Genomic DNA, 120899 nt, shown 5'->3' with positions numbered 1-120899 from the left:
TTGATACCACGGGTCTCTCATCTTCTCCCCAGACACAGGAATGTTAACTGTAAACTGTTATCTACTGGGGGAGGATGTTCTTTGAAATACGTATCTCCTTTACACTAGGAGCATCTGAACTGCTTTTGCAGATGGTTCTTAAGTCACTAAAAAAGAACTCTGTTGGAATTTATTTGACCTGTTCCAAGTGTTGCTGTATCTTTCTTGGAAGGGCACAGGATAGGAGTAGGAAGTCAAGGAAGGGTTAAAATCTACCTGCCTGTCCACAGATCTCTTTCTAAGAGCTTCTGCTTCACTGCTGTCTGTCTTGTATAGGTGTAGTAATGAGACTCTGTTTACAAATATTGAGAGCTTGTATGAACAACCTCACAGTGAGAGGAGTTAAAACACCACCAGAAATAAGTTGCCAACCTGTTGGGGAATGTAGTAAACGCAAACTATTAAGTGAAACCAAAGGCACCTAGCATCATGCCCAAATGGCTGCAGACCAAGGAGAATGAGTTCCAATGTCTCTAGGGCCTTCCATGAAACTCTCCCTTGGTTCAATTGGAATTAAGCTGAAATGCTGCTTCTCTGTTGGATGCTTGCTTTCATCAGCAAGGGTGCATGTGTGTGGGTTGTGTTTGTGTTGTGTTCTCTCCTCCACTCTAAATTCCCTTGGTGCTGCTGTTTGTTGGGAAACCGTTTTGAGTTCTTGATGCAAGGCAGCACGTGTCAGCTTAGCTCCTGTCCTGCACTAAAAAGCATTGGCAGATTTTCTGCTGCTTGGTCTGCGGGGGAGGTGAGTGACTACTGGTGAAGCAGTCCTGCCAAAGTCTGACCAGATTACAGACCACAGCATTGGTTGTGCAGTCTAATATACATAACCCTAGACTTCACTACCGATGACCTGTGAATATCCCGCTCGCTAAAGATAACGTTTGCTGCAGGATTTCCATATCTGGGTTTTAGCTCCTTGGCAGGAGACTGATGAAACCCCTTCACTTTTAATCGGGCTTTTTTGAGCCTCGAGAGCAGCAGTAGCAAGGTAGAATGTGAGTCATGTCCTCTATTGGCTGTTGCAAGCTGTGTGTTACTCAGTATAAATACTCCTACTTTCTGTGATCCATTGGGTTTCTTCTTGGCCACAATGGCCCTTTAAAGGAGATCTCCTTTTGGAAACTAGCCAGCTGCATTGCTCCAAGTGTATCAAAACTCCTGTATCCTTCTCAGATTTATTCTTATTTTCTAGTCAGTCCTAGACAGCTGCCTATATTTTCCATGAGGTGCTTCCCTTTAGTGCCTTGGCACCTTATTTTGGCATGGGAAGATATTTCACTGCCATTTCTAGATAGGTGATCAAACTCCTAATGTTGGTGAGATCTAGCCGTGCCGAATGTCACCAGTTTTAAATATGAATGGATCTTTGGCCCTGTGCCCATAGTGATCTGCTGTCCTCCCTGAAAAAATGGACACATGGATTTTTACTGGTTATAAAACTCTGCTCTGAATGACCTGGAGAGGAAAGACCAGATTGTGAGCTCTTTGAGGCAGGGTCTGTCTCTTACTCTGTTTGTTTGCATTGCGTCAGTGTTGTGGGACCCTGGTCCAAATAATGAATACACTTTTCTCAGTAGAAAATTGCTGTGTTACTTGAGGAACCCAGAGTAGAGCTACCCTAGCAATAGCTGTTTGAAATGTGACTATTACTGGCATATTGGCAAATTGTAATAAGGTTATTGTAGTATTTTATCTAACTAATATGAGCTAATTTCAAGGCAATTGGGTACAAGACATTAATTCATTTGGGGCTTCTGATATCCCAAGGACAAACTAAAACAGTCAAGTCACACTAAGATATAATTAGTCCCACAATAAAACTTTCTTCTCCTGTGGCCCCTGTTCAACCCTCATATTTCTGAAACAAAAGGTCAGAAACTTTTCCAGTTTTTAAAAGAAAAATGAAAAGCAAGTCTCAAATCCATTTATCAATGTGAAACAGTAACATCTCAGACATTTTGGCTGAGTGACATTGACTTAATCCATGGGAGTATTGGCACTAGGGAATCTAGTTGTTATATACCACCATGGGTGGCAATTCAAACTAAACCTCCAAATGATGCCTGCCTTAAGAAACCCAGCCTTCATCCTTAAACAAGCTGGCAGGCATCGTATGTTTTTTTTAAGGCTTAGTAGAATTCAAAAAAGGGTTAGCTATTTATTTAGAAAATGAGAACATCCACAGTTACATTAGGATTATAAAAAAGTGATGCAATGCCTCAGGGCATAAGACAATCACTGACTGTTGTGGGCAAAGAAGACATACCCCCAATCAATTAGTTTTCCATAATTGTCCACTATGTGCTTCTTGCAGCTTCCTCTGAAGCATTTGGTACTGGCCTCTGTCAGAGAAAAGATGCTGGACTAGTGGGGCTATGTCTTAGACACAAGGTAAATCTATGCTACGCTTTTGTTTTAAATTTCCTGGAAGCTTTTATTTAAAACTTGGCACTTTGAGAGCCTTCATTTAGTACTGGGTAAAACTGAGAATATTTTCCCAAATGAATCCTAAGAGATGGTCTCTGTCTCTTGATTCCTCATAGAAGTTGGCTGTGCTATCCTTGCAGTGGTTTTGCAACCTGGTTTTAAAAAACTAATTTTGCAAACATGTTAAGGTTAAGAGGTGTTTAAAGATTCATTTGACATTTAAATTTATGCATTGCATGAGAAGTGCAAGATTTCCCTAATTGCAGAGTAACTAAGTAAACTGACATGTCTTGGAGTGCTAAGTTAATCACAAGTTACCAACTTCAGTGGTTATCTTTTTGTGTGTGTGTGTGAGAGAGATCAATCCATGGGAGCTATTAAAGTAGGGGTTCTCAAACTGGGGGTTGGGACCCCTCAGGGGGTCATGAGGTTATTACATGGGGGGGGTCATGAGCTGTCAACCTCCACCCCATACCCCACTTTGCCTCTAGCATTTATAATGGTGTTAAATATATTTTAAAGGTTTTTTAATTTGTTAGGGGGATTGCACTCAGAGGCTTGCTATGTGAAAGGGGTCCCCAGGACCAAAGTTTGAGAACCACTATATCAAAGCAACACTGTATGGCAATCTTCATTTTTGAGATTGCACAGGAATAAAGTGCAAAGTAGCCATGAAAGCAGAGGTTGTGTAACATAAAACCTTTGGTAGTGGAAGGAGCTTTTCATACTCTCAGAATCATTTCTGCCGGGATCTACGCATGGGTCTAGCAATGTTGTTTTTCTCTTGCCTACTGCCCAGAAGCCCTGCATTCTGGCTTTGATTTCTGAATTAATATTGCATCCAAGCCGATGGTGCCCTGGCTAGGGGGTGTAGGACACCCTTTATCACATGTCCCATGCTCTTGCATCCTTTGATAAGTAGTTTTGATGTAACATGCCCACGTGGGGGGAGGGGAGGGTGGAAGCCATCGGCGATATGTACAGTAGCACTGCAGATGGTCACTCTAGCTGGGCACAGAAGTTATGGGTTGAACACACTTGCTACACTTGTTGCAATACACTTTAAAAAATGGGGTGAAGATAGCATTTCAGCAGAGTCGGCCAGAACTGGCCCTGCACGGGGGACCCTTCAGCCAACAAGGGCTATATAAAGAGTAGCTAAGTGCAAAGGGCTTTCTTTTCCCCAGTATCTGCCACACAGGATTACAGTACTTTCCTCATCCTGCATTGCAAATGAGCTGGTAAATAGACTGGCCTACAGCCTGCCTTAACTACGTGCTAAACCACGACATGGAGTAAGCACCGACCCCATGCCAGGCCTTCCCCAACTGGCTCTCAGATGGTTGGGATTCTTCGGCAGTGGGAGAATTGCCATGCTAGCTTGGTCAGGATGCCTTGGTGGCTAGAACTGGGATCAGTACTCCTGTGGCTCTCTGCCTGGCTCTGCTACTGCCTTATGGATCCTCCCCTTAGGCTGGGGAAGGCCCTTTAGTAGTGGGGAGCTCCACCCGCCCACCTCCAGGATCCCAACAGACTACTGCCTTTGGGTTTAGGACAGGTTTCTCCAGGTTTAAAATACACAAAGTGCTTTGAGAATCCTGCATGGAAGAGCCTAGGCCCATACGAAGCATTGTGCTTGCTTTCTTTGTTTTGCAGTGGTGCACAGAGCCCCACCGTGGTAGGCACTTCTTACAGCTGGTACCTGTGGAAAACGTAATGGACTTTGTAGGAGTGGAGCTTGCCAGCTCCCTGCCCCTCTGCTTCCTCCCTCCTGTTCTATGGAGACCTTCTGGGAGTGACAGGCCTCTGATGTGAGAGGTAGCTGTTCTCTCCCCACCATCTCTCACTTGGAGCTGAGATTGTCATACCCTTCTCCCTGTCTCCCTCCTCAATTGGTTTATAAGCTAGTCCTGTTTGGAGTGGAGGGGGCACGTGGCAAACAGACCCTTACACAGAAGGCAGATTTCCACTAGTAATGGTGAATGGAGGTAATTCCTACCCATCTGGCCTCCAAACGCCCCTTGGGAATGTCATGGTAAACTCTCCCTCCTCAGTGTAGAGGTAGCTGTGACAAACACACTAGGCACCTGTGAGGATGTGACAAGCTATGGAAGTGTGCGTGGAAGGGTAACTCGTATCTTTAGGAGTCACTGGAGTTCTCTCCCTCTCGTTTGATTTTGTGCTGAACCTGAGGGCGGCAGTTGGCTGAGACTGTCCTAGCAGTTCTCAGAGGGAAAGCAGCGGAGGTAATGCTCTAGAACTGGGGTTCACAAAATGTTACAGGGGGTTCTCGAGGGAAAAAATTCCCTAATGGCGGACAGAGTTGTCCCTAGGAACCCCAGGCAGCACGGAGCCGGCAGCCCACAGCCCCTACACTTCCGAGAGCTAAGCAGATCAAAGCAAGCCTATCTATCACACTGAGGAGATTTAAACTTCAAGACTCATAAGAAATGGAAAGGGAGGTGGATATTTTTTGCTGTTTTAAAAATTAAATAGGCAGCTACTGTTTTTTAAATTATTATGAAGAACAAGTTTAAGCTTTGTTGTAACGTGTGTTGTTTGCCTGGACTGCACAAGACCTGAATGCTTGTGTAGGAGGAATTCTGAGATGGCTTCTTAAATCCCTTCATGCTATTCCACATCTGATACTCCTTGATGAAACATAGGAGCCTTGTCTTATAACAGCCTTATTCAAAGTGATACAAGCTACAAAAGTGAGATCTTGGAAGAGTGTTGCAGTTTTCATAATATAATAAAAATACTGTAATAATAAAGTGTAATAAGTATGTCATAAAAACAAATTTTTTATTTCCAAGATCACTGCTTTTATAATTTATACTCCTGTAAAGGAGAAAATCCCAGGAAATATTCATTTTTAGGAGGGGGGTCGTGAGACTTGACATTTTAGTGAAAGGGGTTCACAGGTTGTTAAAGTTTGGGAACCACTGCTCTAGAATAAGCTGTACGGGGAGGAGAGATTGACTGACCCAGTGTAGGGTTGGTGAGCTCTGGCCCTGTGAACTGACCGCAGGGATGGTGATGTATGAACCTATATAATAAACAGATGGGTTGAATAATAGGAACGGTGTGTTCCTGGCAGGCTAAGGAGGGGCTATTCTCCAGCAATGGCCATATCCTTGTAGTGATGCCCCCGCTGCCTGAATAATTGGGTCTTGGCACCTGGGCTCTTCACACTTTACTGGGTTCATATCATCTGCTTCAGTCTAAAGTCACATCCAAAATATTCAGGTGTCTAGCTCTATATGTGGTGATGAGCCCAGCCCTAGCAGAGGTAGGTACTTCGGATTGCTTGTCCAGAGCAAGGATGTGCAGTGATTTTCCAAGGGCAGGCTACTGCAGAAAAAGCAACTAATTTCATTGGCTCTCTTGAACTAAAGAGGAAACTGGTCAGTGGTCCAGGGGATGAACTACAGGAGTAAAGGATGCAAAACTACTGTAGGCAAGGCTAAGACACCCTGCCTGGCTTAGGGACTTAGAACAGCATTTCCCAACCTGGGTAGTGCCAGAGTAGCCTCGAAGATTTGACACAGACAGCAGATCATAGCAGCATCCCTGCTTCCACAGATCCTCAAACCATGCTGCTCTGTCTGAAATGATCAGTAGTTTCTTGATGCTTCCTTTCTTCTCCGCTTTGAGACTGACCCCTGATACGGCTGGCCTGGCCCTAGGAGCAGCTTCAGCATGCAGATGACAGGATCAGGAAGGAGCTTACCGGCCCACACTCTGTATGTGTGCCTTTGTAACTCCTAGCTGGAGTATTTTAGGTCAGGCAGAAACATGAGACACTCATTCACTAATCCGTCCATTTTCATTCTGAATCGTAGTAGAACTGCGGCCGTTCAGATGGCGCTTTAACCCTCTCTTGCACTGACTTGCTGTATGGGCTTGGACCAGCCACCCTGTATGGGTGCACTAGCCATTAGAGGCACTGTTTACTCACCTCCCAGCCTATGGTGAGGATTAGTTGTTGAAGTCTCTGCACAGAGCTTTGTATAATTGGAGCCTCACTGCTCCTGTACCACGGAGGCCTTCAGCCGCCTCTCACTACAGCTGGATTCTAACAGATGCCACCGCTGCTGTCTGGGTTTTGTTCTGGCCGTTCGCCTAAGTGGGTTTTCTGCTACTGCTGTGTGGTTTAGAAAAGGTATTTTCCTCTTAGGTTAGACAGTTTGTTTATAAGACCTCTGTGCAAACACTCCCCTTTCAAACTAGCCTCTCTGAGCTCTGGGTGAATTTGAAGAGGTGGGGGTTAATAGGCTGATGGTTCCCAAGGCAAATTGACAGCACATTTTGTGCACTGCCACTTTACCTCTTTGTGCAGTGTAATCCCTCCTACAGCGACACCCATCTAAAGAGAGCTGCTGCGGTGGGCTGATGGAGTACAGTGAGTGAGTAGAGATCACAGCAATGGAGGCTGCTGTTGCTGCAGATATCACAGCAATATACGAATGCAGAGGATTCCCTACCCGTGCTAGAAGGGCAGAGAGGAGGGTGTGTTCGTGCTTACAGAACAGGACTGACCATTTGGGAAATGTGGGGTCTACTCCTGGCTCGGCTGTACAGTTTTGTGAGCCATTGAGTCATTTCTGTGCCTTGCATTCCCCCTCTCTAAAAAGGGATACGGATTCTAAATTAGTTGGTGTTTGTAAAGCGCTTGGAGATCCTCTGATGAAAGGCAGAAGTACAAAGTAATACAATATTTCCACGCTGAGCTTGTCCCCATTGTAGGTTGCCCTGCTTTCACCTGTACTAGCTAGTTCACCTGCCTGGCGTCTGGACTCTTTCTCTCTAGCATCTGGGGTCTCGGGTCAGTAGAGTGGTGGTGGTGCTGTAATAGGTTGAGGACGTGGATTTGGACCAGTGACGGGCTAGAGCTGGTTTCTTTCCTATTTAATTTGCAGGCCCGCTCTAGCATGTGTCCCTATCACCCTCCAGCTCCTTCACTTCTCTGGGCTGGGAATTAGCCTAAACTTCTAAGCACCACCAGGCAAAAGTCTCCTTGCAGCTCCTGCGCTTTCCTGCTGCGGCTACACACAGCTACGAACGCCAAGCCCACTGCTTGCCAAACCTGTGCAGGGCTGGGCACTCCCGCATCCGTCAGAGAGTGATTTCACACAGGCACCTCAGCCTAGGTTAGGAGGAGCGACCCAGCCATGTGCCATTGAGTGGCTTGCTGGAGATAGTGTAGTGGCCCAATATCCCATCCTCCCTAGGTCTTCTGGCCCAAGTTGGCCGGCTTTTCCAAACCCCTTTCTCGGGAGCAGGTGCCAAGACCTCTGAGGCCTGGTGCTCTGTCTCTCTCCTTTTAACAAATGTTCCCTTTTCCCCCACTGTGAGGAACATTTCAGCCCTTTTGCCCTAGCTCTAAGGCTTCTCTACCCGGCCCCCTCATTCCCTCTCTGCCAACGCTGGAGTTTGCAGAATCCTTAACTACTCTGACAAGACCACCAGCAGTAAGTGGGACCCAATTCTGTTGTCATCTGTTTTCTTCTTAAGCGACGGCGTGGTCTAAGTCTTTCATAAGACTGGTTTTCTAGGGGAATGCTGCTGTTGTCCACGGTGTCATGGGAACAGCTTTGCAGTCAGATTTCCTTCTGCTAACTGGGGGGAGTGGGCCTTGGCACATGAAGCCATCCTCCTTGCACATGGTAGCTTTCCCTCTTCTGTCCGTGTAGCTTATCAGGTGCCTATCACCATCGTTCTGTTTGGGGTTGTTTTCAGACACTATCACCAGCCAGGGCCTATCATGGAGTATGCTTCTGCCAAGGAGGTTGCTAGAAACCTCTGAGTGCTTCTCCCTTTCCCCCTCTTGGCTTAGTTTTAGCTGTCGCTGTCCTAAGAAGGCTGAAAAGAGCCAGTCTTGCATTTCCTGCTGAAAGGGGCGATGTCTGGTCGTTGGCGTGAGGGGAGTGCTAGCGGCGTGGGCTGCTTGCTGCCAAAGCTGCCTGCCTGCTCCAGGCTTGGGAGTTTGACCCTTGGGGCTGTCCAAGCATTGGACTCCCTGACCGAGAGCCCCCCTTAGTCCAAGGCCACTTGAATAGCAGCAAGGTCAGCTCACTCCTTCAGCTCCGTGAAGAGCTCACCTTTGCTGGAGTGGGGAAGATGCTTCGAGAGTCAAAGCTGTACTAGTTAAACGTAGGGCTGTTTCTAAGCTGATTTACTTAAATGGCTGTAACTCCCTGTGCGCACATTCCTGGTTGGGTTTAAAAGGAGCTTGTTTGGGTTTAATTTAGATACTGACCTGCCTTAACTAAAACTGCCCGCAGTGCCCGCCCAAGGGCGTAGAACAGTTTGCCACCCCTTGCGCTGAAGGCGTTCAGTTTTGGTGGGCTGGGCTCTGGTGTCCCTGCCAGTTAACTGTGCTGCAGCTCTCTACCCCCTTCCTGGGGATGCAGGGTGCTGCCCTGGGGCGAATTTTGTTAAAGCTTCACTGAGGGATGGGGTCTGGCTCTTGTTCATAATGTGCTCTGAGGACCCTCTGGAACTATAAACTCCAGTCTCCGAACAGCTGCTCCCTAGGGATGTTCCTTGGCTCTTCCCCTCCTTGCTCTAAGCACCTTTAAGTCCCTGTACCCCCGCCCCCAGCATGCTCAGGGATGGGTTCCCCACCCAGGCTGCCCCGGGGGTAAGTTTAACATCCAGTGCTGGCGGAGATTTGTACCCTCACTGCACCCTGGCGTCCCCTCTGCAGCGCACCAGGGCCGGCCCCTGCTGCTGCCAGGATCCCTGTTACCAGTCCTTGACTCCTGCCCTGGCCCGCGGCCGGACCCTGGCTCTGCTGCTCCCCTCTCGCTGAGGGCAGAGCCCGCTGCCGGCCTGGCCTGGCCGCTTGGGCCGGGGCAGCGCCGCGCGGGGGAAGGAGGCAGCCTGGCCCCAGCGTGGCAGGGCGTTTATTGCGCAGCGGCCGGGCCGGGCGCTCAGTGGAAGTTGGCCCGCAGCTCCCGGCCGTGCAGCGCCTGGCACGGCCGCCAGTTGTCCTGCAGCGGGCAGGGCGGCTCGCCGGCCGCGCTGCTCAGGAGCCCGCGCAGGGCGCCCAGCTGCTCGGCGCCGACCTCCACGGGCTCCCGCAGCACCAGCCAGGTGACGCTCTCCAGCAGCGGCGGGGTGGTCAGCGAGCCCGGGTACGTCCAGAAGTCGCCGCCGGCGGGCAGCAGCTCCCGCGGCTGGAAGGCGGGGGCGGGCGCCTCGGTGCCCCGGGTGCGCACGGAGCCCAGCGCCCCCAGCAGCGGCTCCAGGGCCGGGCAGGGCTGCCCCAGACGCAGCAGCACGGCCACCACGGCCAGCCCGTCGGGGCGGCTCATCGCCCGGCTCAGCCGCCCGTCGCGGGCCCGCCAGTGCACCAGGTGCAGCTCGGCCGGGAAGCGGCGCCCCTCCAGCGTGTGCTCCGAGCCCTGCCCCGGCCCCGAGCCCCAGTGCAGGTGGAGCTGGGCCAGGCGGTAGGGGCCGTCCAGGGGCCCCCCGGCCAGCGCCGCGCCCTCGCCGAACTGCACCTGCAGCGTGTGCCCGTTGTTGGCGATGCTCCGCGCCGCGGCCGGCTCGTAGCTGAACTGGAGCGGCCGCAGGGCGGCGTCGTAGCGGGTGTCCTGGGCCCGGATGTCCACGGGGGACTGCCGCCGCCCCCGGGCCAGGGGGAAGTGCTCATGCCAGCGCTCCGGGCCGTCCTCGGGGCCGTAGCCCCAGGCGTGGGACGCGGCTCCGCCGGCGCCGGGCCTCCCGCAGCAGCCCCAGCAGCTCATGGTGGCCCGGCCGCTGCCCTCTGCGCCGGGCCGCGACTGTCCGGTCAGCGCCTGTCACAGCCGCGGGGGACGGGGCGAGGCGCCGCGGGGGCGCCCCCGGGGCCGGCTGCTGCCGCCGGTCCCCGCGCGGCGGCGCTGTGGGTCCGCCTGGCCGGGACCCCGCCGGGCGGGGTGGGCGCTCGGCTGCCCCCAAGGCAGCGGCTCTGTACCCCTGGGGCGCGCCCCAAGTCGAACGGCTCGCTTACAAAGGCCGGCCTCGCAACGCCCTGTGGCCGCCGCCGGCTGACTCTGGCCTTGGGAACATAACGATCGTACTGACACCTCCCCGTACAGCGCTGGCTCTGGGGAGTGTCCCTTTGGCCGGACTCGGCACTAGCTAGATGAGTTGATGTACCCCCTGGAAGAGCTCTGCGTACCCCCGGGGTATGTGTACCCCCGGTGGAGAACCACTGCCCTAAAGGATCCCTGCATCTGCCGTGCTCCACCCCATCCCCCAAGTTCAGAGGCTGCTGGTCTGGGCACAGGTGTGAGAGGGCAGGGCTGGAGCGCCGGCAGAGAGACCGATCACTTCCTCCTGACTCATGTTCCTTTCCCTGTGGATTTCTGTCTCTCCCTATGTGCCGTTAGCCCCCAGCCTCCCTGGAGAATCTCCCAGGCAGGTGCACTGGGATCCCCTGACCTGCTGGAGGATCCCCCAGGGCAGGAGCTGGGACGAGGGTTCTCTTTGCTGGAAGGATGTTTCTTTTCTCCTTCTTGCGGCCAGGAGCAGCCCAGGACCCACCCGCCTGGGCCTCTCACACTCGGAAGCCCCGTGCCCACTTGACCTGCTCTGGCACGACACATAAATAGGTAAATAGAAAGGAGTATAAACGACCAAATTAAATGTAAAAATGTCATAAGAAAAGCCAAAAGGAGTTTGAAGAACAACTAGCCAAAAACTCAAAAGGTAATAACAAAATGTTTTTTAAGTACATTAGAAGCGGGAAGCCTGCTAAACAACCAGTGGGGGCCCTGTACGATCGAGATACAAAAGGAGCACTTAAAGACGATAAAGTCCTCGCGGAGAAACTAAATGAATTCTTTGCTTCAGTCTTCACGGCTGAGGATGTGAGGGAGATTCCCAAACTTTGAGCCGTCTTTTGTAGGTGACAAATCTGAGGAATTGTCACAGATTGAAGTGTCCCTAGAGGAGGTTTTGGAATTAACTGAGAAACTTAACAGGAACAAGTCACCAGGCCCAGATGGCATCACCCAAGAGTTCTGAAAGAACTCCAATGTGAAATTGTAGAACTATTAACTATGGTTTGTAACCTGTCCTTTAAATCAGCTACTGTACCCAGTGACTGGCAGATAGCTAATGTAATGCCAACATTTAAGAAGGGATCTAGAGGTGATCCTAGCAATTACAGACCAGTGAGTCCAACGTCAGTACTGGGCAAATTAGTTGAAACAATAGTAAAGAATAAAATTGTCAGACACATAGAAGAGCATGAATTGTTGGGCAAAAGTCAACATGGTTTCTGTAAAGGGAGATCGTGTCTTACTGATCTATTAGAGTTCTTTGAGGGGGTCAACAAACATGTGGACCAGGGGGATCCAGTGGATATAGTGTTCTTAGATTTCCAGAAAGCCTTTGACAAGGTCCCTCACCAAAGACTCTTACGTAAATTAAGTTGTCATGGGATAAGAGGGAAGATCCTTTCATGGATTGAGAACTGGTTAAAAGACAGGGAACAAAGGGTAGGAATAAAGGGTAAATTTTCAGAATGGAGAGAGGTAAATAGTGGTGTTCCCCAAGGGTCAGTCCGAGGAACAATCCTATTCAACCTATTCATAAATGATCTGGAGAAAGAGGTGAACAGTGAGGTGGCAAAGTTTGCAGATGATACTAAACTGTTCAAGATAGTTAAGACCAAAGCAGACTGAAGAGCTTCAAAAAGATCTCCCAAAACTAGGTGATTGGACAACAGAAAGGCAAATGAAATTTAATGTAGGTAAATGTAAAATAACGCACATTGGAAAAAATAACCCCAACTATACATACAATATGATGGGGGCTAATTTAGCTACACCTGATCAGGAGAAAGATCTTGGAGTCATCGTGGATAGTTCTCTGAAGACGTCCACGCAGTGTGCAGCGGCCGTCAAAAAAGCAAACAGAATGTTGGGAACCATCAAGAAAGGGATAGAGAATAAGACAGAAAATATCCTATTGCCCTTATATAAATCCATGGTACGCCCACACCTTGAATAGTGCATGCAGATGTGGTCCCCTCATCTCAGAAAAGATATACTGGCATTAGAAAAGGTTCAGAAAAGGGCAACTAAAATGATGAGGGGTTTGGAACAGGTCCCATATGAGGAGAGATTAAAGAGGCCAGGACTTTTCAGCTTGGTAAAGAGGAGACTAAGGGGGGATGTGATAGAGGTCTATCAAATCATGAGTGGTGTGGAGAAAGGGAATAAGGAAAAGTTATTTACTTGTTCCCATAAGATAAGAACTAGGGGCCACCAAATGAAATGAATGGCCAGCAGGTTTAAAACAAATAAAAGGAAGTTCTTCTTCACTCAGCGCACAGTCAACCTGTGGAACTCCTTGCCTGAGGGGGTTGTGAAGGCTAGGACTATAACAGGGTTTAAAAGAGAACTGGGTAAATTCATGGAGGCTAAGTCCATTAATGGCTATCAGCCAGGATGGGTAAGGAATGGTGTCCCTAGCTTCTGTTTGTCAGAGGGTGGAGCTGGATGGCAGGAGAGAGATCACTAGATCATTACCTGTTCGGTTCCCTCCCTGTGGGGCACCTGGCATTAGCCACTGTCGGTAGACAGGATACTGGGCTGGATGGACCTTTGATCTGACCCAGTATGGTCATTCTTATGTTCTAGAGGTTTTCCCTCTCTCCCTGTTGAACAAGGCAGGGAAGCAAAGACTCCGAGAGCCCCCCCACCCCAGGGGGCCAGGGCTTTCCAGCCCCACCAGGTATCTGTCCCAGCTCCACCTGCAGCCTGTATCCGCTGCGTCCGTCCACCTGCACATGCTCCAGCCCCAGGAGCCTGCAGGATTTTCATGCAGCGCCAGTGTGAACGGACAGACGCGTTAGGGCTGCTCTCAGCACTGCTCCAGCCCTGGGAGGATTAGCCTGACAAGGCCAAACACAGGACTGGAAGGGCCGTTTGCTCGCTGAGTGGGAGGGGCTGGCTGATTCCACCGGAGCCCTGCGGTCACCCTGATGGAGACAGATGCAGTACTGGGATGGGGGCTTGCCCCAGATTAGGGCAGCTCCCTGCAGTTCCTGTTCCCGTGGGTGGGCATTGCAGCGAGGTGCCCCTTCCCATTGCTGGAGCTGCCTGCTGAGGCCCTGGCTCTGTCACAAGTGGCCAGTGGACCTTGGTTTCCTCCCACCGCCCCGCCGGCGTCAGGAAGAGGGAGGGCCCGTCTGAGCACAGGACAGCTTAGCGAGGGTCCGGGGTCACTTCAGAGAACGGTCAAGTGGGAGGATGGGATAGTTTGGGGTTCAGGGGGGTGGTTGGGGAACGTTTGGGGCAGGGGACAGTTTGGGGTTCGGCTGTGGAGCGTGGGAGAAGGCCTGGGGTTCACCTCACAGGGTGGCTGCTATTCCTCCATCCCAAGTTTGGGCTTGAAGCGCCCAAGCGAATCTGGCCCCTGGTTTCTGCCTCTGGATTCTGATGCCGTGTGTTGTGTTTTCCTCTAGCTTTCCTGGAGGGGTCGGGAAGACTGTGGGACTTTCCCTGGGAACAAGAGCAGGGTGCAGCCCGTTTGTGGTAAAGAGGGAAGCAGTGGTCCCAAGCGAGATCACCGCGCTCAGCACAGCCCAGCTGACCAGCCCGTGGTGCCACAGTCCCATGCCCGGGAGCACCCCACTTGGCTGCTGGTGCTGCCAGTCCTCAAACAGCCAAATTCTCTGACATAGGCCAGGACGACTTCTTTCGCCGAGCCGAGCCGGTGTGCGCCTGAAAGCGAAGGGCTGATGGTGCTGGGGAGGGCGAGGCACACGGGCGGGGCTTCTGCTCGTGTGCCTCACCTGTGACGTGGAGCTGAGCTCTGCAGCCGCTGCTGGGTTCTGGGCCACTGATGTCAAGTGTCACGCTCCTTCCATGCCACGCTGAAGCCTTTATGTCTCATGGGAACCCCCAGGGCACATCCGGGTACTTTCAGCTCAAACCCCACGGGCAGGTTTCCCTCCTTGCTCAGGGCCCTGGCACGTTTTGTGACACAATCTCTGACTGTCTGTCTCCTCCTTGTAGCTGGGTTGGCAGGGGAGGTGGGCAAGTGCTCCCCCCCGCGCCCCCAGTGACCAGCTGTGAGTCCGGATCACGGCGGCTTTCTGTCCCCTCTTGCCCCTGTGCATTCAGGACCTGCTGCCTTTCTCATTCCCTTCCCTCCACGCAGTGAATCATCTCCCCAGTGCTGCCCAGCCATGAGCGAGCAGGAAGCAAGGTCAAGATGGAAGCCACGCAGCCCTGTGCTCGCCAGCCATTTCATAGCCGCCTTCCCAGGGGCTTTGCGTGCGCAGCACATCCTGAGAGCTGCCCCCAGGCAGCCCCAGGGCTTTCCAGGGCAGCAACAGAACCATTTCCTGCCTCTCTTCTGGTCTCTCTCCTCCCCCACCTCAGTCATTTCCTCCCTCTGTTTATTTTCACTGCTGCGCTCCTTGTCTCCCCCCTTGTGTGCACTCCCAGTCCCTGCTTTGGGGCCCTTTTATTCAGCTGTCTCCCCTCCTTCCTCAGCAGGCCCCATCTTCTCAAAACAGGATCCCTGGGCCTCCTGAGTCAGACCCCTCCCAAGTCACATATCACCCAGCTCTTCCCACCCAGCCAGTCTGCTGCAGCCTCCGGCCCCGGAGCACGAGCACTCTCAGCTCTGAGCTGAGATCGGCTTTGCAGGGACCACAGCCTGCTCCTACCAGGCCGCTAGAAGGGCCCAGGTCCTGCTTGCGGGTGGAGTCCTGGCTCCTTACCATGATCACGCCTGAGGCTCCCAGGCTGCACCAGATGCAGAGGTGAAAGTAAGCTGGTACGGTCTGGTATGGCATACCGGCAAGAGCCAGTACGCCGTGCCGGATCGGTTTCCCCAGGCTGGCAATTTAAAGGGCCCGGTGCTCCCTACAGCAGCCGCAGCCCTGGACCCTTTAAATCACCTCCAAAGCCCCACTGCCGGAGCCCCAGGGTAGCGGTGGCAGAGCTACGACGGTGATTTAAAAGGCCCGGAGCTCCACGGTGGCCAGAGCTCCAGGCCCTTTAAATCGCCCCTGAGCCCCGGGGCTCCCAGCCACCTCTGCAGCTGGGAGCTCCGGGGGTGATTTAAAGGCCCCAGGGCTTCCAGCCCCAGCCACAGCCCCGGGCCTTTAAATCTTGATTTAAAGGGCCTGGGTATTTAAAGACCCCGCCTCTTCCAGTTGAGGCCACCCCCCTTCTCACGACTCCGGAGTACGTCCTTTAGGTTACTGTCACCCCTGACCAGAGGTCAGCTAGCGCTGCCTTGCTACCAAAGGGACACAACTGCTGGGAGAGCCACCGTGGCCGTGGAGCTGCTCCTGCTGGGGCGTGGCTGAGGGTGAGGCCAGCACAGCAACCTTTACTGGTGCCCCGTAGGAAGCACGGCGGGTCTCGTAACTCTGTGCCACCAAGGCACCTGCTGTCCCTCCTTCCCCCATGCCGCAGCCCCCCCTTCCCCCATGCCGCAGCCCCCTTTCTGGAGCCATGCAGGCCATCCTAACGCAATTAGGGCTCATTAAATCCAAGATTTACATTTGACCCTAATTACCCCACCTGCCTCCATATGGCTGTGCCCCGTCTCCTGTCACTGGTGATCGTGTTGCCTCCATCAGAGCTGTACCCTCAGTCTGTCTGGGGGGTGCGGGGAGGGGACAGATGCTGCTGGGAGTGCCCTGCCCCGGGGCTCACTGCTCAATGCCTGGCCAGGGAGAGCTGTGAGGGCCTCTTGCCTGCTCACGCCTGTTAGCACGGAAATCCTGCCAGCCCGCTCTGGCGTGCCAGACCCCAGCAAGTCGCGTGGGCATAGCTCGTGCCCCAGGCGGATGGCTCGGGAACTAGGAGCAGGACTCAGGAAGCTGGAGCAGTTTGTCTAGGGTAGGGCTCCGAGTGTGTCTGCTGGGGCCTGGCCATCAGAACAAACCTATCACTTCAGTGGTGTCACAGCCAGACTCCTGGTGCACAAGCAGCAAACCTCCCCTCGGCTGGGTCAGGAGGAGCCCCCCAGAGATGCTCTGGGCCAGGGTTGCCTCCCGCTGGCCAGGCTGGGAGGAACCCCATGTGCAAACAGGGCACAGTCCTGCCCAGTCCTGCCTTTGCTGGTGGCTGCATTCTGCCACCCCCTGTGCCCCTCCATCGGGAGCCTGGGGCCTGGACAGGGCAGCCCCGAAATGAGCCTGACAGCAGAGACGTTTGTCCCCTCAGAGTGGTACTGCAACTCTAGGCTGGAGCTGGCATCCCAGGCAGGCCTGGCCCCCTGCTGCCCCGCCCATGGCAGGGATCTGGGGCGGGGGTATTGGTGCCCTTAAAGTCTGAGCCCCATGCCCGTCTGCCAGCTCCCAACTCAGCTGTCTGCAGGAGCCATTTATTATTCAGTGCGCAGAGGCTCTTTAGTGACGGCTCGAATTCCCCTTCCGGGAAGGCGAGTGATGAACCCCTCTCAGTCCATTGCTCAGAGTGATGAACGTCTCCCCCAGGTGCTGTAAGTGGGGCGTGAGGCGGAGCTGGGTACCCCCGAGGGCACAGGCTGTGGAAATCCAACAGGCTTATTGGTCGGAACCCAGCTGGTCCTCACTCCGGCTCGGTGTAGAGCGGAAGAGAGGGCAGAGGCGCAGCTCTCACCGCCCGGGGTGGGGCCCCGGTCCCCATTACCCCAGCCAGCACACAAGGCTTTCAGACTGCCTTCCCACCCGGGCTGCCACGCTGGCAGGAGCCTGCACGGGGGTAGCAGTGCCAACCCCTGCCAGCTCGTCACACTTTCATCCCAGGGCACAGCCGGGACCTCCCCTCCTTGGGCACGTCCAGCCCTGGGCCCCGATCGCTGCTGCTTGCAGCCTGCCTGGGGTGCACGTACCCCTGCATCCTGCGCATTTCTCTGCTGACACTCCAGGCTGGACTGTGACTTTCACAGATCCGGGCACTGCCACCACGGACCCACATGCCCAGAGACATGCTGACCCCCACAGACCCATGCCTGCTGTGCACCGAGTGACACACGGCAATGTGCTGGGGGATGAGCTCGCTCTGCTGCCAGTGGCCGTGGCCCAAGCAGTCCAGGCCCCACGCTGAGTGTATCGCAGCAGAGACCCAGTGATCCAGCAGAGGAGAGGCCATGGCACACCCAGCAGAGGGGAAGTGGAGCCAGCAAGGGGGAGGAGGGGCACAAACACCTGGCTGCCATCCGGAACCATCTGGCCTTGCTGGCCCTGTAACACACACTTCCAGCCCAGCCCTCTCCCCCTCTGCTGCTGCTAGCCTCCCCTCCCATGGCCTCAGCCCTCCTGTGCCCCCACAAAGGGAGCACAAGGGTGATCACACATGGGCCGCGAGAAGCAGCCCTCTCGCCAGCTGCTGTCCCAGATGGGAGTGCTATGCGCTAGGGATAATCACCTTAAACTGGGGCAGCACGAATGCAATTGTGGGATTAGCAGGCTGGAAAGGTGACCCCCCCCACCTGAGCCCTGCCCACCCTGCCCGGTGCTGCCTCCATTTGCCACCCGCCCCGCCCCCATTGCAGGCCATTGCTGTGACTCCGGGGGGGTGAGCAGAGAAGTCCTTCCAGCCAGCAGCAGTGGGCATGGCTGGGGGTAGTATTTGGGGTGACCAGCAGTGTTCCCACGGCTGCTCCCTAATCAGTGCTCTGAGTGCAGGGAGGAGGTGCCCTGGCCTCGCCTCGCTGCCAGCTAAAGCCATGCCCAGGGCGTTTTTACTGAAGACGGGTCACAGAGCAGATGCCTCTCTCCCCAGGAACCCTGCCCTGCTGCTGGGACAGGGGCTGGGGAGGGTCAGAGCTGAAAGAGCCACATGGAGACGTAGGGTATTTCCTCTGCCAGCCACATGAGCCTTTGTCCCTCCCAGTCTGTCCTGTCCCCTCATCCTGTGAAACCGCTGTGCGTGGCCGGGGGTGGGTGGGGGGGTGGGTGTGTGCTGAGGGGGGCTGGGGGGGGGTGACACCCTTGTTTGGGTGTCAGAGTGGGTGACTGTGCTTTCGATTAAACCTGCTTCTCCTTTAAGGAAAACTGATACAAGCCTGATGTGAGCGTATCCACACAGCGGGCTGCAGCAGCTAAAGCCCCCCCCCCTTAAACCAAACCGTTGCAACTCGGGGTTTCTGGATTCAGGCTCTGCTTGGGGTACAGAGAGGGCACAGCTGTTAACACCTGTGGGTGCAGGTGGGTGATGGGGAGCTGGGCCCTGCAGCCTCTCCCTCCCTACATGCAGCTGTGGGGTGGGGGACTGAGCGGGGACCAGGACGCCTGGCTTTTATTCCCAGTTGTGCTGGGTGATCTTGGGTGAGTCCCCGCCCCACGTGTGCGGCCGAGCTAGGGCCACTGACTGTGGTTGGTGCGTGCTTGGGGCCCTTAGGGCTACGGTGCTGATAGCTGGGGGTGACTCTCTGACTGCCAGGGACTATGACCCGCAATGGCCTCTTCTGCTGGGTCCTGCTCCCAGCCAGGGCTCTGGCTCCAGCCGCTCATTCCACGCAGCAGCAACCCGCACGGCACCACCCCGCACGCGTGGCCGGCCCAGGCCCGGCCCCTTTCCAGCGTCACTAATTACCGTCATTGTGGCCTAGTGGCTCTGGTGCTGCTCTGTGTCTTCCTTCCCCGCCTCACCTCTGTCTGCTTTGAATTATTGCCCTGTCATATGCAAATGGCCCTTTAATTGCATCCAGGCTAATTAGGAGCTGGCAGCCCAGCCCTGCGCAGTCACCCTGCTAGGGCTTTAGCTGCACGCAGCACCTCCCCGGGCTCTCCTGGGAGCCAGCAGCTCAGGGTAAACAGCGACCAGGTGCTCCTCAGCAGCTCCCCACAGCAGCTGGCAGTCCCCTTTGCTGGCAGCTCTTTGCTTCCTTCCGGGGGGATTTCCATCACTGACAGTGGCTCTTTCAGCGGCGGGGGCCAATGCTCAGTTCCCCTCCAGAAGGTAGCTGGGCTGCTACCCTGCCAGGCCCTGCTGCCTGGCACCATGGGCAGGTGGAGAGTCCGCAGCTCCTTCCCCAGGCCTAGTGTGGGGGATTCAAGGGGTGCAGCGAGCAGTGACCCCCCCCCGGCTCTGCTCCTGGGGAGCCCATTACCTCCGCTGCCCAGCCAGTTGCCTGAGCCTGTGGAGATTCGCACCCCAGACAGGGCCAGCCCCAGAGGGCGTTTTATAGCAACCCTCCTCCACCCCCATGAGCAGCAGAAAACCCCTGGACTGCCAAACGGCACCCCCAGGCCAAGCAGCCTGCTTCTGTACTGAGCCACGCAGAGCAGTGGGAATTGGGGCGCTGTGGGGCCCAGCAGGATGAGTGGCTCCTTCGTGGGCTGCTGCCCTCCCCCATCCCTGTGGCTGGTCCGAGCCCTCCTCCTCTCAGTGCCCTGAGCTTGAAAGGCTCAGCAGGGTCACAGGAGAGACCTGACTGCTGCAGCCAGGAGCACTGGGGGCTCTGGCTCCAGCTCCTGGGCTGGCGGGCAGGGAAGAGCAGAGACAGCTAGGTGGTCACTCCCCACTCCCTGGCAGCTCAGCTGGAGAGCTTGGCTAGAGCCAGAGAGGGCATGTGCCCAGGGCATGGACCACAAGGTCCTGCAGTGGATTCTCCACCTTGCAGTGCCCCCGTGCCATGGCCTCCTCATCCTTCTGCACCCCGCACTGCCCCTGGGTTCCTCTCTCCATTGCAGGTGGCAGCACTGGGGAACTCCCATCCTGGTCCCCACACACCCACAGACACCAGGGGGGCTCCCCTGAGGGGCAGAGCAGATGCCGTCACCGCTACTGAAGGGTCACATCCCGCCCCAGGCTGCTCAGGGGGCTGGGCACTGGGTTACACAGATGCTGCCACCCCTGGCCTTGGAGCCCAGCCAGGATCATGCCCCAAGCCAAGGCCAGGCAGGAGGCAGGGGATTGCCACTGGCTGCCAGTGCCCCTGTCTCTGCCACGCAGTAGCAATGGGGACAGAATTCTGCTGGGCTCTCAGCCCAGGCTGGGCAGCACTGGTGTCTCCAGAGCCCCGGCTGCTCTGCTCCAGCCTCACCTGCCCATGGAGCCTCTGGGGGCCCTGCTGGTGGAGGAGACCCCCTGGGGCTGGTGTTGAGCTGCTGGGGGCAGCCTATGGCTGGATGGGGGCAGCCCCTCCCCATCTCTGAACAGACTGCTTCGGCCCAATGGAGGGGTGGGGGGGTTGTATGGAGCAAGCTGCCTCCTGGCACTCAGTGATTATTGCATTACCCACCTCCAGTTGAGCCCCATCTGCTCGGAGCATGTGGGTCAGGGTTAGCGCTCCGGCACTGCCCGTCTGACCCGGGGGCTCCCCGCCCCTTTGCCACAGCCCCTGCTGCACCCCCTTTATGCACTCAGCCTGGCTCCTGACTGGGCTGGGCTGTGTGTGGCGATGGGGCAGCTGGCTCGGCCCTGTGGGAGACGTCTCCCTGCCACCCCTCTCCCCTGCCCCGAACGTCTCTTTCCCCTGAGGTGGGAGCTGCTCTGGCAAGGCGGTGGGTTCTCCCTCACGGGGTGACAGAGAGCAGGGGTCTTTCGAACTGGGTCGCTCCAGCTCAGACAGGGCGCTGGGGACAGTGCAGGGCTTGCAGGGGCAGCTCGCTGCCTGAGTTGTGTTGGAGGCTGGACTGGAGCCGACCGGCCTCTCCTGGCCACAGTCTCTGGGCTGCATGTATGAGGGGAGGGGGCTTTACACCCCACTGTCTCAGTAGGGTGGGAGCAGAAAGGCCTTTGCTTCTGATTTTAGCTGTGCCCATCACAGCAATGCAGCCACCTCTGATTTAGAACACGGCAGCTGTTTAACAGGCTGCTGCAGCAGTCGCGCCCAGCTGCCTAGGGCGGGTAGGCGAGGGCCCCGGCCCCCAGGGTAGAGCAACAGTGACTGTTTCTGCAGCATGGACATGGCAGTTCGGTGGGCCTCTGTGCCGGGAGCCCCTCCCAGGGCCTGACCATTTCAAAGCTGCGGGGGTGGGAGCAGAGCCCTCTCTGGTCTGAGGAGTTGTGCTGCCCCCCCCCACACCCCCCGGTGTCTGCCTGGCTGCTTAGCCCCGTGGCCTGCACGGCTGATAAGAGCCACACTGCCAGCCTTGGCTCCTGGCACACAGCTCAGGTCTCCAGGCAAGTAAAGCGGCAGGACCTGGGCCGGGCAGGCGCAGGGGGCGCGGTGACTGGGTCCCTGGTCAGCTGCATTGTGACCGTGGGATGGGGCCTGTCAATCACTGCCGCGGGCAGGCCAGGGAGCACCGTCAGGTCCGTAACGGCCACGTGCACCCAGCAGCTGCTGCAGTCGTGCTCGGCACAGAACCATCCCAGCTGCCGAGACACGGGACAGAGGGGGCTTATCTCTAGGGCCAGGATGCTTGGGGCGGGGGGGGGGGGCTTGGTGGGGGAGGGGCTCCAGCTGAGTGAGCACCTGGCCTCCCAGGATCATTGAGCGTGAGCTTAGTGCCCTTGTGCACGCTGGCCAGCGGCCCTGGCTGTTATTTGCGGGGGGGGGTTAAGACCCCTAAGGTCTTGAGCGAGCAAACCAGCTTCCCCGTCACAGCTCTGCCCATGCCCCTTGAGCCCACCCCACAGCCCCCATCCTACCCTAGCCTCCCCCAGATCTTCTGAGGCCCCGCAGGCCCACCCCGCTGCTTTCTCCTGGCCTCAGCTGTTTGCCCCCTAAGCAGCCCGCTTTGGCACCCACTGGAGCTGGGAGCGCACCGCCTGCCTGCCTGGTGAACAAACACTCACCATGGGCTTGACCCAGCCTGCTAAAATCACAGGGTGGAGTTTGTGGCTCAGGCCTGCAAGCGCCCCCCGAGCTGCACCGTGCACACTGCTGGGTCTAGTGCGGGCCCAGCTGCAGTGCAGACAGCCCCTCTGTGCCCAGCCCAGCCTCCAGTCCCCAATAACGACTCCACTGACGAGCTATCGGGTGCAGCTGTGGCGAGAGGCCTTGGTTCCAGGGTGCAGCACAAGCTGGAGGAGCTGTTCCCAGGACCCCGCTCAGGAGAGACTGGAAACCTGCAGCCCAAGGTCAGGCATGCACCCCCCCACCTTAAAACAAGGGGTGTTGAGGGAGCCTTTGTGTGCAAATGGGGGGAGCAGGGTGTAGAAGCCTGGGGGGCATGCAGGGGTGGGCGGGGGATAGGTCAATCAGGCTTATGGCATGAGTGCAGTGGCTGCTTGATGCATGGCTGAGCAGAGCCTGCTCACCTCCCCTTCAGAGGTGGCTCTCACCGCTGCAGACCCCCCAGGTGGGGGTGATGGGGCAGCACTGGGCCCTCTAGGCCAGCAGGGCTCTGCTCAGCAGCTGGCCTGGAGAAGCCCCGAGCCAGGGCTCTGTGTGGTGGCTCCCACTAGCAGGGCTGGAGGAGCGTGAGAACCCCGAGCCCGGGCCCAGGGAGAGGCCGTGGAGAATTCCCACTGCCTAAAGCCTGAGACGGGCAGTGCCCAACCCAGCCCTGGCACCATCGGGAGCCCTGCTGGACACGCTGTGCCAAGGGGCCTTGCCATGCTGCGGGGCCCTGCCTGGCCTCCCTTGCCCTTCAGCCCTTCGACTGCTTTGGGGGAGGTGTCTGCATGCCGGGACAGCACCTTTCTCCGCTGTGGTCAGGGGGGAGCAGCTGGGCCCCTAGGTTGTAGGGAGAGACGCTGCTCCTGGCTGTTCTCTGCTGCAGGTGGGGTGAATCCGGGCACCAGTTCCGGCTCTGCCTATTGTTCCCCCTTGGCCAGGCTGGCGCTGGGTCTGGCTGGGACTTGGTGCAGTGGCCTCACTGGGTACAGCCCCATTGTGGGGGGGTGGGGGCTAGGTGAGGTGAGTGGAGGCCTTGCTCTGTCCAGGGCTTCCAGCTGCAGCAGCCCCCACTGGCTGGGCCCCCGGAGCGTTTGGGATCTAGTGATAATCCAGCCTGTGGCATCAGCCAGCGGGAAAGACACAAATTACAGCTTGCCCCTTCCCCGGCCTAGTTATACGTCTGGGTGCCAAGAAAAAACAGGCCAGCGGGAGGGGGAGCACGGCCCAGACACAGCCTGGCCTGAACGTGGCCTAGCGCAGCTGCATGTTGTCGGCCACTGCCCTTTCTTTCGCTCCACGCCCAGCCCCCTGGCTGCTATGGTGCCCAAGGACAGGCCGCTCCGGGGCCTGGTAGGTCTATGGCCCCTTGAGCAGATGGGCCAGTGCATTAGGCCGCCGGCAGGGACAGGCAGGCAGCAGAGCGGAGAAGCTGTTCCTGGCATTGCAGAGCAGCCACCACAGGCCCAAGGGGCTGGACCAAGCAGCAGCGGGCTGCAGGGCAGATAGGGGCAGAGCACAGCGGTGTGAGGCCAGGCAGGGTTTCCTGGCGGTGCTCCGAAGACGCCAGGTCAGTTGAGCTCCTGTGCATTTGGGAACAGGCTGAACTTCCTACTGCAGCTGCAGGCAAATTCAGAGCCAGAGGGAGGGGCTGGAATCTGTAATCACTAACTGCAAAGTCCAGTGGCCCTCAGGGAGGGACCAGGCCAGATCTTGGCTGGGCAGCACCTTCCCTGCTGCTCCCTGGTCTCTGCTGAGGTCGGTGCACTCCAGCAGGCACATGGGGGCAGTGCCAGCATATGGAGGTCAGGGGGACTAGTACTTTCCTCTGCCTTGTGGGGCTAAGGTCTTGACAGGGAGCCCTCTGTCCCCCTTGCCAGGGGATGATCAGCAATGCCATAGTTAGTGTTACCTGCTTCAGGCTGTCCTCAATAGGGACCAGAGTCAACACCCGCTGCGCTGACTGGGGGGTGGGCAAGTGCTCGGCGGGGTGGTTGCAGGCAGGTGGCGGATGTACTGCTTGGGGTGCTGTGCTGGCCGGTTTTCTTTGCACCCCACATAGGAAGAAATGTATATTTGTGCCAACAAAAGCTCAAAACGCTGCAGCCCCAGCCACCCTGCTAACCCGAAGCCCTGGCAGACCTGGGCCCTGAGCTTCTCTGTGCTCAGCCCTGCACTTTTAGTCTGCCCCCCCTCCCACCGACCCATTGCGGGCACCCATCAGCTAGAAAAATGTTACTGCCACCCCCCGTTAGGCATCCCCAGGAGGGTGGGGCTGGGGGCAGGGGGGCAGTTTTTCTGTATCACGTAATGTTTAAATGTTCTTGGGCATCCAATCTGAGAAAACATCCTCCCAGCACCCAAAGGGCCGTAGAAACAGAGTCTAATTGTGCCCACAGTTGGCAGAAAGCTTCTAAATACCACTGGTAATGCCAGGGCGTACGTGGAGTAGTCCTGCTCTGGAGAGGGCAGGAAACGTTTCACCTCAGGTGACGGTTTGTGCATGTCCCTGTATTTTCTTGCCTTCGGTTAAAGCAAAATTCTGTAGTCACAGAACAGCAGGAGCGTGTTTGTACCTTGTCACACATCAGATATTTGTCACTAGTTGAGGAATCGACTGATCTGAGAAGTTCTTCTAGCTGCTATTTGTATGAAGTTATGCAGATGAGAGCCCTGCCCCCAGTTATAAAGCCTATTTTGATGTTCTCTGCTCAGGCCGGGAGACGAGTCTAAAGCCCACACGTGACAACTGGAATGATCTGTCTGTCTCCGAAGACAATGGTAAGATATGTCACCCTCTAACGTACCAGTAAGGGAGCTTGGAGAATGTCTTGTCTGAACATAGTGTGTGAAGGACAAAGTACTCACCTGGCCCTGCACTGCAACTGACAAATGGCTGAACTCCTCATTTTCACCATATCGTTATCACATACATCAATTGGAATAGAACTATTGTACAGCAGAGGTGGGCAAACTATGGCCCCCGGGCCACATCCAGCCCTTGGGACCCTCCTGCCTGGCCCCTGAGCTTCCCGCACCCTCAGCTCACTGCACTGCCTGCCCAATGCTCTGGGCAGGGTGGGGGGGTGGCAAGCTCCCGGGCCAGCACAGCTGCAGACCCTGGCCTGGCCTGGCCTCTGTGCTGCGCGGTGTGTGGCTGGCTCCAGCCGGGCGGTGCGGCTGTCGTGCTGCCAGCCACTGGTGCTCCAGGCAGTAAGAGGGGCAGAGAGTAGGGGGGGTTGGCTAGAGGGCAGGGGAGTTTGGGGTGGTGGTCAGCAGGCAGGTGTGTGGATAGGGGTCAGAGGGCGGGAAACAGAGGGGTTCAAATGGGGGCAGGGGTCCCGGGGGGCAGTCAGGAAGGAGATGGGGCAGTCAGGGGACAGGGAGGGACGGATGGGGCAGGGGTTCTGGGGGGGCTGTCAGGGGACGGGGGGGTTGGATGGGGCAGGAGTCCCAGGGGTGCCCGTCAGGGGGTGAGAAGCAGGGGGGGGTCAGATAGGGGGCAGGGGCCACGCCTGGCTGTTTAGGGAGGCACAGCCTCCCCTAACCAGCCCTCCATACAATTTTGGAAACCCGAGGTGGCCCTCAGGCCAAAAAGTTTGCCTGCCCCTGGTGTACAGTCTATAGAGCAGAATAGACAAGTCATGGTCCGTATGAAATTTTAATTTGTACTGACTTTGCTAGTGCTTTTTATGTAGCCTGTCGTACAGGTAGGCAAACATCTCGCTGAGTGGATGTACCCCTACGTAGCCCTGGCTGGGAACCACCGCACTAGACGTCAGATCATCTTGCTGTGACCACCTCCGTGTTCTGGCGCTTTGCCCTCAAACTGCTCACATGGGAGGTGGTGGGAGCAGGTTTATAGCCAGCAGGCAGATAGGTTACTACCTCCCACAGCTGAGAGCTCAGCTTGGTCTTGGGAGGGGCAGAAATCACTTTTCTTTTGCACAAAGCTGGGGGGAACGAGCAGTATTCACCTAGATCGTATCTCCCTGACCAACTGCCAGCTCCCAAGCCCAGCGTTGTTAGACTTTCTTTGGGTCACCCAAAGGGCCATGAGCCACACACAGGCTGCAGTCGCCTTGCTGCTGCTTAGAGGCAAACTCTCACCCCGCTCTGCAGTTCAGAGACAGGCACATGGGCATGGCAATGTGTACGCTAGGAGAAGGAGGAACCCGAAGCAGCAACGCCAGCCCCACATGGGAGGGAGGGCTCAAGAGAGCAGCTCGGGCCTGGTCAGCCCCAGGTGGGTGGGCAGCAGGGAGGGGAGAGGGGGCCGGTCCCATGCAATGGCCCCTGTGCCTGCTGAGGAGGGTTGTAAACACCAGCGCTGGGCTGGGCGGGAGCCTGCTGGGGGGCTCCCCTCTTTAAGCTGCTCCACTTTAATTACTGCCCTGAGTCTCGTCTCTTGCAGCCATTCCAGTTTAATGACTATTCACTGGGCCAAGCAAAAGTGCCCTGGGAGCAGCTCTCTCTGGTGCAGGGGTCGGGCTCTCCCCTGTATGTTGGAGACCCTGGTTCAATTCCTGGGTCTTTCCTCTTGAAGCCCTGCCACTTTAATTCAATATTAACTAGGCCACAGCACAAGGGCTGAGCAGGAAGCCCCCTGTAGTGCAGTGGGGAGGGTATTTGGCTGGGATGCTGGAGACTCTGGTTCACCTCTCACTTCTGCTGAGGACAGAGGCATTTGAGCAGATCTCTGCCACCTCAACTTCACCTTTTACTTACAATTTAACTGAGCCACATGAAGCTCCTGCACCACTCCAGGGGTTCTAGGCATAAGAGCGGCTTACCCTGGGTTAGCACTGAAGGACATCTAGGCTTCTGTAAAGAGCAAGCTCAGTCTTAAGTTCCAAAAGGTAACACAAACGCCTTCCTGTATCTGTGATCACTTGCTTTAACCATATAAATAACGCTCTGATTGCCTTTTCCTATTTAAGAAACCCTCAAGTCATTTAGGAGAGGGCTGGCTGTGTACCTGAACAGTTCTCTCCTTGGGTACCATACATGTCCAGGAGCACTGTACGTGAAGTCTGTCTTCACCACATCTTCAGATGCTTCCGTGCACATTCAAGCTTTCTCCAAGATGTGTCTCTTCACATCTTCCTGAACCATTGTTCATGGAATCGCCAAGTGCCACCCCTTGCCAAAAAGCCACTACCTTGTTCGCAAGTCAACTTTCCCTCTTATAACATGGCTGACTGAAGCACCACAGATGATGGCTTCCACGAGCCGTCTTCCAACCTACTTCCCTGCATAACACTGCCCACATCATCCTGCAATTCATTGCACAATGCATGGCTCTCATCTCCAGGGGGGCACTGGCAAATTTGGTTTGACTCGTCCATTTAATCAGCGGTGTTTGCAGTAGTACATTGTTTGGTCATACACACCAGTCCAGTCCTGGCCCAAAGCATGGACTCTATCTTGTGTTAACATCCATTGCCAATGCAGGAATCAATGGACAGTAGCCAGTCTAAAATAGCAGCTAAATAACTTACTAAATCAATCAATTCTACAAATGGTGACTACATGATACAAACTAGCTCATACTCCCGTGTAACTACAGGCCTTGGCATTAACCGAGGGCACAACAGTACAGGGAACATGCGTGAAGCTAAATATTTTCCAAACGTCCCGGAACAGGCTATTTGGAGCTCACCGTTATATCATCTGCGTGGGTCAAACAGACCGTTCTGCAAGGTGGCCGTTTGGGGGATGGAATGGCTTTTCGGATCCGATGCCCAATTGCATTTCAACATTACGTGATATAGAAAAACTGCCCGCCTCTCCCCGCCCCCAGGGGGTGCCCAGCATGCCATAGCAATGACGTGTCTAGCTGGTGGGTTCCCCGAACTCATTGCTAAGACTCTGCTTTAAGTCGCACTGCCTCCCCCTCTACATTGCCCCAGCAGAGAGAGGGGTGATCTCATTTGCATATGGCAATTAACTGCAGTTCCTTTGCATGCCAAGCCCCACCTGTGGCCCAACCCCTGCGGCGCGAGGAAGGAAAGGCGGCAGGATCAAACCTGATAAATACAAGAAGAGTTTATTGAAAAAGTGTGAAGGCAGCAGGGCCGGGCAGCTCCGCAGCCAGGACAATAAATAACAGACGCCCTCCCCTCGGAGTGACGCCGATATGGAAGACTCCCCGGTGATAAGACACATGCACCCCAGCCAGACGCTGGGGCGGGTGCTCACAAAACATGGCTCTGGGTGGAGGGGCCCTGTGCCCTCCGGGGGTCCCTGAGGCAGCAGGAAGGAGACGGAGCCTGGGGACCCTGGCAGCCGCATACACAGCGCCAGGGGACATGCCGATTCCTTGCTGCTGGGGCATCGGGCTCTGGCTTGTCTGTACCCCTGTGGGGCTTCCAGAGCACCAGGGGGCTGGTAGCTACAAGGGGACCCCTCACTGGGGCTCCCTTCTTAGGGCTTCATGGGAGGGGAGGGGGTCCCTGCCCCGCTACATGGCTCCTGTGTTGTCCAGGCTTCTCTGGGGCTCTCGGGGGGAGGGGGAATGCCCTAGCTGAGCTGCAGGGCACAGGGGCGAGTCCTGCCCCGAGGCGGGCAGCCTGCAGGGAGCCCCAGGCCTTGCCCCCTCCAGGCACTCAGGAGGGGAGGAGAGCTTGGGTTATATGACCAGTGGCCCCAGTGGAGATCAGGTGGATCCACTTTCTCCCAATGGGGTGGCAGCCTAGAAGCCCCAGATCCCCGGGGGCAATGCCACTGACGCTATCAGGACAGCATGGCTCTACCCCCCTGTCCCCCCGTGGGCACCGCTCCAGGGCTTGCAGGTGCTGGAGGGGGGCTGGGGTTCCCCCAGGCCCAGCTGCAACACTGCCCCACAGAGGCGGTGTTTCACTCTGGTGGGGCGCAGGCTGGGGGCAGCGGTGATCAGCCTGCCTGGGCCCCACGGCTGTCCTGAGGCTGGAGAGCCAGCCCATGGGAACATGTATGGAAGGGCAGGGCCCGCTCTCCTTCCCACCCAGTCTGCGGGGCCTCTCCCTGCACCCCACGGCCAGCTCCAGCCATGGCGCTGGGTCTCAGCTGGCGGGGCCCAGGGTGGTTCCAGGCCATGGCTGCTGCAGGAAACCTGCTTGCGACAGTCCCTGCTCAGGAGGAGGCTGCTGGGCCTCTGGGGCGGAAACACCAAGAGGGCCCCAGTCAGACAAGCCCACGGTGCCCTCAGGCTGCTGCAGACCGAGAAAGGCCACGGAGTTGCTGCAACGCAGCTGCGGCCAGGCTGAGCCACGAGGCCCCTGGCTAACGTCCCCATGCCAGGCTCAGGCCAGGATTCGCGGTGGGATCTCCACCGAGGCCTTGATGAAGACGGTGTTGTCCCGCACGTAATTGCGCTTCTTGATGTCCTCGTGCGAGATGAACTTGGGGTACCCGAAGCCCAGCGTGCTCTCGTCCAGGGAGCTGCGGGAGGCCCCCGGCTTCTGGAAATTCTTCCAGTTGGGGTCAGGGTTGAAGGTCTCAGTGATGTGCTGGGGCTTGGCCAGCGAGGGGTCGCTCTGGTCCAGCAGGGAGAAGGTGACGCGGTAGGAGAAGGGCCACTCCAGGAGGCTGTCGTACTGCCCTGGCAGCACCCGGATGTAGACGGACAGGTGGCTGCCCTCCCCGCTGCCATTCCCGTTGAGGAACACGGACACCTGCAGCTTGTAGCCGTACCGGTGGGTGTAGAAGGGTGGGCTGAAGAACTCGTAGTTGCTGCGCACTTTGGACTCCTGCAGCTTGCGGGCGTAGTCTGCGATCTTCCAGATCAGGACCCCGTCACTGCTGACCAACAGCTCCTCCACATCCTGCCGCAGCTCCTGGATCTCCTGCCGCTGCCGGCTGACTAGGGAGCACACCATGCCCAGATGCACCTTGGTGCTCTCGTCCAGGTGCCGGCTCATGGCCAGCTTGGGGCACTGCACGGAGGAAGAAGCAGCCATCAATGGAGTGCAGCACAGAAGACAGGGAAGGGGCCGGCGCTGGGGGGCCGGTGAGAGCCAGGGCTGGGGAGGGAGCTCCAGCAGGAGCCTGGGCGCTCGGGGCGGTAGCGCCGGCTCTGGCCCAGGCAGGCAGGGGCAGAGGGCAGCACTTACCCGATGTTTGCAGCCAGCGTCTTTGAAGGGGCACAGCACCACGGCTGTGCTGCAGTTCTCCTTCAGGTGCCCGGACAGGTCTTCTCTGGCGACGCTGGGTGTCCCGCACTGGTTGGGGCAGGGCACGGGGTAGCGGGGACACTGGTACTGGTGATTCTGGGGCAGAGGGGGAGGTGCTGTTAGCTGGAGTAACGCTCCCCCAGAGACCGGCTGGGCCCCGACCCGGGCACACCCAACGGGCTCCCGTGACATGCAGTCCACCCCCCCCCCCGCCCTGCCTCACCTGGATGGTGTCAAAGACAAAATGCTTGGTGCAGTAGGGGCAGGGCTGGGTGCGCTTGGGGCAGTCGGCCAGCGCGTGCTGGGACAGCAGCCGACGCATCATGCGAGCCCCACACTTGTTCTCGCAGTACACGCTCTCCTGGGGGCAGACGCCCTGGTGATTCTGGGGGACAAGAGCGCGATGAGCTGGTGCCAGGGGGCATCACCCGTGGGGCCGTCCCGGCACCACCCCTGCCCCCACACCAGCCCCCTGCGAGGGGGACCCCGTGGGGCTGGCCCTGCCCCCGCGAGGGACCCTGGCTCCCCACACCACCCCTGCCCTGCCCCAGCCCCGCACCTCGTAGGCCTCGCCGGAGAAGTCGCTGGCGCAGAACTCGCACTGGACGCGGCGCTTGGGGCAGTCGTGCTGCAGGTGGCTGGGCAGGTCGCGCCGGCTCAGCTTGGTGCTGCAGCGATTGGGGCACGGGATCACGTTGAAGCCGCACGTGCCGAGATGGGGCTGGCGAGACAGGAATGTGAGCGGGGGGGTGGGTGTGCGCGTCTCCCTCTCTCCGGTATCACAGCCCAGTGCCAAACCCGCCCTCGCTGCCCCTCCCGCCCCAGGCCCCCCCCGCTCACCTGCAGGTGCTTGATGTGCCCGCTCCAGCGGCAGCCCTCTTCGCTGTGGATGCAGCGGATGGTGAGGCTCAGCACCTGCGCCTCCAGCTCGGGGTCCGGATAGATCTGGGGAAAGGGGCATCTAGAGATCAGGGGACTTGCACCTGGGTCAGAACAGGACCAGGCCCATCCCAGGGGCACCAGCCACGCCCCAGAGCAGGCACCAAGCAGGGGCAGGGCATTCCTGGCGAGGCCAGGGGGAGTCCTGGGGCCCAAGGCAGACAGTGAGTATGGACACGTCCCCTGCCCCTCACCAGGGTGTTAGTCTCCCCTGCCGGTCCGGTGTCTCCAGGACCGGGCTCCGCCTCAGCCAGGGGCAGGGTCCTGGCTTTGAGCCTCCCCCTTCCCAGCGGCTCCACACACAAGCATCATGCCTCTAAATCCACCTGCCCTGAGGAGGTGCCCGCCTGAGCCACTGGGCTGCCCGCAGCCTGCAATGCCCTCTCCACAAGGAAGAGGCTGGACAAACCTGCCTGGGAACCACTTAGCTCAGGGTTAAATTAACCCCCTCTCCTCGAGTCCAGGGCTGGGACAGCAGGGGCTGCAGGTCAGGATTGAGGGGCACGGGAGGGGAGGGGAGGGCAGGGCCTGGGTCTTGGCTCCAGCAGCATTCTCCAGAGGGCTGGAGGAAACAAGCCAGATGCCCAGGGGCCCTTGCTGGGCACAGGAGCTGTGGCTGGACATCCTCCCCCCCCGTGGGGTCGAGCTGTTTCCTGTTAGGTGGCAAGGGCTCTGCCATGCCAGGGCGGCGAACAAGCAGCCTTTCTTGGGAGAGGTGCCAGTTTCCCAGCACAGCTGCACGAAGGGCTCTCTCGCCTCAGAGCGACGTCCGCACCGCAGCCTGTGCCAGGCGTGCCAATGCACAATCCCAGGGCAGGCTGTGAGGGGAGGGGGTCCTTGTCCGTGACGTGGAGACTGTTTGCCAGGTCTGTTTGCCACACAGACTCGCGCAGCCCGACACCCCAGGGAGGCCACCGGCTGAGGCTGTGTGCGGTCCACGCTGCCAGCTCCGTGGGACCTGATGCAGCGTCCCCCAGTTGGGGCAGCCCAGGCTGCAGGGAAGGGGGAGATTCAGCTCCCCATGCACTGGCTGACCTCCCTGCCGGACGGCTCGCCCCAGCTCTGGGGCCTCCATCCCTGGGCTGCAAACAGGGGGAGGCAGGAGACAAGTGGGAAAATGCTGCACCCGAGCCGAGCTCCCTGGCCACGCCCTGCTGGGCACCAAACCCCCCTCCCCACGGCTGAGCTGTCACGGGCAGGGCGGGGCTCTCACCTTGGCGTAGTCGAGGGGCAGCTGATCCTCTGGACACTTGAAGACGCCTTCACTGCAATAGAAACGAGCCAAGGTCAAAGCTGGTGGGACAGCAGGGCTCCCTGGGGGGCAAAGTGGGAATTTTCTGTCGTTTTTTAGTAAGTCCCCTGTATGCCTCAGTTTCCCACACACACGGCATTTCCCTCTGTATAGGGAAAGGGACTAGGTTTGCTCTGAGGGCAGGTGAAGACACAGAGGTGTGTGCGTCACCTCCGTCTGAGTCATTTGAAACGTCCCAGCCATGCCCAACGCCCAAGCTCTGCCTGCCCTGCGAGAGGAGCTCAAACCCAGCAAGGGACACAAGTGAACCGAACGCCCCCTTCTCTGCTCAGCCTCCCCCAGCAGCCTCTGGGGTGCATGGCCCCTCAAGCCATGCCACGGGGCGAGAGTGTCAGTGCCTCGAATGCCAGGCTCTGCTTCTCCCGCCGGCCCGACACCTCCCAGGGTCTGACCCACCTTCCCCCCCCAGGCTTTGCAGGGCGGGATGGGCTCATTCCCAAAGCAGCATGGAGCAGTGACCCCATCAGGGCCGGCAGGTTTGTATAATTTTTGGTGATGCCCAGAATAGATCCAAGTCCTGCCGCCCCCCACTCCCCACACACCTGCCTAAGGCTCTGGGAGGGAGTCTGGGTGCAGGAGGGGGTGAGGGGTGCAGGCTCTGGGCTGGGCTGGGCGCAGTGCTTACTTCGGGAGGCTCCCGAAAGCGACCCACACCCCCCTCTGGCAGCGGCTCCGAGGCAGGGGGCCAGGGGGTCTCCACCCCCGCAGCTCCCAGCCAACGGGAGCTGCAGAGTTGGTGCTGGGAGCGGGGGCGGCATGTGGAGACATCCTGCCCCCACCCCCACGGACCATAGGGCCGTTCCGCTTTTGGGAGTGGCGCGGAGCGAAGCCGGGCAGGAAGCTGCCTTAGCCCCACTGTGCTGCTGGTGGCGGCAGCCGGTGGCCCCGGGCCCTTTTACATCGCCCAGGAAGAGACCCGGCCCCAAACATTGGTGGAGCCGAGCCCCCGGCCCTGAACATTTCTGGAGCATGGGCACCGCGGCCTATTTAACCCCATGGGCCCCGGGAGGAAAGCAGGGCAGCTGCTCCCAGCCCTGGGCAGTCAGGGCTCTGCAGGCCAGGCCAACAGGCCCAGCTCCGCCCCATGGTCTGGCGCAGCTCCCCGCAGCCAGGTGCTAAATGCCTCCCAGGCTCCATTAGAGGTGAGAAATCTGCCACCCCACAGCAGGAGCTGGTACCTCTCCCCCTCCCCCCTCACAGCTGCTCGCCAGATGTTGAGGGGTGGACGTGCTGCCAGGCAGCCCAGGGGCTCCTGGATTCCAGGAAACCGCCAGCTCTCAGCTCAGTCCCATCCATCCCTGCAGCTCCCCCAGCCTCTGACCCTGGGAGGGGCTGACAGCTCTGCTGGGACGGCGCGGGGGGAGCGCTGTGCGTGGCTCAGAGACAGGTCACCCGGGGGGGCAGGGGAGCCCTGGACTGCGAAGGGCCTAGGCACTGCGTGGGGGGGGGGGGGGAAATGGATGACACATACTCTCCAAAAAGAACAGGAGGTCTTGTGGCACCTTAGAGACTAACCAATTTATTTGAGCATAAGCTTTCGTGAGCTACAGCTCACTTCATCGGACGCATGCAGTGGAAAATACAGGGGGGAGATCTATATACACAGAGAACATGAAACAATGGGTGTGACCATACACACTGTAACGAGAGCGATTACCAGCAGGAGAGCGGGGATGGGGGGCGACGGGACTTTTTGTAGTGATAACCAAGGTGGGCCACAAGTCCTCCTTTTCTTTTTGCGGATACAGATGAACACGGCTGCTACTCTGAAACATACTCTCCAGCCTCCCACAGATCCCAAGAGCCGAGACTCAGCTGGGAAGGTCCCTTGTGCAGTGCCCGGTGCCCGTGCCCCGTGCGCCTCGCACAGCTGGCCAGTGATAGCAGCCCAGGTGCCCCCGCGTGGGGCAGCTGGCAGCGTTTGCCAGCGGCGCATCTAGCAAACAGGAGGCGCGGAGGCAGGCCGGGCAAAGCCGGCTAGTGCCTTCCCCAAACCCAGCCCCCCACCTAGAAACACAGCAGGCTCGCCCTGGAGCTGCCCCCCACCTGCCAGGGCCCAGACACACAGACACCTGCACCCCGCGGGAGGGAAGGGGAGTCACCGCTTGTCCATTGATCAGCTTCCGGAGGCGCCAAAACGTGCGCAAGGCACCCTGCCTGGGGGACACTGCACTGGGCCCCACCCCACAGACAGCCTGAGTGGGGCTGGGCTGGGCCCTCTCCTGGCAGGCCTGGAGGTGCCCTGGGCGACTGGGCCCCCAGCACAGTGGAGCCTCTCCCAGAGTGCGCCTGAGCCTGCAGCCAGCACCACTGCTCTTTCTGCAGGGCTTTCCCCAAGCCATTGCACGGATCCAGGCAGTTGCGCTTTCCCAGCCCATCCTTCAGGCTTCTCTGGCAAGGAAATGTGCCCTGTATCTGAACCTGGTAATAAGCCTGCCCCCACGTGCTCAGCTCCAGATGTTACCCCTGAGCTCATGGAGCCGGCAGCAGCAAGCCCTCAGCCCCCCAACAGAGCTCCAGGAAAGGAGGGAGCCCCTTGGGTCCCATGGGAAAGGCCTTGCACAGCGCTGGCCCCATCTCCCTGCGCTGACAGCCCACACTGCCTGGGGTCCTCATGCAGCATGCGTGCAAGGTGCAGGCAGACCAGGACTGCCACGGCCAGGAGGGGAGAGGGGCCTGGCTGCAGCGACGTGGGGGGCAGGTGACACAGATCACTCAGCCCCCCGAGCTAGTCTCCGCCGGCCAAGCCCTTGCCCCAGGCAAGGCCATGGGGAGCAGGGGCTGCACTCCAGGCCCCAGTGACACCCCCGATTCAGCATACCCAGAGGACACCTTCCCCGCAGGAGGCCAGGACGTGTCCAAAAGGTGGGGCTGGCCCTGGCTGCCTCCCCCACAAGCTCCGTGGGCACAGCTCCAAGCACACGGCTGCCTGTTAGGCCAGGGCAGAGCCAGGCACAGCCAGTGCCAGGCAGGGAGTGTAAACACCTTCCCTGCGTGACAAAGGTCAGTTACGCAGCGGGTGTCACGCCCGCAGGCAGCGCCTCCCTGTGAGTCACGGGGGCAAGGTGGGAGTCGACTATGCAAACGTTCCCCTCCCCTGGCACAGGCTGGATTGGCACGTGGAACCCCTGGCTCCGCCGTGGGTCTCAGCTCCAGAGCCCTGCACAGAGCCAGGCCAGTGATCACTACAGCAGGGCATTTACCTGGCTCACACCCCTTCTCTCCCCCCTCCCACAGCCCAGGCCCGGCTCAGCCAGCTGCTCCTCCCCTCCCCCAGTTCCCATGGCCTCCTCTCCCCCTCACCAGCTGCCGGGTAAGTTACATGAACCCCTGATGGAAATAAACAGAGACTCCGGAGCGCGGCACCGTATCCCACGCAGTTCGAGCGTCCGCCCACTGCTTCCAAGCCCCAGGAGAGACTGAGGGAGGCCAGAGCAGGGGGGCTCCCACCTGGCCCTTGCACAGATTACGGGTTTTATCAAGGCCCACAAGCCGTGATTTCTGACCCCAGAAATGCCCCTACCCGACCCCCACCCCTAGCAGATGCTGCTTCCTCCCCTGACACCAGATCCCTGCTTAGGCAAGTGCTGCGGAGCTCAGTCCAACTGGCTTCCCCCCATCAAATCCCCCGATGGACAAACAGGGATGGGAAAGGCCCAGGCTGCAGCCTGGGAACAGGTGTCCCTTCAGCCAGGCTTCCAGCTGCTGCCAGCCTGGGATTCCCAGTGGGCTGAGACAGCAGCAGTCGCCCCACTGAGATCAACAGCTGCGGCCATCCAGGTCAAGCACACCAAGAGTCCCACTGTGCCTCGGCCAGCCCCAGGCGCCCCCTCCAGAGGGGGGGTTGCTTCGCCTGTCCTGGGCTCCCCCATGCACATCGGGAGGTGGCGAGGGCGTAGGCCAGCACTGGGCAATGCTCTGCTCTGCCAGCCTGCACACAGCCAGCCCCCCAGCTCAGATCCCTGCCCTCTCTCAGGCACTGAGCAGGGAGCCGTGGCCGGAAGACACCAGGGCCCTGAACTGGGGGCCCGATGCAGAGCCCTACAGCCAGTGGGGGAGGGGCAGGAGGCATCCGCGGCCTGGGCCCAGCACTGCAGAGATTCGACTGCAGCACAGGCCAAGGGCCCGTCGCAGAATCTGCAGCTACGCCTGGGCCAAGACTATGCAGAAAAATGCCCAACCTTTGCCCTACAGTGAAATCTGCTCCCAAGCCGAGGCCAGAGGAGCCGCAGCCAATACGGGCCGAGGAGCCACTGGGGCCAGCCCAGCCCTTCCCTGCAACCAGCGCTTCTCTGCCACCCCGAATCACCAGCATGCGGCAGCTCCCTGGCCCACGGATCTCACCTGGGACCACTAGGAGCTTGGCTGCACTTGCCAGATTCTTGGAGAACCCGGAGCACGAGGAGATTGAGGCTGGGGGGCCCGGCCCTTGCCTCCCCCTGCACAGGAACCCTCCTCCACCCAGCTGCACAGCGCCCTGCCTCGCTGGTCTGCCTCAGGCTTGCAACACAGCCAGTCCCACCAGCCTCCCTGTGGCGAGTGTCCAGGACAAGGTCTAGCAGCGAGGCCTGGGGGGCTCGGACACAGCACGACCCGCCTGCCATCGGAGCATAGGGCACAGGGCAGCCGCTCTCCAGACATGACAGGGTTACATCCCCGGCAGTGCTACTAAATCGCTCAGCCAGAATTAAGAAGCTGCCAGACGAGAAGAGCAGCACGTGACCGTGCATTCCCAGGGGCCTGGCCCGCCAGCAACACGCACAGGAGCGATCGGGCAGGGCAGGGCAGGGCAGGCAGCCACAGTGCATTTGCCCTACAGACCTGAACAGCAGCTCTGCTGAACCGTGCTCACGGCAACCAGAACTGCCACACCTGGGACCACTCAGACTCTGCATCAGAGAGACATCGGGGCAATGGGCACCGCCACAGCCCAGCCCAGGGGAGGGGACACCCCCCATGCGACAGCCACCTGCCACAGCCCACAGACTCAGGGACTCAAGGCTAGAAGGGCCCATCGTGATCTGCTAGTCTGACCTCCTGCACATCGCAGGCCACAGAATCTCGCCCGCCCACTCCCGTAATAGACCCCTGAGCTCTGAACTCAGTCCTGCCATGAGGGCACGGGGCTGGACTAGATGACCTCTCGAGATCCCTCCCGCTTCTACGCTTCTGGCTGAGTCACTGACGTCCTCAGATCATGGTTTAAAGTCTTCAAGTTACAGAGACTCCCCAATTTACACTAGTTTAAACCTGCAAGTGAACCATGCCCCACGCTGCAGAGGGAGGCAAAAACCCACCAGGGTCTCTGCCAACCTGACCCAGGGTAAAATTCCTTCCTGATCCCAGATATAGTGATCAATTAGACCCTGAGCATGTGGGCGAGACCCACCAGCCAGACACCTGGGAAAGAATTCTCTGTAGTAGCTCAGAGCCCTCCCCATCCAGTGCCCCGTCTCCGGCCACTGGAGGTATTTGCTGCTGGCAGTCACAGTCCCATTGTACCATCCCCTCCACAAACTGATCAGCCTCAGTCCTGAAGCCAGTTGGGTGTTTTCCCCCCTAAACTTGTTGCTGGCCAGTTTATATCCTTGTGCTCACCCTGGCGCTTACCTCCACTAACCCCCCTCCCACCCGAGCCCAGAGAGCTCCCTCGGGCTCCCGGGGAGCAGAGACGCCGCCCCAGCGGGAGGATTCAGAGGGTGCCAGCAGCATTTCACACGGACTAACCAGGACTGGATGGAACAAGCGGGGCCAAGCAACAACTGCAGCCGGGGAGACAGGAGAGGAGCAAGGCAGGGCGCAGGGTTGAGCAGCAGGGCAGCAGACACAGACTGAACACCAGGCTTTCCAGCCCAGAGGTCTGACTGGGCCAGGCTCCCACTGCAAAGCTGGGATCTCCTACCCATGGCAGGGGCCTCTTCCTGGGGCAACAGCTCCTGTGCTTCCCAGGATGCGTGGTGGAGCTGGACAGGAAACTGCACCTGCCCTTCCCTCATAGTCGCCCGTCACACCTCTGTCCACAGGTGCTACAGGAACTCATGGGGGCCCTGGGCAGCTGGGAGAGCGCTGACCAGCCAGGGCTCCCCTTCCCGACTCCCAGGAGTGGTTCACACGTGTCACAGCCTGGCATCCAACTCGCCCCCTCGTTCAGCTTCCAGGCTGGGTTATTTCTACAGGAGGAAAGGCCTTTGCCAATGCCATGGCGGGGATGCCAGGCAGAGCCCTGGCCCCACGGCCTGCTGGAGAACAAGGGCTAGTCAGACCCCCAGCGCTCAGCCCCTATGGTCCCCCCCGCAGACGCACCAAGAGGGAAACCACCAGGTTTCGGCCAATACGGCTGGGTGGTTTCCTTGCCACCTGAGCCCAGCGCCGTAGGCCGAGCCCGCTTCCCTGCACGGGCCCCAGGCTGCCCAGCTCCCGGTTTGTTTGGGCGCCCGCCATTCCTGTGGGGACAGTTGCTGGGCAGCGAGGAGAAATAAAGCCCCAGCCTAAGCAGCGGGATACACGGAAGCAGAGCGCTCGCCAGGGAGCCACACACCTGACGGTGCAGCGTGGAGCCAGCCGGGCAATGGAACCTGGCCTCCCCGAATGCAAAGGCACCTCCCCCCGGGACAGACCGTGGGCAGAGCCGAGCACTGCAGTACCCGAGAACGGTTCAGACAGCAGCTCCCACAGCTGGGCATAGCTCAGACAGCACCAGCCTCAGCACGTTCCCAGCCAGCCTCGGCTCTGCTTGGATTCCACGCCCAGAGGAAGAGACTAAGCCGAGGGCGAGGATTATGGTACACAAGGGCGAACGAGGCTCCTTGCAAAGGCTGGAGCAGGCTGGGGCGGAGCCCGGCCCGGCCGCGCCATGCTAAGCAGTGTGGGAGCCTGGCTCGCGCCAGCAGCCCCACCCCAGACTGGGCACAGGCACATGGCCTAGGCTAGCTCCAGGCGACCCGGCGGGAACCCTACGGCTCCGGCAGCCTAATGCGCTCCCACGCTGGCTGCCATGCACCTCCCCAGCACCAGCGCCGCACACAGAGCAAGGGTTAACCAGCACAGACAGGAACAGGCTGCAGGTCCCCCACGGCAGGGCGGGGGAGAACTGACATAATCCCCAACAAAGCCTGCTCACTCCACCACGGCTGGCTGGGCAGAGAATGTGCTGAGGCAGCAGTTAGGGAGTGAAGTCCTTGCCTTTGACCGTCCCTGAACACTGCGTGGTCTGGGGCTGGGCTGCCCAAGGGGGAGGAGGGTCACAGCACCCTCCCTGGAACCCTGCTCTGTTCCAGACGCCAGCAGCGAGCTCAGCCATGCACCCTGCCCAACGCATCAGTTACCAGAGACTGACCTGAGCCCACGCCCCTTGCCACACCATCGGGGCTGGGCAGAACAGCAGCCCTGCAGCAGGGTCAGCAATTTCCGAGGGTCCACAGAGATCCCCTAAGGCAGCATGACATGCGAGAGCCAGGGACAGAACCCAGGAGTCCTGACTCCCAGCCCCCTGCTCTAATCCAGTAGACATCTCCCCTCTCTGACGTTAGAAATCCTAACTCGAGCCAAGAGCCGGACGCAGGCCCTAGGCAGCATCAGTGCAGGTGACCCAGGGAGATAAGTCAGCTTCCAGCTGCCCCCAGCCACGTCCTAGTCACCCCCTCCACGGCACCATAGTATGGAAGGAGCCTCCCTTGAGAAACCCCCAGTTTTGCACAAATTAGGTTCCTCTTGTCTTCATATGGCACTTGCCTGGCTCCTCCCAAGAGCCCGCGGCCTTGGGGACTCTCCAGCTCTGCTCAGCGGAAGGTCGCCCTGATGGAGGGGTCACCCCACAGAGGGTGGGGTCCCTGACTTGGCAGACTGGGGCTGGGTTCAGGGGCTGTTGACTGGGACCATCTGACAGCAGAAACAGACAGTTTGCCGTGTTTACACAGGGCTCAGCTCCTTGGTGCAGCCCCTGAGGTCCGGCCTCACTCCGCTCCCAGCCCTGTGCCAGCTCAGTCCTGGACCAAGCAATCACAAAACACTTTCCGAATTCCTGGCTACGCAGCCAGCCCGGCAAGACTGGGCATGCCCGGCCCCCACACCACCAGGAGGGCTGAGCGCCACGGGGGACGGGGAGAAACTGCTCTGAACCGCAGCCAGCCCTCGCTCCTTTAGCCCAAAAGACGAGAGCACATCCCCCCACACCTCCAAACAGCCAAGAGACCAAGGCGCAGAGCCCAGCGAGCTCACACCCTGCCAGGACACGCCGCACCAGCCCCTTTGGGGAGGGGAGCGCATTTCCCATGGCCAATAGCCCCACCAGCAGGAGGGGATGCCACACCCCGGGAGAGGCTCCTGCAGGAGGGGGCGCTGTGGGGGAGCCCAGAGGAGGACGGTTCCTCCCCTACAGGAGCTGTGGTTCTCCCAGCCATGGTCCGTGCAGCTCCCGCGAGAGGAGCCCATACACCTTGCGTGCACAAGACCAGGTTTTTTTTGGCTAGCAGCATCCCTCAGGGCCACACACGTGCTCTGTGCCTCCTCAAGCTCCCAGACAGCGGCCAGGCGGCAATTCCCCTTTCCCCCCCAACTCAAACCCAGGCAGCCGAGGGCTCCTGAGAGCAGGGCCGAGGGCTGGTGATGCCTGGTGGCATCACAGATGGACACGGGTAGCTCACCAGCGCCAGTCCTGCCAGGCCAGGGGGGCTTGGGCTGCAGGAGAAGCCTGTAAGTCTCAGGAGGGGAGGTGCCTTGCTGGGAGCAGGGAACATGCCCCAGTGACTGTGAAGAGAAGACCTCCCCTGGGGCAGTGCCGAGGTAGAAGGCGCTTTCAGCCCCAATCTGTTCACGGGGCCAGCGGACATCTCGATACAGACGACGGGCCTGGCTCAGCCAGAGCCTCATCCACTGGGTCCGGGCCAACGCTCATGGCAGCATAGTGCTGGGCCAGGGAGCACCAACGTCCTTCCCTGTCCCCCGTTCCAGGAAGGGCTGGAAGGACTTGCTGTGCCTATGGGAAGGCCCCGAGTTCCCTCAGCACAGAGCTGCAACCCCTCAGGGGCTGTGGTGTCAGAGCTGAGGTTGGCTGTGCGGGGTCCTTCCTTGGGGCCCCGTCTGACGCTCCGTGGGGTTCAAGACGACGCTGGCTTGGCCATTTGGAGGGTTCTGACGCTCACCGTCTGGGGGCTGATGAGACCTTCGTGGACTGTCCCAGACAGTGGAGTTTCAGCCTCATGAGTCCAGAGAAGGACAAGGATGCTGAGCATCTGCTGGGAATGTGGGATTCTCACAGACAGAACAGGTCCCAACTGTGCCCATTGTCAGGGGAACCAGTCCATGGAAGGAGGGCTAAGCCCTGGGGCTTGATTCCTTCGCTACAGAGACCCTGTACGGTGAGGGTCTGTGCTGGGGGAGGGGGTGTAACCAGAGAATTTCAGGCCACAGTCACCCTCAGCCCATGGTGGTCAGGAGCGCTGAGGTTCTCAAGCCACTTAGTCTGAGCTAGGAACGTGCAGGTTTGACGTGCGCCAGGTTCGGTCTCGCTGCCACGGGAATTAAACGGAAACGGAGACAAGTCAGAGCCACCCCTCCTGTTATGCCCCCGTGCGGGAGCACAAGGTGCACACGCAGCCCTGCCAGTCACAAAAAACCAGGTCTCGTGTGCGAGGCACGTGCACCCCTGCAGTGGGGTCCGCGCCGACACGCTCAAGGCAGTAGCCTGGGTTCTATTCCTGCTCACAGGCACCAGGGCCAACGTTGGGCTCCTCATTACCAAGCCAGGGGTTTAGTTAACTCTGGACAACGCCACAGAGACTCAGTCTGGTGTGCTGGTCAGTGGGCCTGGGCATCGCAGTCACAGGGAGCATGGCCATGGCCCGGGGCCAGCCGTGGGTCCTGGCACCAACCTGTGCTCTAGTCCTCCCCGCCCCCGACACTCTGCACACCAGGCACCCAGCTCAGCCCCACAGGGTTCTGCAGTCCCAGAGACCCCACAGCTGCCCGCTTTGCACTTGGTGACAGTGGAGTTGGGCACCAAGGGGTTAAACACGAATCGTTCTACACAAAACAGCCCTCAGAGGTGGAGGGGCTTCCTTGGCCCCCAGCCCTGCCCTGAGGGAAGGGGGACCGCAGCCCCCCAGACGGGAGCTACAGGCTGCTGAGGTGTGTCAGGCTGGAAAACATGACTGAACCAGCTCCCCCCGAGCACCGACAGCCAGAGCCGCCTCTCGCCCCGCCGGGCCTCATTCAGGAAGCAGGAGGCAGAGGACTGGCTGGTGGTGCTGGAAGCAGCTGGCTCTGGGAGCGTTCAGAGGCGCACGCCAGGCTTCCCTGGCGAGGCTGTGGACAGTTGGCTAGCCCGAGAGAGACCCTGCCTGCCCGGCGGGGGCGGGGGGCCAGGGACGGCACATGCCAAGCCCTGGCAGCACTTTGGCAATCCATAACCGCTCAGCAAGCCTGTGGGAAGCTGCTGCCGCAGGCGACCCCTCCAGAACCCCATGGCTCAAGCATGCTTCAACAGCAGGGTTTAGATGCTGTGGTGTGGACAGGGCTCAAGCACCAGCGGCTGCAGAGCTCCATCTCTGGTGAAGGGCACAATCCTGCCAGGAGGATGGAGTCTCACAGCAAGGAGAGGGGCAGGGCTGTGGAAGAAAGGCAAGGTGCCCGAAGGAAAACCGCTCGCCCTGAAGCTCCCACCTACGTCCCCACACGCACACGTTTAATCCCAATTTGAAGACTCTGCTTTTTAGGTCAGTGTTGCAATTGCTGAGAGCTAAGCTGGGCTGGGGCTCTTAAGGGAAGTCCGGCAAGGGCTGAAATAAATCCCATTTGGCACACTTATTTCCCAGCAGTGTCCCCAGCACAAAGGCGCAGGGATCCCGAAGGTCCTGAGTGCACTGGGAACAGGACCGACCGTGCTAGCTACACACTGTGCAACACACAAAAAGGCTCCTCTCTGCCCACTGCCTCTCAGAGCCTCTATCCCCGTCCCCTGACCACAGACCAGGCCTCTCCTAACCCAGTGCACAGCTCCCAGCCCTGCCCACATCTGCAGCTGCTGTACTGTGATCTGTAGCACTGGGACCCCGCTGTGCCAGGCGCTGTACACACGCAGCCCAGGTTCTCAGCAGGGTCTGCCCATTTCCAGGGGCTTGCTCACAGCACCAGACCCTGAGAGAACACTGTAGCCAAACCACCACATGGAGCTGAAGGGTCTGGGGGCAAACAATCCTATGGGCCTGCAGCAGGGTGGGATGTAGCCTGGCTGAGCTCTGGCTCCTCAGAGAGGGTCTTGTAGTGGCCAAGGGTTTCCCCTCCCCACTTTTGGAACCCACTTCTGCAATAAAGTGGCTGTCCTGCCCCCCACCCCATAGCAGGGAACCAGCTGGTCTCCAGTCAAACGGAGGAGGGCCCAGGGTGGCATGGAGCTGCAGCTGCTGAGCTGGGCACATAGCCAGCATGTTTGCAGGGTCCTTCCCACTACCAGGCCACATGGGGCAGGCAGCGAGGGCTGCAGCGTGACTGGTATCAGGGAGGGATGTTCAGACAAAGGGCACGGGGGGCAGAGTGCAGAACGGACAGGCTGGTGCCACCACCCAAGGCAGAGCCTGGAATGCACCAGAGTGTGAACCCGCCAGGACTGAGGGGTTAGCCACCCACCCTCGCCCCCGCAGACCGAGACTGAGCCCACGGGTGGGAAGCGAGTGAGAACTCAGAGCCAAGAGCAGGACAGCCCCCAGCTGGGAGAAACAGGAGTCTGTATACCGTGGGCAGGGGACCCCTGGTCCGTCACCATGTAGAGAGCACCCAGCTTCTCGCTCCACAAAGGTGGGCCACAACGCCTGCCAGCACCCTGGACGTGGGGACAACGGGGACATCTCCACTGTGGTGCCCCATTGCAGGGACCCAGCCTGGAAACGGGGGGGGGGGGGGGCGGGGGGCCAGGCTGCCATTACCCACAGGGACTCCCATCCTCCCTTCACAAGGCTAGGGCACAAGGGGAGGGCAGGCTGGGACGTGCTGGATTGGGCAGAATATGCAGTTAGATGCGCGTCCCTCCTGCAAGCCCGGCCGGCTGGGGCAGGGCGCAGCTCCCAGCCCCGCTGCACCCAGGGCGCCGCCTGCCGGAGCCGGGCGGAACAGCCACGTGGCCGGGGCACTCCGCGCAGGTGTGAAGACTCAGGAGGGACGTGACCCGACCCCGTGTCGAGCCTCACCCCCCCCCCGCACCCCGGGGGGGCTGGGCAACGCCTGACACTTGCACCCCCCCCGCTGCACACACGGCCCCCCCAGTTCGTTCCGCCCCAGGCCCCCGAGCCGCGCACAAGAGGGGCCGAGAGGGGGGACGTCCCGCCCGGGGACAATCTCCGCACCTGCCCAGGGACGTCACGAAAGCGGCGAGTTTCGGCCCCACCTCCCGCCGCGCGCGGAGCGGAGCCGAGCCGAGCCGGGCCGGGCCGGGCCAGGCAGCGGCGACCGCCCCGGGGCGCCCCCCCGGCCGCGGTCCCAGGGGCCCGGAGGGGCCGCTCCGCCCGGGGGTCCCGGGCCGCCTGGGACCCGCGGCCGGGGGGGGCGAAAGCGCCGGGCCAGGCGGGCCCCAGAACAAACCGCCCAGGGCAGGAGCCGGGCTCTGCCCAGCCCCGGCTGCCGGACTCTGCCCAGCCCCGGCTGCCCCGGGCGCGGAAATCCCGGGGGGCTTTGCCCGGGGGGGCCCCGCCAGCCCGGCCCAGCCACGAGACCCCCCCCCCGGGCCCGGCGAGCAGCCCGGGGAGCCCCGCACGGTCCCAGCGCCGGCCCGCGAGAGCCACGAGCCCGGGGCGCTCCGGGGGGTTGGGGGGGCGCCCCCCCGGGCCTGACGTCACACCCCCCCCCGCCCCAGGTCCCGCGAGCCCCGGCGGCGAGCCCGGGCTCGAGGCGCCCAGGCCGGGGCCCGCCGGCGCGGGGCGGGACTTTGCCCCCCCGAGACCCCCCCGGGGCCCAAGCGGCGCGGGGCCCGCGGGCAGAGCCCGCCCCGAGCGCGCCGGCGGGGCACCTGAGGAACTCCTGCAGGCAGGTGTCGCAGAAGCGGTGGCCGCAGGTGGAGACCTGCACGGGCTCCCGCATGGCCTTGCCGCACAGCGGGCACAGCAGCCGCCGCTTCGGCTTCTCCAGGAACTTGTAGTCGAAGCCGGGCATGGTGGGGCCGCGCCGGGGCCGCCGCTCGCCCCGCGCCTGCCGGGCACCGACTGGGGCCGCGCCGCGCGGCGGCTCCGGGGGCAGGCGGCGGCCCCGCCCAGGGCGGCCCCGGGCTCCGCGCGGTCCTAGCGCCCGGCCGCGCCGTCCCGCCCCCCTCGGGGCGCGAGCAGCGGCTGGGGGGGTGGGGGCTTCCCCGGCTCGGCCCCCGGGGGCTACGCCACAGCGGCTGGCAGAGCAGACACCGCGCTGCCCCCCCCAGCCTAGGGCTGCTTCCGCCCCCCGGTTGCCAGGTCAAAGCAAGACTTCGCTCAGGGGGGTCACAGCCCCGGGTCGCAGTCCCCAGAGCCAGGCCAGGGCCACCCCCTGCCCCCGGCTCCCTTCCCGTGCCGCAGCCCAGTGGGCATGGCCCGGGCCGGGGAGCCGGGGTCTGGTCTAGTCTTGGCTCTGCCACGTGCTCCCTGGGTGTCCTTGGTTGAGTCACTGACACCCTGTGCCTCAGTGTCCCGCTCTGGGCTCTTTACTTACCTGCGCCTGGAGGAGTCATTAGCTCTGGTCGGCCACGTGCTCTGAGACTGGCGCGTCTCCGGGGGTGGCCACGCTCCCAGGCCAGGCCCAGCACCCGGGTGGCGGGGGAGGGGCGGTGGTTTCCCCCTGTCTGGCGCCGAGCAGCGGGCTAACCACACTCCCGCTCCGCTCCGCTGCACCGACCCCTGAGCTGCCGCACCCCGCGACGGGCGGGGAGGAGGGCGCCACCTAGCGATCACACCTGTTACCGGCACAAGTTACTAACCCCAACACATCTGGAGCAAGGTGAGACTACCGGCTGCGGTTCTCAAACTGGGGGTCAGGACCCCATTTTAATGGGGTCACCAGGGTTGCCTTAGAGTTGCTGGGGCCCAGAGCCCAAGGGCTTCCACCCTAGGTGGCAGGGCTGGGTTACAGGGCCCCTGCCTGGGGCTGAAGCCCTTGGGCTTTGGCTCCCCCCCATGCCCCCGGGGCTCAGGCTTCAGCCCCCCCTTCTGGGGTGGTGTAGTAGTTTTTGTTGTCGGAAGGGGGTCGCAGTGCACTGAAGTTTGAGAACCGCTGCGCTAGACAACCCTTGTCAGGTGAATACGGTGCTGCTGCGTGGCTACAGGCGCTGGGGTGGACATTCAGGACCTAGAGAGCACAAAGATCTGCAGTGACCCCTGTGGCTAATCTCAAACAACTGTTTTGTTCGCTCCTGAGACCTGTACAGCCACCCCCACTGAAGGACATTTGCCCCAATGCTGGGCCTTGGGGGGCATGCTGATGAGGGCAAAAACAATCCCGTTCCCTATTTCTCAGAGCAGAGAACATCCCATTTCTCTCCATCACTCTCCATGCAAACCGTCAAGACTCTTGGCTTAGCCCCTCTTCCCCGCCACTGGGAGTTGGGGGCCCTGCTCGGACTGCATGGGTACCTATGCCCAGCAGGCAATAGCCTTCCTGCCCCGCGTCTCACCTTTTTCTCAAAGAGTTTGGAGGGAGGATAAAAGATGCAAGGAGCAGAGCCAGACTAAAGCTGCCACCCTCCAGCCTCCACTTGCTGCTCTCAGAAACCAAAGCAGCATGTAGGAATGTGTGTCCCTTTCCCCGGAGGTTGGCAGAACAGGTCCAACCACCGTTTGGTGCCCTCTGGCTGACAGGGTGAGGAGCAGGTGTCTGGAGCCTAACCCGCCCGTGCTCTAGTCCTTGTCTCATTGAGGGTAGTGGTTGCTACAGTAACTTTTGGGTTTAGTTTTCAAATAGCAAATGGAACACGGAGGGATTCCTGGGGGAAATGCTAAGTGAGTAAATCCCCATCATGACTCTTGCTACACATGTTCTTCTCCCCAAAAAGTCTTGTTAAAATCTGCCAGGGTCTGCCTGGTGGGAGCAAAACCCGGCCCCCCAGCATTTGCTAGAATCAAGGCAGGCACAAAACTTGTGGGGTACAGGCTGCAGCCCCCACATACACAGCCCGGGATGCGGGGGGGAATGATATCCCAGGGAATCAGGTTCTGTGCTAGCAGCTTAATCTGCCACATGCATGGTGTTATCCTACCTGCTGTCAAGCAACTGGATATATGACAGATGGGTTAAATGAATGGGGCATCCAAATTTAAAAGAGGGTCTCTGCCAGTGCATGCCAGGAGCGCACTGGGATCCCTCTCCAGCAGACTGGGCACCAGTGTGACTTGAACTACGGGCCCTCAACAGCTCTGGCTGATAGGAGAGGACTGGCCTCCAGCCACACACTAAGACGACAGGCAGGAAAGGTTAACAAACGGGCTTTGTGAAGGCAGTAAGCTGGTGGCAGAATGGGCTAAACTTTAACCAGCAGGAATTTGCTCCCTCACTTTCCCAGAGCTCCTGGAAATGCTACATGTGAGAGATTAACCATGGGTGGCCTTATGAGAGCAGGCTGGGAAATGCCATTAGAATACTGGACATATCTGGAGCTTGTTGATTGGCCCCCAACGATGTCCCACCCGGTCTGGCATGCTGGCTGCATGGCCCATGGCATGTGGGTAACTATTCTTCCCATTCTGTTTTCTAATAGCCATAAAACTCTTCAGGCCGGGGGAGCTCCGCATTCCCTTTCTGGTTCTGCCACTGACTCACAGCATGACATGCGTGCTTAGGTGTCTCTTGCATTACAGTTCAGCCAGTGTCAGGGAAGCCAGATACAATGTGATTATCCCCTAAGCCCTCCTATAGCATAGATGGCTCTTAATTGTATTCTGTAGGCAAAAGAGCTAAGGCCTTCGCCGTGTCCAAGCTTTAGCTCGCTCTGGGAACACAGTTAGGGTCCTGTCTATACCACAAAATGGACCCATGTTGTTCAGTTGGCACTCGAGCTGTGGTCTAGCCTAAGCTGGGGCATGGCTGTGAAAGCTGGTCCCATCCCCCTCAGGCCGGCCAGAACAGGATAGAACGTGCTCCTCCAGCCATAACTCCATGTAAACCATCTCTGCACACAGCTTTAAAAGGGGCGAGGGGGGGCTAACTGCGCTGTGTCGGTGTCCCATGCGGAGAATGGGGACAGAACTTAGCTAGCTCACAGAAGTATGTGCAGCTCCATTAACGGAGGCCTGCGAGCCCCGTGGGACTCTCCGATGAAAGGCGCTAGCAGGCTAGAGAGTCACTATTTCTATTTATTGCACTTTGATGTTTAAAACTACTCAGCCTCTAAGCCCACTGCAGAGAGCATTTCTGACTCATTAGCTAGTGGGAACACGAAGTCATCAGAAGGAGCTGGCTGGAGAGATGGGACAGCCTGAAGCGAGGAGTCCCTGTCCCTGCCATGGGGTTTACAAACAGGAAAGATCAGCCCATTTCAGAGCCTGATCACTATCAGATATTGTGTGTCTATGGCTCCCTCAGGCCCAAATGCCTCTAGGCACATCGGTAGTAACTAGAAATACCTCTTAAACATGGGCAATACATGACCTCACTCCAGTCACCACCAGAGCAGCTACTGTACTTATAACCTCCTCAGCTACCCTGACATATCACTCCCAGACAGACAGGCAGTCCTCCTACACCCAGTGCCCCCAACAGCCCATCACAACCCACCTACAAACACACACACTCTCTCTCTCTCTCCAACTTTCAACTGAGAACAGAACAAAGCAGCCTGGGATTTCACCAGCTCCCTAGAGATTTTCTACTTCTTGAGTCCCTCCCCTCCCTCTTCCTGGTGTTACCATCCCTTCACACAGGGACAGCTGATTATGGATGCTGCTCCACTCCCAGGAGATGCTTAGGAGAGCTACAGAAACTACATAGTACAGAGTTTCGTGCCCCTTCCCAATCCCACCACCGCTGAGTCCCTAGGCCAAGTGATGGGCCTTCAGCTTTTCTTCAGGAACGTGGACAATGCACAAGATCCACCTCAAGCTGGAGAGAACAGGAGGGAAATGGGTTGCCTCGGCAGCCTTCCCCTTTCCAGCATCATCTCCTGATCATGTTCTTTTTTCTGTCCGTCCTCCGGAGGCTCACCAGGGATAGTTGAGGGACACTGCTGCTCTGGAACAGTCCTGTGGCTGAGCTGTCCTCTTCACCAGGACAGGGCCCATCTCTCCTCTATGCGCTCCACGTCCCTCTCCTGCTGCTGGCCCCGTGGAAAGTGCTCTGGCTTTGGAAGCGAGCTGCGAGTAGGGGGCGCGCATGAAAGGGGCGTGTGCACTTCAGTGCCTGTGGATCCAGGGCTCCTTGCCCTTGGCTGGGATATGCTGCTAGAGGAATGTACTCTAGCCCCAGCTCCTCTACACATAGGACTAAGAACAAGCCCACAAGCCGCGGCATAGGATAAGCGGGAGCTTTCACTGGGGTAGCATGAGCTTGTGCGGGGAGCAATGCACAGGCTTGAGGGATGGAATGGCCTGTTAGCTCTGGCTGTTGTGCCTCAGGGAGGGAGGACATGCCTCAGCCTGTAGTTCTGAGAGCTCTAGGGTTGTTCTGGGGCCTCTTTGTTTCTTTTCCGAGCTGGGTCACAGTCCAGTATTAAATTCTTCAAATGACCTTGCTGAACTCCGGGGCTTCAAAGATTAACTCCAGTGCTCAGCAAACACCAGCAGTGGTTGTGAATTCCTGCTGGCTCTGGCCTTAGCTTGGGGCTGCAACACCCCAAACTCCACACACACCAAGGTGTGACGAGAGTGAGAATCAATGGGGTAGGGTGTCCATACGTCCCAATTTGGCCAGGACAGTCCCTTTTTTAAGCCTTGTCCTGGTCGTCCCGACTTTTTTGACAAAACAGGGCGTTTGTCCTGTTTGCTCTTGCTGCCTGATGATCAGTTGGCAAAAGCAAACTGGACAAAGTGGGGCAGGAGAGCACCAATGCCAGTCCCACATGGGAGGGAGGGCTCAAGAAAGTGACTCGGGCCAGATCAACCCCACGCACAGTGGGGAGAGGGGGCCTTGGGCTGGTCCTGTGCAGTGTCCCACTTTCCCTTTGGGAAAATATGGTCACCCTACAAGGGAGATTACTGGGGTCTTCCCCTCTGGGAGCACATTGTTAATGAGCTGGCTCCTCACCTTATTACAGTCCCTAATGCTGCCATCCCCCATGGGCTCTGCTGAGAAATGGCCCTTCAGTAGGCCATAAAACAACATCTCTCATGCAGTAAAAGCCCCAGAAGAGGCTCCGGAAGTGGAGCTGGTGCCAGCAGGTTTCACCTCGGGTACTTTGCCTTGGGGAGGATTGGCAGGTACTTCACCTTGGGGAGGAGCTGTTTTGCTCCAAGGGGACATAGGAAACCAGGTGGCTGGTGTCGGACTTTCCAAGGGACTGCTTTATGGTGGATTTCTACTCAACTCCATACTTTATTGGCAGGAGAGGCTGTACAAGTGCTGCCAAAGTGCAGGACAGAGACCTTGTGCTGTCAGAGGCACACATGGTTCATCAGGGAGCTGCCCTGCCAAGGTTATGGAGTCACAACCCTCCCGTCCAGTGGCCATTCCTGGCCAGTTCTGACCCTCTGGCAAGTCTCTCCAGAGGCAAGAATAGCATCTCCCTCCAGGAAGGCTCCATTTTCCCTCAGCTCTGGGTCGGAAAGCAGACTGGCCAGGCTCTTCGGAGGGAATCTCTCACCTGCGCTTCCACGTTGGAAGTGCCCCCCTGGAATCAGAGTGGACTTGGGGGCTAACAGTCAGAGGTGCTGAGCACCCACAGCTCCAGGTCAGGTCAGTGGGAGCTGCAGGCACTCGGCTCCTCTGGCAGCCCTCTCCCTGGGCTCTACAGAACAGAGCTGGGGCAGTAGAGACATTGGCAGGAGGATGCTATTCCTATAGGAGCTGGGGCTGCCCTACAACAAGAGGTCTTTCCTGAAACCATTCGCTCAGGAAGGCTGCAGTGGTTCTCTTAGCCCAACAAGCTTTCCCCTTGGTTAAGGGTTGCCCTGACTCACAATCCTGGATCTGACTGGGGTCAGAAAACACCTCCACCTAAACAAAGGCTCCTGGGAGCCTCACTGTGACCTATAGAAGGGAGAGGAAGCGCAGCCCATCCAAAGCAAAGGGGCATGAGACAGGCTCACCCGGCACAGCCAGGTACGCAGCACTGCCTTCATCACTCAGCACTGGCTTGGAACCAATCGAGATGGCCATTCCCCCCAGCAAGCCCCGGATTCTACCTCCCCTGGTGAGCCACACCATTTTAAGGGCAAGAGAGATCCAGTGAGCATGTGCAGTGATCTGATCTACAGCCCCTTAGCGTGAATAGAGCTTCCAACGCCAGCAGAGGCGGACGGCACAAGGCAAATGCCAAGAAAACAGACACCTTTGAACAACAAACAGGACTTTCTGGTGGTAACAGAGTGCTGATTCTTCCCACCTGTGCAGAAGACAGCCACCAGGGAAAGGAGGTCTCGCTCTCCTGGCGGAACACCGACAAGAGAGGAATGTCCCCAGTCAGGTCACCATGCAACTTCCAGTGCTACAGGGGACCCTGCTCCTCAGCCTCTCCAGAGCCCCAGCACCCAGCGGGGACAGGAGCCACGACACAAGAAATGATCTTTCATCTCCAGACATAGCAGCCAGACACCACTGGAGCCTGTCAGCCACTGCCAAGTTTCACCTCAAATCAAACAAAGATCCACAATAAAATAACTAAGCCAGTGAACCTACCAGCGAGTGAAAACATGGCCTTTATACACAACAACTGACTGGCAAGTGTATCATAGTAGATGTGAAAAGGAGAGCTGCTAAGATAGATCAGAGACAAGCTCTTCAGCAAATGGCCCAGAGTCTGGTGTCAGTAGAAAAGGGAATGATCCTTCTGGTTACATAGAAAGATAACTCCAGTCTCTGGTAGGAAGAGCCCCGGGGAGGTCCTCCTCCTTCCTCATGGTCAGATTGGGGCTAGCCCTCCAGTTACTCACAGCTGCTTGCTGCGATACTGGTGATTTTCAGTAGCAGAGGTCTAGGCTGTTGGACAGTGAACAGGTCACTAGCAGGCTTTAGGAGACCTGAGAACAAACCTTAGCCGGGGCATACAGAACTAAGGGTTGAAGGACCCAAGTCAAGCTGTGATTGGAGAGTTAAAGGCAGGCACTTGGGAAGAACAGTCCAGGGCCAAGCTGCCTACACACAAGATCACTGTTCTCGCTGGTTCTGGCAGCTTGTGAAGGGCCAAGTGGGTCACGGCCCCAGAACTTTGGTAGCTTGAAAATGCAATGAACTTGGTCAACAACTGGGCCAAACATTCTTCAGGAATAAACAGACTTTAAGTAAAAGAGTTTTGCACTTAGTCACCCATCATAGTGCCTGGGGCTGTAACAACAGACGTTCCGGTGCAAACACTGACAGCTCCCTCCAACACAAAGCTGCCAGCCCACGCTTTGTAACCAGATTCAGTTTTCATGGATCTGTGAAAATGAACTGAGGCCCTTCTTGCTGGTGGCAAAATCGCTTGAGTGGGGCCCGCTGAATACAAGTCAGGTCATGATCACCCTTCATCCTGGATGGAGAGATGTGGCCTGTCCCAGCAGATGCTGCTCCATGGGGCAGCGGCCAGGGGAGGCTTCAGGTTCCAGCATGCAGTGGCACCTGTTGATCTGAGGGGTTTGACATCTCTATATTAATGATAAGGGCATCAGTTCTGTGCATTCCATTCTCTATAAATTAGGTGTTCTCAGGCTCCTGGCAAGCACCAATGCAGCCCATGGTGTTGCCCCTGCACTACAGAGCCCCGTCCTCCAGGCCTGAGTAACACTGAGGCAGGCAGGAGAGGATATAGATCAGAAGGAAGCTGGCTATGTCCATATGGAGGTGGTGCAGTTCGCTCCTCTCAGCCCATTCCTCACTGCGGGCCCGACTCTTCCCCTGCAGCTGAAACACAAAGGGCAGAAACCAGGGATAAACACAGGCAAAGTATCCAATAGAGCACTCCACCAGGAGGCTAAAATCAGCAGCATCCTGTGGCTACCAAGCCAATAATCAGGCTGACAGGCTTTGTGGTTCAGTAGCCCAACTTTCTTGCTGCCCCGGGAAGCCATTGTGAGGCCCTCATTAGTACACAGAGCAGAGGGCGTGGGACTGGCATCGGAACAGCCATGTGCACTGGTGCTAAAGGATTAACAGAGAGGCCCTTTGTCTTCATGTTGATTCTAAAGGGTCTTCTGGGGGGTAAAGAAACAGTGACTCCTTGAGGTCTGTGCCCTCCTTGCTCCCCCCACTGAGTTAGCCCCGAAGGCAAAGAGAGACTCTCTCCAAAGGAGTTCCGTGCTGCTGGACAGGCTCCCACTTCTCATTGTTCATTCATTAGTGGTCCCTTCCTGACTGGGGTTGCTTCGGCATGGAGGTTTGCGCTGCTGAGGTCTGACTAGAGTTAGCAGCAGGTTGCAGTACAGAGCTCACAGCAAAGCGGGTCGCAGATACTGGTCCAGTCCCAGGCAGTTGCAGCCAGGGAGCAGATGTCAAATGCTGGAAAGAAATTGCACTGAATGGTGACCAAGAGAGAATGACAAGTTGGGGCACTAAGGAACCACTGTGTCCTTAGCACAAAGGTGCTTTTTAGTGACGGGCCTTTCGTACGGCCCTATGTCAGGGGACTAGGGCTATACCACAAGCAGAAGGTTCAGACAGGTTCTCTCTTCTGGGAAAAGCTTTCCAACCCAACAGTTGGGTGAAAGCCCAAAGTTCGAACCAACCCATTCTGCAGGCTTTCCATGCTATCTGCACTCTGGTACCCATGGAGCAGGGCAGGGCGCTGTTTGCATGTGACATTTTGGCGGCTCAATTCACAATCCTGAATGTTATGCATTTGGGTTCAACACTAAATCAGTGAAAGACTGTGAAGCGCTCAGATGTAACTGGGGGGTGGGGCAGGGCAGATAAGGACCTAGGCTGGATCGATACAGATACAGGAATGTTTTCTGTAGCTTAATCAAGGTGCCCAGTGGAGCGTGAGGGAACTAAAAGCCATGTCCCTGGGAAGGAGCTCCTCCCCGCTGGGGACAATTAGCCAGCTAGCAGGGGACAGGGAAAGGGAAAAGCCATAGTCCACACTGCAGAAGTATGAGCAGACCCTCCAATGTGCTGACCTAGGCTCTCTTCGTGTATCCTGGCACAGGAAGGGCAGGTCCGACTGTGGGTTTATTTGAACCATGTAATGATGCTGCCTTCAGACTGAGGGAATAGAAGCCACAGGCTGTTGCTATTTTTATCAAACCACAGAGAAGATCCAGGAGCCAAAATGATGCCTCAAATCTCAGTTTCTATTTAGGCAACTTCAATTGCTCTGAAAGTCGCTGGTTTGGGAAATGCTTTGGCTCCATAAACATGGCCACCAGCACGGCAGCTCCCTGCAGGCTTCCCCTGACCAGCCGTAGCAGGAGGGCATTAGGAATCCAAAGGACGACTCCTTCCCCCACTGCTCTTTGCTTTGCTGGGTTGGCTCAGTATCACTACAGTGGCTAAGGGGTGTAGCACACAACGAGAGATGGATTCTGTGCTTTGCCTGGGGCTGCTCTGATTTCAGTGGAATACGAAGACACCATAGATTCCAGAAACCAGCCAGCTGGTAACGAATGGGGGGCCTTTGGCCCGGTAGGCACTGGGAAGAGCTGCAGAGTGCTCCAACCAGGGGGGGAGTGGGCTTTGCACCGCTCAGGAGCTGACCCATGGAGCAGTGTTAAGTGACTCCAGAGGGTGCTGCATGCAGCACTCCCGGCTCAGGGATAGGTCTCCCCAAAGCACAGACACTGTAAACGCTTGGTACAGGACGTCCGGATTGACAGGGCTGAGCAGGGACCCATTGCAGTGGAGGCTGTCCCTGTGCTCTGCAGGGCCAGGGTTCACTGTGGAGGAGTAAGTCCAGATTGAAAATGTGTTGGATTCCCTAATTATTAGCATTTGGCCTAAGGAAGATCAATGGAACACCCCAGCTAGAAAGGGACCTGGGTAGCAACAGACACGGCAGCACCCCGCTTCCCCCAAAGGAAATCCCAGAGTGGCAAAATCTGGAGGGGCTTAGTCCAGAGGCAAGTCAAAGCAATGCCAAGGCAGGCAGGAGCACCCCACAGGTCTGTGGCCCAGCAGGCATGGAATGAGCAATAGAGCACTAGTGTCCCCCAAATCACACAGTGTAATTAGCAAGGAGAGTTGCAGAGAGCAGAGGGCAGCAGGGGCTGACAGCTGGCTAAGCACACTCTGCCCCCTCAGTGCTGCCGGGCATGACCCCTCTAGGGCGCCAGGCAGGGCTTCAGTTTAGGCCCCCTGAGCTTGCAGCAAGAACAGCTGTAGCGAAGAACCCTCTACTCACGTTTTACTGCCAGCAGTGTGTTCCCATGGCAGCAGGCGACAGAGGTCACCAGGTAGGGGTGGGTCTCCTCCAGATGCACAGGCCTGGGAGTCCTGGTCTCCTCATCCTTCCTTCCCAGGCGCCCGCGGGCTCCTTTCCCCCATGTGTACACCTCTCCCTCTGGAAAGGAGACACTTGGCTGCAGATGGTTTCTCCCAGACTGACATGAGCTTTGCTGACCCTCCAGAGCAGAGTGCCCTGCCGAGCGGAACAAGCCTACCCCCCTTGCTCCTCTCAGAGCGGCCATAGGAAGCAGGGTGGGGCTGCAGGCTGCAGTCTGGAGCACTCACCAGCAGCACTGACTCCTTGGCTAACAGCTCAAGAAAGCCAGGAACTGCTGCAAGACAGGACACCAGGGCTTCAATCTCACCTGCTCCAATGGCCACAGTGAAGGCATCGCCACAAGCCACCATGGTGACCTTTATCCCTTGGAGTCCCACCACCAGGTAGGGCACACGGCTGGTACGGCAGGTGCTGCTGCCAAGCTGCCCGTGCTGGTTGCTGCCAAAGGTGTAACACTGGCCAGAAGCTGTCAATGGGAAGACAGAACTGAGAAGTCAGCCAACACTCGCCTGGTCAGAAAGCAGCGAGATGTCACGGTAAGAGGCTGGTATTCCACCAGTGCAGAGCACGCTGCCCCCACAGCCCAAACATTCCCAGGCCGACTCGCTGTCTGGAACCCAAACCACGGGGGGAGGTGGGGAAGGTCCTCCCCACATTACCCCTCCCAGCACAGGTTTCCAAGGGTCACCTCCTCACCTGTGACTGCAGCCGAATGGGCTGTTCCGATATCTGCACACACCACTGGCTCTTGATTTAAGGGCCCTGACTGGACACACGTGAATGTGGGAGCCTCTTCCACCCGATCCCCCAGGGACGGCTCCTCCTCCTCCGCAATCTTATCCAGGCCCAGCTTGTTAAACCTGCATGAGGAGAGCAGTCCCGGGGCTGAGCAAACATCATGTATTATAGATGGAACTTCTTCAGGATGCCTTGGGCCAAAGCCTTCCCGGGCTAGCTGCACGGAAGCCAAGGGATGCTGAGAAATGTATCGTTACTGTGATATAGGGCACATTCTTGCTCTACACCAGAGCTGTCGGCAGCTCCAAAGAGATACCCATTACTGAGCTTCTCGTGCTGCTGGAGACAGGACACTGGATTAGATAGGCCTTGGACTGATCTGCTATGGTGACACCTCTGGTCCAGAAGGCAGGGAAACATCCCTCTTTTCTTACCTGTTGCTCCCACAAGCAAGAATCTGGTTCTTCACTGTCAGGACCATGGAGGAGTCAATACCACAAAGGACTTTCTGAGCCTCGTGTTCAGGAGGAACAGCTACCTGCTGGGGAGAATTAGCGGAGTCCAGAGTTCCCAGCCCCAGCCGACCTGGGCAAAAGAAATCGTTTAGAGAGACTTTTCGTATCAAAATACAAACCAAAGACATTTCCCTGAGTAACAATATCTAGAGCGGTAACTGCAGGGCCTGGATGTGGGCCACTGCGTGCAAGGGGGCAGGCGCCTTAGCTGCGGACGCACCTGGCAGAGAGCACTGTGTGTAGGGCGCAGGTGCCCTGGCTGTGGGGAACTGCCAGCTGCTCCAGCCACAGTCGGTCTCACACAACAGTTACCTTCCAGGAAGTACACAAAGGGACATCAGTAGGGACTGGGGAAGTAAAAGGGGAGGAAAAATGCCCCCTGATCATGCTAAGCAGCGGCAGCTAAAATCCCCTTACCATTGTCTCCTCTGCCCCAGGCAAACACTTCCCGTTCATTGGAAATGGCCAGCACATGAGACGCGCCACATGCCACCTGCACAATCTCGTAGCCCAGCAGTGCCTCCACGATCTTAGGCTGGTAGAGAAAAGAACAGCTTTAGTCAGCTCCGCCCTCCCCCCCCCCCCCCCATCAGCTCACTGACTGACTCCTTACTACAGCAGATCTGCCTACCCAGCGGGCACTGCAGAACGGCAAGGCAAGGTAGCAGAGCTCCATGGATTTTCTAGTTCCTATTCCAGGTTTTACACTATATGAACAATATTTACATTTCCATAGTACCTTTTGTCCCAAGGGATCTTAAAGGTGCTTTACAAACTATGTATATACAGCACAAAGGAAAATGCAGCCACCTCTGGGGTAAACAACAGCTGCCAGACAACCAACTAGCACAACAGTTTGGGGAGGAGAAACATTATGCCAAAGGCAGCAGGGCAAATCTCTACCCTTGTGACAAAAGCCCATGCAAAGCAGGTAAAACTTGGTTATAATGTCTCACCTGAAAGATCCACTCCCAGGGCACTGCACGGAAACTACTAGCTAACTCTCCCGTGAGGCAGATTCCCCATTTATCTCCTCACTTTGTTTTTTCCGTGCTGTGATAAGAGTCAGATCTGACACATCCCTCCCATGGGCCTCAACCTCCTCAGGGAAAAGCACCATTTGCTTAAATATGGTTGCAGCCACCAATCTACGCTCCTCCACAGCAGCAAATGGGAGGTGTGCACAGCTCTCAAGCAGAAGCCAGAGGGTAACACCCACCGAAGCCCTGCAAGGGAGCACAGAGACAAACCGGCCCAAACCCTCATCCCTGGCTGGATTTCACATGTTATCGCCACCAGCCAGCCAGGGTGGGCTGGGAAACAGCCCGGAGAGGGGAGGGGGAGAGGAGAGCTCCTTTCCAGCTCCAGCACTTTGTCCCAATCAGGGACGCGTGGCTCTCCTTTGAACACTGGCTCTTTTGAAAAACAAGTTTCCCAGTGAACCGCAGCAGCTGTAGGGCTGAGACCGAAACAGCCAGGTGTGTGATTGCAGGCAGCGGCAGAGTCTGGGTCCCAGCCAACAGCAACCACAAGGCAGCTCTCGACTTCCCTCGGCATGTTGTAACCCCACATTCAAAGACATCTTTGTGCAAGTGGGGAGAGAGAAGCAGGATGAACAGAGCTGGGGGGAGGGAAGGGAAAGGATCCGGTTCCAGAGCCCGTCAGCGTCATTTGGATGCACACAGCAGGAGTGCTGCAAGTCTGCTGGGGGCCAGGGAGAAGCTGTGCCACATGACACAGTCAGTATTTATCGGTGTCCCCAATTCCTCACACTACAAACCTGTGTTACATCAGTGAAGTTTCCATGCCCCAAACAACCATTACTGCCACTGCCAAAAGTCATGATTATCCCCCTGTCTGGAAAAGCAAAATAAAGCCATATTACAGCCACCCACAATACACTGTGCATCCACACAGCCCTGGGGACAGATCACAGCATCCAAGCAGTACCAGCGTCCCTTGGGAGCCCTCACCAGCTGGCAGACACTGCCAATCCCACACTGATGCCTTGGGCTAGCTGCTAGGGGGATATGTACAGAGGGCTAGTTTTAGATGGGGCTCAGGAGTCTTGAGAGAAGCAGCCATAAACGTGCTGGGACAAGTCACCCAAGAAGAACTAACAAACAGGGGATGATGGGCAAAGCACTGAGATAACATTATTCCAGCTGTGTACGCAGGATCTTCTAATTCAACAGTCTGGAGAGGTGTTAAACACACAGAGTCCTTCATTTACCGGCCACCCAGCCCAGGGGCAGCAGGAAGCATGGTCAGAGATAGGACAAACATACACATTTGAAGTTTGCCAGTTGCAAATCTGTCACTTATTCCCCTGATCCCCAGCAGAACTGCAAACACACCCGGCTCCCCACGGGCCATCAGAAGAACCTCACTGTGCAAACAGTGCACATTCCAGGTTGATGTCACTCAGCCAGGAAGCTCAGACCAAAAGCAGCTTGGAGGATGCTTTAAAAGCATTTTCAGACCCTGGCTCCCCAGGTGCTGCTGAGGACACCCAGTCCTGCAGGGGGCTCACAAAGACTCATTGAAATTGGTTTCTCATTCCGGGTGGGAAGGGTTCTCTGCCATACGGAATTTGGGACTAGAGTCCTGCTGGGCATGCCCCATCAGCAACACAGCAGCTGCACCATCCCAAGATGGGGTTGGCTGCTTTGGGAACCTGCAAAATGTGCAGGGAGACAGCACCGCTCATGGCCATACCTGTCAGGCAGGTTGTGAAGAGGTCACCACAGGACACATGTTTGATAGTCACTCCGGACTGGCCTTCCAGGAAGCGGGACACAAACTGAGGCTGGAGCTGCTCTGTGGCCCCTGGGAGAGAAGGGCCTCCAGCAGCACCCACTGGGGAAGCCTAGCAAGGAGAAGCCAAAAGGTTTTGAAATGTACTTTGCTTGCAGCTGGGCTTGGGTGAAAAGAACAAGTTGGAGCAATAAGCCCACCCCGACCTCCTGTAGCCTCAGTGGTCACCAGGAGCAGGCAGGGATTTGCCTGCTGACTGGGGGGATGTGGGGCCATGGCATGTCTGGAAGCAGGCTATACTCCTCCTTTGCTGACAGTGGCTTATTGCCCTTGGCTGCTGCCTGCTTGCCATTGCTCACCTCCCACATGATGAGCCTCCCTGATTTAGTGACGCCGGCCTTCTGGGTTCTCCCTGCAGAAACCTGCACCACTTCTGTGTTGAGCATGGGCAGGCGGAGGGGGGTGGTGATCCCGCTGCCCCAGGTGTAGATGGAAGACAGGGGAGGTGGGATTCCAGTCCTGGCTGAACCAACTCGAACACCTAGGAGTCCAAACGAAATACCATCACCCCAGCTTGCCACCCTCCAGCCCTCCCTGGCAAGCTATAATGGGCAAGGAAGTGGCTCTAGCCATACTATCCAGATGCCCACCCGCAGTGGAGGACAACACCCAGTTAGACAGAGGGGCTCAATCAGCTGGCAAGAACAGGGCATGGAACCTCTGTCTGAGGCTCAACCAGGGGCTCCAGGGAAGGCTGTTCACAGCAGCTCTCCAGGGCGATGCCAGCAGGAGGAGGGGAAAACTAGCGTTCTACTCTAGAATTTGCAGAGGGTAGATGGGCTGCTACAGCTCTAGCTATTCATCACCCAGGGACCCTCAATTCCCAGCCTGGGAGCGCTGCAGCACAGGGGAACTCAGGCGCCAGACGACAAGGGCAGGAAAGCCTCGGAAGGGGCTGATCTAGAAGTAGCACTGGCTAGCTCCTGAGTCCCATCAGCCTGGGGCTGGAGTACAGGTTCTCCGAGGAAGGGGATTTAGGGTGTGAAGTGCCTGAGTTTCATCTGGCAGAGGATGCCGCTGCTGGTCAATACAAAGGATTCGCCTTTGAAATTAAATTCTGCTGAATACATTGTGCCCGGCCTTACCCCTGGGTCTGGCACTGGTCACTCTTCCTCCCGCTCTGCTGTGGGTCACTGGTGGCACTGTAGCTAATGGCTTCTCAGGCCTGTCAAACCGAAATGCACAACTTCTGACTGTTCACTTAAACAGCCGGGCCAGCATCAGCACTGGGCTCAGAGAGGAGAGGGAAGCTTTCTCATTAAGGCAGAGTGAACTGCTGAGCATTGCCTGGTGCAGGCAGACTCAGGACAGGAGACACAGTTCAGTTTCCTGGGGACAGTTCTTTAAGATCGGCCAGCTGGCTCTCTGACAGCACCATGTCCTGTGTGAGGTCATGCTGGCCCCAGGGTAAGGGCGACACCGAGGGCAGGGGCAAGAACTCAGTCAGTGTGTACACATTTGTATTTGCTGACCACAGCAGTCTGGGTCTTCTCAACTCCAGGGATCCCAAAGCACCACACCCACCACAACAAAGAGTGAGCGAGCAAGTGCAACACCTGTCAGCAAGATCCTGAGACCGGAGGTGAACCTGTCCTCCCCGTGACAGCCCCTCAGCAATGCACCATCTCCTGAGCCCCCGGGCTGCCGAGCATGAGCCCGGGTCCTGTTAGCCTGTATGCACATACCACAAGCACAGCTGAGATCTCTAGCTGGTCAGCGTCCCTTCCCAGCTCCAACCAAGTAAAGAACTGACTATCTCAGAGACCTCCTGGGAGCTGGAGCCTCTCCATCCCCACCCCCTCCCATTGGTAGGCCCCAGAGAGATGATCGCAGCAGCACAACCTGCCTTCTCATTTTGACACTGCCCACATCAGTGTAAAGGTTCAGAAGTGGCCTGATGCAGATGGCCTGGGCCATGATCTCGTTCAGCTGGGGCCGCTTGGAAGGGTCCAGGTTGAGCATGCTCAGGATGAGTTGGCGCAGGTCTGGGCTGTATCGGTCTGAGATGGGAGCAAATGTCCCACTCATGATCTTTAGCACCAAGGCGGGCAGGTTCTGGAGAGTATGGAAGGAACATAGACACACATGGTTAGCAGAACCCTGGCTGCTGCATGGGCAGAGAGACAGGAAACATCAGGAGCAATGCAAGGTGCTGCCCTCCCCAGAGCTGCAGGCTCTGTGGGAATGCAGCAGGCACAGCCCAACGTGGACGTATTTCTGGAATTCACATCTCAGCTTTAAGAAAACCCCAGACCCCAGCCTTACTGCAGCTTCAAAGGCTCTCTTGAGACTGGCAAGCTCGTAGAGCACACAGCCCAGCGCCCAGATATCGCTCTTCTGGTTGTAGGGTTTCCCTTCGCACAGCTCTGGGGAGATGTAGCACGGAGTCCCCACAACCTGAGAGAAAGAGGCACAGATGCATGATGGCATTCTCAGTCCAGAACCAGGGCAAGGAGAGGTAAAGATCAACACCGCTTACAAAAATGACTTGACTACAACACAACGAAGCCAGAGTTCTAGGCGCACTGGGAGGGGCGTTAGTTTCCCTGCTATTGATTACTGGCCGATGATCTTCCCAGGATAAAACTGCTAGAGGATTTACCATTTCTGACACTACTAGAGCATGGCTCCCTCTCCCATTCAGCACTTAGCTCCAATGTGGACTTCTAGCCAACTGCGGGGCTCAGATCGCTTAGTGATGCCAACCAGATCAGGTTAGATGGGGACAGATACCAAGGTATCAGGCAGCAAAAAGATGAAAAAGAAAAGACAGGACATCCACCCAACCAGCAAGATTCAGTAACTGAAAAAGTCAGCCCCCAAGCACATGTGTCATATCAGCCCGGTCTCAGAAGAGGCTCTCTGATGCTAACCTCTCACACAGCCGCACTTTTTACCATCTCTGGTTGGCTAGGAGACTCCATCCCAGCCTGGTGGACTGTGACCTAACCTTGGTTATCCAAGACTCTGTCACATCCCATCTGGACTACAGCAATGCAATCCACCTGGGCACAAAGGCAACAGGCCTTAGGAAACTCCAGCCACCGGATGCCATAGTGAGTCTCCTCAGCACCACGGGCCATCACGAGCCCGGCAGGCCTGTCCACCATCCTCTACGCTGGCTTCCTGTAGCCTAAGAGTCAAGTACAAGGACTCAGGCCTTAGCTTCAAGGTGCTCAGTGGCTTGGGCCCAACATATCTAGGAGCCTGAAGCTTCAGGATGAGGACTGTGGTTAACAACTCCACCCCTCTGGAACAGCAGGACTCTTTACCCCAAGGGCAAAGATGGTCTGTGCAGGAGGAAGAACTTCCACAAGGCCAGTAACAGACTGTGGAACAAACCTCCCCAGGAACTATGGATCATCCCAACACGCCCCATCCCCTCCCACTGCAAGCGCCAGGCACCTACCTCCAACCAGCCTTCTCCAGCACAAACACACAGCCGCAGGGATATTTTTAAATAAAAAACAACCTTCAACAATAAAGCCCTACCAAAATGAACCAATCCACGCCACACACAATACTCCCCTGGGGACAAGGAGGACAGTTGTTTTCATGCACTATTGGAAGGCATTCAGACACTATGGTAATGAGAGAGATAGGAACTGACATAACTACTTTCATGACTGCAGTAAGAGAGGCTGTCAAGGGAGATTAAGGGTATGTCTACACTGCACAAGAAGATCTGTTTTTACCTGGGGTTAAAGTAACAGTGAAGACGCACCCACCCAGCTTTTAACTCGGGTTAACAACTCGAGTTAAAGCCCATAGGGCAGCCTGGGGTTGAACTCCAGCTACCAGCCTGTGTTAAAAGCTGAGTTGCTATGTCTTCACTGCTACCCTGCTACTCTAACATCAGTGAGCTAACTGGAGTGAGACACCCACAGAGTGGAAAGATTAGCAGTAATACTGATTATTTATGGACTTGTCAAAATCTAAATCACAATAGTTGATGCAACCTAATCTCAGGCCCACTCTCCCCACATGGAGACACAGAAACAGAACAGCTGTGATGGGAAGAACTTCCCCTGGACTTCAGAAATTTGGGAATGCTCAGCAGATACGCACCGTGTAGGCTTTGCTCTTGCTGCTCAAGATTTTGGAGATGCCAAAGTCTCCAATCTTGACGATCATGCGGTGCTTGTCCAACAGAATGTTCTGAGTCTTTAAGTCCCGGTGCAGGATCTGTTTGGTGTGAACATGATGAAGGGCCAGTAGGATCTGCACAAAAAAGTGCAGGATGGTGTCTTCGTCCAACAGGGAGTTGCAACGTTTATGAATAAACTCTGCCAAGGTGCCACCTGGGATGGATGGCAAAGGGCAGAAGGGCCATCAGCAAAGGAAGTTTATCAGGGCTGGCATAGTCTTAACCAAAAGTAATGGAATTGAGTCACAGTATCTTAACTGCACAATTGCTGCTGAACGAGCCAAGCATGTCCAAAGTCATACAATGTACCGACGGAACATGCCCACGCGTTCTCTGAATGTTAAGAGAACAGCAGCAGCACAGCACATGGGATGCAGAACCAGCCACAGAGGGGTTAATGTTAGCACCACACTGTCAATGGCAGCACTGCCTTCAGGGCTCAGTGGGAAACAGAAATGCTAAAACCATACATATCAGAGCACTGTGAGGCAGCAAATGTCAATGGGAGAACAAGATAAGCCTGTTCTGCATCGAGAAATTCCCCTTGCTAAAGTACCCACCCGCTGTTTAAGGGGCCCAGAATTCAGGTTTTGTATGAAGCAGTTTTACAAACCCTAAGGTAAACGTTTTCTTGATTTAAAATGGCAAGGCAAATCTTGCGTTTGTTTGAATTGACACTTCTCCAGGCAGCTCTGCCGCTCCAGCACTGCAGCCCAAAAGGGAAGCTGACAACAAACAGAAGGGAAACTGGCAGAACCCCCCAGTGAAGAGCAGAAGGGAACACACAGATCAGTGATGAAAAAGAGATTTTTAAAATCCTTTCCATTGGGATAAGCGCTGGCAATGCTAATAATGCAAATGTATTTTAAAATGTTTTCAAATAATAGAATTTTCAATGTGGCCAGGTCCCTCTGAACAACAAGCTTAAGTTATCCTGTGGACCTCCAAACCATGTCCACAAGAGCCTCACATAGGATATGCTTCAAGATAAGGAAATAGGAGGTGACAAAGGACAGGAGTGAGCACCTCTTCAGAGGGAAACAGCCTTGCCAAACAAAGGTCAGGCCTGTCTCAAGTACCAGAGACATTACCGGAGTCTCCTCATCTTCACAGAGCACTATGGATGCCTTGAAAACCAACCCACGGGGTTGCTGATATTTAAGTCAGGCGCTCCCTAAAGAGGCTCACTCACCCAGATCCAGCTACACTGAGGAACCCAAGAAGCTCTGTCCCCAGCCCATGCCCCTCCACGCCAGTGTCCCACCTGGTGCGTACTCCATAGCAATCATAAGAGCCTTGTCTTCCAGGAAGTTCTCATAATATTCAGTGATGTTGGGGTGATTCAGGAGCTTCAGCACCTGGCACTCGTTCTGTGCCGCCAGCCGCTCGTCCTTCGTCATCTGCTCCACAGGGATCTGCTTAATGATCACGAGCCTCTGGTCAGCCTTGCGCAGACACAGGTGCACTATTCTGTGATAGCACAAAGTACGGACAGTCTGCATTAGAGGGACCAGCCACGCAAGAGATGGGATGGGAGGGAGCTCAACAAGGAAAGGGGCGACCAAGCCTAGAGCAAAATGAGTGATGTGAAGTGGAAAACAGCACCAGATGTTTGCCAAATGCACCTGTCCAAAAACGAAGAGACGCAAGCAACACAGGAGCCATTTCAGGGGGCCTGGTCCCCATTTCCACTCCTCCCCCAAACTACAAGAGGAAATAAGTGCCGTGTTTAGAGCACAGGACTCCAGGGCTCCTTCCCCAGCCTTGACACTGTCCTCCTGTGTGCACCTAGGCACCTTGCCTCAGTCTCCTTAGCAGTAAAATGGGAATAATAGTGATTCTGCACCTCTCCAGAGGCAGTGACGCTGAGTTAGCTATGCAGAATGTTCTGAAGATGCTAACTGCGAGCCCTGCTCCAGTTACCCATCCCAGTTCCTTTGGACTAAGATACTCAGCTCTAGAAGTCTGGCCCGAGAAGCTTTATCAGTGAGAAACACAGGTCCCCACCAAGCCTAGCACACCACAACCTGCTATCTGCCCCCAGCCTATCCCCCGAGCCCTGTTATCTGCCCCCCCGTGCTCTGCTATCTGCCCCCAGCCTATCCCCCAGGCTCTGCTATCTGCCCCCCCATGCTCCGCTATCTGCCCCCAGCCCGTCCCCCGTTATCTGCCCCCAGCCTGTCCCCCGGGCCCCGCTATCTGCCCCCCAGCCCGTCCCCCGTGCCCCGTTATCTGCCCCCAGCCTGTCCCCCTTGCTCCGCTATCTGCCCCCCAGCTTGTCCCCCTTGCTCCGCTATCTGCCCCCCAGCTTGTCCCCCGGGCCCCGCTATCTGCCCCCCAGCCTGTCCCCCGGGCCCTGCTATCTGCCCCCAGCCTGTCCCCCTTGCTCCACTATCTGCCCCCCAGCTTGTCCCCCTTCTCCGCTATCTGCCCCCCAGCCCGTCCCCCAGCCCCGCTATCTGCCCCAAGGGCGCCCTCCTGTCTCCCGGTCCCTGATTGGCTGCTCCGGGAGGGGGGCGCTGCCCCTTCGCCATGTACCGCGGCTCAGCCCGGGGGGTCCCGCCCCCACATGCCACGTGGCAGCGCTGCTGCCCCCGGGCTCGCGGGAGGGGGCAGCGCCGGACCCCGGGGGGGGTGTCTCACCCGAAAGCTCCTCTCCCCACCACCCGGATCCGCTCGTACTTCTCCATCGCCCCCCAGCCCCGGCCCGGCTCCCCCCGTCTCCATGGAGACACTTCCGGGCTCCACTACGGCGGCCGCGGAGGAACATCCCGGCGCGTTCCCCGCACTGGGGCCCCGTCGCCCAGGGTCGCTGCAGGGGGCGGGGGGCAGCAGCGGAGCCAGGGCTGCTCACAACAGCGGGGTGGGGAGCCCAGGCGCCCTGGGGGTACCACGAGGGTGCTAATGCCCCCAGGCTACTAGAGATACCCAGGGAGGGTGCCCCACGGCCCCCAGCGCCCCAGGGAGGATGCCCCACGGCCCCCAGTGCCCGGGGGGGTGCCCCATGGCCAGCAATACCTAGGGAGGGTGCCCCATGGCCTCCAGCGCCACAGGAAAGCGTCCCATGTCCCCCAATACCTAGGGAGGGTGCCCCATGGCTCCCAGCACCAAAGGAAGGCACCCCATGGCTCCCAGTGCCTGAGCCGGGGGGAGATGGGCTCAGGCAGCGATGCCCCTGGCAGAGGTGCTGCCAACCTCAACAGTTCAAAAGTCACAAGTCAGGCCCCAAAACTCATGAGATTGGCTTTAAAATCACAAAACAGCCAACACTCCACAGTGCTGGGCTCCTGCCCTTCGCCAGCTTGTTTCCGGGCACTCCAGTCCTGGCCAGTGGGCACTGCCAGCTCTGGGGATTGGCTGGCGAGTCTTGTGGGTTTTGGGGTGTTGTTAGAGCCCCAGCCCCTGGAGTCGGGGGATTAGTTAGAATCTTGCCCATAGGGGTTGGGTGTTTTGTTCGAGTAAGTTTTGAGCTGTCCCAGTTGCAGAGGAGCCTGAGCACGTGCCCTGAGCCTGACCTAATGCCTCAGCAAACACAAGGGGAACCCAGAGAGCCCCACTCTCAATATTTTTTCGTTCTCCTGAGTTATTGGGCCTGACTCCTGGTTTGGCGGGGGCTGAGTTTGGCAGCACCACCAAGGCCCCCTGGGGGGTATGAGCCCATTGAGGACTTCAGCGATTTAACATTCCTGCGGAGGCCAGGTGAGATCCGTGAGTGGTGCAATCCCTCAGCCCAGCAAAGCTGCCATCTGCCCCAGGCCAACCCTTTTCCAGGGGGGTGCCTGACTCATCTGAGACCTCAAACAACTGAGCCCCACCCTAACCCAATCCTGAGCTCTGTCTGACACTGACAAAACGCTGAATCAGGAAGCTGAGGTTACAGGGAACTGTCTACGTGCTGCCCTGGCACTCCTGAGCCCAGCCCACCTGCTGCACTGAGCTGCCAGTCACCCGCGGCACTCGTTCTCCCCAGCTGCACTGCAATCGAGTTGGGATGGTGTGCGACCCCATCCAAGCTGCCATGCAGATGGAACCTGATGCCGCAGGGCATAGCCCAGTTACAGGGACCCTGTCGTGCTGTATCTATGTCCCCCTGCTAGGTTAAGGTTGATTGAGACATGGCCTTAAACTGGAAGTGTCTCTGGCAGCTCACAGCCTCTTCTCTCTAGGAACTGACTTTTGTAGCAAAGAGCAGGGAACCAGCCAGCTACGCTCCACATCGCAGGCCCGTGCACACTCCCTCTGCTTGCTTGCAGCAGAGCTCATCACCAGGTGCAGGGCTGCTGAGCCTGGGTATCATTGTGGGCAATGCCCTAACGTTTCCCAGCCCACCCTGGGGCTGGGCTCCCCCTCACCCTCTCTGCATCACTGAGGCCTGGTGCTGAGCTCCCCCCTCAAGCTACCTGGGTCTCGAGTCCTGGCACTGAACTTCCCACTCACTGGGGCCCTAGAATTGCCCCCCCTCCCCCAGTGGGGTCACTTTACAGCACACTGGCTGCCACCCCAACCTAGGCCCAGAAAGGCCTTTGTGCTCCATCAGTGACACCCTGCCCACGACCCTGGACCTAGTGAGCGCTCAGGACACAGTAAGGCAGCCAGAGCTCCTGCTCCCAGACTGCCAGTCAGCCCCTGTGGGAGAGGCCTGGGCTGGAGCCGTCCTGCCAGTGACTTGGCCAGTGCCCCTGGATCTGTAATTTCAAGTGAATTCCTGTCTGCTCTCCCTCCAGGGCAGGGCTGCTCAGCACAGGGTGACAGCTCCAATTCTTTGGCCATCACACCCACTCGCCCTTGCCCCACCTTCCTCGCTAATTAAATGGCTCTTTATTGGGCTCAGCCAGCCTCTGAATGCAGCCAGGGCTGTAAATTGCCAGGTCCCTTTAATCTCAGTTAATTGCCATGTGCCTCTGGGGTGATTAGCTGCTGTCAGGGAAGGAGTGGCTGATGGCTGGGTGAGGGGGTCTTTGTTCAACAGACAAAGGCAGGCCCTGTAAACGCCAGCCTGCCGCCTTGTCCCAACAGTCTGGGCTCTACCTGCGTCTCCTCTGAGACAGACAATCCTGTCCAGACAGGGCCAGGCCTAGCGGGCAGAAAATGCCAGCTACAGATGGCACTCAAGGGATAGGGCCAGGACAGGCAAACTCCTCCTCCCTGGCCTGGGCCTGGTGCTTGGCTTGGCCCAGTAGGTAGCTGAATCCAGAACCTGTAGGGCAGCTGCACGCCATGGCTGGGCTTGCAGGAGAGGTGCTGGCCTGTCCCAGAGCAGCGCAGGGGTGGACACAATGCTGATCTAATGGCTAGTGTGAGACATTGGGATCCTGGGCTCCTGGTACTAGCCCTGACCCCTCTACGAAGTTGCTGTGTGGCCTTGGGCCAGTCACTTTGCCTCCCAATGCCCGAGTGAGCCCAGCTGTAAGAGTGGGAAACCTGCGTGAGGCTAAGGGAGGCTGACCACATGCGTGGGTGTTTGCTGGAGGAAGGACACAGCAGCGGCTGTATTCCTGGCAGACGCCAGGGCTCTGGCCATGTTAGAGCGAGCTACCCCACTTACCTTCCTGAGCAGGGCAGGGCCTGCAGGCCACCGGCTGGGAGGTTAGCCAGAGTGGATGGTTTGTCAGGCCTGCTCCTGCCAATGGCACCAACAGGACAAGACTCAGGCCCCTCAGTCTGGGTGATTCGGCAGGTCCAGGAGGCAGCCCGCTGAGACAGGCAGCACAGGAGAGATCTGGCAGGCTGCTGGGGCACCACGGCCTGTGAACAGCCCTTTGTCTCCCAATTCCTGGTGTTAAAGAACTTCACCTCCAGCTCTGAGGGCCAGACTCTGTTACCTGGCTCTTCCTCTCCGTGCCACCGTGCATGGACGTGCCCAGCCAGCTGCTGGCAGGGCCGGCCCGGCCAAAGGAGATTCCCCTCCCACTAAGGCAGAGAGTCACGGGGCTGACAGACTGTGCACATTACACTCCCTTGGGCTGGCGGGGGGGCAATCAGTCAGCTGGTGAGAGCTCTGCTGTGCAGACACCATCCCGTCCCAGCAGGGAACCTGCCAGAGGGGGATTAACGGGCAGTGAAGGAAAGGTGGGGTTGTGGTTAATTCATCAGGAACAGTTCATGCCTCGCTCTCTAAGCCCCACGTGGGTGGCATGGCCTTGGTCCCGAGTGCTGCAGAGCCCAAGCCAGGGCCCATGAGCAGCAGCAGGAGTGGGAGAAGGCAGGTCTCTTCCCCGCACAACACACTCCGGAGCCCCAGCCTTGAGGTATGGCATCTGGGAGTCAAAAAACCCCAGCAGGTATGTGTGTGTGTGGGGGGGTGTCTGCTCCTGAGAGGCCACAGAGAGATAATGGATTAGCCCAGCCTGCCCCGTCCACGACACAGAATGGTCCACCACACAGAATGGTTACTCCGGCTGGGAAGCCAGGACTCCCTAACCTTTCCCACCCTGAGAATCTGCCGCTTGGATCCCAGGAAGAACAGGAGGACTTGTGGCACCTTAGAGACTAACAAATTTATTTGAGCATAAGCTTTCATGAGCTACAGCTCACTTCATGGAATGCATCCAATGAAGTGAGCTGTAGCTCATGAAAGCTTATGCTCAAATAAATTTGTTAGTCTCTAAGACAGGATTCAGAGTAGCAGCCGCGTTAGTCTGTATTCGCAAAAAGAAAAGGAGGACTTGTGGCACCTTAGAGACTAATCAATTTATTTGAGCATAAGCTTTTGTGAGCTACAGCTCACTTCATCGGATGTCTCTAAGGTGCCACAAGTCCTCCTTTTCTTTTTGCGAATACAGACTAACACAACAGCTACTCTGAAACGTTGGATCCCAGGGGATCCCCTCCCCAGCCCCACACTCACTCCAGAGGATGAAAGGAGTTAATCTATAACTGGCTGCAGAGCCCTTGAGCCTTTGCAAACAGAGAGAGCAAACGGACAGACCTCCCCCAGCAGCTCAGGGGAGCAGGGGCAAATGCGGAGAGCCCTGGGCCGAGATTCAAAGCAGAGCATGAGTGCCAGGCTGATAGCAGGGCAAGAGACGCAGCAGGGCAGGGCAGAAAGGGCAGTGTTACAACCCAAAGGAGCTGGCCCCACAGCCTGGCCTGAACCCAAAGGAGCTGGCTGTGGGGCTGGGCTGCCCTGACAGGAGAGTCTGGTTCTGATCCACGTGGGTTTGAGATAAACATTGCGCCATCCACACTCAGCATGCCAGGACCACAGCTGGGGACTAAGAGCTGTTTGCCTCCCTGTACCTGGCTGCCTCAGGCTCACACCAGCTGGCCCTAGCACCAAGGCTGGGGGGAGGGTGGGTGGTAGCAGTGCCAGAGGATGCCCCTCTCTGGGGCACTGGGAGGGCAGCTTGGGGCATTGCCTGTGTTAATACACCCACTGCTCAAGCCAGTCCCTGCCCCGAGGCTTGGCCTGTTTGTTGTCACAGAGGGATGTAGCTCTGGCTGCTTTCCCAGGAGCTGGCTTCTCTTTTCATTGCATTCCTGGGATACCTCTGGACAATGGCAGACACCAGCATTGCCCTGCAGGGCCAGAGGAGCCTGAAGCTGGCCCAAACCCAGCAAGGGTGTGGGGCAGCTGCGCACAAAGGAAAGGAATTCACGGCAGAGAGACTGGGGCTGGGGCAGTCACCCTATTCTTAGCAGAGCAAATGGAAACGCCACGCCATGGGCTGGGCTCGCACAGGCTCTGAGTAGGGCCAATCCATCAGCATGCATTAACTGACACCCTATAAATCCCATCCAGAGACCCAGGCAAACTGTCCAGCCGGTTGTCAGCTGGGTGACCGCTGCACGTCCTTGTGTCACAGGACAGTGCCATGCACACGTGACAACACTCTGGAAGGGAAGGGTTAACAGCAAAGGGGGAGTGGGGCCAGGGATCCTAGATCGTGATAATCTAGTCTGACACCCGGTATAGCAGGGGCCAGAGATTCCTAGGGCAGAGCTGTTAGAAAAAAACAGCCAGTCTTGATTTAAAAATTGCCAGGGCTGGAGAATCCCCCATGACCCTTGGTAAGTTGTTTCCATGGTTAATTACTCTCATCATTAAAAATTGACACCTTATTTCCAGTCCCAATTTATCTGGTGTCAGCTTCCAGCGTTGGATCCTGCTAGACCCGTCTCTGCTCGGCTTAAGAAGCCAGTATCAAATATTTGTTCCCCATGTCGGCACTTACAGACTGCTCGAGCCACCTCTTAACAGCAGTAGTGGCTCTGTCCTAGACCTGGTCCTGTTAGCCCCATTGGCCCTTAGGTAGGGCAGCCTCCCTGGGCATGTGTGGGCAGAGGGCCCAGTAGACTGCCTCTGGGCCCTGCTTGGGGTGTGAGCTGATTACTGCAGGAGTCTCACCCCTTGAGCAGCAGCGCACAGCTGTCCAGGTGCATTATAGACGTTTTCTACCTGTCTCTGAAGCACAGGGCTTGGGCTCTTGGCGGAGGCAGGACTCCCCCCCAGTGCTCTGATCCTAGGGCCGAAGCACCATGTTCTTGCAATCTGCTCCCCCCCGTGGGCTGCGCCTGCTGATGCGTCCAGCTTCCTGCTGTCCTGCAAGGGAAGGGTTAAGATGCCCATCACCTCCCTGTGGCACTCCACTGCAGGGCCATGCTGATATCTGGAGGAGGGTGCTTAGGACACCTTCCCCCTTCAGCTTAGGTCCATGGGGACAAGCTGTGCCAGTGATGGGATGAGGCCAGGAGCAGGCCCTGGCACCAGGTACATCATTAGGGTGGGAATGGATGGGCTAGGCCATGCACGGCAGGGGGAAATGGTCGACAGGGGGACAGGGAGAGGAGAACTAAGGCTGGATTCCCTCCCCAACCCCCCCACACACTAAGGGCTGAGCTCCATGGGGAGAGAGACTAGGGCCAGAGCCTGTGAGGACAGGCCCCAGCTAACTGCTCTCCACCTGGGAACCTCTATAAATGGAGGGAGACAGGGGCCAGGTCAGTCACCACTTCGCACCATGTGCCACCGCCGCCATCTAGTGGCAAACAGGAGGAGAGTTCCCCAAAACCCAAGCCCCACAGACATAGCAGTGCAGGGGGCTCTGAGGTTAGTTCTGAGCCCAAGTGGCCCCCTTAGCCCTAATGATGTGTGGAGCGTGATTCCCCCCCAGCCCGGCCTGGAACCAGAGATTGGCAATGTGGCTGCTCCCTGCACTCCTTCCCAGCTCCCCTGTGCCTCACAACACACGCATTTCTTAATATCATGGAAACATCTGATTCCCCAGCCTTAAGTGTTGCATGGTGCAAAGGGCACCCCCTCACAGCAGGCACTGTGTCAATGTCCATTTGCAGCACCGAAAGGCCTGAGAATCCTACTAAAGTCTGAGATAAAGCTGCTCTTTCCCATCACCTCCCTTCAATCATCTAGGCACACAGGAATTGCCAGACTGGATCAGACCCAGGGGTCATCTAGCCTAGTATCCTGTCTCTGACAGTGGCCAGCACCAGATGCCTCAGAGGAAGGTGCAAGAACTCATCAGCAGGCAGCAGTGGGGCAATCTGTCACCTACATTAGATTTCATCCTGGGCTGATAGTTAGAGATTGGCGTGAACCCTGCTGCATAGGGTTTAATATCCTTCCCTAAACAGATGTTGGCATTAACCACCATAACTCTGGATATCCTTATTATCCATATAACTGTCCAGTCCCTTTTTGAATCTTGCTAAATTCCTGTCCTCTCTGACATCCTGTGGCAATGAGTTCCACAGTAGTTCCACAGTCTAATGATGTTTTGTGAAAAAATATTTCCCTGTATCAGTTTTGAATTGACTATCTTTTAATTGTATTTAATGTCCCCTTTGATCTTGTGTTATGGGAAAGAAGAGATACTTACCATCTACCTTCTCTAGACCATCAATTATCATGTTTGTATCATCCCCCCTCTTATTTTTCTCCTTTCTAAGGTACTAATCGCAATCTTTTAAATCTCTCTTCATTGGAAAGTTTTTCCTACCCTTGATCATTGCCCTTCTGGGAACCCCCTCCGGTTCTCCAATAACCATTCTGAGATGGAGTGACCTAGATTGCACCCAGTATCCAGATGAGGCCACATAACTGATTTGTATAAATAAATACAAATTAGTCTCTAACCCATTCCATATGCTTCCAAACATCCTGTTGCTCCTCTGACTACAGCTGCAAGTTGAGCAGATGTCTCCATTGCACTGTTCACAATCATGCCCAGGTTCCTTTCCAAAGCGGATATTACACCTCTCGAACCCCGTGCGCTATAGTAGTGTACATTTCCTCTCCAATGTACATTACTTTGCTTTTGTAGACATTGATTTTCAGTTGCCACCATGTTGCCCACTCCCCTAGCTTGTCCTCTTTGATCCAATTAACGTAAATAACTTTGTGCTAATCGCAAACTTTGCTGCTCCCCTGTTCACCAGCCCTAACCAGATAATTAAATCAATATATTAAACAGCACAGGACCTAGGACAGAACCTTCAGGCCCTGCTGTTAGCCTTTCACCATCATGAAAATGGGCCATTTACCCTTACTCTTTGCTTTCTGTCTCAGCCAGTTTCTGATGCATGCCAATACTTTGCCTCTCACCCCATGACAATTTGGCTTCTTCAGTAGTCTCTTGTGCGGGATCTTGTCAAAGACCTTTTGGAATCTATAAATTAAGTCGAACAGTTCTCCTTTAGCCATTCAGGGGCTGACTGGTAGAGTTCTAACAGACCTTTGGAACACACTTTTCCTTTGACTACGCCCATCATACAGCTCTCAGGAGTAGTGTTATTCCTTCTTTAATTATTGTTTCAACCACACCTACAGCGGACTGCTCTGTAATTTTTGAAATTGCCTCGAGAGACGTTGGGGGTAGGAGGGAGGTACATTTGCTACCTACCTTCTAGTCCTCTGGCACAGTGACTGTTTTCACAGAGAAGCACCTTGTCCTTGAACTCCTCCTGAACTCTTGGCTGGACGAGCTGGACCTGGTGCCTTCCTGCTTTTTAAATGATCAGTTTGTTTCACCACCTCTTCTTCTGACACCTCAGTCTGGGAGAGATCCTCACCCTTAATGCCAGAAAGAGCAGATCCAAGTAGGAATCTCCCCAAAAGCCCCTGTGGGGAAGACTGATGCAAAAAAATTAAAATCAGTTCGCTTTTCCCCAATGTCCTCATCTTCCTTAACTGTGCCCTTTAACGCTCGGTGAGCTATCAGACTTGCTGGGTTCCTGGTTCGGAAAGACTTAAAAAATCTCGTTCCTTTTATACTTCTTTAGTTATTTGCGCTTCAAAATCCACATTGGCCATTCTAATGCCCCCTTCCATATCTACAGCCTGCTGTAGGTCAGGCTCCTGTCTATTGGCTTCACTCGGGCCAGGTTTCCAAACAGGGAAGGGTCCCTGTGTTTGGCTCACACAGCCCCTGGATCCTGACCATGCAGCCAGATGGGCTCACTCCAGGCTTCTGGCTCCCTTGCTGGTCAGCTGTACACAGGCCTTCCGAGGTTATTATTCCTAGCAGGGAACACCTTGGGAACGCTGCTGAGGGAATGGGGAGAGGCAACGTGGATTTTGAAGAGGAAACGGTTTTGAGGCCCCCAGGGGGCGGATTCGGGGGCAGCACCGCAGGCCTGAAAGGGCCCACGGAAGGTGCCGGCACAGGAGGAGGCTTCTCCCCAGCTCTGTGGGTTCGGGATCAGGCTTACCCCCTGCACAGAACTGGAGTTGTTCTTTGTACCATTCCGGGCCCTGGGGCGGGAGAGGCCTCGCGCTGGAACGGGACAAAGAGTCAGAGGAACCGTGGGCTGGGAGTCCTGGCAGGGAGTCAGTGGGCCTGTGCCCGCCAAGCCCCATCAGCTGCAGAAACCTTGCAGGCAAGTACTAGGTCTCTGCCCTATGTCTTCAGCCCCTCCACCTGCCAGCCCAGCCCCCTGTGCCAGCCCTGACGCCCTCTCAGCTGGCCCAGCCCCTCTCCCGTGCCAACCCAGCCCCATGCCAACCCAGCCCCTCTCCCATGCTGGCCCCTCACCCTGCCAGCCCAGCCCCTTGTGCCAGCCCTGACGCCCTCTCAGCTGGCCCAGCCCCTCCCCCGCCCCGCCCTCCTCTCAGCTGGCCCGGCCCCGCCCCCTGCCAGCCCCTTCCCCTCCTCTCAGCTGGCCCAGCCCCTCCCCCTCCTCTGAGCTGGCCCGGCCCCGCCCCCTCCCAGCCCCTCTCCCATGCCGGCCCCTCCCCCTGCCAGCCCTGACGCCCTCTGAGTTGGCCCAGCGCCTCCCGCGAGCCGAGGGGGCCGGCAGGGGGCGGGCGAGCCGGGGCCGGGGCCGGGGCCGGGGCCGGACGAGCCGGGGCGGGCGCACGCGGGCCGGGCCGGGCCGGGGCGGAGCGTGCGGGGCCGGCGGCGGGGCCAGGCGGCGGCATGGGGCCCTGGCTGCGCGCGGCCGGGCTGGTGCTGGGCTCCACGCTGCTCTTCAAGGCGCTGCAGCGGGGGCTGCGCCGCCTGCCCCTGCCCACCCACGTGCGCCGGGACCCGACCCGCGCCTGGCGCTGGCGGAACCTGCTCGTCTCCTTCGTGCACTCGGTGGTGTCGGGGCTCTGGGCCGTGCTGTGGTGAGTGAGCCCCGGCCGTGGGGGGGCCCCCTCCTCTCCTCTCCTCTCCTCCCCCCGGCGCGCGGGGCCCCGGGCGTGGGGGGGCCCCCCTCCTCTCCCCTCCTCCCCCCGGCGCGCGGGGGGCCCCTCTCCCCTCCTCCCCCCGGCGCGCGGGGCCCCGGCCGTGGGGTGCCCCCTTCCCCTCCTCCCCCCGGCGCGCGGGGCCCCGGGCAGCTCAGCCTGGCCTCCCCTTTGCTCCCCATTAGACGTGTTTGCACAGAGCCCTGCCGGCCCCGGGAGCCTGGCAGGCGGGTGCTGATCAGCGCTGAGCCTGCAGCACGTGCACCCGGCCCCTGACTCCTCCCTGCAGCTAGTGGTCCCGGGGCCTCTGGAGAGCCGGGCTGGGTACCAGGAGCCCACGCCCTGGGGCTGCTGCTGTGTCGGGGTTAGGCTGAGGTGCCCCCAAAGGCCTGAGGCCCGATTGTGCTGCACACTGTATATAGGACATGGGGGTCCGTTCGGTGCTGAGCACCCCCCTCCCCGCGGTGGCCTATCAGAGCCTCCTCCTCCCTGCCCCAGAGGAGAGCAGCGGGCAAGCAGGACAACCAGCGCATAGCACCCTGCACCAAACCGCGGAGGGGGCCAGGAGAGCAGGGGACATTCCTGGTCTGCAGGGCGTCCCTGAGGCCCCTGAGGTGCACACCTGGCAAGGGGCGCTCTGTTGCTAAGGAGACCTCCACCGAGTGTATCCACCTAGCAGAGGGAGGAAGGGCGGAGCTGATCATGTGCCAAGTCTCAAAGCCTGGTCCCAGGGACTCCAGGCCCTTCCAAGCGAGGCTTGGAGCATTCACTGATTCCCTGCAGCATGAGCAATGAGCCACTAAGCAAAGGAGAAAGAACAAAGGCCCCAGCTGACTCTTACTGTACCCAGTGTTGTGGACATGTTCTAAATCGGGCAATTACTGATCACAACCTAGGCCTGTTCCTGGGCTCTGGGAAGGTAATGGGGCCTGGGACACGCAGCCCTGGAAGGAGCTGAATGGCTGACTGAGGGGCCAGCTGTTTCTCTTTGCTTCTGCTACTGGGGGAGTTACTCTGGGTGAGAAGCGGTAACTCGGGAAGAGGAACTGTGCCCAGGCTCCTCCGCACCATGATACTTGGGAGGTGAGGAGGGCTGCTATGATCAGACTATATGAAACCACACACCCCTCTGCATGTCTCTCCCCTCCCCAGCGTGTGGCAGGTTCCTGAGATGCTGGTGGACATTGAAAACACCTCGTCCACTTCAGGATACCTGCTTCTCTGCTTCTCTGCAGGTAGGGTTTCTGCCCCTTCCTCCCCCAGCGCAGGGGTCTGGTGTGCTGCATTTCCGCTAGAGCTGCTGAAATTGGAGCTGGAAGAGCCTTCCCCGACTGCTGCCCCAGCCAGCTCCAGGCAGGAATGATTCAGCAGCATCCCCTCCGGGGCTTTGTGCAGCCCACTCTGGAACGTCCCAAGTGCTGGGTCGTCTCCTGTGTCCCGGGAGAAAGTATGTTACCGCCCAGTACCTCTCACCGAAGTTCTCTCGAAGCCGGGTGGCCATGCAGCAGCCTAGTAAGCGCTGTGCAGGGGCTCAGGGCTGCAGTGGGCGGAGAGGCCCCTCCCCCAGCCCCAGCCCTGCCACTGCCAGCCCCTCCCCTCAGTGCTCAAAACCTTTCATGGTGTTCAGCCTTCAGCTCACCTGTGCTTTAATTCCATCCTGTTGTTCCTGTAACACGCCCTGGTCCTGCCCACAACAGTGCCCCTCCTTAAGCGTTGGTGTCTTCAGAGCCACAGGGCTGTCTAGCCTGTTCCCCCACAGATTTGAATCTGTGGCTCGGCTCAGCAGCCGTTTCTCCAGTTCCCGGTCGCGTCGCTTGGTCTTTGCTGCGCTGCCTGGAGCTTTTCAGTACCTCGGTGGTGTCCAGCCACAGCGAGCCCTGTGCACGGGGCGCTCGCCTCCCTGCTCCATGACACGAGGCTGCAGCACCTACTGTGCGGCACGGTCATTGAGCCGTTCCAGACGGAGCTACTCCTGCTCCCAGCGTCCTGTTCCAGACCGTTTTCCCCGTGTGCCCAACCTCGCTGACAGGCTCATTCTTGTTTCCTTTCCACCCTGCTTGCCGCTGCTGTGCGCAAACTAGTCTTGATGATCACGCATGCAGTTGGAGAGGCATGAATCTGCCTTCCTGAGAGTGTCCATCAGCTGTTCCTCCCAACGTTCGTTACCAATGGCAGCGGGGGGGCACGGTTTAATGCAACCCCATCTCACTAGTCTTGGCACTGGGTCACACCTGAAAGGTCTCGATGGAGGCTCTGTTATAGACGCACAGGCGGTGATTGTAACTCCCCCCACACCAGGACTGACAGACTGTGCTCTCTGCCTCCCTTCCACAGGCTACTTCATCCACGACACACTCGACATCATTGTGAGCCACCAGTCCCGAGCATCCTGGGAGTACCTGGTTCACCATGCCATGGCAAGTACAGGCCCATGCAGTGAGCCCGGCTGGCACATACAGCACTGAGCGAGACCAGCTGAGTTGACTCTCCTCTTTCCAGATACACCCACAGCTGAGTGAAACTGACCAGTGACCCTGGGGAGGCAGGACGGGTGCCCCACAGGAGGCTAGGGCTGGGAGTCCCTGAGGTTGGAGATGTCTGACCTGTGCTGGCCTTGTTGCCTGTTAGCTGAGCAGATCATGGCCCAGGGCTGAAGGTCAGGTGCATGGAGCTACACAGGCTTTGTGAGGCCAGCTTCGGAACGGCTCCCTGCCCAGTCTCACCTGCAGCTTTCCTCAGCAGGGTGGGGATGCAGAAGCCAGCACCTGCCAAATGGGGCAGTCAGCCAGGTCATGGGTGATTCCCTGGGGAGTAAAACAGGAGGTGGAGAAAAGAGCCCGAGGGACCTGCCCAGCTCCCATGCACAGAAAGATTGGTTAGTACATCCCGGCTGGGACACCGGCTGGGTTAGACTAACCTTGTGAGAGTGGGGTGGCCACGCAACTGTGGCCAGAGCCCCGGGAAGCTGAACCAATCTGCTCACTCCTGAGAGATGGCTCCCCACTACCCAGGGCCCTGCAGGCTGAGCTGGAGGGGCTCCCCCCCCCCTTACTGCCTGCCCTCTAATCTCCTTCCTCTGGAGTGGGCCTGGTATCCGGCACTCAGCTCCATGCCTGGGCTTGGCAGGAGGACGGAGGGGAAGTCAGCTGGCCTCACTCCTGTGTCTGGGTCCCCCCTGCCAGGCAATCTCAGCCTTCTTCTCCGGGATCTTCCTGGACCGCTTCGTGGCAGCGGGGATGCTGTCGCTCTTCGTGGAGGTGAGCAACATCTTCCTGACCATCCGCATGCTGCTGAAGCTGAGCAACATGCCAGCTCCCACCCTCTACAGGGTCAACAAGTATGTCAACCTGGTGATGTATTTCCTCTTCCGCCTGGTGCCTCAGACCTACCTGACCTGGTACTTTGTGTGCTACGTGGAGGTGCGGGGTCAGGGAGCCTTCTTGATAGTCAACCTCTTCCTGCTGGATGCCATGATCCTGACGTACTTCTCCCGTCTGCTGCGCTCCGACTTCTTCCCAGACTCCTGTAGGCGGCGCGCCGGGAAGGATGCGGACGGGGAGAAGTTCTTAGTGGACTGAGTGAAGGGGCATCGTCTGTGGGGTTCTGCAAACCCCCCCTGCAGTGGAGGGCTTGGACATGGGGCGCTTTGCACCTCGTCAGCTCTGCACCACACGTGCCTTACAGCTGAGCTCCACCGGCAAAGGGCTCTGCAGTCACTTAACAAAGCCTGTGCTTTGTCACAGGATGGCCTGACCTGCCCCCTGCAAAAACCCAACCCCCTCCCCCCCCCCGCTGCTCCCAGGGTCAGGTCAATGCCAATGGGGCAGGGGTCACGGCAGGCAAATCAGGAGGGGAAGGATGGAGCTGATTGGGAAAGAGGGTTTATCTTCCATGTTGTGATGGGATGTTACATGCATTAAATACGTGTCTGTTTCCAAGCTTCTGCAGCACATCTGGGCCGTCCTTTCCCGGGGCAGAGCATGCAGTGACCTGGGGAAGGAAGCAGCTTCTTACAGAGGCTGATGGGGAGGCGTCTTCGAGGCAGAGACAGCCAATGGCAGGTCCGGCACTGAAAACAGTGCAATGGTGGGTGCTAGCCGGCCCATGTACATAGGCAGGGTTTCAGCTGGGATTGTACTCAGGGCTGCTAGCCCATCCCGCTGCTTGGGCAGCCACAGCTACACGGCTACTTGCAGCATGCTAGCTGGATCAGTCTACCCACACCGGAGATTACAGCTGCAGCTCAGTGTCACATACCCTGTGGCTGCAGACGGGGCAGGAGGGAGGGAGCTGGCCAGTGGCTGCAGAGGCAGGTGGGATGGGGATGGGCGGGGGGGAGCTTTTCTGGATGGAGGAGATAAGTATCCACTTGTAGGCTGAGGGAAAGGAGCCAGAAAATGGAGGGAATGTTTAAGTGGAAGAGGGGAGGAGTAAGGTGGTCAAGGGGCAGGTGAGGGAAATGGCTGCTAGGTAGTGAATTTTGCTGGAAAAGATTTGTCAGGATTCTGGGCAGAGCAGGAGGGGCCGAGGGCTTGAGAAGGGACAGTGGGAGCTGGGGTGGGAGAGATGCAGCGTTCTATCAGTGAGCCGGGGGAGGGGGCCGAGCTCCAGGTGAAGCCAGCAGGGAGGAAGTCAGCAGGATTCCAGGGGTGGAGGCGGTTAGAAGAGTGGGCAGAGCATTTGCCAATGAAGGCGGCAGAGAAAGGGAAGACGTGGACTGACAGGAGCAAAGGGGCAGAGGAGGGGGTAAAACATAGTCTTTAATGTCACCCAGTTGCTGCTTTGGCCAGAGCTGGAGTTGGGGCAATCTAGGAACAGGCCAGACAGGGACGATCAAGGCTCTGGAATGCAAGAACTCTGCTGAAGAGGGGACCCGGCAGGGCACAGAGCTCTCACTGGTCCTAGGTGAAGGTCTCTTCAAAAGCCTTAATTCCTGGTTTGGTATGAAGCAGGGGTGACTGGCTCTTCCTGTGGAGAACCCAGTCAGAACAAAGGCTAGCCCAGCAAGCAGAGCAGCCAGGCACCAAGCTGCAGAGCTGAGAAACTGGCCTGGCAGCTCCATTCATGCTATTGTGACTACACCCAAAGCCATGAGGCAGGTGCCCTAGGCTGGGCTCCCCAGCTTACCTAAAAATAATCCAGTGACCCCTTAGTGTTCTTGGGTCGGGGGTGGGGTGTGTGCAGCTGCCCCCTTTCCAATGGTCTAATCCAAGAGTGGTGAGCCTGGGACCTGCCTTTATCCAGAGGCCTCGTGCACAGTTGGGTACATTCCCTCCTCTTACCTGTGTCCATCCAGGGCAGGTGCATGCTGCTGTGTCTTGCTTTGCAGCTGGCTGCTGCTGCAGCAGCTTTAACGCAGGGCAGGGCAGGGCAGGAGCTGTGTATAGTGGTCAGGTGTCATGCTGGTGGGCAGGGGGTAAGAACTTGGCTGGAGAGCGCCAGGGCTGCTTGCAGACAGGCTGCTGGGGTCTGTCCAGTACCAATGCTAACTGAGTGAATGGCCTTGGACGTGCAGCTTGTGTGAAAGGCCATTGCTCTGGGAGTTCCTGTGCAGTATTTGGGAGGCAAACTGGTGCTGGCACGTGCAGAAAGAGTCTGCACTTGGCTCCCAGAATAAAGCTTTGGCCTGGTGGCTCAGCTTGCTGCTGTGCAAACAGGGACGGAGGGGGTCCCAAGGGCAGCCCCAAGGCGAGCAGCCCTGCTGGAAATGAAGCTTGGATTCTCCCATCAGCTCCCTGGGCCTTTAGCTAGAGGGTCTCCGTTATCCTCCATGACCCCTGCACTCAAGGCCAAGGTTAACCAGGGGGGTCAGCAATCAAGCTGCAGGGAGCTCGCTGCTCTGCCAGAGTGGCCCTGGCCCATGGGCTGAATGGGGCACTGGGCTCTGGATGATTCCATGAAAGGGCAGCTGCCTCCCCTCTGCCCCAAAGGCATGGCAGTTTCTACGCTGCTGTCGGAAAAGGCATGGCCCTGTCTACGTACCTGCTTCTCCTTCGGGAGGGCCCTCCTTGGGTTACAGAAACTTTGCTCAAATGAAGGCCCCCGGCTGACTGTTTCAAGCTTCTTCCTGGGAGACAGGAGAGGCTGGTGCAGCTCAGCTGCTGTGGCTCGTGGAAAAGGTGAAGATGGAGGAAGCCAGCCTGGCTCTCCTGTTCCGCACTTCTCCCCATGGCACCACCCCTCGCTCTCCTCCCTGTGCTGGCCAGCAGTCGAACACACAGCTTGGAAGTCAATAGCAGGAAACTTTTTGGTCACATGCCCTTCTCTGCCCATTGGACTGGGTATAATGAATGAGAGGTCATGTCGAACCTCGCCCTTGTCGCTATCACTGTGCTGTGTGCACAGAGGCAGGGTTTTCAAACTCCATAGCTAAGAGATGGCTCCCCACCAGTCTCTGCCTCAAGAGCCCGAGCCAGTGTTTGCTCAGTGGCTCCTGGTTCTTCCTATACAGTCTGCACTCACCTGGGCTAGTGCAATACAGCAGCCGCCTTGCCCAGCAGGCCCAGCCCTGGGGCGTTAGCAGCAGCAATCATTAACCTCTTCCATGAGACTGAAGAGTTAAAAACCCAGTCATAGTGGAAGTGCCTGCCTGAGGCGAGCAGAAGGGCCAGCAGCTCATCCCATCCACCTCGCCCTGCCCACAACAGTCTAGCAGCACTCAGCCCTAAAGGAAAACGCAGAGTGAGTCACATGCCTTCTGGCCCAGCTTCCTTAAAACCAGAGTATTCACACCAGCCCTCCTGGCGGAGAATGAGACTTGGGGCATGAAGCAGACTCTGGCTGGCCAGTAGGGCAATTTGGCTTGGCCACCCTTGGAGAGCAGACCTGGTGCTCCAGCTCCAGGAACTCAGTACAGGTGAGTCGGCAAGGCTAGCCACAGGGCTCCCTGTGCATTGGGCTGGACTCTCAAAGCACCCACAGCCTTGGGGAGCTGTCATGACCAGAAGAAAATCTACAACCAAGAAGCTTATGATCCAAGCTCTCCTTCCCAATGCCCAGCTAACACTCCTCTGCCTTAGCTTCCTGTCCGGCCCACCTGGAACACTCTGCCTGGAGTCTGTTACCTGCCTCCCTCATCTCACTGTACCCACCAGAGCTGTGCTATGTTCACTCCTCACCCCAAAAGCTAAGTCCTTTCCCCCCGCTGGTGTATGGCTAGTTCTGCAGAGGGATTCCCAGACACAGCATGGAGGCAGCCAAGGTGTGTCAGTGCAGAGGCATGCACATACAGCTGGTTTTGAAGCTTCTCCATTGTGCAGACCTTTCCCCCATAGGTCCAGTCAGTCCTCTGTAGAGGGGAATGTTCTGTCTTTCTCACAGCAGAACATGCCTTGCGTAGAACTGTGTTCTCCCCTAGAAATGTCAAATCATTCCTGCCTAAAAAGGGATTAACCATTTCCATACAGTGGTGCTGGAACTAGGGGTGCCACTGCACCCCCTAGCTTGTAGTAAGAACCAACACCAAATAGATGGTTTCCACTGCAGCCCCTGTTTCCATATAACCAACACCACACACCCACACTTCTCTTTGGGGACAACTAAAGTCAAAGGACGTCATTTGCTGAGCCTCAGCCAGAGGCACATTGGGGTGAATTACCCTGAAAATCCAGTTCTACTGCCTGAGGCTCACAGCCATCCCCATGCATGAAAACTCCCCTGAAGTGGCAAATCTGCCTGAGCCTTAAGTGACAGATCAAAATAGGTTTCACACCACATAAGGCCCTTGGCCCAAAAAACCCCCCCAACATTGCTCAAAGGTCCTTCGAGCACTTCTATCCACCCAGCACCTTTTGCATCAGCATGCACACACACACCATTGCCTAGCTGAAGTGCAGGAGACTCCACAGAGGAATGCAAACCTCCCCATACCCAGCCCTCCCCAGCACTTTAGGGCAGGAAGTGAAGAGCAGCATTCAGCTACAGAGGGGACTTCACAAGGCAGAATACATTGGTTTGGCCAAGCCCTTCACAACTGGGGGCTTGTTAGGCAAGAATATTTCTAGAGTCATCTCTGTTCTTTGCATCCACGTCCTGCCTACCACAGGTAAGCACTCCACATTCTTACCTATTCAAACACTTTGAAGAGCTGGTTTCAACTAAAGATTTTTTTTGATGGCAATCCCTCATTTCCAGTTAGCAACTGCAGCTAGTTTTAAGGCTGCCCCGCTTAGCGCCTTGAACCTAATTAAGGCCTTCAATGCTAGCTCAACACAAAGTGCATTTCAGGGGAGCTAAGCCCAGTATTGCAGCAGGGATAATGCACTTCATGCCAGACAAAACCAAATGAACCTTATTTTTAAAGGGCTGGTAATCAAAGGGGCATTGTAGCACTCAGTACTAAAGTGTTCATGAATCTATCACCGAGTAGTTGGAAAGAGCCAACTCAGGCTGGGAGTAGGAATGAAGAAGGGAGGGTGGCCTTAAGATGAAAACATCACATCTGGGACCCACAAGTCTCTGAGCTCTGGTCCTCAGGCACCTGGCTCAAAGGTGGGGTTAAGTTACAACTCTTATAGGCATGTGATGAGATAAACAGGGTTAGATTGTTAGATGCTCACATAATATAGTGATAGCCAAACAAACAGCTGGTAGACCATCTGTTTGCCCTGTATTTACAAGTCTCTGTCCTTCAGCCACTGTCAGAGGACAAGCCTTGGCTCTAGTTTGTATGCAGTGGCCCCTGTGCAGTAACGCCAATTGGTAGCAGTTCCTCTCTAAGTACTGAATGTAGAAACTTGGTTCCCCTCATGGCTCCAATCCCCACAGGACATGAGCAGTTGGAATCTCCCAGGAACATCCTTCAGTTGACTATTTTTACCACTAGAATACACATGCGTTTGACAGATGAGAAGCCATTATCTAGCTAAGCTAGACAGGGTGAAGGCACTTGTGATCAACCAGATGAACTGAACATGAGAACTTCTCTAAAGGTCTCATTTGAAATCAGTGAAATGGCTGTACAATGGCAACAGCTGGCAAAAAAATGAAACCAACTTGCAAAAGGATGAAGCCATGATACACAAAACTTTTTACTCTCTGTGAAAGGCTCTGCACAGAGCACTTTGAACAGGGTCTGACTACCCCAGGCTTAAACTGAGAACAGCAGCAGCAGAAACCATTGGTGTTTAAACTCTGTGTAATTAAAGCAGCATAAAAGTGTTGGACCAATAGCCAGGGTAAGACAAGAGCAGCGCATTGAACACAACATGCTAGTCATTTAAGTCTCCTGCAATGAGAATAATGAGCTGAGGTGGAGTTTTCACTGTGAATGTACCTCTTCCTGTGCTTCAACACCACCAAATTCCTGTAGACTAGAGCTCCGGGGAAGTCTGCCACGCTGCAGCCTAAAGGCAGGTGTTTAGGACAGCATTTCAGTCTCACCTCTGGAATGGCATTTTGGGGGAATTTAATTCTTCCACTTCAGTAATCTTGCATGACACTCAGCTATTGCCTCCATGCAGTATGTACATATGCCTCAAGCCACTGAAATTGTGCTAAGTGCCCCGAAGTCCCCCAGGTTCCTCGGCTCCAAGAGATCACTCGGTTACAAAACACAAGAGCCCACAAGTGGTTTTACAAAGTTTATTATCTCATCTGCCCAGCTCTTGGTGGATGCACTTTAGATTATTCCAATCTGAAAGGAAACAAAAGGAATGATGTTATAGCCTGTACCCTGACCACATGAAGATGGAGATTCCAAGATGTAGAACAGTGGCAACAGATCCATCTCCCCCAGAAAGCTCTAGTCCTATGCAAACATCTTTTCTGCTCCCCCAGGCTTCCAGTCTGCCCTAGCTCAACAAAGCAAACACAATATTCCTGCAGCACCTAATCTTACCTACAACAAAAATGAGTAGATGAGTATTTACCACAGAACAGCCTGGCACAATAAGATGTGCACCAGTCCTATTAAAATGCCTGTTACATCCACTTCTGACCATCCTAAGACTAACTTTTGTGGCAGGCCCCGAGGCTGGTTTGAGGCACCATGCTTCTATTCCGCTGTAGAACTAACTGCTCTTCCCCCAGCCCAGAAACAAAATTTCTACCCTGTTCTAGCAAGTGCCTGAAGTATCTGTATAACTTGTGGTGTTTTGGCATGTTCTACACAACAGCTGGCAAGTTATTGGACAGCTTAAGTTGGGTCAGAGAAACTCTTTTAGACTAGCTCAAAGAGATTTATTCCCCCCGTTAAGAGACTGTAAAGCAAGATGTATAGAGCATGTTAAATCCCAAAGTACTTCCCAGACCATCTACATATGATCACTGACCCCTGCTGCAATACAGCCCCTCTCCTTGAAGGAAAGGAACAAACAGACATTCTTTGCCAGAAACCTCTCTGCGGCATTAAGGAAGTAAGTGAGGAATTACTCTTCAAGCTGGAAGTGGTGGGTTAAGTTAGGGTGGCAGAATGTTGGGCTGTGACCATGACCAACACCTCCATTCTTAAGAGTGCCACTGAACGTTTCATAATCAGAAGTGGTCAACAAGGTCTGACACCTCAGCTAAGAGATGGCGATGAGCTTGTAAAGCTTATGAATTTGCTTCAGAGCCATTTGTTCTTAGTTGCTGATCAATATCCCAGAGTCCCTGCAGGAGTACATTTCTGATGTAAGCCAATGATAACATTACTGATTAATTATGATACCTCTTCCCCTTCATGTCTTATATGAGGTCAAGGTCAATAGCCACTTTAGAAAAAACCTTTAGGACATTTCATAAGTCTAAAAACTCTAGCCCAGTGACACTTTGCTACTAAGAATTTGTGAGAAATTCAATTTCACATGGAGTGCAGGGCTTTCATTTCTTGCAGGAATTACTGCCCTACTTCAGCACAGCACCCTTCCCAGAACAACAGCCCTGATCTCAGCTGTATGTCAAAACAGGGTCCGGCTGGGGCAGAGGAGAGGGCAGATGAAAGTGAGAAAATTCAAGAGTCTCCATTCTCACCTTGTTGGCTACATCCAACGCATCATAGTCTGGAGCAAGACGGACATAAGCCTTCTTCTCACCATCGGGCCTACAATGAAGCATGAGGTATTAGTACCCACAACTCCCTGTTTATTTTCCAGTTGCGTAGTATCACATTGTGCATCAGTGGTTCCTTTGAGAACATCACTGTACTCAGCTGAAGTAGTTTTCCATCATTTGCACAAAGAAATCCCCTTTGCTGCTCCCAAAAGAGCTGCTCAGATCAACTGGCTAGTACTTCAGTACTGCAGGTTACTCCTTTAAGCCAGTAATTACAATTTACATTCCACCATGACATGCTCAGATTCAAAGCCAAGATTGTACAACAAAATCATAACAGATCTTGAACTCTGCAACTCACACACATATTGTAACCTACCAACCAAGAAACTCAGCTATAAATGTCTTTCTATACAGCATTGAGGAAGCATATGAATCAATCAGAAAACTATCATTAGAACCTTTCCCCCTGCCACACACAGCTAGTCTTCTGGGTTCCAATTCCACATACCTGCTAGCCTTATTCAAGCCAGATACATTTTCTATTAAGCTTTTTAATCAATTATCTGCTTAAACACCATCCAGGGCACTTTGAAACACTTACACCTACAAGTGCTCCATTTCCCTCCCACTTAACCCAGTGTCACTTACCGGATCAGTGTGTTCACCTTGGCCACATCAATATCATACAGCTTCTTGACAGCCTGTTTGATCTGATGTTTGTTGGCCTTGACATCTACAATGAAGACCAGGGTGTTGTTATCCTCTATCTTCTTCATGGCGGACTCTGTGGTCAGAGGGAACTTGATAATGGCATAGTGGTCAAGCCTGAGTGTGAGAAGCATTTGAGTTACATAACACTGGAAGCAGTGAGGTATGCTAGAGAAAGCTCCTTCACACAGCAGATTGTCACTATAGCTCTAGGAACCTTCAGGGTACATCAGTCACTAGTAAGATTGTAATCACAAGCTCTCAGGCTTTGGTCGCATGGAATCATCATTTGCACCCCAAACATCCATTACAAAAGCTAAGCAACTAAGAAAGCTGCCAAGACATTGTTATTTCAATTTCCAGAACACAGTCTTCCATTCACTGAAGCCAGATCTACACTGGAAATCTGTTTGAAATGTTGCTTCAAGATGTAATTTTCTACAACATCTTTACACCAGCAAAAGCCCTAGCATAGATGCAGTTATACCAGTTAAAAAAGTGCTTCTGTCAGCATAGCTTAACTCACTTTTTTCCCCACTATAAACAGCATCTGCAATAGGAGGGGTTGCTGGTTCTGCAACAAATCAACCTTTTCTAGTGTAGATTTGACCTAAAACTACTAGCTTGTATTTTACTTCTGATTCTCCAGTATAAACGTTCACTTGTTAAATGTAAGTATTTTTAAAAGAAAAACTTGATAAGATTATGACTAAAAGCAAGCTGGCTTTAGATCAAGAAACTCAAGTCTGATGGAGATGGGGGGAAGGTGTCCAGACCTTTGACTGGATATATTGAAACAGATTTTAAAGGAAATGGACCACACAGACGTACTTGTTCCTCCGAGGAGCACTCTTCCTAGGATATTTGGGCTGTCTCCGTAATCGTAAAGTTTTGGGCCTTCTGAAGGTGGGAGATGTCCTGATTTTCTTCTTCTTGTGACTGTGGACTCCTTTCAAGACAGCCTTTTTAGCTTTCAGAGCCTTGGATTTTGCCTCTGTCTTAGCGGGGACAGCTACAAAGAAAAGACTGGTTAGAAGAGGCTGGCGGCAGCAGCAGGTCTGTTGGCCTCGACAACAAGGGACTCCACACTCCCTCCATACCCCACAGGTCCTGAAGATACATTCTGCACGTTGGCAGCCTACGAGGCTGCCCCCTCAGAGCTGGGAACACTTGCCTCAGAACCCTTTCGAGCGCCTAAGAGTGGAAATGAAACCCCGCTCGATCCAGGAGCTCCGATTCACTGAGCGATCAAAACTGCACTAAACCGCATGGCCAGCTAGCCACGATAAAGCCATCCCACGGTCTGAAGGGAGAGTGTACGCTAACTGAAGAGCTGGAAAGAGAGGCGAAAAGGCCACCCTGGGAATGACAAGACGGAGGTGGGGGGGGGGACCCCCCATTCTGGATTTCAACTTCACCGGAATTTTTAAAAGTGCCTCATTCGCACCTCAGATCTGAACGGCTCCCTCACGCCACCCGCCCGGCCCTGGTACCGGCCCCGCCCGGCGGGGAGCGCGCGTGGGCTCTGCCAGAGGCCGCTCAGCCTCGCCACGTGGGGTGCCCGGGCCGCCCTCACCCCCCCCCCCCGGGCCTCGGCCGCACCCCGCCGGAGCGGGGCCCGGGACCGGCCAGGCCGCCAAGGGATCCCCCGGGGGGCCGCAGCTGGCCTACCCCCAGGCCTAGCCGGGGGCTTCCCACCCTGCGCCCGGCCCCGCGGGTCCCCGGCCCGCCGCACGTGGGGCGCAGGCCCCGCAACGGGGAGCGGGCCCAGCCTGCAGCCCTCGCGCCCCTGCCCCTCTCCCACTCGGCCGGCCTCCTCCCCGCGCCCCCCAGCGCGGCGGCCGCGGGCTCCCCTCACACGCACCCTCCTTCTTCGCCTTCGGCGCCATCTTGGGAGAAGGGAAGCGAAAGGGGCCTGCTGGGCCGCCTCACACGGGCTTATAGGGCCAGCTCTCACGAGAGCAGGCACAAGCAACGCGAGATCGCGCACGGCATGCCAGGAGTGGTAGTTCTCGTTCCAGACAGCTGGACGGAAGCCGCGTAGGCACGAGACCATGCGCAGAAAAGTACCTGTGGGTGGTGCATATTGGGAGTTGTAGTTTTTTATTACCTCAGAGTTTGTAATTTTGTATTAATTTTATTAATTAGTAGGGCTGTCGATTAATCACAGCTAACTCATGCGATTAACTCCAAAAAATTAATCTCGATCAAAGAAATTAATCACAATGAATCGCACTGTTAAACAATAGAATACCAATTGAAATTTATTAAATATTTTGGATGTTTTCTACATTTTCAAATATATTGATTTCTACTGCAACACAGAATACAAAGTATACAGTGATTCCTTTATATTATTTTTATTACAAATATTTGCACTGTAAAAATGATAAACAAAAGAAATAGTTTTCACAGTAGCAGCCGTGTTAGTCTCTATCAGCAAAAAGAATGAGGAGTACTTGTGGCATCTTAGAGACTAACAAATTTATGAGGGCAGAAGCTTTCATGGGCTAGAACCCACTCATACTAGTACCGTAGTGTAACTTGCAAATGTAGATTTTTTTTGTTACATAACTGCACTCCAAAACAAAACAATGTACAACTTTTGTGCCTACAAGTCCACTCAGTCCTACTTCTTGTTCAGCCAATCACTAAGACAAACAAGTTTGCTTACATTTACAGGAGATAATGCTGCCTGCTTCTTATTTACAATGTCACCTGAAAGTGAGAACAGGCATTCGCATGGCACTTTTATAGGCAGCATTGCAAAGTATTTACATGCCAGATATGCTAAACATTCGTATGCTCCTTCATACTTTGGCCACCATTCCAGAGGACATGCTTCCATGCTGATGATGCTCGTTAAAAAAATAATCCATTAATTAAATTTGTGACTGAACTCCTTGGGGGAGAATTGTATGTCCCCTGTTCTGTTTTACCCGCATTCTGCCATATATTTCATGTTATAGCCGTCTCAGATGATGACCCAGCATGTTGTTCATTTTAAGAACACTTTCACTGCAGATTTCACAAAATGCAAAGAAGGTACCAATGTGAGATTTCTAAAAATAGCTACAGCACTCGACCCAAGGTTTAAGAATCTGAAGTGCCTTCCAAAATCTGAGAGGGATGAGGTGTGGAGCTTGCTTTCAGAAGTCTTAAAAGAGCAACACTCTGATGCGGAAACTACATAACCCAAACCACCAAAAAAAAGAAAATCAACCTTCCGCTGGTGGCATCTGACTCAGATCATGAAAACAAGCATGTGTTAGTCTACATTGCTTTGGATGGTTATCAAGCAGAACCTGTCATCGGCATGGATGCATGTCCCCTGGAATGGTGGTTGAAGCATGAAGAGACATATGAATCTTTACCACATCTGACACGTAAATATCTTGCAATGCCAGCCATGACAGTGCCATGCGAATGCCTGTTCTCACTTTCAGGTGACATTGTAAACAAGAAACGGGTAGCAGTATCTCCTTCAAATTGTAATCCAACTTGTTTGTCTTTAGTGATTGGCTGAACAAGAAATAGGACTGAGTGGACTTGTAGGCGCTAAAGTTTTACATTGTTTTATATTTTAATGCAGTTATTTTTTGTACATAATTCTACATTTGTAAGTTCAACTTTCATGATAAAGAGATTGCACAGTACTTGTATGAGGTGAATTGAAAAATACTATTTCTTTTGTTTTTTACAGTTCAAATATTTGTAATAAAAATAAATATAAAGTGAGCACTATACAGTTTGTATTCTGTGTTGTAATTGAAATCAATACATTTGAAAATGTAGAAAACATCCAAAAATATTTAAATAAATGGTATTCTATTATTGTTTAACAGCAAGATTAATCATAATTAATTTTTTTAATCGCTTGACAGCCCTAAGTAATAGTTTAATATTTTTGATCTTATTAAAAACCTTCCATCCAGGAGTCCCAACACTTTACAAATGAATGGTACATGGGGTAGTGACAGTTCTAATCACATATTGAAATTCAGTACCTCTAATAATAATGAGAAGTGTTAATATAAATATTTTTTAAATATAACAAGACACAAGCTAACATTGCTTCAGAGAGAGTGAACAGAACATGGAAATTTATTGAGTGATTCATCCCTTGTCATCCAAGGGATGAATCACTCAATAAAGGAGGAGAGGCTGAGGGAACTGCGTTTATTTAGTCTGCAGAAGACAAAAGTGAGGGGGGATTTGATAGAAGCCTTCAACTACCTGAAGGGGGGTTCCAAAGAGGATGGAGCTCAGCTGTTCTCAGTGGTGGCAGATGACAGGACAAGGAGTAATGGGGGAGGTTGTCAAGTTCCAGTGGGGGAGGTCTAGGTTGGATATTAGGAAACACTGTTTCACTAGGAGGGTGGTGAAGCACTGGAATGGGTTACCTAGGGTGGTTGAATCTCCTTCCTTAGAGGTTTTTAAGGCCCAACTTGACAAAGCCCTGGCTGGGATGATTTAGTTGGGGTTGGTCCTGCTTTGAGCAGGGGGTTGGACTAGGTGACCTCCTGAGGTCTCTTCCAACCCTAATCTTCTATGATTCTATGATCCAGCACTTCTAGCAGGCAAGGTTTAGGGACACCCAGAGCATGGGGTTGTATCCCTGACCATCTTGGCTAACAGCCATTGATGGACCTATCCTCCATGAACTTATCTAATTCTTCTTTGAACCCTGTTATACTTTTGGCCTTCACAATATCACCTGGCAACAAGCTTAACAGGTTGATAGTGCACTGTGTGAAGAAGTACTTCCTTTTGTTTGTGCTAAACCAACTGTCTATTAATTGCATTGGGTGACCCCTGCTTGTGTGTTATATTAAGGGGTAAATAGCACTTCCCTACTCACTTTCTCTGCACCAGTCATGATGTATAGACCTCTGCCACATCCCCCTCCATTGTCTGTTTCCAAGCTGAACATTCCCCGTTTTTAAAATCTCTCCTTGTACAGAAGCTGTTCCATGCCCCTAATAATTTTTATGCTTTCTCTGTAATTTTTCCAATTCTAATATATCCCTCCTCATATGGAAGCTTTTCCATACCCCTAACCATTTTTGTTCCCCTTCTCTGTACCTTTTCAAATTCTAAGATATCTTTTTTTTTTTAGAGGGACCAGCAGTACAGACAATATTCGTGGTGTGGACGTACCATGGATGGATTTATACAGTGGCATTATGATATCTTCTGTCCTATCATTTACCCCTTTCCTAATGGTTCCTAATATTCTGTTAACTTTTTTGGCTACTGCTGCACATTGAACAAATGTTTGCAGAGAACAATCCACAATTTGACTCCAGGATCTCTTTCCTGAGTGGTAACAGCTAATTTAGACCCCAGCATTGTATATGTATAGTTGGGATGATGTTTTTCAATGTGCGTTACTTTACACTTATCAACACTGAATTTCATTTGCTGTTTTGTTGCCCAGTCACCCAGTTTTGTGAGGTCCATTAGTAACTGTTTGCAGTCAGTTTTGAACTTAACTATCTTGAGTAATTTTATATTGCCTGCAAACTTTGCCACCTCATTGTTCACTCCCTTTTCCAGAGCATTTATGGATATGTTGAACAGCAGTGGTCCCAGTATAGAACCTTGGGGGTTCCCCCATTTACCTCCATTCACTGTGAAAACTGATAGTTTATTCCTACCCTTTGTTTCCCATCTTTTAGACAGTTACTGATCCATGAGAGGACCTTCCCTCTTATCCCATGAGAGCTTACTTCACTTAAGAGCCTTTGGTGAGGAACCTTGTCAAAGGCTTTTGGAAAGTCCAAGTGCACTATATCCACTGGCTCACCCTTCTCCACACTTTTCACACCCTCAAAGAATTTGAATAGATTGGTGAGGCACGATTTCCCATTACAATGATGAGGCACGATAGGCCCGTTATGCGTGAACAAAGGCCACTGCCCAACAGAACACTGATGTTTATCCCTCTTCTACCACTACAGAGCAAACCTCAGGCTGCTGGACTGTTAATGCAGCATTTTTCACCAAAAGCCAAGAATAATCCTCTCACCCATTTCCTGGCAGAATCAATCCCACGCAGGCATTCCCTCAACTCCTGCTACTGCCTGAAAAGCAGGGAGCTGTTCTGCCTTCTTAGCAGGAAAGAGGATCCACGGAGGAGCGGCCCTTTCCTAGGGCCATGGTGGGCTTTACACTCTGAAAGCCAACCGTGCAGGTGCAAATAGCATCCTGTGAGACACAAAGGATAATAGGATGGAAACAAGGAGAGCGGGAGGCATTTTGTTTGCTCTGCGGAGGCTGATGGAGAGAGGCGAGGACATGTCCTGGGTGCAGCGTGATGTTTACAGAGGGGGACGATGCAATCGGAGCTCTTTCTTTGCTCTTTTTTGCCAGGACAGTTTAACTCTGCCAGGGTGAAATTCACCCGTGTGTGGAGAGCCAGCACCAGGGCGACACTGGGCTCAAAGCCACAGTTACACTGCCAGCCAGGTGTTCGAGAGTGCGCATGACTGGGACCAGAGCTGTAAAAGAGCGCAGCGTGGGACACAGATGTCCCAGAGCTCACCAATGTGCTGGGCTCTTCCAGAAAACCCAGACACTCCTTTAGGGGCCTGGCTGGAAAGCGAACTGAGCCCACTAGCCGGATGCCAGGGATGGACAGGGCTTGTGGGGAGGCCTATAGCCAGGCTCAGAGGCCTGAGCATGGGCCTGGATGGCTGCTGCCCCTGGAGAGCAGCATTGGCTCTGCGCTTCCCAAGCCACCGGCCCCCCACCAGCCTGGGAGCCTTTCCCATCCCAGGCGGGCTGTGTGGGGCACCACGCTCCTCCCCTTCCAGGGCTGCCTGGGGGGCGGGATAGCTCAGTGATTTGAGCACTGGCCTGCTAACCCCAGGTTATGAGTTCAATCCTTGAGGGGGCCATTTAGGGATCTGGGGCAAAAATTGGGGATTGGGCAGGGGGCTGGACTAGATGATCTCCTGAGGGCGCTTCCAACCCTGATATTCTATGATTCCTCGCTGGGCCGGGCCTGGCCTGGCGCCCCCCGACCCAGCCTCCCCCCCAGCTCTGGCCTGCCCTGCTCCGTCCCGCCTGTTCTGCAGATCGCGGACAGCCGGACCGGGCGGCTCGCCGGCCACACCGGGCGGAGAACAGACGGGACTGGCGCACCGGGACGCGGGAGGGGAGAGGTCGGGCCGGATGCTCTGCGGGGGGCTCTGCCTGCCCCTGCCCCCGCCCCCGGCTCCGCTGGAGCCTCAGCCTGTGAGTCATTAACCAGGAGCAGCTGTCCTGGGAAGGAGCCCAGCCGCCTCCCAGCCCCGCCGGAGCCCCCCATGCGGAAGGTACGGAGGGGCCGGGGCGCCCCCGCCGCAACACGAGCTAGAGCCAGAAATCTGCAAGTGGGGACCGGGCGGGAAGAGCCAGCCCGCGGCATCCCGGGGGGACAGGGAGAGGGGGGCTGCCCGGGCGCGGGGAGAGGGGACATCCCGGGGGGCGGCGCGGGCGCGGCGGGGTATCTCCGCGTAGGGCCGCGGGGGGGCTGCCCGGGCCCGGTGGGGGGAAGAGGGGGCGGCCCGGGCGCGGCGGGGTATCTGCGTAGGGCCCGGGGGGCATTTTGTCCACGTTGCCCGGGGGTCTCTCCCCTCTCGGAATGCGGAGCCCGGCCCGGCTGCTGCCGGCGCAGCCCCTGGAATTTCCGGGGATCAGGTTACCGTCCCCTCCCCCGAAATGCAGCTCATCGCCCGAGCCGCCCCCCGAGCTCCCCGCAGCCCGAAGGCGCCGCTGGTGCGGGTGAGTGTGGGCAGGGGCGTCGGGAGGGCTTCCTGGGCTGGGTGTCCCCCCCGCGAGAGCCCCTTGGGGAGCCTTGCCAGATGCATCCCTCCCACTCCCATGGCAGGGCCCCAGGAGTCCCGTAGTTACTGCAGGGTCGCTGAGTCCCTGCAGGCTCCGGCCCTGAGGCCCCTTCCCCAGCTGGGTGGCCTGCAGGACCCCCTGTGGTAGTCAGTGTAGACTAGACAGGCCCCGCGGGGCTAGGGGTAGCCCAGGCCCTGCCAAGTCGTGCCCACAGCAGCTGGTGCCTAGCTCCGTCTGGCCCTGAGGACTGGGCCAGTCCAGCGGGGTCAGAGGTGGAGCCCCGCACGCCAGCTCGTCTGCAGCCCACTCAGGGAGCCAACGCCATTCTAGCTTGTGGGGCTTCCCTGGTAAGGCCTTGGGTCAGCTGCACCTCTCTCGAGCGCGCCCGTCAACGCGGATCGGAGACCACCGAAAGCAGCTGCTGTGATTACAACCCTGACTGGCTTCTTGGTGGCCCCAGCCAGCCATTTATCCTGGCCTCTCTCCAGGCAGCGCTGCGCAGCCAGGAGTGAAATAGCAAGTGATTGTCATGCTCCAGAAAGCGGACAAGAAGCGTTGGCTGGAGGGCAAACTCCCAGGATGGAACTGCCTTGGGTGCTGTCCAGCAAGCCTCGTGGTCAGCAACCCGCTGCGCTCGCCCAGGGACCCTGCAGTAGCCGCAGAGCCCAGAGTAGGAGCTGCGTCCGTGGAACCAGGGCAATGGCTTTGAAGTCCTTCTCTGTACCACCTGGCGCTCTAGAAAGCTGCAGCTCAGGCCGAGGCCCAGATGAAATCTCCCCAGGTGCTAGCCAGCTGCTGGGCCAACAGCAAACCCCAGATGTAACACAGAGTGCTAGGAAAGGCCCTTCAATAGCAGAGGCACAGGCAGGAATGCAGTGTCCATGCAGAGGCTCTGGGAGCCACTCCTGGTATGGCCCTTTCTCCCCAGCCTGATGTCTCACCGTGGCTCCTTAGGTCAGCCAGGACCCCCCTGGAAGATTTTCTTCAACAGAGCCTTGGCATAGGCCAGGCTCCCTGCCCTGCCCCAGCCGCTCCCCGCCCTTCAGGCCAAGGTTCTGATAAAGAGACGGCCCCTCTAGGAGCGCAGCTGTCACCTGCCACGGGCTCAGGCACTTTCTCCCCCCCCTCCTCCCCCAGTGGACATCCCCATAGCCTGGCACAGATTGGCTGGGACTGGCCAGTGCTGCCCAGTGACCCCCAGACACACCGTGGTGCTCTAGGGTCTCCACACTGAATAGCAAAGAAACCCATGGCTCTCAGAGCGGCGGCCCAGGGCCAGGGCTTCCATTTCTTATAAATGCAGGGTGGCCAGCGTGCTGCCGGAGACCACGTGCGAGCCATGGATCTGGGCCATGCAGCCTGCAGCCGACCTCAGAGATCACGTGTGCATTGCACCAGCGATCCCCAAGTGCCACGCTGCTCTCCATTGCTCCCCCTCTGCAGGAAATAGAAAGGCAGCTGCGATCTGCTCCGCTTTGTGCTGCGCTTCTGGCAAGTTGGCTGCGGTTGGGCGAAGGTCGGGCTGCCCTGAATGTGTTGGCTCTGCCCATGGCGAGCAGAAGGGCCAGAATGCCAGCCCCAGCAGTGCCAGGCTTGGGGGACTTGCTGCCCGCCGCAAAGCAGAGAGTGCAGCCCCCCCTGCCCCCCCCCCCGTTGTGCTGTAATCCTGCAGGAGATGCTTCAAATCTGTAGTCAGCAAATGGGGCGGAAACCTCCCTCAAACCTTCTCCCCCACTAGGTTTGGGTGCCTGGGTTCTCCCCAGCCAAGTTGGGCTCCAAATGATGAGCATGCTAGCACCAGTCCGGAGGGACCGGATCATCGCAGAGCTGCCTCAGGTAAGCATGGCAGTGCTCCAGGCAGGCCCTTGCACTGGGTCCAGGGGAGGGTGATGGATACCCACGGGGGCCCAAGGGAAGAAGAGTATCAGAGCCAGGGAAGGAGCCACGCTCTCTGGGTTCGCTGCACCCTGCACCCCAGTTGCACCTGTGCAGCACTAGAGCTGGGGGGATTTTTGGGGGTGTTGAGCAGATTCTCCCTGGCTTGGCCTCGGTCTGGCTGCTGTGGTGCTCCCGAGAGGCTGCTGGCATTTCCTCTGCCAGCTCCCCACCCCTCCCCCTCAACTGGGGCTGCTCTGTGGGTGGTCCCTGCCGCAGGCCATCCATCCCCTCAGCAAGCTGAGCTAGGGAGAGTCGCAGCGTGCCCTGGTTTCTCTGCTGGTCCCCTGCGCTGGGCGTGTGTGGCTGGCCGTTCCGGTCGGGCTCCAGGGCATTCCCCCTTGGGCTGTCTTTGGGGGAGGCGTTAGCGGGCACTGCCGACTCCCTGGCTCGCTTCCCGGGAGCTGCCAGCTCACTGTCTGTGCTCCCATTTCAGTGCTTTCACAAAGAGGCTGCCCTCCATTCGCGCTCCAGCTTTCATCCCCAAGTAACCGGTGCCTGCCAGGAGCAGCGAACGGGGACAGTGGGGTAAGCCGTGCTGGGCCGTGGGGCACACAGAACCCTCACCCCAGGGAACTCCCGCCTCCCACAGGAAGGAACAGAGCCCTTTAAGGAGCGAGAGGGAGGCAGAAATGAGCTCCCAGCAGGCAGCAGCATGCTCTGGATCCCGGGGACACTGGTTCCAGGAGCTCATCACGACTGCCCTGAGCCAGCACAGGCCCGAGCCCCGTTTGGTGCCGGTGACAGCCCTGCGCTGGGGGAGTTTTCTGAATGGAATGGAACCGAACCAGGCTGCTTTGGCTTTTCCCAGCAGCCAGGGAGGGCTGAGCAGTGTCTCTTTAAGAGCCCTGCGTGCTGGAGCATGGCTGTGGCTTACTCACATTGCAGGAATGTGCTGGGGAGGGAGGGGAGAGGAGGTGGGGGTCCTGCCTTGGACTGAGACTCCGGAAGCACTCTCTGCTGGGCCTGATTCCCAGAGCAGCGAGGCAGAGGGAGCTCAGTGCATCCTTGCCTCCCTCTGGCTCAGCAGCAGAGGGTAACCCCAGCCCTGGCCCAGCTCAGAGCCGCATGCTGGGAGGGAGCAGGAAGGCCTGTGCCCAAGCACGTGGCAGTGAGCAGCTGGGAGGAGGGGCCCAGAGCAGAGCAGCCGCCTTGCCTGTAATTTGGACTTGCTGCTCGAGGTGGCCTGGGGTCTCAGTGGGCAACTGGGGAGATGCCGTGCAATGGCTCCCCAGCACAGTGGTCAGTGCAACCGGCACCCAATCTGAGCCTGAGGGCTAATTGCCCTGCCAGCTCTCAAGCTTTGTGGTGCTGGTCCCAACTCTGTGACCAGGGGCTGCTGCCCTGGGACTCGACTTGGAGTCTCCTAAAGTCCCCTTGCAAAGTGCACACCCTGCCTTGCCATGGGCGAGAGGGTCTGGAGCCTGGAAAGCCTGCCTGCAGTTCATCCAGCATCGTCTGGCCTTCCTGCTGGATGGACAGTCCGTGGGAAGCTGCTGCCAGGCCCGATGCCCAGATCTGGAAAAGCAAAGGGGCTAGGAGCAGCGGGGTGGGGTGAATTGGGGGGAAGGTGAGGTTCAGGTTTCTCAGCAGGCTGCATTTGACGGGGCCCGTCCTGGGTGGGGGACGGGAGCTCACAGCTGACGTGCCCGGCACTTCCCAGCAGGTTTAAAATCTCCAAGATCATCGTGGTGGGAGACCTGTCAGTGGGCAAGACCTGCTTAATCAACCGGTAGGTGGGGCTAACTGGGGGTGGGCAGGACTGCGCTGCCAGGGCCCCAGGAAGGGGCCCTCTCTGGGAGGGGGGAAGCATAATTTATTATTTCAGGGCCAGGCCCCACCGTGCAGGGCACTGCACAGACACACAGGAGATGTGGTCCCTGCTCCCTGGGGCAATGGGGAGTCACCCAGTGGCCAAGACTGTTCCAGATGACTGATCCCCAGGCTGGCCCCCCAGCCCCTGAGTTGGTGCTATGGGTTGGCCCCACTTCCCCTTTGTTCCTGGCGCTGCTTTAGGGGGGGTTTTCGGGGAGATTTGGCTGGGAACGCGTCGACTTGTCCAAGCTTGGCTGTGTTCCAGAGCAGGGTCCGGGTCTGGCCCCCGGGGCTCTGTGCTTGTCAGATCCGTAGAGCTCGGCCGGTTTACTGCTCGGATGGGAGATGTCTCAGGAGAATCCAGGTGAGTCAGCTGAGCAGTTTTCCCTCCGTCAGTGCAGAACTAATACCCCATCGTGGGCTGCTCGGGGCACTGGCTCCCCGAATCCTCCCTCTGCATTTAGCTAGACACAGACTGTTCCTTCACTTCCTCTCCCAAACTGGTATCTCACTGCAGTACCCGGCTGCTGTGTCCCACCCAAGAGGGGGTTGCATTCAGTGGGGGGTCCCTGGCTCTCTGGCAGGAAGCCCCAGGGGGCCGGCCCTTTGTAGCAGGAGGGGCTGTGTATGCTGAACCCCCAGCTCCACTGACTGGGTCTCCCCCGCAGGTTCTGCAAGGACACATTCGATAAGAACTACAAGGCGACCATCGGGGTGGACTTCGAGATGGAGCGCTTTGAGGTGCTCGGCGTCCCCTTCAGCTTACAGCTGTGAGTACCGGCTCATCCCAGCCCGCTCGGCCCTCCTGCCGCAGCCCCAGCTAACCCGCTGTCCCCCTCTCACCCAGGTGGGACACGGCTGGCCAGGAGAGGTTCAAGTGCATCGCATCCACCTACTACCGTGGAGCACAAGGTGAGGGGCCAGGAGTGTGCAGGGGCTTGTACCCTGGCCCTGCCGGCAACCCTATTGCAACGCGCGCGGCCCTGCCATGACAATCTGGCCCCTGCAGGCCCAGTGCTAACTGTCGGCCCGACACCAAGCACAGCCTGGTGCTCTCAATACCAAGCGCACGGGGTTTGTGGGGTCCCTCTCAGCCCTGTGTTGGCCCCCCGTCCCCCCATCTCTCACCTCCTCTCGCTCTCTCCCCAGCGATAGTGATTGTGTTCGATGTGAACAACGTGGCATCTCTAGCGCACACCAGGTACGGTGACGCCGCCTCGGTGGGCGAAGGGATTCTTCTCGCAGGGAGCGGGGTGGGCTGCCGGGGGGAGGGGTGATGGCAGGATGGCAGCCAAGGGGGCCAGGGCGGAGGGGAGGGAGGATGGCAGCCGGCAGAGCCAGAGGGCAGGGTGGGGAGTGGGGTTTGTAACTGACAAATGGGGATTTCTAGAGGTCTGCCTGGGGGAGGCACAGGGGGCTGGGGCCTGGGGGAGGCACAGGGGGCTGGGGCCGGCACAGAGGGCCTGGGAATTCAAGGCATGAGGGGACCAGGCTGTAGGTCAAGATGTGGGTGTGGGGGTTGGGTGCAGGCTCTGGGCCATGTGGGGCCTGAAGGTGGGGGACCGGGGGGAGGGCTGGGCCGGGGGGCTGTTTGCTGCCGTCTCGGGCCGGGCTGAGTGGGCATCTGGCTCTGTGGAAGTCTACAGGCCAGGGCCTCGCCTGCCTCCCCGGCTAATGGCCTCTCTCGCCCTTCAGGCAGTGGCTGGCTGATGCCCTGAAGGAGAATGACCCCTCCAACGTGATCCTCTTCCTGGTGGGCTCGAAGAAGGATCTGAGCGTGAGTGTGGGTCCCAGCCCCTCCTGAGCCCAATAGCGCTGGCCGGGAAGAGCCTGGGGCCACCCCTCATTGCCCTGGGGGGCTCGACTCGGCAAACTCCCCAGGACAGAGCCCTGGGGTCGACCTAGGCCATGGAGCTGCCTTCCATCCCCGTCTGTCTCAGCCAGCCCCCTGGAGCCATTCCCCCAGCACCCCACGGGCCCCTGCCATGGGGCCGGTCCCAGGGCTCAGGCGGTGACCTCCCGTCTCCTCCCGCAGCCGCCCGCGCAGTACAGCCTCATCGAGAGAGATGCCATCAAGGTGGCCAAGGAGATGCATGCGGAGTACTGGGCTGTCTCCTCGCTCACCGGTGAGTGCCCTGGCCCCGGCTCCCATGGGGCAGGCTGTGATGGGCAGGGGTCAGAGGGGAGAGGTGCCCCCAGCTGCTGCCTCTCGGCCCCTAGAGTGGAGGCCTGGTGCCCCCAAGGCTGAAGCATAGCCCAGGACTCCCACCTGGCAGCACTGTTGAGGGGTCTGATCACCCTTCCCCCCGTCCCCCCAGCTGTGCATTCCTGCCCCCCAGACCTCCCCTCAGCACACTTGTGCCTGTGCCAGCCTCAGACACCGATCGCCCTCTGCCCCGCTGTGGGCATCTCCCCGGCGTGGCTCACTGCTGGCTGGCCGTGCCCACGCAGCTGCTCACGGCCGGTGTACCCCAGAGTACGGTCCCAGCACTGGCCCACCCTCGGGGCTGGGAGCCAGGGACGGAGGGTCACTGTCTGTTCTCCGGGCAGGGGAGAACGTGAGGGAGTTTTTCTTCCGCGTGGCCTCGCTGACCTTCGAGAGCAGCGTGCTGGCCGAGCTGGAGAAGAGCAGCGCCAGGAAGATCGGGGATGTCGTGCGTGAGTATCCTCCTCACGGCCACCGGGATCCAAGCCAGCGCCACCCCTCTACTGTGATCTGACGCCCGGGGGGATCTAGCGCTGGGCTGGCTCCTCTGGGTAACCACAGAGCTGGGGAGGGGCAGGGCTCCTCCACCACGCCCCGCAACCCGCCTGGCACTGCCCTAGGGGGACCCTCTGGCTCTGGGGGAGAGAGTGGAGCCCTGGCCTCTCTGCTGAGCTGCAGCAAGGGCCAGTGGATCCTCCCCTAGGCCTGAGCAGAGAGCCGCAGCCAGCTTCCCACGGGAGCCCCGAGTGGGCGGCTGGGAACCGCTTGGTGGCACTCCCGACCCTGGCAGGCTTGGAGCTGGCAGCCCATGCAAAGGGCTCTGTGGGCAGTGGAGGGGGCTGGGGCGGGGGCGCTCACTGTAGTTCCCGGGATCCCACGTGTGCTGCTTTCCTAGGGATTCGCAGCGCTGACGGCGACCTGTACCTGACGGCGCAGAGGAGGAAATCCAAGTGTTGCCGCTGACGGGGGACGCCAGCCCCGCCCCGCTCTTTGTACAGAACTCTCTTCGCTACCAAAGAGCTGCCGGCAGATCCCAGCCGTGGGCCTGTGGGGGCTGGGGCTGGCTCAGTGGCGATACCTCCCCCGGCTCAGCTCCTGCCCCCACCTCTCACCTTGCTCAACCAGAACTCGTCCTTCCCTCTGTGCCTGGTGCAGGGGCAGCCTGGAGCGGGGCTGGGCAGCTGGGGACCACGGCCTGGCTCCGGCTCCTGGGGCTGGGATGAGGCGTTTGACCGCTCCTTGCCCTGACCCACCCCGGGGGCAATGGAGGCAGCTGAGCATCTCTCTGTTCTGTGCCCTGCAGGGCCCCCTCCCAGCTGGGACAGGAATCCCCCCTCCCTTCCTTGTGGGCTAGGGCAGAGCGTGGTCTCTGCGTGCCCCTGCCCTGGCCCCAGGGCTGGTGCTGGCTGGGCAGGGCACTGCCCTGGTTTTGCCCCTGTGGGGTTATTGCTGCCAGGAGCCTGCGGGGCCAGGCAGCGCCCTGCCCACCCACTGCAACAAGAGCCGGGAAGCAGATGGAGCAGCAGCCTGGGACTTGCCCCACTTCCGCCCCCAGAGACCCTGCTGCCTGCAGGGAAAGGGAAGAGACCGCACAAGCTCCTTAACTATGCAAATCAGTGTGTAATTAGCAAGGGGGGAGATCTCCTGGCGCTGACGCTATGTAATAAACCCTGATTTCTATGCTTTTTTTAAAAAAAAGAAAATACCCAGTGATGGCGGGGGGACCAGTGCTGGCCAGATTTCCTCTGGGAGTGAGGGGCTGAAGTGTTCTGTGATGCCTCAGCAGGGTGGGAGCCGCTCAGGGAGGGCCCGTGAGTCTTGCCCGGTCTGAGGGGCATTAGAACAAGGAGGAAGCAGCTCGGGCCTGCAGCCCCCGCCCCCTCTGCACACTGACCGCACAGCCAGAGGGAGGAGCAGCATGCCGGATTTCAGACAGACGCTGGGGGGCACCGCCAGCAGGGAGCTGGGCCATGCCCAGACAAAGATTTCCTTCTGCTCTCCGGGAGTAACAAACTTCAGGGAGGCCACCCAGGGCTCCCCAGCTCGTGCTCCCAGCAGCAGCTGGGTGGGGGTGTTGGCAGAGGTGTGCCAGCGGCCAGGCAGATCAAGGGGGTTACAGTGGGGCAGATTTGATACACAGCAGCAAGGGGTGAGATTGCTCCCCAGAGGCAGGGGTGCAGCTGGTGTCTGAACACTGCCCCTGCCCACGTGATGCAGCTATGCTGGAGGGTGCAGTAGGGCATCTGTGATTAGTAAGGGTTACATTAGTTAATTGGATTAGACTGGGGTGGGGGAGGGGAAGCTGCTCTTCTGGGAGCTGTGACCCCTCCCTTCTGGCCTCTGGGAGCAGGGACGACCCACCGGCCATGGAGCAGGTGGCCCCGGGCACCTCGGTGCAAGGCTCGGCTGCAGAGCAGGAGATCCCATTAATTATGCCTGGCCGGGCGTGGCCCCAAAGGCCTGGAAGGACTCCAGCTGGTGCCTGTTGAACTGGGGCATCAGGTGCTGGGGGACGCACTGCGAACACTTGTAATGCTCCTGGATCCACTTGCCACCATCGCTGTCCTCGATGCAGATGGCAGCGATGCCTGCGCGACATGGAGCAGAGTGGGGGCATTACGGGGGGGCCCCGGGAACAAGAGACCACCGATCTCGGAGCTGGCTGAGCGGGGCAGTGCCCTAGGGAGGGGCCATGGCGGGAAGGCTGCATCGCTGCCTGCAGAGCAGCATCCACGCTCCCCGTGCCAGTCGCTGTGGGGGGTGCCACCCTCTGCTGGGCACTGTCAAGGACAGGCAGCAGCCCACACAGGGCAAGAACTAACCAGCGCCGTCAAGGACGCCCGCATCTGCCCTCGCCCCAGGGGACAGCCCAGGCCCAACACTGCACGGGTGACCAGGTGCGTTCTGGGGGAGTTCACCTTGCTCAGGAACCTCTGGCTGGGGACAGGCCTGATCCTGGCTGGCAAATCCTACCGTCTCCTGCCCTGTCAGGCCTGCGGAGCCCGGGGCAATGCAACTCGAGGCAGCACCCGGCTCCCTGAGGTCACGGCACTGCCTCGCACTCAGGGGGTAGCGCTCCACCAGCAAAGGGGGGTGTTTCAGGCCAAACTGGGGAGGGGAGAGATTGTGCCCCCCGACACCCTACCAGGACTCCAGCCAGTCATGCCTGTCCATTTCCCATAATTTGGAGCACTTAAATGGAGCTGCTCCTTCCCTTGGAGCAGGAGCATCCTAGGATCATCCACCTGGAGCACCCCCTGGTGGCCTGCTGTCGTTCTGCTATTGCATTTCTGCCTCAGTTTCCCCTGGTGGGCTTCAGTAAGTCCAATGAGGCTTCTATATATTGAACAGCACCCCTTAAGGGGTGTGGTTATTTAACCCTCAGGTGGAACAATGTGCAACTAGGCCTCCCTCAGGGCCTCCAGCTGGGGTGGGGGGGAAGGGGGAAAGAGATTTAAGTCAAACGTTCTGCAGTTTGGGTCGGAAACTTTTCAAGGAAAGTTTTGGTTCAGGAAAAACCTGAGAATCTTTCAACGTTTCCCACGCCCAGCGATCGCCGTGTCCAGGTGATCCAGGCTCCACTTCCTGCCCCGCCAGGCTCCCGGCTGGAGCGAGGCCAAAGCTCTGGGCCAGCCACACAGAGGAGATCGCAGCCCTTTGGCCAGCCCCCTGCCCCGTGCCTCATGCTGCCCCCTACCTGCAATCACTCCCCCTTGTTGCTCCACCAGCCGGATGGCAGCGCGCATGGTTCCCCCCGTTTCAATCCACTGATCCACCAGTAAGACACGCAGACCTGGGGTGCAAGGACTCGGTTAGGTGGGCTTCTGCCCACAGTCTGGGGCTGTTACCACCCGCCAGTCCTTCCTGGCACTGCAGCCCGGCAGGCAGGCTAGGGCTGGGGCAGAGCCCTCAGACAGGCAGGCTGTGGCCCAGGGGCACGTTGCTGTAACGGTGCCCGTGGGATGCCAGGGAGGTGCTCTGCTGCTCCCTGGGAGCTCTGCCATGGAGCTGGGCACCTGGAGCAGGTGAGGCGTAGCTGAGGTGCTGGGCCCATGGTTAGGTGAGTTCGAGGGGAGGGGAGGGGAGGGGAGGGGAGGGCCCTTCCCACAGGACAGAAGATGTGTGGCAGCGCCCCGAGGGCAGTGAGCCAGGCACAAGAGCCCAGGGGCTGCTGGCCGTGCCTGCCGCAGCTCTCACCTGGCTGGATGGTGTCCATCCTCATCTCCAGCAGCTTCTGGCGGGCAGTGTAGTCGGTGTAGGGCTGCGTGCAGGTCTCCACGCAGAGGTGCCCGGCTTTGCGGATGGCCAGGAAGCCTTTCTGCAGGGTGTTGGCTATGGCAGCGCCTGGCAGGAGGGCAAGCAGAGGAGTGAGCAGGCACCAGTGCCCTGGAGGGGCAGAGCCCAGGGGTTGCAATTTAGCTTGTAACCAGCTAGCACAGGGAAAAGACTGCCCCGAGCGCCCCAGCAAGGGGAGGGCAGGCCAGAGCCCAGGTTAAGCCTTTGTTCACTGGAGGTCAGGTGGTGCCCTCACCCCAGCACACACTCCCATCCCTAGCCCCGAGGGAGGAGACACCCGGGAGCGGACAAGGGCTTACCCAAGATGAAGCCCATGGCGTCGATTCCAGCGACCAGGTCGATGGGGTCTTCGCAGAAGGGCTGGAGCAGGTCTGCAATGCAGTCCTGCAGGCCCTGGGGAGACGGCAGAGCGGCTCAGGGTGCTGCGGGCTGGTGAGTGCTGCCACCTGCCTGCCCAGTCTGGAGCAGAGATGCCTGCGCTCACTGGCTGGTGCTCACTTCATCTCCAGGTGGCTGGGCATGTACCCAGGCCCTCCGAAGGGAGCCCGCTGACCCCTGCAGTGGCACTGGAGGCCTTCAGGCAGGATGTGGTGGAGCGGCAGGGCCAGGAGAGCTAGGCAGCCAGGCGCCTGGCTCCACGTTTCCCCTCCTGCTCCGCTCCGTGGGAGCCAGTCTGCCAGGCAGTTCCCAGGTACTGGCTGTGTCCCCCTGACCGGGCTCAGAGCCAGCAGGTGCCCGGCCAGCGACGCCCCTGGGAGCAGGGTCAGCAAGGCAGAGCGCTTGGCTTCTTTCTGTGCGCAGGTGGCCGAGGCTGCAGCCCTGTGCTGGCGCAGGCCCCCGGCCCAGCAGAGCCCTTGTGTCCCAGGTCTGCATGCCCAGGGCTCGGGGCCCATCCTCCCCCTCACTAACCCACCAGCCCAGCATCATGGGACACCTGGCAGAGGCTGGTGCCACAGCAGGCCCTGCTCACTCGTCTGGCCAGCTGTGCCCATCACCACGGGGTTGGGCCACAGCTAGCTAGGGCGGGTGACCCTCCTGGCAGGACCCTTTAACCCTTTCCCCCCTGCTACACACGAATGGACACCCCTGGGCCCAGCAACCCTGTAGCTAGACTGCCCGCCACGTGCAGCCCCCTTACTGGGGCGGGGGGCGTACCTGCCGGTGACAATACAGCCTGGAGGGGTCGAGCCAAGGATAACTGGGGCCCTTGACATTCGGGGCTATGAGCGCTAAATACCATCCCGTCTCTCGGCTGGTGGGAACACGCCACAGGTCCATGAGCACAGGGCAGCGCAGGGCACGGCTGGAACCAGCTGCACGGGAAGAAGAGTCAGCCCTAAATGCGCTGGCACGGCTGGCACAGTGCCCGCAGGAGGGATGCTCAGTGGGCACCTTACCCACCTCCTGCCCCCCAGCACAGCCGCGCATCACGTGAGCAGAGAGCAGCTCTGCTCCTCCTGGCCCCCTGCCGCAGGAGCCCACCCCGACCCCCTGGGGCAAGGCCTGCGGCTCACAGGCATCCCAGGAACCACAAAGCATCCCGTGGCCCCCAGGAAAGGAGCCGGGAGGAGCTGAGTCAGGGCCGAGCTGGCTTCTCATGGGAAGCACTTGCCAGGCCCTCACTTCTGGAGCAGAGTCCAGCCGCCCAACTGCTCTATTTACCAGCGGGGCTGCTCTCTCAGCCACTCAAAACGAGCAAAGACTGGACAACATGGCGTCCTGGGGCCTGAGTCCTAGGTGCTGTAGGTGGGCTCAGTGCTCCAGTGTCTGAAATAAACAAGCCCATGGTCAGGGGCTACCCTCCAAAAACAACCCAGCACCAACCAGTGCCCATCAACAACCCTCCAAAAACAACCCAGCACCAACCAGTGCCCGTCAACAACCCTCCAAAAACAACCCAGCACCAACCAGTGCCCGTCAACAACCCTCCAAAAACAACCCAGCACCAACCAGTGCCCATCAACAACTGTCACAGAGTCCCTGGGCGATGCTCTGGAACTGCTCCCTACGAAGCCAGGCAGGACTCTGGGGAAGTCTCCTTTCTGGGAGCAGCCTGTCTGCAGGACACACAGCTCACACAGCTTCCACCTTCCTAGGTCTGACCTCGGAGCACTCAGCATCCTCTGCCCCTCCGTGCGCTTCCCACAGCGAGTCCGCCCAGGCAGGCTCCTGGGGAAGCCAGAGGGTCCTGCACCCCAACTCCACAGTCAGATGGGACTCTCAGCCAGCCAGTAAAACAGAGGTTTATTAAACGACAGGAACATGGTCTAACACAGAGCTTGTAGGTGCAGAGAACAGGACCCCTCAGCTGGGTCCATTTTGGGGGGCAGTGAGCCAGACAACCATGTCTGCCCTTCACTCCATGTCCCCAGCCAGCCCCAAACTGAACCTCCTTCCAGCCCCTCCTCCACTGGGCTTAGTCCCTTTCCCGGGCCAGGTGGGCACCTGATTCCTTTGTTCTCCAACCCTTTAGCTCTCACCTTGCAGGGGGGAAGCGCCCAGGCCATCAGTGGCCAGGAAACAGGGTGTTGGCCATTCTCTGTGTCCAGACCCCTGCACACACCTGCCCTCTAGGGCTCTGCAAGGATCATACACCCTTATCCCATCACCTAGATACTTAAGAACTGCCTAGGGGAAACTGAGGCACCCCCACACTATTCAGAGGAAACATTAAGAACAGTCCTGCTTCATCACATCTCTCCCCCCTTCGAGACCGAACTGAGCGGGGTCACTTTAGGTGGTGACCTGGGGAACTTCGAAGCCACCAACATTCCCATGGATGCCCCAGCATCCCTCCCATTCCTTGGTGGGAGTTACACTAGGCCCTTCCAGTTTCACGCCCTCCCTTAGGTCGGGGTTGGTCGATAGCACTTGCAGGCCGCATGTGGGAAGGTTTATGCGGCCCATGCCCTTTTGCCACCCCAAAACCCCCGGGGATCAAACTGGGATCGGGTCTTCTCCCAGCGCTCCAGTCTGGAGGCCTGCAATTCAGGCTCTCTTGGTTAAGAGCCCCCATCTTGAACTGGGCCACATACTGTTCACTTACAGAATCAGCATGGAGACATCCCTTTCTCAACAACCTTGTCTCCCCAACAAGCTGGCCAAACACAGCCACTTGGTTATAGGACTGTTTAACTTTCTTAACAGTTTTCACTCCATCTGAGACCTTCTCAAAGCTATCCACGCTGGATCCTTCAACAGGAAAGTCAGTGGATCCATTCACAACAGAAAATTTCTGGTTGTTAAGAACTGAAACTTTCTGGATTAAATCACTTTCACACCCTTCAGTTGCAGTAAACTGCTTGCAAAGACGACCATGAGGATTCCTTTCCCCAGGGGCTTTTCTATGCAACAATTCACCCCTCACAGAAATTCTCCTCTTACCCTCTTCACCTAGGGCTTGCTCTAGAGGAACACTTTCCTGAGCAACAACAGACTCTTTCTGGGTCTCACTTACATCCAGAAGCACCTCTGGCCCATCTGGTGGATTCCTACACCATCCCCTTTCCGGCAAACTTACAGACTTCCTAGATGAAAGGTCAGAAGCATTCTCCTTCCCTTTGCCACACACAAGTTCAGGAATCTTTTCCTTCTTGCTACAGGTTTCCACACCCTCAGTAGGTAACACAATCACATCACCTTCACGCTCTCCTTGTGCCCTGGCTAGGATCTCACCCTGATCAGACAGAGTTGCTCCACCCTTTCCCAACAACACACTAGCAACAGGCAAAATACAAGCACCAGAATTGTCTGGTCTCTGGGATTTTACATAGACCCTAACTGGATGCGACCTAGTTACAGGGCCATTCTCCCGAGCAGACACAAACTTAGGGCCATTCCTGTCCTGGGCTTTAGCTGAATCCAGAACCAACTCTGAGACACCTGCACAGCCCTCAACCGTCACAGGCTGAAAGGCCCCTTCTGTCTGCTCCACAGACAAAGAGCCGGACACACTTTCTCCTTTCCCAGACACACAGCTTGGGATCTTATTCCCCTTGTCCCAGCACACAGGGCTGGTCACAGACAACTGCTTGGAGATCAGGGTAGCTCCCTCCATAGGTAAGTCAATACCCCTGACAGACACAGGCACGGTTCCTTCACTGTCCCAATTCTCCACCCAGCTAACAGGTAAGGTCCAGGGACACTCATCTTCCACTCTCCTCGCCTTCCCACCCTGCTGACTAGACAAACCCATCAGCTCACAAGGCTGCCTAGGCTCATCCAAACCTTCCTTACCCAGCACCTTGCCACTCCCAACAGATCCCCTGCCCTGCCTGTGTCTCCCCCCACTCAGCTGGGGTCTCAGCTCCCACTGTGCTCAGCGCTGCCCTTGCTGTCCCAGTGGGGGTAGGCAGCGAGCTCGCTGCTTTCCTCACTGCATCAGAGCCAGCCTGAGCCCTCTCTCTAGTGTGCAAGGGGGGCGGGGAGCGTCTCTCAGTTCCACCCAGCCCCAGGGGTCTGGTTACAGGCAGGCAGGTATCCTGAGCCTAGCAGCTCCTCCCTGCTGCCAGCCAGGTCATCTGCATTTTCACTGACCATTTCCCTCTCCACCGATTGGTTCCCTGGATTCAAATCCAAATCCTCGGCAGCTATCGGAGCAGGGCCTGGATCCTGTCCCAAAGAGACACAGTCACCCCACAACAGGGTCTCACAGCTGGTGTCCTGGAGAACCCCAACGACCAGCCAGCCCGGCCCCTCCTGGGTCTGCACAGGGATCTGGGCCATAGGCAGGGCAAGGGGCTTCATCCCTGGGACCCTCACCCAGCTCACACAGCCCCTCAACCTCTGAGGCTGCACCACCCAGGGCCTGACAACAGTTCTCTCTGTCTCAGGATCTCGCCACCCCACGAATGTCTCCCCATTGACCATCACCTTCTGCTTCCACTGGGGGTCCGAGGGGCCTGGCCCCAGGAAACTCCACACAGACATATACGTTGGGGTCAGGAGTGGGAGCCCGTCCACCTCCCCACCCATCTGGCTGACGGAGTCTATGGCCTTGGGACCCAGCAAGGGAGCTAGACACCGGGGCTTTTCCACAGGGTCCCGCTGGTTCAAATCTCCAGCCTGCTCAAAGGCAGTGAGGTGGGCATCCACATCCCCTCCCCCTTAACCAGGGGCAGCAATTTAGTCTCGAGGTTCCCTGTGGAACTGGCCCCCCGGGGTCTATCCCCACTCACCCTGGGGAGGTCCCCTAGGCCTCTCTGCTCCCCCACCGCCAGTTCATGCTGCTGCTGCTGCTTCTGCAGCTCTTTCTCGGGGTCTCGCTGTCTCTCACAGTCCTCTTGCTCTCTCGGACTCAGCTCCAATCCCATCCGTCTCCGATCCCCCGATGGGGAGCCCAATCGTGAAGACCCCCGTCTGGTCAGGGACAGGAGTCTTGGGGGTGCCTGGCTACTACTCCAGCTGCTCCCAGATCCTGCTATAGCCCCAGTTGGGGTCAGGAATCTGCTCCTTAGAGCGGTCATCCTCCTCCAGCTGCACGATTAACTGTGCTTTGGTGAACTTTCCAATGCTCAACCCTCTCTCTCTGCACAGGGTTACGATGTCCTTCTTAAGGAGATGGTGACAGGCCATCACTCCACTCTTCCCAAGTTGTTGTGGACTCACAGGCCTGTGTGCTCTCAGCTCCCCACGGTTTCCAGGGAGAACCCCTAGTGTGCCAGCCCTTCTCGAGGTCACCACCTCTTTGCCAGGGTCGAGCTGCAGACTCCTCCGCCCCTTGGACTGCTCACTGCAATCCCCAGGGGAACCCTGTTACTGCAAAGGTCCTTCTCTCTCCCATGGCCAAGCCGCAGGCTCCTCAACCCCTGAGACTGCTCATCGCAGTCCCCAGGGGGACCCCAGTACTGCACAGTCCTTCTCGCTGGTCACACACTCCCGGGGTTAACCGCCCCCCGAAACTGCTCCTCTCTGAGCCTTCAGCACGCCTGGTCCTCGTCAATCCCACTTCGTTTTACTGCTCCCCAGTCACTTACTGCAGGAAGCGCCATCCACGGGGTGCCATACATTCCACTTCTGCCACCAATTGTCATGGAGTCCCCGGGCGCTGCTCCCTACGAAGCCAGGCAGGACTCTGGGGAAGTCTCCTTTCTGGGAGCAGCCTGTCTGCAGGACACACAGCTCACACAGCTTCCACCTTCCCGGGTCTGACCTCGGAGCATTCAGCATCCTCTGCCCCTCCGTGCGCTTCCCACAGCCAGTCCACCCAGACAGGCTCCTGGGGAAGCCAGAGGGTCCTGCACCCCAACTCCGCAGTCAGATGGGACTCTCAGCCAGCCAGTAAAACAGAAGGTTTATTAGACGACAGGAACATGGTCTAACACAGAGCTTGTAGGTGCAGAGAACAGGACCCCTCAGCTGGGTCCATTTTGGGGGGCAGTGAGCCAGACAACCACGTCTGCCCTTCACTCCATGTCCCCAGCCAGCCCCAAACTGAACCTCCTTCCAGCCCCTCCTCCACTGGGCTTAGTCCCTTTCCCGGGCCAGGTGGGCACCTGATTCCTTTGTTCTCCAACCCTTTAGCTCTCACCTGGCAGGGGGGAAGGGCCCAGGCCATCAGTGGCCAGGAAACAGGGTGTTGGCCATTCTCTGTGTCCAAACCCCTGCACACACCTGCCCTCTAGGGCTCTGCAAGGATCATACACCCCTACCCCAACCCCTAGATACTTAAGAACTGCCTAGGGGAAACTGAGGCACCCCCACAATATTCAGAGGAAACATTAAGAACAGTGCCGCTTCATCGCAACAATCCTCCAAAAACAACCCAACACCAACCAGTGCCTGTAAACAACCCTCGAAAAACAACCCAACACCAACCAGTGCTCGTAAACAACCCTACAAAAACAAACCTGCATGCTACAGCGCACATAAAATTCAGCAAGGCAACAGCTTTCATTGTCAAGTTTCCTAGTGGTTAGTACAAAGCGAGGAGGAGTAAGGCTGGGAGGGGCCTGGCCTCCCAGTAAACCCCCCAGCCCCTTGGCATCCATGCAGCGCTGCCGAGTCCCTGGAGACCAGTCGGGATTCTGTTGTGCCCGTTGCTCCATGGGCCCTGGCTGTGACAGCCCGTAGCTCCTTCAGCCTGAGCCCCGGTGCGTTTCACACACCTTTCTGCCCCGTACCCCTCGCTTTCCGTTTGCTGCTGCAGCTCATTCCCACTAACGCGCCCCAAGCAGGAGCCATTTAAATGCCCCCTGAGCGGGGGCCACGCTGGCTCAGTACCTGCAGGAGGGTCTCTGCTGTGGAGCCCTTGTCCCAGTGCTTCAGAGCCCGGGGGGCGGGCAGCAGGCAGGCCTCACCCACGTCCCTGCAGAGCCAAAGTGCAACTGGACACGGATGAAGCTCCCGTCACAAACAACAACAGCTGGGAAAGCTCGGGCCGGGGCCAAGGACTGGTGAGCTCAGAGAGAGTTGTTCACCATTCAGTCTCTGGGCAAGCCCCTGAGGACACGGCCTGGGGGGAGGGAGGGGATGCCAAAGGGAGGGAGAGCCAGGGGACACACGAGCCTTTGGAGCCTCAATGGGAGAACGCTGCCGGAGTGGCCCAGGTGCCCAGGGCAAGCCCAGCATCCCCGGGGCCTGAGACCTGTTCACACAGGGCCTGTCCGTCCTGCAGTCAGGCAGAGCGACTGCCGCACATCGCCAGACCCCAGCGAGTGTCAAAGCGAGCCGGGTGACCACAGCAGGGTGGCTACGTCAGGCAGCCCAGGCAACGCAGGGGCTCGCCCCGGGGGTAGCGCCCGGGCTCCCGGGTGGGTGAGACCAGCCCATATGCCCCTGTGCTGCACTGGCTCCCTGCTGCTGTCCCGCAGGCAGATCTGTTCCCGCACAGTGTGTCTGCACGTGGGACAATCCCAGCTCCTGACTGCGATGGAGACAGACCCTGCGTCGCTTGGCGTCCAGCAGCTGCAGGGACCACGACTGCCCGACTGCAAAGGCAGCTGGTTTCCTGCTACCCCTGCTCAGGCCTGAGTGGTCTACTCACCGGGCCCTCCGGCAGCTCCGCGATGCTGCACAAGGCTGCTCCTCTGCTGGGGCGGCATTTGGCACTGGAGCCCACTGCGAGTCAGGGAGGAGATCTTCCCCCAGTCTGTCCCCAAGCCTCCCACACCTCCCACACCCAAGCCCTGGGGACTCACAGCAGAGGGAGCAGGGAGCCTCCCTAGTGACCCTGCAGGGTGGAGAGCTCCCCAGAGCCCTGGTATTGCAGGGGATCCCAGCGAAGCTCCTTATCAGCATCCTGACCACTCCCTCCCCCAGCAATACTGAGCCACGGAGCCCCCTGCCAGCACTGCTTGGGCCAAGGCCTGAGAGCCAGGGCAATGAAATAGCCCCTGGGGCTCTCTCGTGCCAGGCCCCAGGGTGGAGCCCAGAGCAGGAGCCTTGGAAGCACAGGGTGGAACCAAGCCAAGCCAGCACTGAGGAGGAGTATCTGGGGCCCACGGCCGGCTCCTGGGTGACCTTTTGCCCAGCACAGTCCTGCCCCGGTTGGGGAGCAGCCTCCCCGTGCTGGGCTGCCCGGTTCCACACCCTCCATTGGCACTGCCCTCTGGGCTACGTGCCCACCATCTGACCCCTCCTGGGGCCTTCGCTTTGCCCCAGCGGTGATTCCCGCGCCTGGCCAGGTCTCCTGGCCCTGTGGAAGGGGCAGGGGGCCACACTGCTGCTTTCTTGCTTTGCTGGGCCCACGTTTGCACAAGAAGAACCTTGTCCCAAATGCTAATTCATTCTCCAGAGACCCCGTCCCTCGTGCACGTCGTCGCCGCTCGCTCACTCGGGGGCCGGGGGCCTGGCAGCATAAGGCACCATCGCCCAGGCCCTCCCCCACACCTCTCTCCCCGGGGCAGGGGAAGCAGCAGGTATCAGGCAGGGACTCCCTGGGTCAGCAGAAGGCATGGCCTGTCGCTCACGCCCACTGGGCACTCTCCCCCCGTGCCCCCTGCAGGGCTGGCTCATCCGCAGGCTGGTGCCTTCACCTGCAGTTTCACTGGAACAAATGTGGAGAGAACCCCATCGCCCTATGGGGCGGGCCTGGGCGTCAGCTGGGGGCACAGAGTCCAGGGTCCCTCTCCCCCTGCCCTGCGGAGCGGGGGGGGCCTGTCTGGTGGGGAGCAGGTGCCTGCACTGGCAGGGCTCTGCCGCCTGAGCGGCAGGGTTTGAGCGACGGTCAGTCCCCCCAACCCCTTTACAGGGACCCCCATCGAGCGGTGACCCGGGCATGGAGCCCCTGGGCAGAGACTAGAGCGGGGTCCCTTATAGCCACACAGGGCTCGCAGGCCCCATGCCCCCTCTGCGGCCACCAGGGGGAGCAGTGGGTAAGCAGGTGGGGACGGGTCTCACGCGACTGGGGATGCCAGTGCTCAGCTGGCACCTGGTGCCCGGAAAGCCCAGCATCCTCTCTGCTGCTGCACTGGGGCTGGTGTCCGGGTCGCGGTCCGGGCTGGGGCTCGGGGAGATGGGCAGGGAGCACGCCCAGAGCTGAGCCCAGAGGCAGGTGATGTTCAAAACCAGAGAGCGAAGGGGAAATGAGTTATCCACTCAGCTTCCTGGCATCAAACTGGCTAGTTACAGGCTGCACCCAAGTGAGGCCCTGCCCTCTTCCCCCCAGTATGGCAACGGAGACATCTGGCCCCACCCCAGCCTGCATCACAGACATGGCCTTGTGGGCACAGCCCTGCCCCAGCAGCATGGGGTGCTGTCCAAGTGGGGGATTTCCTTGTTTTTTCCTTGTTTTTCCAATGGGTTGCATGCAGGGGGCCGGGGGGAGGGATTCAGTTTCCCTGGGTGTTACTGGTTTAACGAGGGGATGGGAGAGGGAGTTTGTTGGTACAAAGGACCAGGGACGGAACATGGGACCCCAGCCACTGGCCTGGAGAATGGAGACCCCAGCGACAGGTGACCTGGCGACCCAGAGGCCCAGCTCAGGAGTCGCAGCCAGTTCTGGCCAGTGGGAAGACAATGGGCTGCGAAGGGAGGACCCTGGTGACCTGACCAGCTGGTTCCAGCCAGTGGGGGCCAGAGGACAGAGGGGAGGAGAGGGGGGCCAGGCCACCCTGTTTACCTGGAGAGAAGACAATGGACAGAGGCGGGGCTTGGAGCCGTTGCTATCAGATGCCCAGCTGGGAAGCAGGGGGGCTCTGGGCTGGAGGGAGGGAGCAGGCAGAGCCCACCTGGATGCAGGGGAGACTTGGATATACTGGGCTGAGGGAGGCCAGGCCTGAGGCCCGGAGAGTTTCCAGTGATGTGTTCAATGCTCAATAAACCCTCCTGTTTTACGCTGACTGAGAGTCGCTCCGGTCTAGAGAACAGGGTTGAATCACCCCCTTCGGGGGGCGGGGAGTGGAGGCCCCGAGGGTCTAGAGTGAGTGGACTCCCTGAGGGGGCGCATGGCGAGAGACAGGTGTGCTAAGGCTCAGAGAGGTGCGGCTCCAGGAGGTGGACCCCCGAGAGAGAGTGGACCCCTGAGAAGGGCTGTTGCACTGAAGGGGGTTCCCCCCAGGGACCACACGGAGCCAAGAGTGGGCATGACCTGTGAGTCCGTGACAGGTGGCATGGAGGAAACGACAAACACCTGGCAAAGCAGCTTGGCACCGTCACTGGGCTCCACGTGGGCAGCACACCTGGGACCGGCTCACCTGCTGCCAGGGGAGAGCTGCGGCTGTTTCCGTGCCGCAGGTCGGTGCTCCTCTGGCTGGCAATCAGCCGCTTGCTGCCCTGCCGGTGCACAAGCCAGAGACCTGAGCGGATGTACAAAGTCAGGCCACTCGCTAGCTGGATGGAAGCGACTGCCCCTGTCCCTGCCCAGTGCTCCGGGCCCCGGCCTGGCCCTGCACCCCCAGCAGCAGCTGGGCGGGGGTGACCGGATACCTACACACGCGGGGAACCCTGCTGCTCTAGGGGGGGTTTGTAATGTGAAAACAGGCTGAACATGGCTGAGAAGGTAAAACCCAGCTGGTACCAGGCTGTGCGTGCCAGGGCTCCATGACCCCGGGGGTGACTGAACAAACATGTGCTCAGCCGCGTGCGGACATGCCCATTGCTTCACGCTGCCCCACGGACGTGCTCGGCGGCAGAGCGCCCAGCCTGGGCTCCTATCGGACAGCCAGCGGGGCTGGTGCTGGGGCCTGCCAAGTGCCAAGGAGGCTCCCACATGACTCATGAGATGAGTGGTTGGCGATGATAGAGACGGAAGGAAGAGGGAGCTGAGGGCCCAAAAACTCATTGCACTGGTCACTGAACCTGCATTCATACCTATGTCCCCACAGATAAAGGCTAGTGCCCCCCCACGACCCTCCCCTCTGGGTCTCGGCCCCACCTGCCCCCCACGACCCTCCCCACTGAGACTCAGCCCCACCTGCCCCCCCCCATGAACCTCCCCTCTGGGTCTCGGCCCCACCTGCTCCCTATGACCCTCCCCACTGAGTCTCATCCCCTCTTCCCCCACGACCTTTCCCACTGAGTCTCAGCCCCACCTGCCCGCCCACGACCCTCCCCACTGAGTCTCATCCCCTCGTCCCCCACAACCCTCCCCACTGAGTCTCAGCCCCACCTGCCTCCCCCATGACCCTCCCCTCTGGGTCTCGGCCCCACCTGCCCCAGCCTCTCCCGGGGACGCGCTGGGGCCTGGGTGAAGGACAGAGCACGGCTGCGTTGTGCTGGGGAAAGGCCAAGGGGTTCCTGGCCGACTGGTGGCTGAGACCTTTGTCCGCGCTCTTGGCTCCCAGGTCCCTGCACATTCCACAAGGGCTTTGGTGGGGCCGGGAGAGGTGGTGATGCTGCGGTGCCAGGAGGAGCCTGGGACGGGAGCCAATTGGCAAGGGAGCCGAGCCGCCCTCAGACCAACCAGGGCTTGGGTGGAGCTGGCTGCACTCCCGTGGGCTGGCCCAGCGGGGCCGGGGAGGTCAGTGGCCAGGCCCTGGGGGTCAGGCTGGCTGGTTGCCAGAGTGCCCCACAGAGGCCAGTGCGAACACTGCAATGTCTGTCATGCGTCCATGGGGCTGGGGTCCGGGCCCTTGTCCTCCCAGCCCCCCACCTGTTTGCAGCCCCATGGCCTAGGGCAGTGTCGGGAAGGGCTGAGGTCAGAGATGCTCCCTAATCCTGCTGGTCCCGGAGCCCTGGAGCAGCAGGCTGGGCGTGGGCAGGGCTGGAGTCCCACAGGGACGGCTCTTCACTCCTGGGTAGGAAAAGCGTGTAGCCCCCCCCTTCCAACCAGCCTCCCCTCCCCTTCCCTTCCCTTGCCCCTACCCCACAATGCACAACCCAGCCCACCTCGCAGAACCGGGCCGGAGAGAGGGAACTCAGAACATTGTCTTTTAATAGCTCCCCCTCTGAACCCGCCAGTCCCTCGGCACCCACCAGGCACATGTCGCTAGGAAGGTGGGCCAAGCGCCAGGGCCTCGGCAGGGCCCCTGGCAAAGCTGGGATCCCCAGGAGCTGCGCTGGGGCCTGCGTCTGACTCACAGTCCTCATCAGGGTGCTCGACGATGGGCTCATGGGGTGGGACCTGGTGAGGGAAGCGTTAAAGGAATGTAATCACTAATGGAGCAGGGCACAAACAATGCCAGGAACGTGGGCCAGGGAGCGCATGGCTTGGGCACCGCCCCCACGCACTGCAGGACCCCCCCCATACCGGGGGCACACGGCTCGGGCACCGCCCCTACGCACTGCAGGACCCCCCCATACCGGGGATCGCACGGCTCGGGCACTGTCCCCATGCACTGCAGGACCCCCCCATGCTGGGGGGTGCACGGCTCGGGCACCACCCCCACGCACTGCAGGACCCCCCCCATACTGGGGGGCACATGGCTCGGGTACCGTCCCCACGCACTGCAGGACCCCCCCATACTGGGGGGCGCACGGCTCGGGCACCGCCCCCACGCACTGCAGGACCCCTCTCCCTCAGGCACGGGCGAACCCCCAGGGAACTCTGGGAAGAGTCCGGCACAAGTACACCCCACAGTGCACTGCAAAGCACCCCCCATGCTAAGAAGTATGAGCTGCAGTATCCGCCCCCACCCCGCCTGGACCTGCAGCCTGGGCACACATTGTCCCCCGTGGAGGAGTGCCATAGGCAAGGACTTAGCAACGGCTTGGTGGCAGATTTCTCCCTCCCCGGGAGAGAAGAGGCCTGGTCCCCCTGCCTGTGCCTTGGATGGCATCACCCCTGTGCAGAGCAAGGGCCAAGCAGGTGTGAACGCCACCCCCATGGGCGTGGCAGAGAGTTCTGATTGAGTGGCACGTCCCTCTCCCTCCCCCAGCCCACAAATGTTCTGCCCTGGGGTGCGGCCCAGTGAGGCTCCCCCTCCCTCCCGATAGGGTGGGGGGACTGCAGGGTTTCCCCTGGCTTACAGAGCTGTGGGCGGGTGGGTCTCGCCAGCCCATGCCCCCAGTGACGCCTGCCGTTTGCTGTCTCTGCTGCCTGCTGTCCTGCCCAGCCTGTGAGGGAAGCGGAGTCCCAAGGGCCAGGTTCCCCACAGCTGCGTCTCAGGGAGAGCAGCCCCTTGGGGACTTACCAGCGAGGATCTCCTCCTCGGCCGGGAGGGACAGTCCCTGATCAGCCGCAGCTGCTGCTCCCGACTGTGCAGCTGGAAGCTGCTTGAACATCTCGGTTTCTGGCTCACGGGGCTCCCCATAAGCCCCGCAGTCTTCAGTACGGTGTGCATGGATTGTGCCTGGAGAGCCAATGCCAGGGGAATAGGCTCCCAGCTGCCTAGATCCTCGTCCAGCCAGCAACCCCCGAGAGCGCACGTCCCTGGACCCGGGCTGTGAGGCGAGCGCTGGGGCCGAGTGCTCCAGAGGGGGACTGGCCCTGGCCCTGGCCCTGGCCCATGTGCCCTGGAATGAGCCAGGGCCGAGGTTCCATTCCACCAGGTCACAGAGCCGCCGAGAATGGCCAGAGAGCGCCATGGAAATGCACGAGCCACCGGCGTGCTTGGGGCTGGGTGGGCCGGCTGCAGGGCGCATCGCCAAGCTTTAGTTCAGATTACATATTTCCCCCCAACAAACCCTGTGAGCGAGGGAGGTAGGCATGAGATCAAATAAATCTAAGTTCACAGTATTTACCCCTGACATTAATTGGTAAAAAACGTTACTATCAAAGAAGACTTGCCAGGCAGGCTCACACCAAGATACCAGGGAAGTTACTGGTTTTACTCTTTTCAAATCAA

At 57.7% G+C, this 120899-nt stretch overlaps 6 protein-coding genes, 1 long non-coding RNA gene, 2 other non-coding genes and 1 pseudogene across 25 annotated transcripts; 2 read left to right on the top strand and 8 right to left on the bottom strand.

Moving 5' to 3' along the window:
* Positions 1-9404: 9404 nt before the first annotated feature.
* Positions 9405-10223, bottom strand: LOC142000555 (carbonic anhydrase 2 pseudogene; annotated as a pseudogene).
* Positions 10224-28287: 18064 nt separating this feature from the next.
* TRAF4 (TNF receptor associated factor 4) lies at positions 28288-49850 on the bottom strand. 2 transcript variants are annotated; one of them, XM_074974346.1, is made up of 7 exons: positions 49759-49850; positions 32518-32569; positions 31206-31310; positions 30925-31086; positions 30589-30750; positions 30306-30461; positions 28288-30128 (listed from the first exon to the last, which is right to left on the bottom strand). In XM_074974346.1, exons 1-7 carry the CDS (start codon positions 49833-49835, stop codon positions 29496-29498), a joined length of 1347 nt encoding a protein of 448 aa, XP_074830447.1. In that variant the 5' UTR covers positions 49836-49850; the 3' UTR covers positions 28288-29495. The 2 variants fall into 2 exon arrangements, with proteins under 2 accessions (XP_074830447.1, XP_074830448.1); XM_074974347.1 differs by lacking the exon at positions 49759-49850 and adding an exon at positions 45611-45807.
* Positions 49851-53380: 3530 nt separating this feature from the next.
* NEK8 (NIMA related kinase 8) lies at positions 53381-76148 on the bottom strand. Of its 11 annotated transcripts, none has more exons than XM_074974336.1 (17): positions 76010-76148; positions 75202-75431; positions 72741-72884; positions 65607-65812; positions 64264-64496; positions 62461-62592; positions 62042-62250; positions 61281-61360; positions 60495-60676; positions 60097-60247; positions 59159-59235; positions 57796-57913; positions 57298-57448; positions 56822-56985; positions 56433-56591; positions 56024-56182; positions 53495-54183 (listed from the first exon to the last, which is right to left on the bottom strand). In XM_074974336.1, exons 4-17 carry the CDS (start codon positions 65740-65742, stop codon positions 54089-54091), a joined length of 2046 nt encoding a protein of 681 aa, XP_074830437.1. In that variant the 5' UTR covers positions 65743-65812; positions 72741-72884; positions 75202-75431; positions 76010-76148; the 3' UTR covers positions 53495-54088. The 11 variants fall into 11 exon arrangements, with proteins under 11 accessions (XP_074830435.1, XP_074830437.1, XP_074830442.1 ...); XM_074974341.1 differs by having other exon boundaries at positions 65607-65757; positions 76010-76143; XM_074974334.1 differs by lacking the exons at positions 72741-72884; positions 75202-75431; positions 76010-76148 and adding an exon at positions 66986-67051 and having other exon boundaries at positions 53381-53589.
* Positions 76149-76712: 564 nt separating this feature from the next.
* Positions 76713-80855, top strand: TLCD1 (TLC domain containing 1). The gene is made up of 4 exons (XM_074974351.1): positions 76713-76907; positions 78120-78202; positions 79302-79384; positions 80150-80855. Exons 1-4 carry the CDS (start codon positions 76717-76719, stop codon positions 80543-80545), a joined length of 753 nt encoding a protein of 250 aa, XP_074830452.1. The 5' UTR covers positions 76713-76716; the 3' UTR covers positions 80546-80855.
* Positions 80856-86535: 5680 nt separating this feature from the next.
* Positions 86536-90666, bottom strand: RPL23A (ribosomal protein L23a). The gene is made up of 5 exons (XM_074974357.1): positions 90514-90666; positions 89481-89661; positions 88590-88766; positions 87918-87987; positions 86536-86601 (listed from the first exon to the last, which is right to left on the bottom strand). Exons 1-5 carry the CDS (start codon positions 90536-90538, stop codon positions 86587-86589), a joined length of 468 nt encoding a protein of 155 aa, XP_074830458.1. The 5' UTR covers positions 90539-90666; the 3' UTR covers positions 86536-86586.
* On the bottom strand, positions 88057-88121 carry LOC142000633 (small nucleolar RNA SNORD42). Its single transcript, XR_012642286.1, has one exon. It is a non-coding gene; the product is annotated as a small nucleolar RNA SNORD42 (small nucleolar RNA).
* LOC142000634 (small nucleolar RNA Z17) lies at positions 88873-88945 on the bottom strand. The gene has a single exon (XR_012642287.1). It is a non-coding gene; the product is annotated as a small nucleolar RNA Z17 (small nucleolar RNA).
* A 5191-nt stretch (positions 90667-95857) lies between the features above and the next one.
* RAB34 (RAB34, member RAS oncogene family) lies at positions 95858-104094 on the top strand. Of its 3 annotated transcripts, none has more exons than XM_074974350.1 (11): positions 95858-95971; positions 98221-98318; positions 98854-98945; positions 100084-100149; positions 100901-101002; positions 101080-101144; positions 101382-101433; positions 101928-102009; positions 102268-102358; positions 102783-102890; positions 103334-104094. In XM_074974350.1, exons 2-11 carry the CDS (start codon positions 98262-98264, stop codon positions 103399-103401), a joined length of 783 nt encoding a protein of 260 aa, XP_074830451.1. In that variant the 5' UTR covers positions 95858-95971; positions 98221-98261; the 3' UTR covers positions 103402-104094. The 3 variants fall into 3 exon arrangements, with proteins under 3 accessions (XP_074830451.1, XP_074830449.1, XP_074830450.1); XM_074974348.1 differs by having other exon boundaries at positions 100081-100149; XM_074974349.1 differs by lacking the exon at positions 95858-95971 and adding an exon at positions 96393-96419 and having other exon boundaries at positions 100081-100149.
* A 626-nt stretch (positions 104095-104720) lies between these two features.
* LOC142000244 (adenine phosphoribosyltransferase-like) lies at positions 104721-114089 on the bottom strand. Of its 4 annotated transcripts, none has more exons than XM_074974355.1 (6): positions 113956-114089; positions 107890-108047; positions 107034-107127; positions 106636-106782; positions 106136-106231; positions 104721-105026 (listed from the first exon to the last, which is right to left on the bottom strand). In XM_074974355.1, exons 2-6 carry the CDS (start codon positions 108010-108012, stop codon positions 104869-104871), a joined length of 618 nt encoding a protein of 205 aa, XP_074830456.1. In that variant the 5' UTR covers positions 108013-108047; positions 113956-114089; the 3' UTR covers positions 104721-104868. The 4 variants fall into 4 exon arrangements, with proteins under 4 accessions (XP_074830456.1, XP_074830454.1, XP_074830455.1 ...); XM_074974353.1 differs by lacking the exon at positions 113956-114089 and adding an exon at positions 113841-113955; XM_074974354.1 differs by lacking the exon at positions 113956-114089 and adding an exon at positions 113856-113901.
* A 3357-nt stretch (positions 114090-117446) lies between these two features.
* On the bottom strand, positions 117447-120587 carry LOC142000246 (uncharacterized). The gene is made up of 3 exons (XR_012642198.1): positions 120246-120587; positions 119089-119236; positions 117447-117470 (listed from the first exon to the last, which is right to left on the bottom strand). It is a non-coding gene; the product is annotated as an uncharacterized LOC142000246 (long non-coding RNA).
* Between the last annotated feature and the right edge of the window lie 312 nt (positions 120588-120899).

Source organism: Natator depressus, chromosome 17 (assembly GCF_965152275.1).
Source record: "Natator depressus isolate rNatDep1 chromosome 17, rNatDep2.hap1, whole genome shotgun sequence".
Classification (NCBI taxonomy): Eukaryota; Metazoa; Chordata; order Testudines; family Cheloniidae; genus Natator; species Natator depressus.
Note: the sequence above shows the minus strand (reverse complement) of the source record. Positions and strands in the feature narration are given on the sequence as shown.

Excerpts from the sequence above, each read along its gene's own strand:
- RPL23A (XM_074974357.1), bottom strand. The coding sequence starts at position 90,538 with ATGGCGCCGAAGGCGAAGAAGGAGG. Across the intron at positions 89,662-90,513 it reads GCCGAAGGCGAAGAAGGAGG|CTGTCCCCGCTAAGACAGAG; the intron begins GTGCGTGTGAGG and ends TTTTCTTTGTAG. Across the intron at positions 88,767-89,480 it reads AGTGCTCCTCGGAGGAACAA|GCTTGACCACTATGCCATTA; the intron begins GTACGTCTGTGT and ends TCTCACACTCAG.
- RAB34 (XM_074974348.1), top strand. The coding sequence starts at position 98,262 with ATGATGAGCATGCTAGCACCAGTCCGGAGGGACCGGATCATCGCAGAG. Across the intron at positions 98,319-98,853 it reads TCATCGCAGAGCTGCCTCAG|TGCTTTCACAAAGAGGCTGC; the intron begins GTAAGCATGGCA and ends CTCCCATTTCAG. Across the intron at positions 101,434-101,927 it reads GCATCTCTAGCGCACACCAG|GCAGTGGCTGGCTGATGCCC; the intron begins GTACGGTGACGC and ends CTCGCCCTTCAG.
- TRAF4 (XM_074974347.1), bottom strand. The coding sequence starts at position 45,753 with ATGCCCGGCTTCGACTACAAGTTCCTGGAGAAGCCGAAGCGGCGGCTG. Across the intron at positions 30,751-30,924 it reads TCTCCGGCGAGGCCTACGAG|AATCACCAGGGCGTCTGCCC; the intron begins GTGCGGGGCTGG and ends CTTGTCCCCCAG. Across the intron at positions 30,129-30,305 it reads ACGCTGGCTGCAAACATCGG|TGCCCCAAGCTGGCCATGAG; the intron begins GTAAGTGCTGCC and ends TCCTCCGTGCAG.
- LOC142000244 (XM_074974353.1), bottom strand. The coding sequence starts at position 113,916 with ATGGCTCCTGCTTGGGGCGCGTTAGTGGGAATGAGCTGCAGCAGCAAA. Across the intron at positions 108,048-113,840 it reads GAGGGGTACGGGGCAGAAAG|CTGGTTCCAGCCGTGCCCTG; the intron begins GTGTGTGAAACG and ends CTTCCCGTGCAG. Across the intron at positions 105,027-106,135 it reads ACAAGGGGGAGTGATTGCAG|GCATCGCTGCCATCTGCATC; the intron begins GTAGGGGGCAGC and ends CATGTCGCGCAG.
- NEK8 (XM_074974333.1), bottom strand. The coding sequence starts at position 67,032 with ATGGAGAAGTACGAGCGGATCCGGGTGGTGGGGAGAGGAGCTTTCGG. Across the intron at positions 57,914-59,158 it reads ACTTCACTGATGTAACACAG|CCTAAGATCGTGGAGGCACT; the intron begins GTTTGTAGTGTG and ends TTTCTCTACCAG. Across the intron at positions 56,183-56,432 it reads CACTGTGGCCATTGGAGCAG|AGGGAGAGGTGTACACATGG; the intron begins GTGAGATTGAAG and ends TCTCCTTTCCAG.
- TLCD1 (XM_074974351.1), top strand. The coding sequence starts at position 76,717 with ATGGGGCCCTGGCTGCGCGCGGCCGGGCTGGTGCTGGGCTCCACGCTG. Across the intron at positions 76,908-78,119 it reads GGGCTCTGGGCCGTGCTGTG|CGTGTGGCAGGTTCCTGAGA; the intron begins GTGAGTGAGCCC and ends TCCCCTCCCCAG. Across the intron at positions 78,203-79,301 it reads GCTTCTCTGCTTCTCTGCAG|GCTACTTCATCCACGACACA; the intron begins GTAGGGTTTCTG and ends TCCCTTCCACAG.